This window comes from Strix aluco, chromosome 2 (genome assembly GCF_031877795.1).
Source record: "Strix aluco isolate bStrAlu1 chromosome 2, bStrAlu1.hap1, whole genome shotgun sequence".
Classification (NCBI taxonomy): Eukaryota; Metazoa; Chordata; class Aves; order Strigiformes; family Strigidae; genus Strix; species Strix aluco.
The window spans coordinates 118,319,303-118,463,481 of NC_133932.1; the positions used below are offsets into that span (position 1 = coordinate 118,319,303).

Consider the following 144,179-nt stretch of genomic DNA (forward strand, 5'->3'; position numbering starts at 1 on the left):
AAAAAGGAAAATGGGGCTTCTAAGTAAGATAAAATGAGGTTGCCTGTAACCATAGGAAGCTTTCTGCACTTGTTGCAGTATGATGAGAAGAACGTCGCCAACATATATGATCTATTGATCCACTGGGGTTTTGCAGTTCTCTAACACTTTCCTTTCAGTCATCCAATTCCTGAAGCTGTATGTAAGCTAAAGCATCTGTTTTTCTGGACTGGCGAAACCAATTGTGTTCCATTTACCTGATCTTAGCCTGTGACTCCCAGGAATCCCCAGAACATACTCTAGTTACTCGAAAACCTCAAACCGATTCCATCATTTATGCCTGCAGGACAAGAGAGTTGCAACAAAAAGTGAGATTTTTTCTCCACATCATGCAAATAAATCCACGTGCTCTAGTAACTAATTTGTGCAGAGTTGTATAACAAAAGGGTGTGGGCAGAGAGATGAGTTTTGCTGGAGGGCAGTGTTTAGCCCGAGCTTTAGCTGGTAGCCCCTCTGGGTATTTACTAAATGTTAAGGGCTGTGTAGTTTGGGATTTTTTTTGTTGTTGTTGGGGGTTTTTACTGCCTTTTACTGTGAAGACTTTGCTTTCTGTGCTGTGGATTCTGAAGGTACAACTTCATCCTATTTAAAGGGTGTGTGTGGAGAAAAAAACCCCACAATTTAATAGTGAAACCATAAGATCTTGGACTGCTGAAGCATCATCTAATGAAGTGTTTCTCCAGTTTTGCGGGTCTGCTTCCCTTTACAGCCCCTCTATCTTTGATTACCATTTCCCTCTTCTCAGAGGGCGAGAAGTTCTTCCACATTAGGAGGAAGGAAAAGTGGCTGTAATTGCTGCAAGTATTTACATTCTCCAGGGAACAGGTAACTACCTTTAATTGCTGGCAGCAGCTAGGCAATTAGCTGTTCTCAGAGTAGTATAAACACTTTATGACCTTCTTTGAACCTTTCTTTGAGAATCCCCTTGAGATAGAAGCATCACAATTTGAGGAAACGCAGATCTGAAAACAACTACAACTGTGGAAAAGCATCTGCACAAGAAACACAGTTATAAACTTCAATCTGACATTGTGATGGGAATCTTTTATTGGTTTCTGGAGTTCTTAAAGTTGTTTTAGGCTTTGTAAGAAGCTATACAGATTGCACTATAAAAATACTGTTATACTAGACTGAGTCATAAAGAGCACAGTCAATAATTATGCACCAAGACAAGGAGTTGTCATATGATTTTCATTCTCTACTTAACTTTTATTTAATTCTGGTTAGCTTATAGTCTTTTCATTCTTCATCCAACGACACTCCAAAGAAGCGTGTGTTTGTGTAGTGCAGGGACTTTCTCCACTATGAAGGAAGCCAAATTTTGAGATTCTTGATGTAGCAAATACATTGCTGCATATGGTGTTCATTCTTTTTTGTAATGATATTGCAGTCATGAGCTGTAAAAGATACTCTCTGCTGTGCATTCAGAGATTTATCAACTTACTTGGGTGATTCTGGCCCTCAGAGGAGTTCTGTTTGTGCAAGGTATGCCTGGTTATTCCTGATTCTCATTCACTAGACTGAGTCAACCTTCAGTCTCTTGTTCTGGAAACGCAAATTTTTGTGTATCTAGGGTTTCTGGCTAGGGCTTGCCATCAAGTTCTCGTAAACTGCAACGATGGAAGACTGCTCTTCCACAGACTAAGCTCTTCTGCAGGTGATTGTCTGTTATGTGTAGCACAGAGGAAAATGAGTAACACTAATTGTATAAATCAGTTGGATTTAACAAGTTTGGATTTGCTGGGACTCACCTCAATGACCTCAGTAGCATCTAGAAGTCATGACCCAGCCTGTTAACTCATCTGCAGTGTACCTGAGATGAAGCCTATCCTTCATACTTAATTTTTTAAAATAGGGCATCTCCTCTCCGAACATGAAAAAGGTTTTTGCCTTTCAACTGTACAGAATACAGTTTTGTCACAAGAAATAGTTAAGCAGTTAATGATGAATGAAATCTAATACAGAATTCTTGGGACCCAAACTGTGTTTTTTCTAATTGACATTTTCTGTGTAATTAGACTTAGTCCACATCAGAAAACTCCACTGCAGTTTTACAATATTCTAGCATGCTTTTTCTCAACACTTTTGTACCCTTTGCAATTTGGCAAGTTTAAAAATAGCAAACTCATGGAATATTGTTTCATGAATGACTCAAACTCAGCAAAGGTTTCCCTGGTGTAGTGTATAAATAGCCAAATATGTAACAGCCAAGAACACTGCTTAGACTTGAGATATGCAATATAAAGGAAGGCTCTCGCAGCCAGAGAAATTATCCTTTTAACTGCTGATTTGGCACATGTATGGCAGCTGTGTGGTTTTTATATAAGAGTATTTAAAAGTAAAGTATAAGAGATTCCTTAAAAATATCTACAACCAATAGTCTGCTATAGGAATAGCTAGCATGTCTTACAGTTGCATCCATCTTCTAAAATTTACTGTGAATAAGCAAGGATAAAATTCTGCTCTAAGATAAAAGAAAGCTACTTTGGAATTTGCAACAAATACTTACATGAACTAAAGAAGTTCTTAATATGAACTGTCATCTCTAATGATCTGAGTGAGTGGACAAACTTTCCATCTTATAACTGAAATAACTGTAAGTAGAAAAAGAGGGTAAGTCAATGTGTTTGCTGCTGTGGTGCTGTTTCCTGAGATGGTGAAATGATGATGTGAAGCCAATACTGTAACACGACTCTCTATATATTCTTCATTCTGATGATGGCTTGTTCTGGCTTACCAGCAACTTCATTTCTTGCTTATCTATGCTGGAATTTACACTTTCGGCCTCTTTTTCTTGCTCAGGTACACAAGTGCAGCCCACCGGGATAGTGACGTAATCTTCCGTGTAGACGTAACGGCCCCCAGCACAGGACGACGTGCGACGGAGGATGACTGTTGGCATGTACACAGGGGTGCTGCGGAAGTGAAAATTCTCCTCGCCAAAGATCCCCATGAGGCAGCCTTTGCACAGACAGTATGCTTCAGGAATGTATTTAGGATATCTTGTGGGATCATATGAAATTCTATAGGGAAGTAAATAATAAAGATTCATTAGTATCTCTAAAAATAGATATATTAATCTGGGAAACATTATTACAACGCGATTTGACCATATAATGTTTTTGTTTTCTTTGCCAGGAAAAACAGCTGTAGCTGTTGCTGTCTGGCTTCTTATTTGCACAAAGAAAAAACATGAACAACTTATAGAACTGATTAGGTCCTACAGTGCACACTGAAGTATGAAGTGACTGGCTTTCCAAACTGTGAGATTCAAGGGTTTAAGCAGAGTAAGTTTTGCATTTTGGACTGAATGGGTAAACGGAGCATTAAAAAGGACCCCAGGCATTTCCAAACTTTTGATCTGCCTTGAGTTCTTCAAAACTTGGTACAAATCCTTGTTAACATTATTACTGTTGAAGCTATGACATGATGTTTTAAAATTTTATAATTTAAATAGTATTAGATTGTACTATTATTTTTGCAATAGTTTTTGCCCTCTAGTATACTTGGGGTTATAAAAGTGCCTTCCTCTTGAAAGCAGGACTCTCTATTTCTTTAATTCACCTCCACGGTCTCTTCCTCTAACCAGAGAAGAGTAACATTTGCATGCCCACACTGAGATAAACTGCAAAGTTAATGTTTTTTCTGCCCTCTCCTGCTACATTTTGAAGTAAAGCATTGCCCAAAGCTTCAAGAGTATAGCCTCTATTTTTTTGTCGTCTTAGTTTGTTGTTTGACCCTTTCTTTTTCCTTATTAATGCCCTGTCTCTGGAAAATCCTGATTAGCAGGAGCTAGAAAGCTTGTAACTTAAGTATAGCTTGAATCAACGATGTCCAAGTTCCAACATTCCTCTCTGGATGTTGTTGGATGCAGAAACAAAGATGTGATACTATGGTCTCAAGTCATACAGATCCTGGCTGACCTATAGTCATTGCTTTTAGCAGAGAGCAAAAGCTGATAAAGTCTGCTCGGTTTTTGAAATAAAAGACTAAGTACACAGTGGAGTATACGTACTGGTGTGTGTAGCCACACTGCTTATTGTGGTGGTGATGCATTTGTTGCTTTGTTCTTTACTTGCTTTTCGTGCTTATACTGGAAGTAATTGCTGGGCATGGCTGTAACTTCTATGTTATTACTAACGGCATGTCATTAGTCTAGAAGAGATGTTTGCACCTCCAGAGAAAGAGGAATTTTTAATATTTTTAACTTCTATGCCAGCTGCCCTCTTTGTACCTGTAAGCTTCCTCCAGATCACCTTCTACTCTCACACTGGTACAAAACTAGCCCTGTTTCAGCACAGGTTGCACTGTCCAGCTGGAGAGGGATGGCTGCTCTCTTTGGCTGGAGAAGTGTTCAGCCCAGAAGTGCCACCAGCCACTTCCCCGTGCTCCTCCCTGAGAGCCTGTCTCCCCTTTGGGATGATGCTGACCTCACATATGTTATCAGAAGCACTCACCCACCTGTCAGGTAACAGAAAACCTTTTTCTGCCCTTTCCCCCTGCTCCTACTTTCACACAGTAAACCGTTAGACCTACACATGGTGCACAGCAGAAGTATCCTACAGGCTGTTACTGGCACACAGAGAGCATGAAGACACACCGGGACATCACCTACTCCAAATGCCTCCATGAGGCAAGCTCAGATGTATTTGCCCATGTTCGTCCAGCCTGTTCTTAAAAACCTCCGGAGGAGATCCTCAGCCTGCCCAGAGGCTCTCTTGCAGTATTTCACATCCTTTTTACTTGGTAAGTTTTCCTAACAGTGAAGCAGAGCATTTTTTTCTTGCAAACTGCATCAATCATTGCCTGTGTTTGGATGGGAAATTACAGCAGCTGAGTCTAAAAAACTGAGTAACAGTCAAAGATTTGATATCAGAGAGTATGTTCAAGCCTGTAATGTTTACTGTGATGTGAAGTGCTGCAAAACCAATAAAAATTCTTGCACTGGGTTTTAAGCCATCCTCTACTTGGGATTGGGATAGGACCACCATGCAGTAGACGAAGTGGGGCAACTACGTAAGAAAAATTAATAAATATCTGTCATCAGTGTAATTATTTATTGGATGATACAAACTACGGAGTATACAATGCCCCCTTCCCACAGCAGTTTCAAAATAACCGATCGAAAACTGCAGTAGATTTAAAGTGTTTCCTAAATTGCGTTTCCCCAGGTTTGTACCACTTCCTCGGGTATCAGAGTGTTAGCCTCTGCGATGAGAAGAGGTTTCAGCTGTGGAAGAGGCAGGGTAAGTCTGCCTCAGGCTGTGATTGTGCCATTACAACAAAATCTGCACTTGCCAAAACTGGCAGCCTGGCTCTCCCTCTCGCCTCTGCTCCTGGGTTGGTATCAGCTCACGCTCTTCTGGTCACAGGACTGATCAGGGAATTTGTTCCACTGAAGAGTAACTTCAACAAAAGCTGGACTTTGGTCCTTCAGCTGTCTTGCCGCATATATGCAGAACCCTACACAAACAAGCCAGCATGAAGCTGTAGATGGGGGCAGAAGGGAGCTGCCCTTTTCAGAAGTATCACCAGTTTTTCAGGTTAAACCAAATCTGGAATCACAGCTTCAGCCAAACAGAAACTTGACTATCCTGTCATCAAAAAGACGCTGGGTTTTTTTTGCAATGACCATATAATCTGGATTCTTTGTCTTTTTAAGAAGTTTGTTTTCCACACAGAAAAATATGACCAGTTTTCTCATAGCCAGACATCTGTGATGTTGCAGATATTTTTTGCAAAGCTTCTCTGTCCCATTTATACTTGCTTACTTTCCCCAGGAAATACCTTAATGTTACAGGATCTCACACCAATGTGAAATAAAATGTCTGGTAGCCAGCAGAAGGAAAGAAAGTGGAATACAGGCTTTTCTGCCGTGATACATTCCCATTTCAAACCCAAGTGTGAATAATTTCAGTGCTGGATTGTTAAACACACCGTATGTCAAGTCATTGGTATTTCCTCTACTGTATTATCTCTAGCACCTGGTTTATGATGTTACTGGAAAGCATGAACACGCTTCTGGTTACAAACATAAGAGTTTTCACTAATAACAAGAGAACACTGTCACTGAAATCATGGTCTACAATAAACTTCCCCCTCCAAATTCCCACATGGCGTAAGTCAGGTATAAATGAGGGGTTTTTGGAAAGACGGTGTGGTGTGGTTTTCTACTTTCCATAGAAGAATCCCTTATATTGCTAAGTCTGATTTAGATACCTCTACTCATCATATGATGATTAAAAGGAATCAGAGAGGATCCAAACCCAAAGATGGATCCGAAACATAGACACAGTTTTGCATCCATACCAGAACTTTAAGGCTGAAGACTCTAAGTAATGCCTCCTGAAACTAAACGCTGAACTCAAACGTCACTAAAGTTTGGAGCCATATCTGAGGTTCTGCATCTTCAGCTCAAACTTGTTAAGAAAGGCCATATAACGAAAGCCTCATTTTTATCTTTCTAGGCAACCCAGACTGATTTGGGTCTGAACCATTAATAAAGACCAGTAACCTTGCCGTATAAATGCAGTTGCGTGACCTGCTTCCTCTGCTTGCATGTGTTGAACATCATCACTCTGTGCATGTAATGACCACAGCCTCAGCTGCTGTAGTGTGATGGGTCTCCATTACTCCAAGCACTACAAGTCATATTTTTATGTCTTCTCCTAGAACAGGGCAAACATGTTTGATCAGGTTAATTAACCGGATAAAACACATGCTCCAAGTTTCCACTGACTCTTTGGCATACATAGTGAAAGATGCACCCAATTGGGGTGGACACAACAGAAGCAGCTGGGAAGAGTGGTGGGAGGACCAGAGAAGTGCAACTTTCCACTGGTACCCAAGTGTCCCCTGCACCCTTGTGTCACTTGCTGTGGCCACTGCTGCAAATTAGACAGCCCAGACATTTTGATGAGTGTTGCCCTTGTCCTGTGAACTCGGGTTGCCAGTATGTAAGGCTAACTCTGCCTAGCCAGCGCTCCTGATTTACAAATGACAGGAGCAGTGAGCTATGCTGGGCTGCTGTGTTTCAATCTGCTGGAACAAGAAGCAGGTTTGTACTGAACTGGAACTGCTAATGAAGTGTGACTAGTTCTAGGCTGCTTTTCCTTATGACCCTACGAGTGCTTTGAGAGCTCCCAGTGAAAAACAAACTTCCTGCCGTTTATGTACTAAGCCTGGAAACTCAAAGGTTTCTGTCAGAAGTAAAACTCTTGCAAAGACTTAACCTGTCTTGTCCTGTACTGCTACTTTCATATGTAGTATTTTTAATAATATTATCACTTCATAGTTTCCAAGCTTCTAAATCCAGAGGGTCAGATGCTGTGCTGGGGCAGGCAGATACCGCTGACTCTTCAGAAAAATCACTGTTAGCACTAGGCTAACAGCTGGATGTTATCAGAAGTCTAATAAGCAGATCATCATCCCTTTACTTTGCACTCTGAAATACAGGATTAAGAGCTAACAACTTTTTTTTCCCTCTTGGCCAGACATTTATTTCTCTATAGCAGGTGTTCTTTTGTTCACATTACGATTAGTTTGTTTTATATACAGGTAGTAAGTACAGTGCTTGCATAAAATCACCTAGTGCTAACTGATTTCCTGAAGAGTTGTACAAGTGTACTCAAATAAAAAGGACGGCAGTTCTGCATCCCCCTGTATTCTTTCCCTTGGCTGCATCTTTGGGATATGCACACTGTGCTACATGATAATGTTAAATCCTGGAAAATGTCTTGGATAAGGTCCTTGAAAATCACTGGAGTATTATTTAAAGGAAAGCCCTCTTGCATGACTTTTTTCAAAAGCATTGCAGACAAGCTTGGCTTTTACCAGTAAAAAAAGACCTGCCTGTATTACTTTTATTAAGATTTTATGTAGATTAGCACAAACCAAGGATACTTATAAACTGAAACCAGTTTTCGAAAAGCAGAAAAAACAAGCTGGGCAATGTTTGAGAGAGGGACTAGTTAACGTGGGATTTCATGATCAGATCAACACCAACAATAGAAATTAAATCACTGTAAATTAACTTTTAGTAAATGCAGGATTAGGTCCCAGAGACAGACACAGAAGCCATGAGATTTGGAAATTCTGAAATGGGAATGACTTCTTGAATACACATAAATAATTTTTGCTAAATTTGTGCAGAAGTGTGTTTGCAGAAGGCTCTGAATGTATTCCTACAAACCAGCTATGAATGCTATTATAACCTTAAGACAACAGAGAATAAAAACAGCGCTGATGTAGACAGCTGGTTAATGAATGGAACCTGTGCTTTGCAGTACCATGAATGGAATCACAAATCAACACTACCTGTAAACATGCTGTTGACTTCAGTGGGATCCGATTTTTCAAGCATTACTGTGAGCTTTATGATCAGATCCTGCAAATGTTTAGGCATGCATTTAAAATTAATTCTTTTTATAATGGTTCTTGTCCATGAGCAACTTGTGTGTGCAGCTCTGGAGCACAGCTTGCATTGGTAAAGATTCACAGTGATTATGGCTTCTCTTAAGAAGCAGCACCCATCCTGTGCTGTCGGCAGGGATCTGTAGGTGGTAAGACAACTATGAACCATAGCAATCGCCAAGGACCTTGTCAGTACCTCCTCGTACAAGCAGGCTTTCTGGATTTCACTGGCTGTCCATGTAATGCTGCTAAAAAGGACAAGCAACTCCTGGACAGATGTCACAAACTGGCACACAGTTGGCCTGATGATTTCATGCCATGATGATTTCATGGCAGAGCTTCTGTCGCTGGCTCTATTTTTTAAAAATCCTGGGTAATTCTTAGACCAACTCCCTGAAGTGCTAAGCAAACCCAGTATGCTCAAGATTTCACTCCACTCAGCTGACTCCAGGGAACTCTGCTGTCTATAGCTCTGCAGAGTAAAGAGCGATTCATGTGATTAAACTTTGTGTCCTGAGTTATATACTGATCTCCTGTGGCCATCAAGATGGAATTTCAGTATCAGGCAGGCGAGCTAGTATTTTTCCCCTAACTTTTGCCTCAAATACCAACTGTTGGTTGCTGCCAGCAGCAGGATCGTGGACCAGATGAATCTGTGGTGCAATCCATGTGCAACTCCCGTGTCTCTGGGTTGTAGCAAGCCAAAAATGATGTAAGTCTTGGGTTTTGTATAACCAAATTAAAGACCAAGTAATAGAAAATAAATAGTAAGCACAGAACAAAGGCAAGGAAAGAAGCCACACAAGGATTAGCTGTACTTTGAGCCAAGCAAACCTAATTCGTCCTCACTAAACAGAATGACAAACTTGGATATACGCGATGCAGCAGGGTGAATGCTATACACAGATCCCAAGTAATATATTTGATTCTTTCTCACAAAAGCCGATATGAAAAAATTTCAGTTGACTTGAACTGAATGGTCATGTGAGCAGAAGAATTACAAGAAGCAGTGTTAAACAGCTGGGAACAGGTGCCTAGGGAGATATGCAGGGGAAGGTAAGTAGAGACAGACTTAATATCTTTATTATTAATGACCTGGAGTAGGGAGTATAAACAGTATGTTAATGAAATCTGCAGATGGTAACAATGGGAACTGCTGTAACACCAATGAAGACAGAGAAACAGCAGGAGATATCTCAGACATTAAAACGCAGGTCAAAAAGAAAAAAGACTCTTTGTGCACAGAGCAGAAATCAATTGCACTGTAACTCTTTAGGGGCAGAAAAGAAGTTGGAGAGCAGGATGTCTGTGAGACACGCTGAAACAGGGTTCAAATAGTCAAATTCATGCTTTGAGGGGTGTCCTACCAGGGTGCACAAAAGGGGCTGCCTACAGTGACTTAATTTCTGGGCATTCATTACTAGACCCTCTCTGGTCATTCAAAGGCAGTTCAGGAGACAGCAATGAAACTTGGCAAGATGAGTGAAGGGGAGCAACTCAGTGAGGAAGGATTAAAAGAATTAAATGTATGTAGGCTTGTCAAGAAAGTTCTGTGTTAAAGGAGAGAGCTGTATGCAGTTTTTCAGCATAACACCACTGCCATGGAGAAGAAATTGTTGGGATCTTAGAAGTGGAATTGGTTAACCATTGACAAGACGTAATGTACCATTACTTGCAACCTTTAATGGAGAGTTGCATGTCCTTTTCAAAGATACGCACTAGCTCTAATGGGATTTGGGAGCTTGCTGCCAGGGTAACCAGGTGAACACTACAGATCATAATGCTTTTATCTGGCTTCAAAATCTATGAAATAGCAGGTTGTAATAACAAATTCATGTTACTGTTCATAATGAGCAATTTTATATTTTACACTTCCATTACACATCTTGCAATGGCTGTTGCCGTCTCACTGCACACTCATGATACAGTAAAAATACAGTCGAGAAAAAAAGCTGTAACTGTTAACTAGACAGTGTACTGAGGCCTCTTTACCCTAGAGAAACAATTTTCCCCCTAAATGTAATTTTAGATTTTGCCTTTAATGGTGTAGTACTTTTGTTTCACTATCTTTTAAAATTTCTAGCTTGAAGATGTCATCGTTACTTGTATGTGAATGGTTAGTGGTCTGTTTGAAAACATTTTGATTAAAAGTACAGTGGATTTACAGTTTCTTAATAAACTTTTTGTAAGCCAGGCCCCAAATGGCAGCTGGTTCTCTGTTAAGAAGTAAACCTATACAGAGCTCCAACTGAAAATAAATGAGATGCCCAATGAGATGTGAGCATGGAAGGCACTGTTTTCAGGCCAGAAGAACAGTTTTCTGATAGTATTTGGCAAGACCAATGTAAAAAATACCTGAGCCTAATGATAAGTGTTCCGTTCAACATGCTTTTTGCCCGCTTAGGTAGCTTAAAAAATCCTCAGTCTGCTTACAGAAAATGTATTACTAAAAATACTATTTCTAAAAATACTTTGTTTATGAAAGGCTTATTGAGCAAATAAACCATTTTTCTCTCAACAGGATTACTTCTTAAACTAAAAGTGGGCAAAAACCATGCCACAAAATAAATGTTTATTGGAGATCACTAACAAGGAGATATTCAAGTTTGCTGAATACACAGTAACTGCATCAAGGTATATACAAAGGATAATGTACAGAAAGTAGCAAGAAAGTCAGTTCCTTTTAAGTTTGTGCATGTTTTAGCTTCCTGTTGTCTCCAGTGTCTTTACAGAAAGCCGAAAATAGAGAACCCAGTTCTGTCAGTCTTACTCAGAGAGAACTACCAGAAGACTTGAGAATGTGATCAACACGCTGGGTTTAGTGTTCTAGACCAGTGGTTTCCAAGCTTTTCCAGAGTTCCCTACAGAAGTGCAGATCCTTGTTTTGTGTATTAACCAGCCTAACAACAGATTTGCTTTACTAAGGTATTTTTGGGCCCCCTTAAAAAGACTCAGCCCCTGTTCCACCTCAGGGGAGGGGGGTTTACAAAGCATGGGCTGAAAATACAGATGTAAAAAATGGCAGTACTCATTCCTTGCCTATGCTCCTACAGCAAACTGGAGAGTAAGCCCTTGGGAGTGTTTGCAGTGGGGTAAGTGAAGATACGGCTCTGCTGGTCTGTAACAAGAGCACACACTGTGCTCCGATGTATCTCAGAAACCAGCACAGCGCCGGGAGTCACATCTCGGGGAAAGCATCTGAGCCCCTCTGGGGCTGCCAGGGAGTGCGGCGGGGCTTTCCTGGTGATGGTCCTTTGCTGAGGGTCCTCTCAGTGAGCTTCACGTACGACAATTTGCCAAAAGTGACTTTTTGAGGGGTGGTCTGTGCTCCCGGGAGGGGGGGTGCGCGTCAGCTCCATCTCACAGCTTGCGCCACCTCACTCATTTTTTGCCTCTCTTTCTGCTCGTCAGACAAACTCCTCACACGAGTAGTTTTTATATCTTTACCTTACACGTGCCTATTTAGACTTTAACGCCCCTCCGTCAGGCGGCTGCTCGGTGCAGCCGCCGCCCCTCGGGACCGCCGCCTCCCCACAGCCGCCCTGAGGGCACTGCGCGGGAAGGGCGGCGAGACCCCGGGCACGCGTGGCACAGCGGGTCCCGCACGGAGGAGCCGGCTCTCCTCAGCCCGCCGGGACGCGGGCACCGCTTCGCCCCTAGACGCGGCTGAACCCCCCCTTCCCCGCGGCGCCCCGGAGTCACCTGTAGGCCCAGGGCGAGGCGCTGCGCAGGTTGACGGGGAGCCGGAACCTCTTGTCGCCGGCCGGCCGGCCCCCGGCCGGGCAGCTGGCGTTGTGCTGGCGGCCCGGCGGCTCGGGCTGCAGGGTGTGGTGGAAGGCGCTGAGCATGCCCGCCGCCAGCCGCCCGTACAGCTGCTCCAGCAGCTCCTCGGGCCGCTCGCCGCAGGTCCGGGTCCGCGCCGGCCGCTTGGGCGCCCTGGCGGCCTCCGGGCGGAGCGGGAGCGGGAGCGGGAGCAGCGCCGCGCACAGCAGCGCCGCCAGCGCCGCCCGCACCTGCAACGACGCCGCCGTCAGCGGGGCTGGGACCGGGCGCGCCCCCCCCACACCCCTCACACACGCCCGCCGCGCCCCGGAGCCCCCCGCCCCGGGGGTCGGGGCGCTCCCCCCCCGCCCCCCCTCCCCCTCCCCGGGGCGCCCTGCCCCGTCCCCGGTCCGCAGCCCCTTACCCTGCCGCGCTGCATGGCCGTCGGGCGGCTCGGGGAAGCCGAGGAGAGCGGCGGGCTGCGGAGCCGCGCCGTGCCACTGGCTCTGTCGGCGGAGGAGCTGTTGGAAAAGTGCCCCGCTCCTCACTGCATCTCCCCTGGCCTCGCATGCCAGGAACATTTTAGGCGCTCACGGAGGAGGCGAGCGCTCAGCGCCGGGAGCCGGCCGGTGCCGCACTCGGCACGGCCCCGCCATCCTGCCCCGCTGCCCCCGGCCACCGGGGAGAGCCCCGCGGGCGCGGGCGGGCTGGCTCCGCCACCAGCCGCTGCCCAGCCCCGCGGCGCGGCCGCAGCAGCCCCGCGGCTCTCCCTGCAGGCTGGGCGCTGTCGGGGCCCCCCGCCGGCGGCGGGCGCGGCCCGTGCCCTCCTCTGCTCTGCCGGAGCCGAGCGCTCTCCCTTCCACGACCTCGGCGGCAGGGAGATGGGCCGGGCCCTCCTCAGGCCCGCTGGGCCCCTGAGCCTCGAGTGGGACCCACCGGGGCAGGGCACGAGGTTGAGGCAGAGCCAGGATGGTTTTGGCCCAGTCGGAGCCAAAGTGTCAAGGCCGATGAGCGAATATGTGGGGACTTACAGCTGAGAATAGCACAGCTCTGGCTGTGGAACTGCAGCTGAGGAGGGGAGTGCTGCTGTCACTCTGGATCGGTGGCACTGTCCCTTGTAGGGTTTGGGATCTCCGACGTGCCCAGCTCCAGGTAGCACCTCTGGTTTGTTTCTCCAGAAGCAGCCCTGCTGTGTTGTTTCTGCAGCAGACACTGGGGTGGTTGACGTCCCGCATGAAGACAGGGCTGGCAAACGTGGGGGCGCTTCGAGCTGTCTCTAGAGGCCTCATCCACCCGTTCATCATCTTCCTGCTGGGGTGGCCCACAGCGGACACCCGCTACAATGTCACTCTCTGCTGACTAAAAACGAAGCCTACTTCAGAAGGTGAGAAACTTGCATCGTACGTCTCTAAATGAGATTGAGGTGAGTCTAATCACTTCTCTGTCCATTCTGTGCTGGTTTACCAGTACTATTAACAGACACATGATGCAATATATTCAGGGTCTCTGGCACAACCCACAAAAATAAGCATCTGTAGTACTTTGGGTCATAAAAGATGCAGTCCACTGAAATGGTTTGCACTAAAAACAGCCTTTTGAATTTATCACTTGAATCAAATATTTGGGGCACTAGGATTAAGCCCTGCATGTCTATCAAGGCATTTAGCATAAGGATGGTTAAATATGAAAATACGAATCCAGAATAAGGGAAGATGGGTTCATAAGTCATCCAAGAGTTGTGAAACCGCAGCTTAGAACCACAGAAATGCAGGACATCAGTTTCACAGACCAGACTGGAATTGAAACAGAATGACCTGGCATTCATAATGTGATAGAGTGACTTGATTTCGTGGTTTCTGAAAAGTCATTGAGTTGAGTCTAACGGTGATTTTTAGTGGTTTTGGTACCTTATGCATCACAGGTCAGTATCACTCATGAGCAGTATCTTAACCTTGAACTGTATGGAATTTGAATCAGGTTTTGACTCTGAGGAAGGACTTTGTTTCAAATCGAATCAAAAACCCTCCTTTGCAGTTGTATCTTCAGGTGACAGACTGAGGCAAGGCGGCTGCCCATTTAGCTCAGCCCGGTCTAACCCCCTGAGCTCTACACTGCACCTGGCCTCGTGTTACTTCAACACCTTTGAGTGATATGTGTGGCAACATGACTGTGTCATTATCATCACAGATGTTTTTATATTACTCTTCCTATGATAAACCAGTATCTTTTTTCAATGCTTTCTGAGTAGCATGAGCATGTCACACTTGGCTTTGCAAAACATTACCTTTATGCACTTCCTTTATACGCATTGACATTTCTGGGAGGGGTCTGCCTCACAAAATCAGAGTAGAAGGAGAGGAAACAATGGCACAGACATTAAATTGCCAATGTGTTTAAGGCTTTGAGTCTTTAGACAATATTCTAATTCTGTACATTAGTTGCATCATATTGTCTGATTAGCAATCTCATTGATTCAGATAATAAGAATCACAGAAGGGCAGCAAACGAGATTCCATTACACAGCAATTGAAAGAGCGCTGTGCTGGCTCTCATGGCATAGTCTGCCCCAGAGACATCTGAGTCGTAAAAAATTCACTTATAGACTTTGGCAAAACTTAGGTTCTTCCATGACTTTGAGAAGTTACTAAGATATTACTAAGGTTCATTGTCATTGATTTATAATTTTCTCAGAATTTGAGGGGGTTTAAGATATCTATATAATGAAATACTGAGAAAAAATCTTTAGTAATAAAAAGTCTGTCCTGGCTTTGATGCAATATATGATAATATTTCAATCAATAAATCCAGAATAGCAGCCATATGCACCTTTATGTGATTCTATAGGGATTTAAACAGGTCATGGCTGTTTTCTAAGAGAAAACAGACAAGGCAGTGAGATGTTTTCCTTCAATGGCTTCAGGTGAAAATTCCCAGTGACAGAGCACAGAGCATCCCACCCATGCCCTTGACAACAGCAGACCCGGTGGCGAGGTCGGTATGGAGCCCACAGACTGCGTCCTGCCTCATCCCGCTGCCTGAAGGACATGACTCTTTGCTCTTTGTAATGGCACCAAGGTGCCATTTTGTAAAACATGACCCACTTGTTTTCATACGCTCTGTGATTAGCTCACAGCCATTTCTTGACACCAGCCACCTCTTCCTGTCAGCTGTAGAAGGGTCTCAGAGGGGGAAATCCCCTCCCATAACATGCACAGAGGCCACCAAGTTGTTTCAGATGCCATTTTATGGCAGGTAGTCGCCATTTCTGACAGTCTCATGGCCCACATGTTTTCATCCTGGCCTGTGGCTGGCTGGCAGGATCAGCCAGCCCTTACAGCTTTCCCAGCAGTAGGTGACAACAGGAAGCCCTTGCCCACTGCATACATGGCAATTGCCGTTGTTGATGATGTCATAGCCCACGTGTTTCACACTGTTTCCAACTGTGCGCGGACAGTTGTCATGTTTTGAAATCATCATACCCATATGATCTCAGAGCACCCTCTGACTGGCTGCCCGCTTCCTTTATGTCAGGAAGTGTCCCTGTATAACATACAGATTTATAGAGAGAGATTTCCGTACATATATATGAACAAGCTTCCCCCAAAAGACCACAGGAACCAGAACCAGCCAGTGGGTTTATGAATGAAAAAACTTTATTTTGAGAGAAGTTTCACACAGAGGGTAGGTGGTGCAGAGCTCCCCTCATACAGGCTGTGGGGAGCTCCCAGCTGCCTGTGAGACTGTGCTGCAGTACAGACTGCGACTGTAAAAGACATGGTAATAGCAACAACCGGAGCAGCCACCCTCCATTGCCATGGGCAGCCCCTGTCTCCCTGCCTGGGGCTCTCCCAGCCTCAGGCCAAGGCTGTCAGTCCCACATCTCCCAGGCAGCCAGGAGACACCCATCCTGGGCTGGCTGTGTCACCAACCCCGTGGTGACAGAAATAATGACTACTGTCTTCTACGACTGCAGAAATACATGTCACAGGACTGTAGTGACGACGTAGCTCGATGTGGTATCTCATAGAAAGGAAATACTCATTTATGTAAAACACAGCTGGTTTCAGCCCCTAACACACTTTCATACATATAAACCTCAAGATGCATGTAGGTAGTCCACCGAGCAGTGAGGCACTGACACCTATATCCACAGAGTCTGTTCAGGGTGGCTTGCAATGACATGGAGGACAAGGGGTACCAGTTTTCAAGCCTATTCCCTGCACTGACTGGGTTATTCTTAGGAGGGTGCTGCTTTTGGATGTGTCTCATTGTACTCATCAGGAGCTGACAGCAATTAATCTCTGGATCATGTCCCACCTCTGTGAGTCATCAGGAGTTAGTCAGTGTCCCTGCTTCAGATCTGGTTGTCCTGAGAAACTGAAGGTAGATGTGTGCTAGGATCTTGATGACCTGCTATTGTAGATGTCAACAACACATGCCATTTTCATAGCCCTTCTCCTGCTGGTATTTTGCACCCATGTGTTCACATTTCCTTATCATTCATATCAATATAAACATTTTTATTACGATGTTCTAGATCCTTAGAAGATTTCTGGACTTCTGTTTTCTAATACATTGTAAGCACTTTTGTACCTGCTGTCAAAAAATGACAGCTACTTTTTATGGTTCATAAGTGTTCTTCTTGATAGTCTCCCAAGATTCTGGTGTTGCCCTTAGTGTTTCAACAATATGTTATTGTAAACTTTCTGCTTTCCTGGCCCAGAATGTTTTACAAATTAAGATAGCAGTTCACCTTCTATGCAATCATTTCGTCTATGAATTCTAATATGATCCAGTCTTCACATTCTATTTTACTGGATTCCAGTGAGCTTCATGTTGTGCCTTACTGTTTCTCATCCTCCTTTATTCACCTTACATTATCCCTTTTTAACCAAGTCAAAGGGGAAAAGTTTGAGAGGAAGGGGAAGAGAAACTTGCCACTGATAGGAGAGACAGAAGGAAATATACTGAGTAGTAGAAAAACTATTTCTTTCACCTTTACATAATATTCTAAATGCTCTTTCTGGGGGTTGTAACGCAACAGTTATACTTGGGAGTGGCAGCTGCCTCTCTCCTGAGATTGACACTATAGTAATCCATGCTAGGTAGTTAATAAATTCAGTTCCACACAACTCTGCTATGAGAAAGTCAGGATGTTCAAAAGAAAACTGAGCTGTGCAAGAATAAGGCAGACATTTTTAGTGAGTTCATATTAGTAAGAAGAAACATTTTCTGCACATGATTCCATCAGAGAGAGTTTCATGCAATGTTAAACACTGAAATGCACAAAAACCACACAAGGTTCGTATCTTCAGTGCTATATTGTTACTAACAGCTGGAGAAAAATATGTCATTGCAGGAGAAAAAATCTTATTCAAATATATTATCATCAGACCATTAAGATAATTTAGAAAGTTGTTTCTGAACCATTAACATGGTCATGAAAACCTGCCAGTAGGTGTAAGAATGTAGCCCTTCCCAGACACATTAACCACCAATGAGCAACCTTGTAGGGACTTTCTCTTCCTTGGGATTGTTTTCTTCCATAGCAGCCCTGGCATGGCAGCCAGTTCCAGAAACTATGGTTCTCACATAAATAAAACACATTATTGTGACAAGCATTATTAATGATGCCACTGTAATGTGATTGTCCCAGCACTGATACAGTTGCCCTACACTGGCATATTCCAAATGCTCATCCCCATCCTGCTACAGCAGCGTGTACATTAACAAGATCCCATCTCTATCTGAAATAGTGATGTGAAAAACATTTAAAAATCATCATATAGGTCTTCAAGTTGAACAACTTATATTGTTGTATGGAACAAACATTCAGCTGTCATCACCAGCAGGTATAAATCTTCAGACAGAGAATAAAATTACTCCCCAAAGACGTCCTTCTCTTTGACATTCTGTTTGCAGATAACCTGTCACCCACGCTGCTGATTCTGTTCCCATTCCCTCTTCCCTGCATTTGTAAGCATTGTAATACCACTTTGAAGCTTCTATGGCACAGCATCTTCTACAGCAGGATCTCAGCATATTTAGCTTTGCAAAACTGAATTCTTGAAAAATGGAGAATCCTTAATGGCCTTCATTTTGAAAGGTGGAAACTGAGGAGCAAACAGGATAAAAATGGCCTTTCTATTGAAAAGCTGAGAATCCATGCCTTTGAAATCAAGAACAATCAAAGCTTGGCAAATTAGATTAATTTCTTGTGGTCTCATACTACACTTGCAAAGGAACCAAGAAGAGAAACAGCCCTTCATCATAAGACTTGCAGAACTGTTTATCTTTTCTTCATACAGCTTTCAATTCCCACGTTACTCTAGAATAGCTTTGTTTTAAAAGTAATGAGTTATGCAGTCTGTAGTGAAGGATGTTCAGGGTGAAACATTAAATGTGTGAATAAGAATGCTTTGCTTTGATACTGTGGAGTTAGGCTTGTTTATAAATAAATGAAATACTACCCAAGTAATCATTTATATTTGGCTATTTATACTGCCAAGATGCTCATCACCAGGGTAACCAACTCTTCACAGAGAGTTCACAGCCTCTGCTCTAAGAGGCTATTCTCAAAGGATTTTTTTTCCCTGTCCACTTTTGAAGCAGTAATAGACATAGAAGACTCTAGAGAGAATCAAGAAGACAAATGTCTGTCTCAAGGGATAGAATTGCTGTGATTACTTTCCACCTTTATCCAAGGAAAATGAATCTCTGTATGTTTTGTAAAGTGACAGTGACTCATAGGGTCATTACCAGAGAGCCTACTGCACAAAGAGACATTTTTCATACATGTAAAGAGAAAGGTAACTTTGTATCTAACTGAATTCAGTGTATCCTGAAGAAGACTTACATAATATCTCAGGTGTGAGTGGTCAACTGAGGATTTTTTAATATTGTGACCAATAAATTTTTGATGATAATACAAGCTAAAATAGCTCACAAGTCAGTTCCTCAAGAAGATTTGCATTTTCCTAGGTTAATGCTGCTGCCCTCCTAAGATAAAAAAATAAACAAACTGATATAATAGCAATCCTATTGCATTTACCAGAACTTTATTCAGGAGTTTTAAATGATCTACTAATTCCAGAATGATAAACACAAAATCAGGACTTAAATGGCACTGGAAGCACATATCTGCAGTATGGCTTCTGGAGATGGAGTCTGTTTTGCACAACCAAAAGTGCGTAAATGTTTCTGCTTGAATTTCTGGGGTGAAGGTAGAATTATTTAGCTCATGGAGTGTTTCCACTCCTGCAGTTTCTGAGACCTGTTGCAGGACTGAGGGCAGCCTACATGGATGGCAGCAGGGAACACAACTCACACACCACCTGAGCTAAATGCCAACCAAGCTACCTCCAGGACGGGGTCATCACATCAACATAGCACAATAATCACGTATAACCCAGGTAATTATTTTAGACACAGCCCCCACTGGCATGGCCATGTTTCCTTTGAGACCTGAGCTGCCTGAATCATGCAGGTGTGTGCACACAGCTTCTTCCCCCTGAACAGATTCCAGTTATATTAGTCCCCATCAGGGATCACTCTCCAGCCTTGAGTTCAGGTGGGATGTCACATCTTGTGTTCCCTCACACAGAACATCTCACACAGCAGAAGGAGGAGGCTGCACCGAAGCTGCTTATGGAGAATGGTTCCTGGCCCAGGCTAACCTTTGGGTCATGCAAGGGAATTGTCTGGGAGATTGCTGGTAGTGACGGGCCAAAACTGTACTGGGGAGCATGCTGCTGGTCTTACAGTGCAGATGGTTTTGCGTCAGCTCCTCTGCTCTGGGCCTGACCTGGCAATGTTGCAGTTCTAGTAGAGACGTACCCATAGTTAACATGGTTTTGAAGGACATGAACCTGGGCTAAATCATTTTGACTGTCAGCAGGACTTATGATTCCAGTGTTGGAGCTGGATCACATGGCTTTCTGTCAGTTCAGAACAAGCTCAACTGTACTTGCAAAATAACATGCAAATACATCATAACCCAGAGCATTATATGATCAGATCCTCATGCTATAGGAAACAACATGGTCCAGAAGTTCCTCGCAATTTGTGCAAGAGTGGAACAAAAGTGCAATTTTGTTTGTAAAAACATAAATTTTTACATGATGTACAGTTAGGCATCTGGGCAAAACCAACCAAGAAAACTGCTGCTAATCAAAATCTCTCTGATGTCAGTAGGAGTGTTTCTACAGACTAAGTCATGAACCATATCCCAAATTGTTAGTAATTCATACCACTTTATTATGGACACATCTATGCAATTGCAGTGTTTGATTAGATGCTCTACTCAAATGGTTTTGTGTTAGCAGACCATGACAGTATCTTGCCTGGCTTCTTCTGTGCACTGTTTCACAGGTTCATCTGTGCTCCCTGCCATGGTCCCAAATACTTTCCCCCACTGCGATTAGTCAGATACGTCATTCCACTGCAGTCTGCAGCTGCACGTGCTCCCTCCTGCCTGGCATGTTGCATCCTGGAGGTCCAGGTCTTCCAAGACTGTAAACCTGACAGAAAAGAACTACCGTGATACCCAGGAAAATGTCATCCCATGACCAGAGCAGTAGATACAGCAGCAAAGTACAGGCAAGAGAAAGCTGGTTCTCAAGTGTGACCATAAGGCTAAATCATCTGTCCAAGTCCTTCTCTGATGATTGTTCAGCTCAACTGCCTCGCCATCTCCCCTCCTTTGTCTTGCTGGCTGACATTTCACTGAAAATATTAAAACTATACACTGTTGTATTGGGTGTCAGTGCCAAGGTTTTGGCAGTGGTGGGGCTGCAGGGGTGGCCTTGGTGAAGAGGTCAGGGCTGCCCAGTGCCAGAGACAGCAAGTTCCTGCTGGCTCTACAACGGACCCAGAATATACCCAGCTGACAACAGCACACAGACTCGGTGCTGACAGGCGTGCGCTGGCTTTGGGCTGTTGTCAAGGAGTGGAAAAAAGGAAAACGGTAAAGTCTGCAGTGAAACTGGGGATTCACCAGGGACAAGAGAGGCAACACATTTCTGTATTTCTCATGCTAAAAGATACGGAAGGTCTCCTCAGCCAAGTTGAACAGTCAAAAAGCCAAAGACTGCTCTGGCATGTTAGCATCATAGTGTGGTATCCAAGCTCTTCAGCCACATAAGCCATTCATTCGTTCCCTTTCTGTCCCTAGCTGCAGCAGATTAGGTCATCTTTTTGTCCTTTCTGTCCTGCTGCTAAGTTCTCTAACTGCAGCACAGGAAAGACTTGCAGAAATAAGACAGGTGGCATCCACTTCCTTCTCACGCTCGTCTCCATCCTCTAGAAGGACCAGGCCCCAGGGCTTACTGTGTCTTTCTTCTCTGGTGAGCTCCTCAGGATGTTCCATAAACCACACTGAATGTTCTCTGCTTGTACCACCAAGCGGCAGCGGGTGCAGTCCTAGACCGAGTGCTGCACCAGTATCGTGGGAAACACGTTACGTGTAAAGCGGTTCATTAACGTACCATAAACCCCACAGGACTACATTCCTACAACTCTGCCATTACAGACCACTTGCAGAGACATCTTATGAGACCCGGCAGATATTTTTGAAACCTGAAATGAACATTTCATGAAGATATGAAGAGAACTTTCCGGTGTTGGGAAACAGTCTAAGCACCAGCACTGAGAATGAGCATTGGGAATTTCAGAAGACTGAATCCCTGCATTTCAAAGTGTAATAACCAAAGTCTAATGATTAAACCAAATTCACACTAATGTTTTAAAATCAAGTCCCTGCCACACCAGTGTACTAGTTTTGCAAGTATTTATTAGGAAATTCTCAACACCTGACTAATATTTTTATCTCTGAAAAGTGATATAAATTAGAACCCCCATGTTCCTATTTAATATGTCTCAGTGACTTCAGATCAAACTTGTTCAGTTCATAAGCAAAATGATTTCTGTAACTAGCATCTTTGTACATACTCAACCTAGGCTGTAGAAAGCTACCTCTGTGACAGTGCCACAGTCACCAACATAAGATTCAAAAGCTGAAATCTAATTAACAAATCTGAACAAACTAGACTGAAATCCTGCCCCTTGACCATTAGAAATAAAAAAATAAAACCCTCATCTTTGTAACTGCAAAAGTACCTAGGAGGTTGCCAAGAGACTGCAAAATGGCCCTAGTTCAGCTAAGTATAGACTAAAATTAAGATGCTTTCTTCAGTATCAGTATTAAATGCTTTGCTGAATTGGGGCCTTAAAGATGACCAAGGTCATATTCAACATTTTCAGAAAGTCAATTCACAGGCCTTAAATTCTGGCTTTGGATGAAGGATATGGGACTTTCAATCTTACAACACTGCTTTGAGGTATTTCACATTGAAAGGTGGAATTGTAGAGGCTGCTGTGTTTCATATTATCATTGGACATATCTTGGAAAGCAAAAGCTTTATGCATTTGATAGAGTTTGCAATGAGTTTGAATACCTGTATAGTTTTTACGCATGAGTAAAATAACCTCAGCATTATTTTTTTAAAAACAATTATAAAAGACACTGCAACTTCAAATCCATGTTTTTAATACCATATATCCAAAGTATTTCACAAATATCAAAATCCACTACAAAATCATCACGATGAAAGTTTTTCTGCTAAAACTTTTAAAAGGAGAAAAAAACTATGAGGGGGCCATATGCTATTCTGGAAGCAAATCCTCTCCTAGTTCTTCATCAGCAAAGTCATCTTCCTCAGTTCTTTTTCTTGCTGCAGTTTTTGGTCTTTCGGCTTGTGGGCCAAGTGGATCTATGTAGGAGGCATCTAGGGTTTAAATAAATACATTTGAAACAGTTACCTGCAAGTAATTTTAAGCTTTGTTTCAAACATATACAATCAAACACAAGAGAGGGTTTTAGCGTTACATATATCTGTAAGCTGTCTTTGAAAGGCAGACCAGAAAGAGCACATGAACGCTGAATGAGAACAAGATACTGCACTCAGGAACCGAGGCATGGCACAAGAGCAAAGTACCCGGGTGCTAGCAATAGAAGCTTTATTTTTACCTTCTCTTTTTAAAAAAAAATTATCTTTATTTTATTACAGTCATTAAGGGAGAAAAAGACCACAAAAAAAGTGCATGAAACAGCAAGACTGATGAGTTGGTTAAGGAAGAGCATTTTAGGAAGTAGCACATTCCACATGGATTTGGGTTTCTAAATCCCTTTGAAAATGCAATCTTAGTGAAGAACTTATGACTGCAGAACCACAAGAACGACTAAAGGATGCAGCAGACAGATACTGAAAGTAATAAATATTCACATGGGCCACATCTCTTAATAATTACAATTACTTTATAATGAGCTCAAACAATGAAGCTAAAGCCATTCTTCACATTTATTTCACGAGGAAGATGTTTTCCCTAATTGTTTACTTTTACATGCTCTTCCAATAACTTGTTTTTCCCATCTCCCCTCTCTTTGAGGGCCAGGAAAGCGAGAAGGTATAAGATGCCCACTTGCCTATTTCTTTACTGCTGCTACTTTCATAGGGTTCACTTGTTCCAGGCAAAGCTTTTAGTCTGGCACTCAGTCTTTCCCCTTTGGTACCACCACTCTCTGGGGGAAAAAAAAAAGGTTGAAGATAAATAACATGCTGTTATGTTCTGTGAAATCATGATACAAGAACAACATAAATTCAGCTACTATCTGTCAAACAAGATTTGGATGAAACCATCTTTTCATGATGGATATAGTACTCGTTTGTAATGCGTGGTCATTAAAACACAATGGACACTGTGTCCACACATGCGTGTGTTTTAATTTTAAATATATATATATACAGCCTTATTTACTTTGGAGTAAACACATTAAAATATTTCTGCTTCAAATGCTGACATTTCCGTTGCTTATAAATTACAGTCACATTTTGGAGTTAAAATAAGCATGATAAATATAAACACTGTCACAATGTATATGGACATTCATATGTCTGTGTGCTTACTAATACATTAGTATGATCCACCTGTTCAATATTGTCAAGGTTAAATACAACACTAACTTTGCTTTTAATTAGAAGAGTATATTTGGCATGTGCTGTCTGCATGGCAGGCAGGCACAGTTCATGTATACAGACCATCCTGGCCCTGCATCTTGCTGTAAACACTGTGCTGGCAGCTCAGTTTGCAGCGGGGCCCCAAGGAATGTGTCGGCTCCGAGGGCTGCCTCGTGCCCAGACAACGTCAGATTAACATTCTCTTGCCACAGCAGTATTCCAGACACTTTAAATATTCTGTTCTCCTCTGAATCTCTTTTTCACATTCATGGCAAGCTTTGAATCTCGTCTGCTACAACGAATTTTTATGCGATTTTTTTTCTCCTAGGAGAAAACGTTTCATGTTTGGCTTGGTATATTTACAAGGCAGGACCTGCCATGCAACCAAATACAAACATGCTCATTTACAACACGAAACAATGCTGTTATTAGAAGTCCTCCATCTGTTAGGAGCAAAAATGGGTTTCATTCAGCAAACATTAATTACAAAGTGTGGACTTGGCAACACATTTCCATTGTCTTATTTACTATAAGTGTTCTTTTTATAAATATTGTTACTATTAAAAAAAATCCCACCAAAAAAACTTCCACAAAAATGACAAAACCTTTATTTCTCTATAAATACTGCTGCAGACTTCAGTTTACTCAGCCCTGAATTGGAAGACAATATCTCTGCTCCAAGAACTATCTAATACATACAGTCACATATCAAACAGTTAATATGTTTACAAGATACAGCTTACAGCTGAAACTTCAAAGCAAGGAAAATCTATTTTAATGTACATCAACCTCCCTTGGATCAATTCTCACTGACAGGTTTCATGAAAGAAGTGAATGCTTAACAAAGGGTTTGGAGAAACTGAAAGAAATCAATGGGTTTGATTGGGGGGGGGTGGGGCTCAACAAAAGAGCTGTGAAATTACAAAAGGGCTGCCTCTTAATTTCAGTGGGCTTTGGACAGGCCTGCACAGCAAGGAGGTGGGTGCTGAGCTTCAAAGATGGTGTGGATGAAAACATTCTGAGGACAGTTTAGAGGAGAATACAAAACGTTTAACAGGGAGAGAAAGCATAGGATAGGAGTAGGCACAGAGTCTTGTGCGACAGAAAACAAGTGAATAAAGTTGGAAGAAGCAGTAGGGAGATGCGCAGACAGGAACAATACAGTAGAAACTACACTAGGGGAAGACTGAACTAGTCAAAGAAACTCCATAGGTTTAATTGGTTGGTTCCAGAAAGGAAAAACTGGCTGTAATGAAAATAAAAGAGGAAGATGGAGGCATATCAAAGGTTTTCAACTGTGAAGGAGGAAAACACATGGGTTCTAGTGATACTACCAGAGGAAGGTGAAAGATTTTATATTAACTTAGAAGAAAAGAAAGGATGGTAGACAAACCAAAACGGCTGGGATAAACATAATACCCACAAGTTACCTGTACATCTTACTGCCCTAAAATAAACAATTGAAAACAGAAGCTTTCTTGGACATCCTAGGACCCTTAAGCCTTATTAGGGCTACCTCCAAAAATGGAATGAAACAATAAGTCCAAAATTTGAAGCCAAATTTTCCCCCCTTTTCTCTCCCCATCTAGTGGATGTCCAACCCTTGAAGTATCTAAATCTCACCAACTGCTCTGCTTTGAAGTTCCCTAAGCACTTACTGCTATGACTGAGTTGCCCAAAATGGCCACCCTGAGCAGCAAAACGCCTGCAGGGTGTTCAGCATGCGACCTTGGTGCCTCAGCTCCACTTGCCATTTATGAGCCAATACAGTAAATGAAATTGTGAGTGCTGTTACAGTGAGCAAATGTAGCTGTTCACACAAATGTAGCTTTGTAGGCTTCAGACTTGATTCAGTTGTCCAAACACATTATTTACTGCATTTAATGAACTGAACCAACTCACCAAAGGGTTAGATTAATGCTAGAAGTAGCACAAGGGAAGCAGCAAGAACGTATGACCAGGAACAGGAAAGAAAAGAAGTGCTGAGAGGGGCTGGACTGTTCTTTCCAGAAGCAGCAAGTTATTTGATCAGTACATCCCACTTTGACTAAATGCACACTGGAAAAAACTATGAGGAGTAAGTATCTATGGGCACAGTGTCCTCTTAATACTTAAGCAGTAAGAGCATATGGATGCTTTACTAGATTAAATTATGTATCTAAACAGGCTTACAGCTCATACAAAAGAACAACAAGATGCTTAGGGAAGAGCATCATAAGTAGAGCAAGCATATACAGTAGCTCTCCATTAATAACTTCCTAGCCTCCAAAAATCTGTAAATCAAGCATGTGTTTGGGGAAAGGGGGCAGCTCTTCATATTTAATAATGGATTGATTTATTCTCCAGGAACTTGTTCAGTCTTCCCTTGAGCGCCCTTTAAAATTTTTGCGTCCGAAATAACCTGAGTTAAGGAGTTCCACCTTCCATTTACCCTGAACCTACCGATCTAGTCCCACCTTGCCACAGAAAGAAGCACCCTTTCCTTTCTGCCCTGAATCACACCCGCTCCACATGCTGTCAAGTGGTAGCACGCTGCGCTGGAGCAGGTTACTGATACATTTAAAACTCATCTAATGAAAACTTTTTCTCAAGTGGATCAGCAGAGTAACGCAGCTCACCTTACCTCTATATGACTATTATATCTACAGTAGGAGTGAGGGGAAGGTTAACATCTCTTCTGGTAGCAGTCCACAGTTAGTTTAAATTAAGCTAATATGCCAAACCATGTCAGTTCTCCATGGACTGCACTATGCTCTGAGCATACCTAAAAATGTGGAAGAAAAGCATCTTTCATTTTAAAGTACATCTGGAAGAGAGTACGAGGTGGTTGCCACCATCTACCTTACACAGAGATGTCAGGCAGCACCTCAGGAAGTGAGAGGTCAATGCCTTCCTTCCATCTTTCAGGAGGAGTGTCCTAGTCGCTGAGCCATTTGGGGTAAGGCTTTTCTTGACACTCTGCCATGGATCTGGCTGCCAATATGGCAGCTATTAAAAATTCCGCTGACCATATAACATGATCTGCCAGAAGTTTAAATCTCGTCTTGAAATTACTTTTTGTAGTTCTGTTTGCAGATAAATCATCTATGTGTTTTTATTCAGTATACATACATACACAATTTGGCCAATGTTAAGGACTATAAACTTGCAATGTAGACTTCAGGATTTTGGTATCCTATAGTGAAGAGAACTTCAGGGGAGGAATTGTTTTTAAAGCATTTTATCACAGACATGCATACTTTTGGGAGGTGAGTTTTACAGTTTCTACACACCGTTTCCTGCCCCCACTCCACCAAAACAGGAAGAAGATTTTATACACATTCCAGGTTTTGAATTATGGGAATGAAATTAACTTTCACTAAAGTAATACACAGAAGAAAACAAAGCTAACATTGGCACAAAGGATAATAATAAAAACTCTGGATAAGAATTTTTTTTGTAGTTTTTCCCTACAAATAGTGTTTCTCTACTAATGACTGTTAACATCCATCTGATTGCACTTGCAATCAAAGGACTACAGGTAGACATTTCTCAAACTACAAATTTATTCTATCTGCATCAGTCTAGTAACTGTACAAACACATGCTCCTAATTAAATAAAGTTTTTGAGTAATGGAAGACCACTGCTGAACTAAATTGCTCTCTGTATTTAAGGAAACCTTCACTGCAATTAATACATGCTGCTTATTTATCTACTTCTTGTGCTTTTATTTATAAAGTATGTTATTACTGTAGTTCACATGGAGACCAGTCCCAGTGTACTCACTCTACGTTGATAAAGTGGATGCATACACATAAACTGAGTGCAGGAACATGGCTCCAGATTTCAGTTTGAAAAGCAACAGTAACTGATTGAGAAAAGCTGGTCAATATATTTTAAAAATCTGATTTATAAATATATTTAATCTGTAAAATGATTATACCTGAGACTTGGATTATCATGCTGACATTATCTTCCCCTCACAGGCTGTGTTCAATAGCTTTAACTGGGAACTATGCATATCAAGACATAAATAATATACTCTGCACACTGATATCTTTTACAGTGCATTCCTTCCTCTCATCTGTTTAAGTCATGCCCACAATGTTATATTTAGGATATTTAAATTATTGTATTACAAGTATAACATGTTCTGTTCACTGAGATTTTTTCAACTTCCTACAAAAACTAATTTGAACTAACTCCTCCACATGCAATTTGGAAGGAAAAAAAAGAATCAAAGTATAAAACTTTTAAAAAATGGTTAATTTTATATGGCAGAATAAGGAATAAAGCAACATACTGCAAAAGTAATCCTATTTTGGAATAATCCTATTTTAAGTAGTGATATCTAACAAAAAAGATTCTAAATCTTTTTAAGTGTTTTTGTACTTCCTACTTAGCAAGATATCTGTGTGTATATCACTTCAATCCAAAAAATCCATTATATTTATTTTTAAAAGGAATCTCACTAGTTGCAGTTACAGTGAGGAGACTACTGCAATAGAAATTCCTCCAATATCACAAAGGACATAAATTAGAATTTTTAGTACCATTCTACTCATCAGGAAAAGATATCAAAGAGTAAGGTTATTTGGTATTCTACCTCCTCTGTAAAATGTTTATGTAACAAAGTCCATAGTGGGCTAATGTGTTTAAAGACTACAAATACACCAAATCCAGAATGTGTTTAAATGCAGCTCTGTGATGTTTGGAATGAAGACACCATCTTCAGAGAAGAGAGGGCTTTGGTTAGAAGGCAGAATATTATATTAAAACCAAGAAACAGCATGGGAAGCAGATGCAATGTTTAAGTCCACTGCAGTTCATTTTGATTTGAAATTCGGTCGAATGAAAATTGTTTATGGTGTGTCAGTTCAGCTAACTTCTTCGCTGAGTTCAGATGCAGAAAACAGATTAAGATGTTTTCTTCATTCAGGTATTTTCCCTGTTTATTTAAAAAAAACTCTTTTTTTTTTTTCCACACACAGCCAATGGAACTATCCCACAACAATTTGTAATTAATCAACAGGCACAGAAGCCTAGAAAATGTAAGTGATCGTGAAGTTCTGGCTGCAGGGTAACAAAAGAATCTCTTGCCTTTATCACAGTCAAGATTATTTGGGATGATTATAGCCCTAACATCTATAATGTGCCTCCATATAGTATGAGGAGATCCCTATGGGCTGGTAAAGGGTGTTTGAATATGGGCTGTTTGTTTGGGATGGACAAACCCATTTCTCCACTGGCATTGTCACAGGTGAAATAAAAATGGGAAAAGACACTTAAATTATTCTCGCATGGTTTCCATCCCAAATTCATCTGGACAGGCTTAGGTAAGAAGGAGAACGCAAAGTGCTCAGCCTTTCATCTTCTGAATTCAACACTGCTTTGGGCTCCTATCCGAGACTGCATGTCTCCTCTCATCCAGTATAAAACTCCCCTCTCATCCAGTACAAAACTCCCCATTCAGAGAGCAGGGCAGATGCAGACACCAAGTAAACACTGCTACAGTAATATATTCCTTAAAGTCATGCTTTCCCTTATCTATGAAAGGCCTTATGCTATTTAATAGTAAAAATCTCTTAGGGTAGTAAAAACCACAGTGTCCTAACTTCCAAATTCTGGATGTCACTATCACATCTCTGCAAAACACAAAAAAGTGAGTATGAAAACAAGATTATTGGAAAGGAAATCTTTGAGAATTGCCTAAACTCAGATGTACTATTAGCTCCCTCCAGGGTTTTGTGTTGTTTTTTGGTTTGGGTTTTTTTTTTCTTTTTTTCTTTCTCTTTTTAAATTAAAAAATAATTTTAGGGGAGTGTACCAATGTCATCTGCTTCCAACATGAATCAAAAAGATTGAAAATCATAAATCTGATAATTGTGGGGAGAAGAAAATTTCACTCTTTATAATAAGAGTGAACAGTGTGTTCAATTTTGGGTAAGCATTTTAGATTTAATGCTTATCCTTTTCATGAGACAAGAGCAGACTTTAATTGACACTGATATAGATGTCAGGTTTCTTGGTCTCCCTTTTTCTGTTCTGTCTACCATCCATGCATACACTAATCATACTCTTCAAATTATACTTTGGTGCATCTTATGCACCTTCTGTTTTAATTTATATTGGCCAAGTAGTAGGTGTCCTATGAAGTACAAACTCTCCTGATCTAGTTCTCTTTCCTCTTAACTTTCTCTTCAAAAGCAATTTTAGATCATATTTTCTAAGACAAGGAAGCCTGAATTATTAATACTCCTAATATAAATAACTATATAGGAACAAAATACTTGGGGGAAAAAAAAAATTTGTTAAGAATGCCAGCAAGTATGGGGACAGTGAGATGGTAAGAGGAAAGAAGTAAAACATGCCTCATACCTAAAATATTTGGAATGCATACACACTTCATTTAGCTAGTAAGTACTTTAATTTAGCTAATAAGTACTAAACTAAGGAGGATTCCATGCTTCACTGGGTTCAGTAACAATGGCAAATCCCTCATACAGTGTAGGAAAATGGTCCATTTTGGTCTTGGCCACACCACTGGAAAAGACTAATCTTAAAATGTATACAAATGTTTCTTTTATTATTTTGAAGCCATTAGTTTATCAAAAGTGTACTAAGGTTCTGAAGTAAAATAACCTATGTTTATATTTCATATGTATCTTCACACAGGCCATGTACAGAAATTTATTAAACTGCAAAATACAGAGTCATAGCCCAGGTGAATAATGCCAAACATTGGACAAAATCTCTCAGTCATCCTCAGTAAAAGGTAGACAAACTGCTACATAGACTTTAACATCTGTTGCTTTGAGTGTGCGGTTTCTTCACTGATAAGGTTCCCTAGAGTGAACATTACTACTTTAAAAATGTGCAATGCCTTTGACTCCTTCTAAAAATACATAAGTAGTACATCTCACCACAACTTTTAATCAGGAATCCCAGCAGAAAGTTAACTCCAGGCTCAATACAGAACCTTCTTTGTACCTCTGCTTGTTTGCTGAGTCATTTCCAGAAAGGTTGGATCTTTGGCACTGAATTTAACAGAGACTTCTCAAACATGCTTTTACACAGACCTGTTCCCAAACTGGTTTTTTCCATTCCTTCATGAATTTGACATAATATCTTGAGCAACAATCTAAGAATTATTGATAGGACAAATTCCAGGTCAATTCTGACCCTGCTTACCCTCTCATCCTCTTTATGTTAGCATCCTAAATGTCTGCATTTGCTCTTCTCCAGTTACTCTGATGCTGGGGGGAAAGAGTAATGCCTTGGAATTACTAGAGCCTGCAGTCAAAGTTCCTCATGTGTTCAACTTTGGAGGGGAGGGGAAGGGATTTTTAATTTTTAAATTTTTTTTTAGAAAAAGACAACTTTCCATAGATACTTCTGTGTTTAAAAGAATCATTGACAAACTGGTAGTTTGGGGGATTAACACTGTCTTAGCATCTTTCCAGCTTGATCATTATTTATATCCTTTTTTGCTAAATTACTGACTCACTCTCTCCCAAGAACATACTCCTTTTTCACTAATGAGAGTAGTGATAATTACAAAATGTAGCTGTAAGAAAATAGACCCTTTGTGCCATTTTTCTACATGCCTGATGCAATGTTTTGCACAGCTGTAAATACGCTTGCCTGCTACCAATGCTGCTCTTCATTTCTGTTCATTATAAGCCAAAGTGGATCTCCACTTTACGACAGAAAAAAGGTCCCGATGCTGTCTCACACTGCTGTGTTGCTGGCACCCCCCAGCTGGCTGCCTGATCATAGGGCTTATGTAACAAAGGAGAGTCTAGAAACGTTTCCATCCCTCTCTGTTACCAAACTAAGGAATTTCACCCCAAGAATTACTTTGGCCTGAGGCCCAGAGCAGGTAAAATTCAATCCTAGGTGAATGGTGTTTTTTCTACATATCAAGAAATGATTTAAAAGCTTCTCTAGTGAAACTGCTGAGCTGAAAAAGGAATGAGATCTCTCTAAGCATCCAACACTCATTCTTAACCCTTAGAGAACCCAGGAGAGCAGTCTAAATGTAACAGCATTCTAAGTTCATTTTAACATTACACTAGTAATTTCCATGACTTTTCTGACTTTACAGAATTGGATAAATGTAGTAGCGCCTGCTATGTAGGTGGAGAAACAGAATTGCCAAATAAGAAAAAAAAAAATCCATAAATTATTTCTCTGTAAAAGGAAGGGAAGCAGCAAGAGTTTATAGGGGATATCTTTTTATGAGACCCACTGATACTAAGATAAACCAAAAGCAGAATACAATGAAACCATTTCCTTTTTGAGTCAACGTAGGGATTTTTTTTCCAGGTGGCTGAAGGAACCTGAAGTCTGCTAGTTTCCTTAGAGCAGCAGCAGGGAACAGTTAGGTTTAACATTACCAACATTTCATAGATTTAATAATGGGAGGGAAAAATCATTAGCTCTGCAATATGCAGACTACCTAGTGCAGAAAAGACAAAGCAGGTCAGTTTCCAGACTTACTTTGCTAGAGTTTTACATGTATGAAAGTCAGCATTGTAGATCTATAGGAGCAGAGAGACTTAGAAGTCAGAGAGCAAGCTTTCCTCTATGGAAAACTCTAGTACTTCAACTTGGCTATACTGGGAAAAGAGGAAGAAGGAGCTTAAAGACAGTACAGGTGTCTTCTCCTTATTAGGGAGCTGGTTGCACAAAATAGCCTCTTGAACTTGTAACAAACACCTAATGTAGTAGACTAGATTGTGGGGACAAAATTCCCTTTTCTCTATGTTAAATAAAGTCACAATGAACTCCTGTTTTTCACGGCTTACATGTTCTATTTTGTTATAATAAATGATTCCTTATAGTAAATATTCCAAAGTTAATGGGATAAATATGTTCAAGTCCACAATACTGAAAACAAGTAGAAATTTAGCTTTAGGAATACACTGAGATCTGTATATAAAGCACAAATCTTAGACCAAGTCCACGCTACTATACCAGTTGAAGTTTCACAGAGCAATGAGATAATCAAGAAGTATGAAACAAGATTTGTGAAGTAACTGCATATTACTCAATGCATATTTGTGTGCATTTCGAAATGTAAGGTGGTTTTACAAACACTTTAAGAAAAACTATTTTCTTTAGGATGCTGACAAATCTGATATGTAAGCAGAGGCATTAAGTACTTACCACCACCAGTGTTTCCTTCTCTGCGGCTACGTGCACTGCCATCTCTGCCAGATTTAATGCGCTAGAGAACAGTGAAAAAAGTTTGAAAAGAACAGAACAAAAACCCCATTTAGTAATATACATTAGAGATAATTGCTGAAAACTCAACTTTGCTTATTAATAAAAGAGTAGAAGAACATGAAACTAGGCTTACTATACTGTAACTAATAAACCTCGTTTTTTCAATGCACAAAGTTGTCCTTAAAAATCAGTGTTAAACCCAATGTTTACATAAAACAACTTCTATGAAATTCAAACAGAATGTCTCAATAAATTATTTTTCTTCAGATAAAATTTATACAAGGAATGTGCATAAAAATAGTTCAGATGTATCTTTGTAAAGTACAGCTGAAAAAACAGGCAACATAGCCCTCCTTGCACGAGTTCAAAGTAGCCTCTGCCTATTAACGTCTTGTAAAGCCCACAAGCGTTTTATTATTGTAAAGATTCAAGGGGGGGAAGTAGGGAAATCTATAAAAAAGAACTATTCACCCCATAGATCTTAAATTTTGAATACTTGGCACAGCACAGTACTTCACAGCAAAATTTAATTTGCTATTGAGTGTTAAATGCAAGATAAAGGTGAAGGTAAATACTTTAAAAGCTGTGTTTAAAAAAATCAGCTCTCTTGCACTGAGGAAGGTACCATAAACATCTTCCAGCTGTGTTTTTTTTAGTGTTATTTGAAAACTTTAACAGTTTATGAAAGTAATACCTCTGTATCACATGGCAGACTTGGCTTCTCCTGGCAAAATGCCAAATTTCTCCTGCATATATCTTGACAATTACAAGAAGGTACATCTCAGTGAAGGACTTTTTGATGGGTAGGTACAAAAACTTGGTGTTTAGAGCACTCAGCTATTAATAAAGTAATCTCTGCATCTTATTTCAAAATATGAATTCAGTATCTGATTAAAACACATGTGCACACTATCTAACCATGTGTTCAGGTCAATTACTGTAGCTTCCTCACTCATTTTTCACCAAAAAAATATCACAGAGTCTGGCAAAGTTGGAATGACACAGAAGTGAAAGAACTTTCAAGATTCATGCCAACAGAAAAAGGAAGAGCCCTTAAATAAAAACTCACAGGAGTCAGACAGGAAAGCAGCAAGCCTAGCGTGAAACCAGGAATGGTCTTGGAGCAATCCAGTCTGAAACCAGAATTTCTCATGCTTTTTATTTATTTTGGGAAATCCTCAGGTCTAAAATATGTTCTCTGAATTTTGGATTAAATATCTTATTCACAGTCCAGTGAAGCAGCATATATCTGTCTTTCAAGAAGCATGTTCAGACTCTCCAAATGTTAAATGACTGACAGGTCTGCCAGTGGAAGCTGAGCTTCTGTCTGCCAGAGGGAAGCGGTCCCTATATGATAGTGCCCTCATGGCATTTACATCCTAGGACTTCACTCCCAAAATATTATAGAAGTACTAGAACTTAAGCATATGACTAATTCCTGTAAAGTTCCAAGTGAGTAGTTTATAAGTCATACCATACTAAAAGCAGACATTTAAAATAGGTCAAATGATTTCCACCCTAAAAATGCCTATTTCTCTCCCATGACTGCAAAAGACATTTAGGATGATTAGTCCAGATGTAGATGCCTGAAGGTAAAGGCAGTAAGTCCCCCCCAGTGTTTGCACCTATCATCACTGCTTCACACCACACCCAATCAGTCCCTCATTTTCAGTCATTAAGCTCACTTAACGGAAATAAATAGTAATGTGTGCATAAATCAGTGCCAAGAAGGTTGTGTGAACTTTTACACTATTACCTGTCTTTTAAACTGCAACATGAAAAAGGAAGATTAATGCAGTAAAAAAACAAAACAAAAAAACCCGAAACCAACATATGAAGGTTACAGTAAAAATCCAATGCTGTGAGAGGCGGGGAGAAGAATTTCTACAGGGAATGAACCCCACAGATGTTCCCAGATTCTTGGCTGGAAGTATTTAACAACTTGTCCGTATTTGAGAACTGAGTGAAATAAGTACTCCAGAATATTTATTTTGGTACAAACTCCATGTGGATATACTTATTCTGGAAAAACAATGCCAGAATAGCAAATTTTGATAAATTTCTGCAGGATGTGTGCAGACTTTGAAATGTAGGTATATTACACTAGCATTTATCTATTTTCTCTTTACTGTATGCAATCAAGAAATCATGGGTTAGCCTGAAATTGGGAGCAGGAATTGAACTATATTTGGTGTTGCTAACTGAAAGCAGCGTTCCTATTGGAAACTTAGATGGTGAAATATTAATATTTGGTAATTTTAGAACTTGAAAGTATAGTTTATGACTATGTGCTCATGGATGACAGAAGGAATTTCTTAGGACAAAAATACCTAGTAATTTCCAAAGCCAGATGGTAGGCATAAGACTAAGAAAAACACACACACACAAACCAACCAAGCAAACAAAAAAAATCCCCAAACCCAAAACCAGGGGAAGGAAACCCAGATGTAATACCAATAACAAAAAAGAACTGCAGGGCTATTGTTTGCAAGACAGCATTGATGTTGAGATTCTGTCACTGAAAGATATTAAACTTCTAACACAGGACAGTGGCCTACTAAATCACAGCGTGTTCTGTAACATCTATCTTTTCTTAGAGTCTTTGTTCCTTAAAAATCAACACCATTGTAGATGTAAAGAAAACTGGGTCAGTGGGTTCCTTGGGGGGCAGAAAAAGTTGTTCCTTTCCTTGAGGAGACACTGAACTTGGGAGATTTCAGAGTGTGGCAGACAAGAGAGCCAGAAGACAGAGATGGGAGCACGTCCCTCCATGGCAAGTTGCTGCAAGAACGAGCAGAAAGCAACTGATCGGCTTCAGAGGTTCTGAAGAGAATGTACTAGGAACCGCAGGGGCAGAATTTTGCTGCCATTCAGAATCTCACTGAGCTAAGGCTGGAAGCATGCATTTACCTGCGGGATCAGACAGAGCTGACTAGAAAGCTGTTTCTATTGTTGTTGGTGGTTTTGAGGGGGCAGGAGGCTAGGGTGTTGTTTTGTTTTGTTTTTTAAATCTAGTGCATGTCAGTTTTGTTTAAAAGAAAATGGCTTAGTTTAAATTACAATAGAATCAGGCTTATTTGAATTTAAAAGGCTGTTTTCTTTTCTGGGCAAATATTTAGGCAGATCTCCTTAAAGCTTTGACTGATTAGAAGTGCCATCATAAATACCTTATTCTCCCCTCTACTCCGCTCTCATGAGACCCCACCTGGAGTACTGCATCCAGATGTGGCGTCTCCAATACAAGACAGACATGGCCCTGTTGGAGCAGGTCCAGAGGAGGGCCACAAAATTCATCTGAGGGCTGGAGCACCTCTCCTGTGAAGACAGGCTGAGAGAGTTGAGATTGTTCAGCCTGGAGCAGAGAAGGCTCTGGGGAGATTTTATCAGTACTTAAAGGGGGGTTACAAGAAAGATGGGGACAGACTTTTTACCAAGGTCTGTAGTGACGGGACAAGGGGCAATGATTTTAAACTGAAAGAGGGTAGGCTTACATTGGACATAAAAAAATATCTCTTGTGGTGAGACACTGGAACAGGTTGCCCAGAGAAGCTGTGGCTGCCTCCTCACTGGAAGTGTTCAAGGCCAGGCTGGATGGGGCTTTGAGCAACCTGGTCTAGTGGAAGGTGTCCCTGCCCATGGCAGGGGGGTTGGAACTAGATGGTCTTTAAGGTCCCTTCCAACCCAAACCATTCTATGATTCTGCTCTGAAAGGTTAGTTTTGTGACAGAACAGAGTCACCAGACTCTTAAAACAGGAATACTGAAATATAATACACAGAGTGAGCTTTCCCTGTCATGGCTGAATTATGATCACTATTAAAGTCTGAACAGTCTAAAACAACTATGCAGTAATTTGTGCTATCATGCATCTGTACTGGATTCCATTGATATCTCTGTCATTCAGGTACTACTCAATGAAGTCCCTTAATACAATGTAGTCAGAATGAAAAAAAAACCCCACATAATTTAAACATAATTTCTGTGTTACTAAAATCTTAGTAATGATTTCATCTTTTAAATATTTACTGGTAGCCTCTTCCCCCCAGAAAGTACAGAAATGTGTTCTGGAAAGCTCCTGCTTCCAACATGAAATAAACAGAAAGAGATGTGACAGTTTTTTTGGTTTTTTTTTATTTATTTATTTATTTTACATATTCAGGCATTAACTTTCTTAAAGGAAAAGTGTTTTCCTTAGAATCCTCAGCATTTTCAGATCTATGGTACATAATTAACACCTTCAGTGTAAAAAATGCTGGAATTATACACAAGGAGATAGATAACTTCTCCATCTCCAGGGACAACCACCCCCCCGCCTCTCTCGCCAACTATAAAATGATCCAGTTTTAACTGGTTTAATCTCTGAGCTTTCCCAAGTAAAGCACTGGATATTGGAAGTTATTGCAAAGAAGTATGTACATCACCAACACTGAACTGATATTCCACAGAAGCCAAGCACAGCCTGTTTAACACACTTCAGAGAGATCTCGTAATTACGAGTTTTGCAGAATAGGAACATTATATCTGGTCATCTGTTCTGCTTACTGATACCATTATGGTGGAGACATGGACAAGTATTAGCCCCACTACATTTGTGGACTGCTTTGTTTTGTCCATTTTTCCATCTGCTTTACATTTTACATTTACTGAAAGTCCAAACAAATATACTTCAACTAGTCCCCCAAAGTAAGGTTGTAGCATAAATTCGGAATCTTTTGACCAGTGTTTCCCTTTTTGAGTTTCATTTTTAAAATGTCCTAGTGTACATGTGCATACTCAGACTCTCTGGAATGGAAGTAAAAATGAAGTAACTAAGGATGCATTTACACATTATCTGACATCAAAAGGGAGTCAGTAAGTGTTACTAAGAGCAGAGTAAAATAGGTAAGACTTAAGGTGTCCTAATATGACTATGTAGCTTTGAGGCAATTCCCTGGATAGGAAGAGCAAGCTTGAACATTTTGCAGCTCAACAGTATGGATAATGTTTTCCAAACAGGAAGCTGATTTTAATTTTAAAATCTTAACTTTATCACAGAAATAGCAAGAAAATGATGGACGCGCATGCACACACACACACACACACACGCATTCACTCCTCTGAATAGAACACAAGTTATGATCTCATACCTTTCACTGCCTGTAGCTTTTCCATGGAAATTTTTTTTTTCAGTTTAAAAATTGGCACTAACATGAATAATATACTTCTACCTATGTAATCTGTCAATGTTGCAGCTTTCTATATAGCAAAAAGGAGTTCTATTGCATGGACAAATTCTTAGGCTCCCCTTCTCTCCCTATAGCTGCATAATTACTTGGCTCATAAATACACTTTATACAGTCTGGCAAATAAGTAGGAAAGACGACATTCCAGAGACATTGAATTATGTGGGTGGCTCCAGCATTCCCATCACATCCACATAACCCATCTTTCACTAGTATTTAAAATCATAGAAAATCAGACAGATATAAGGCTGATAGGTAATTTAAAGCTAAAAACCAAAAAAACGCAAAACACAAGCCTCTCTAAACCAGGCAGTTAATATACATTTTATCTTGAAGTACAATAAACACTATTTTAGCTTCATCTATGACGCAGGGATACTGTATAATCACAGAAACAAACAAGCTTACCTGCTCTCTTATTTCTTTTAATTTTTCCACTTTCTTGAGCTTTGTCGTATATTCCTGGACTTCTTTCAGCCCCATATCTGTGCAGAGACGAACTAAAAATCGGAGGCCTAATTGAAAAACAAAACATTGTTAAAAAAAGGTTCACAAGCAGGTCAAACTGCAAGTGCACTTTAACAAACTGGACATACGGAATGGCAAACAATGCAAATAACTGTGAATACAAGGTGACTCTATGCAAGTTGTGATATTTTGCAAATAATTCAACATTTTCTGCGATGCAGTGTCTATATCCATGAATAATACAAATACCATTTTTATATATGGAAGACACAAGATATACTAACTCATCTGGCTCAGAACTCTTGACATTTTCAAAATATTTTGGAAACTGGAAAGCATAATAAAGATACTAAGTTATTACCAACGAGCCACTATCAATAGCATTTTGTTGAAAACATTTTTACAAATGCCAAGTGAATCAGAATGTTTTTTCCTGTTGCTGTGGTTGATTTTTTAAAGATTAGTATTTATAAAATTTAAAAAACCCAACAAACCAGACATGAAGATCAACTATAACTGGAATGGATGGAACCAAAAGAACCCCTAAAAACAGTCTCCTGAGACACTATACCAAACTCTGAAAACATTGTTGCTATTCCTATGTGTTTGTCAACATCCCTTTGAAAGAACTGGCTCTGAAATAGAAACAAGCATGACAAGATCCACTACTCTCCTGACTGCTTTCACAAATGTGTCACTTTCTTTTGGTGCTAAGTTAGTTTTCCGCTGGTTTAGGGAGCTGAACTTGTTCACTGAGGCATCATACAAGCATCAGAATGACATAAGGAAGATGGTTGTGAGCACATGGCTGGGGAGGGAAGAGTGAAGAACCGCTGTTTCAGCAGCAAAAAACTTTCAAATCAGTTAAATTGTCTTAACTCCTGCCTCCATTTCATTATTTGTAGAAACAACATTCAGAAAAATATTAGCATTCTAAAAGGTTTACTAAATACCCTACCCCTCTGAAATATGTGTGACCAATATGAACATGACATTTTGCTTATAACTTTGAGGAGTCATACTACTCAATTGCTCTATTACAACAGAGCTGTATGCTTCCTCTTTAAAAAAGCAGTACGTTAAAGCAGAATGACACAATTTTATTTTAAAATAAAGTGAACGTTCTTCTCACACAGTATTTAAAAGCGTCAGCTTGTGGGCAACCTCCTCCTATTTTGGAATTAGTGAGGCACAGCATGGGATGTCAGAGGATGTTTTCACAACCAGTGACAAACCCTATTTTCTACAGGGCTTTTTCATTTAAAGTACAGGTGTGATCAATTCTGCAAAATGTCTTACTCTTCAAAGTTATGTTTCCTGTAGTTTAGTTTGAAATTCTCTATGGATTTTCCAGAGACTGACTGACCAACCAGAAAACCCAACAACAACAAAATCTCTCACCCTCTACATCCTTTTGGAAGGCCTGGCTTTGGTAAAACTTAAAAATAAGATTTTCTCATATCTAGAAACTTACATCAGGAGTTTCAACTAGCAGGGACTAGAAGTAAAAATACATATATTTTATCATAAGAAAGATTAAATAAGTAGCATAGTTATAAAATTTAGGAAGTATGTATGAGAAAGAACACAACCAATCCGCTACAGTTAAACTTTATTTTCATCTCTCTTCTTTAGCATTACCCTAAGATTTCTTAAATTGCATTTTAGTGTTGTCACAGAAGACATGCAGCATTAGCATGAATAAAAGTGTTAGTTCATTAAAATATTTTCCTATGAAAAATACTTACATCATCTATTACTAACACACACATTCAATGTAATAAAATTTCTTTTAATAGTTGTACCACTCAATGAAACAACTTACATTCAACATTCTCTGGGAATTTTCTGTGAATGACTTTGTATTTCTCTAAAGCTTTCTGGTAGTTACCTGCAAACAAAACAAACATCTATCCACATATCCAAACATAAAAAAGAATATCTGATGAGAAAATGATACAGTTTAACATCACTTCATCTTTTTAGTTTGAGTACATGATTTAATATTGTAAGACCAAATTTGATAAAACCAAGCTTAACATTCTTTGATTACTGACAGTAAAAATTAAGGGCATTTGAAAACAGTCCAAATTACTCTGTAAATTACATCACTTAATGAAGAGGAGTTTCCTGATTTTTGCCCTTTTTTGACCTGTCTCTAGGACTCCACTGGCCTATGACACATCTACTAGACAAGCTGTATCAAGCATACCAGGGCTCATCTGAGGCTGCAAATGTATGGATTGGTCAAATAAAAATGTGTAACAGCTGAGCTCTGCCTGTCCTTCCTTCCATCAGAATACTAATTGTGTGTCTTTCCTTTGCCCAGACCTGGTAGCAAAGTAATTATTCTTTAAAGTTTTGCCTTCCATTTTGGTTCAGCTTGATTATTATGGAAAGGACTGATAGACCCTGTGAATCTAAAACCTCATATCCGTAAAATATCTGACAAAAAAGTTTGTTGAGATATCTCTATTTTTATTTTCCTTAGGTAGAGATCAAACTGACCTGCTATGTATTAACATGAGAAGCTGGGAATTTTGCCAATGAATCATAAATGATCTAAAAAGCAGCCCAAACCGTTGTGTTCCTTTGCTGGGAAAACAGTTAATCTGTCTGGGTTTGGGTGGTGCTGACTGTTCTTAATTCACTGACTTCCCTCAGTCCCGTTCCTTTTCTCACTGTTGTATTAAATAACTGAGCAGAGTGAGAAAACACACTTATTTATCACGGAAGTCTGTTCTGCAAAGTTCTAAAGAAGCATAAAAGAGAGTGACAAAATGGGACAGCAAGAAAGAGTATCATTTACATCATCGAGTGTCTTGAATGCATTTTAGGTGATGAAAAAACCCAGAAAGATTAGTCTCTTTCCATTTTACTTATTGGCGTGTTATATTCCCGGTAAGAAAATACAGCACGTTAAGACTGTCTTTTGTTTAAGTAATGCAAATACTATTTTAATGTTGAAAAGGAATGGAAATTAAGCAACTTTAAAATCTAATTACTTATGTTAGATCAGATGGTAGTATAATTACATTAAAAAAACCTTCTATCGGATCATTTATGCTGTATTATCTTATCTATTTTACTTATTTAACAGCACAAGGAGTGTTTCATGCATAAGTCAGTGAAGGCATACTTCCTGGACTTAAAAGAAAAGTCATGTTTTATTACATATACACAGAAAATTCCTTACAAAATAATATGTAACTGATTTTTCAAACAAACGTTAGGACCAGTTGTCATGGTTTAAACCCGGCCAGCAGCCAAACACCGCACAGCTGCTCACTCACCCTCCCTCACCCCCAGGGAATGGGGGAAAGACTTGGAGGGGTAAGAGTAAGGAGACTCGTAGGTTGAGATAAAAACAATTTAATAATTGAAATAAAATAAAATTAAAATATTCAACCTGACCTTGAACACTTCCAGGGATGGGGCATCCACTGCTTCTCTGGGCAAACTGTTCCAGTGTCTCACCACCCTCATCCTAAAAAAATTTCTTCCCCTTGTCCAATCTAGACCTACCCTCTTTCACTTTAAAACCATTGCCCCTTGTCCTGTCACTTCAGGCCCTGGTAAAAAGTCTCTCTCCATCTTTCTTAGAAGCTCCCTTCATATATTTCTCCAGGCTTCTCTTCTCTAGGCTGAACAACCCCAAATAATTACAAAAAATGTTTCTAACCTCCAACCAATTACGAAAAACATTACAGAACTTACCGCTTCTCCTGTAGCAACTGGCAACCATCAGCTGCCACTTCACTTGTGTTGGTCTGCATATAAATAAAATAAAATTATGCACGCTGCCAAACAATGAATAAGCAAAATAACCTGCATAGCATTTGTGAAGACCTACTATTGAACTACTCTTAAAAGTTTTTTACCTAGCATATTGCCTTCCTCGGAAGAATTTACCCTGCTCAGTTCACGCGCAGTTTACCCTTGCGTCATGCTCCTGTGTTCAGGCCTCAGTGTCATTCCTTCATAGTCCTATGTTATAGTCTTTCCCCTGCTCATGATTCTGTGTACCAGATACAATTAGTAGACCTGACACATGAACCACTAATCTTTGTCTAAGGTACAGAACTACGCCATGGGGGAGAACAAAGTGCTAAACTGTATTCTGAGGAAGTGCCACCAGCAGGGTCCCATGCACACCCAAGGGATCCCTGCCAGGAAGCACACTCCCCACTTACAGCGTTGAACTCCAGCTCCTCCTCTGTGTCAGCACCTCGATGCCCTAGCTGCGACCTGTCCTTCTCTTTTTAGCACATAATGATGATATATATGGTCAGAGAAAATATCTGAGATGTTTGAGCATGTACAGTGAAACTGCTGGACTCTTTCCTCATTCTTATCAAGATAATGTGAAAATTAGGAAATTTTCATGTCAACAGTGTAAGGATGTTCTATAAGCTAAAGCACTTTTCCATGTGGCTTACAATTCAACAGTAGCATATCGCAAATGCACTGTATGCTAACATTTTCAGAACAGTTTTGTACTTCAGTTTTTCCTTCCAGTCACACACAGGCCATTTTTAACTCTATATAATCTGTTTGCTTGGTAATTGCCAAAAAAACTTATGAAAGACAGCTGCTTCACCTTTTTTAGTTTCAGCTGAATATGTCTCCTGCAAAGCAATAAAGGCAGCCAAGCAGACACCATAATAAAGTTTATTATGCAGTTCAGTATGAAAATTCTAGAGAGGCTAATTGTCAGCAGTCAGAATTAGCTGCACAACTCTTTCTATTAATGATAGATTTGTGCATGCTGGTAAAATGTAAAATAATGAAAAACTGTTTCTCAATTCATTGTCTAACACGTTATCTTAGGATGAAATTTTAAATTTAATTATTGTAATTAAAACACTGAATACAGTAAACAGTGTTAAACTAAAAAATGCTGGTCACAGTTAAAATAAACTTATAATTTTAAAATGTAGCTTTATTTACAATTACTAGCAATTTGTAATCCAACATTCATATTTATCAATTAGCATATCTAGACTCTATTTTTAATACCAGATGCAGAAACATCTATGTTCTGTTATCTACTATTAACAATCTCATCCCACAGAGAAATAATTTCTCCATATTACAGATAGATTACAATTACAAATAATAATGAAGAATTTCATATGCCAATTATTTGTAAGTACTTTACAATCCACGTACTTCATGTTTCATGCACAGACTGAGTGCAACATGAAGCATAAAATATTTAGATCTTTGCCAAAACAAGATTATGAAATAATTCTTTTTAGTTTCAGCTGTTTCTTTCCAAAGTTTCTAAGAAGGCCATGAACGCCAGCATATGTGAACTCATAGCTTGACTAAAATACAATTTTTTAAGGTGGCCAGTATTTATACTGAAAAGAATACTGGCAAACCTGTGAACTATGATTTCTGTGAACTGCCTCTTGTGTATTTTCATCTAATCTACATCTCTATTTCCTTATAATTATACCACAATTTGGGTGAAGTCTATGTTTTTCTATTTATTTTTGTTTCAATTTTTAATACTTATTCAAACCTCAGATTTTCTCTTCTATAATTAATGTCTACTCTAACTCAAGCCCTTTCAAAACCAGAATTAGTATTTTTTTACTGAACTCCTAACAACCTATTTGCAGGATAATCTTTTCTTGAATAATACTGTACAAATTTTAATCTACATGCTGTCTTGTTCATGCATGCCATTCAGATTCACAGAACAAAAAGAATGTCAAGTTTTAGATCATTGCAAGACAAGCAATAACTGTGTTTTGTTTATCCTGATTTTTTATGGATTTCTCAAAACACAAAATAGAGAAATTCACATTTGTTGGAGTCAATTTTAGTTGCCTGAATTTTAGTTAGTCTATTAACACAAAATTCTTCACAAACATATAGATAAATATTTGTTTCCACATAAAAAAGACCGTATGCATGTCTTTTTAGAATTCAGATTGAACTCTGGATTACAGATTTGAAGTTGACCAAATTTTTGTTTATTAACCATTTGTCTGGTAAAATTCCTTTCTGATTTAAAATAAAATATATGGCCTATATACTTTCTTAAGTGCACCACATTCTGCTAAAGAACAATTTCAGCAATTAAGTTGCTGAACTGAACTCACTATATTTCAAATACCTCTATCAGGATCAATTTGATCTGTCAACTTATTTTCACTGACCATTGCTAATTCTGCACTGCACATTTTTGCTTACTTGTATACCTTATTTGTAATATCCTTTTTATGGAAGTAGAAGTTATGTGAAAAGTGTAAATGCAGCAAGAACTGCTAAAAGATGCATCTATCTAAACCATCAAATCATCCCTGCACAATAAAAAAATGGAAAGGAATTAGTTCACATAAGCCACAGAGAAGGAAGTCTTGGTGGCTTAGGAGAGTTGTTCCCCACTTCACAGCTCTGTTTAATGGCAGAGGATGGAGAAAAGAGATGCTAATACTTAATACTTTTTTGCCTCAGTCTTCACCAGCAAGTACTCCAGCCACACCACCCAAGACACAGAGGGCAAAGGCAGGGACTGGGAAAACGAAGAACTGCCCACTGTAGAAGATCAGGTTCATGACCATCTAAGGAACCTGAAGGTGCACAAGTTCATGGGACCTGCTGAGATGCATTTGTGGGTCCTCAGGGAACTGGCAGATGAAGTGGCTAAGCCACTATTCAACATATTTGAGAAGTTGTGGCAGTCTGGTGAAGTTCCCACTGACCGGAAAAGGGGAAACATAACCCCCATTTTTAAAGAAGGAAAAAAGGAAGACCTGGGGAACTGCAGGCCAGCCAGTCTCACCTCTGTGCCCAACAAGATCATGGAGCAGATCCTCTCAGAAACTATGCTAGGGCACACGGAAAATAAGGAGATGACTGGTGACAGCCAACATGACTTCACTGAGGGCAAATCATGCCTGACAAATTTGGTGGCTGCCTATGACGGGGTTACAGTGTTGGTGGATAAGGGAAAAGCAACTGACATCATCTACCTGGACTTGTGCAAAACATCTGACACTGTCCCACATGACATCCTTGTCTCTAAATTGGAGAGACATGGATTTGATGGATGGACCACTCAGTGGATAAGGAATTGGCTGGATGGTCGCACTCAGAGTGTTGTGGTCAATGACTTAATGTTCAAGTGGAGAGCACTGACGAGTGGCGTTCCTCAGGGGTCACTCCTGGGACCAGTGCTGTTTAACATCTTCGTCAGTGACATGGACAGTGGGATCGAGTGCACCCTCAGCAAGTTTGCTGACAACACCAAGCTGTGTGGCACGGTTGACATGATGGAGGGAAGGGATGTGCCATCCAGAGGGCCCTTGACAAGCTTGAGAGGTGGGTTCATGCAAACCTGATGAAGTTCAACAAGGCCAAGTGCAAGGTTCTGGCACATGGGTCGGGGCAATCCCATACACAAGTACAGGCTGGGCAGAGAATGGATTGAGAGCAGCCCTGTGGAGAAGGACTTGGGGGTATCAGTGGATGGAAAACTGAATATGAGCTGGCAATGTCTGCTTGCAGCCCAGAAAGCCAGCTGTGTCCTGGGCTGCATCAAGAGAAGTGTGGCCAGCAGGTTAAGGGAGGTGATTCTCCCCCTCTACTCTGCTCTTGTGAGACCCTCACCTGGAGTACTGTGTTCAGCTCTGGGGTCCCCAACATAGGAACGACATGTGGACCTGCTTGAGTCCAGAGGAGGTCACGAAGATGATCAGGGGGCTGGAGCACCTCCGTATGAGGATAGGCTGAGAGAGTTGGGGTTTTTCAGCCTGGAGAAGACAAGGCTCTGAGGAGACCTTATTGCAGCCTTCCAGTACTTAAGGGGGACTACAGGAAAGATGGGGAGGGACTCTTTATCAGGGAGTGTAGGAATAGGACAAGAGATAACAGTTTTAAACTGAAAGAAGATAGATTCAGATTAGATAGAAGGAAGAAATTCTTTCCTGTGAAGGTGGTGAGACACTGGAATGGGTTTCCCAGAGAAGCAGTGGCTGCCCTCTCCCTGGAAGTGTTCAAGGCCAGGTTGGATGGGGCTTTGAGCAACCTGGTCTAGTGGAAGGTGTCCCTGCCCATGGCAGGGAGTTGGAACTAGATGATCTTTAAGGTCCCTTCCAACCCAAACCATTCTATGACTCTATGATACTACCTTGGGCCCAAGGGAGGATCTTACTTAACACTGAAATTGCACAATAAGAGCAAAAACACACTGTAAATGAACAGAAAGTTGAGGAAACTAATAATATCCCAAATATTCTTAACTCTGGTATCTGCTTACAGTATTGAAGTTATCCAACTAATTTATCTCTAGGTATACTTATGGATATCTAACCACAAAATATTTGAGTAGGCATAATATAATAATTACTTACAGGATAAGTGCTGCTCTTTCAAAGTACTCAATGGCTTTTTCACAAAACTGGGTGTCAATGTAATATGCTCCAAGCCATTCAATGACCTCAATGTTTGAAGGGAAATACCGGTATGACTGACAAAATAGGAAAGGTGAAAGAAACACAATTTTAGTGATAAACAACATCTTTATGTTACTTCTGGAATATCTTACTCAAGTGTTTAATTCTCCAGATGCCAAAAACATGTAATATATGAATAGAAGTAGTGTGCTATACTAAGTAATCCTGAAAAAAAAAAAAAGGCATGCCAAATTTTCTAATTACAGAATGCTTTTTAGAAGTTACCCAAGATGAGTCTGTCACATTTTCCATCTAGCCTTATTTGAAATATTTTACATAGTTTGCAACAGCAAAAATGTTTACTTAGATCACATCTACATGTGAATAAGTTACCTAAAACATTAAACAATGTTAACAAATATGTGTACAATTCCACACTGAAATCAGTCCGCTGGGAAACTCACCTAAAAGCATTATTTTCTATGAAATACATATGTACATAAACAGCATTTTTGGCTTTTTAGAAATTACTACTGAAATAGGTAGCAAAATTATCATCAAGCACAACTCCACTAGTATTCAGATTGCAACACAGCCTTTGGTCATCCTCGCTTTACACAGATAAAACGAATTCTCAGATTGCAGCAAAGCAACTTCCTGTTTTATTCCTGTTTCTAAAACAGAAGAATCTCTACAAACTACAGACAGTACTCTAGCTGCTTTGAAATGAGAGAGGATGCCTATCTTTAGGCAACTGTATACATAATGTGTATCTATACCATTAAAATATATATATATAAACTTACAAATATAAAACCAAACACATTATATATATATCTCCATATCCTTTATACAGATATAACTTCCAATCAATGCAATCATGTTACACACCTTTAAAATGACATTTATTATATCAATTTTTATTTTGTCTCAGACTATACTTTAAATTAAAATTGTTAGGGGTCAGTGTAAATAATGACCACACAAAAAATGAAAGTCTGAGGTCAAATACCATGTGGAAACACAGGCTATGTGCTTCCTTAGCATCAGACTACAAAAATAGTATTTTATCAACTCTCTCCCCCAAAACATCTTTTTTATTTTCTTTTTTGGATGATATTTTTAAAAGTTTAAATGAATCAATTGTTAATTTGATATAGGAACCTATGGCAAAATTTTCTTTAATTATGACCAAGTGCATTGGAAAAGCAATAAAGAACAAGTACCTCATAGTAATAATGAAAAGCTTGAGATTTATCACCTTCATTATCATATAATTTCCCTAGCTTTGAAAGTACATGCGGATCAGTTGGTACTACACTGATCAACTGCAGGAGCCACTCTATGGCTTGACTGGGATCTTCCATGATCTCATATCTGAGTTTTCTTTAGTCAAGGAGTGATTCCAATGATATTTTGATTTACTCAGAATTCCCACTACTTTACATAACATAATCCACATGCTGGACAGATATGCCAGTCACTGTAGTGTGGAGATACTTTTTCTTTTTTTAAAAAAAAACCCACATTGTTTTCATAATTTCATTCCTATCACAAAGTATTTTTCTTACACTGAATAAAGAGAAATATTCAGAGGCTTAATACTTTGGGCTCAACAGGACTTTGCGCTGTAAATGTAAATGATTAGGTAAAACTCCTATCCTCAAGAACAGACTTTTGACTGCAGTGAGATTTTCTGCTGTATGTCTAAGACGCACAGCACAGTGTATGATTCTGGTCCAGAGAACAGAGACAGTTTTAGCTGTTATAAGGCCTGCAGTGTGCTCTCCCCTCCTCAGCCACCCCTGAGTGGCACAACAGCTCAGACCTCTGCAGCAGTGTGAGCTGGAGTTACTGCCCAACATGTTTTTTCAGTTTCTGCTGCTCCCTACTCTTCATGGAAAAAGCTTTTGAGTATTGGTGGAAAGCAGTTTCACATTGCAGTGGAGAAAAGAAATTCTGCCCCAGATGGGAACTGGGAGTTGTAGGGCCATTTATGCTGTTGTAAAGGGGCTACACAAGGAATAGAGATCACAGCCTTTTTGTATTTTTGGAGGTTACTTATTTTACTGACTAAACCATATTTTTATTACCCTCACTATTCTTAAACGCGTAGTACAGCAAATGGAATGTGTTCTGCATTGGAGAAAATTTTATTACAGTTTGCACATCCTCAGAAGCATTGTTAAAGAAATTCACAGTGTAGAATATCACTAGTGATGTACGAAGATAACTCCTCCCCTCCTCAGCTTTTCAATCTGTTGAGCTTTTGCACTGCTGGGACAGAATTATTTTCTTACACATACACTAACTAATGTGAAAACAGCTTTCAGAACAGAACTTCACTTTCATTAACTATATTATTTTTTTCTTAAAGGTTTTACTCAATTGTGCTTACACCTGCCACATTATTTTAATTAAAAAAACCCTAAAACAGCAGCATTTTAAATATTCCAGGACACAATTTAATACTGAGTGTAAATGTATTCCCCGGAATGTGAACAGTCTTAATGTATTTCTTCATTTGCTTCACTGGAAATGTCTGAGGAGATTGTAAGTTCTGTTCTTGTTTTCACAAACATCAGAGAATGACTCTATGCATGACCATCCTAATCATAATGAACACTACATTAAGTTTCTAAGTCATCGTGTCATGATCGAAACACATATTTCAGATTAAATGAGTTTACTAAAACCCCCATCCCTTATCATAATCCAGAAAAAGATACATGTTTGCTATCTGGTGAAGGACTTGGGCACTATTTCGAAGGATTGCATGGAGTTTCAGAAAACAATCCAAAGCTTCATCTATTCTGTTTAACTTCTTGTATGTTAAACCTAAAAAATAAAGGTTACAGTAAAAGATTAATTCAGCATATTAACTGACAGAATAACCAAGAAAAATTAAATAGGAACATGGTAATCAGAGGCAGTATACCTGCCTTGACATTGATGGACTCTATTCGTGAGAGCCATGCTTATAATTCTTACCAGCTAGTATTACTTAACCAAACTGATAAACACAAGGAACAAGAATCTAATCAAAGACCAAGAACATATGTAATCTCATTTTTTGAACAAGATGAATGAGGGAAAAGAAGGGTTTTTAGAGGGGAATGACTCATGATGGTTTAATAATGCTAAAATTGGTATATCGTTATTAAGATAGTAGAAATTTTTATCTTCAAAGTGACTTAAACATCTGAAGTTATTAGATGATGTTAACACTGGTATTTTTTTGCAGAACAGATAGGAAGTACAAATGAATACCTTGCTATAACATAAATTACTCCATAAAGAAATAATAATTACTATATATTTCTATACAAGAAAACTTTGAAAGCCAGATTCTCAGAAACACTAGTGTTTCCTTTAGACAAAAGCTAAATCACAAAAGCACCTTGGGCTTACCAAGATTATAAAGTGCTTCAGTGCATGAGGAATCGTTCCTGAGAGCTTCCTTATAAAACTCAGCTGCTTTTTCAAAGTCTCCGTTTGCAAAAACAGTATTTCCTTTGTTAGTTAGAGCTGCTGGATTGTACCTGTCAGAATTTACAGCTAAATCTGCATAGTTAGTTGCTTGTGCCAATTCATTCTCCTACATGAATAAAACAAACATTGTATTAGTCATTTGTCAGTCAATTTTCTTGCAGCCGTGGCTTCTTACAATTAATATAGTGGAATTTCAAAAGATTGAGGATGAAAAAATAACACATTCTTCAGTTCTAAATATTCCTTATGTATTTGCATAAATGTCGGCAGATCATCTTTTTCAAGTTTCAGAGAACTTAACACTTAAGACGTGTTTTGCCACTCTGTCCCATTCAGTCTGGAAGTTTTCTTTATTGCAATGAAGTGGTATTTCTTTAAAAAACCAAACCAAAAAAAATCCCCATATCCTACAAGCTTCATACACAAACACACCTGCCTAAGCTACTTCACATGTTCCTGAAGTTCAGCCAGGGTCTTCAGGACTTGAGCTTTAAATGCAGCTGCTGAGCTTCTGCACAAATCACACTACAGGCATGCAAAATTCTGTAACCTGGGGCTCCATCTCACTCTCCCTCTCAGCAACAGGATACAAAGGACATGCTCCAAACTTCAACTACAGCCAAGAATGAGTGTTCCAGAATAACTCCTCTAACAGGCAGTTTCTTGTTGTTTATTGAGATTATTTAGACAGACACCAAAATTGCTACAAAGATACAGAAGTTGCTACATAAACTGCAGTTAACTGGTTTTGTTGAAGCACTTACCAAATAATAAAGGAATGAAAGGTTTGTTGCAGCTGCACTCTTTACTCTGCTATCCTTTTTTTCAAACATTTTTAAAGTCTCCAGTGCCTAGAAATAATTTGGAAACAATTTACTTCCCAACAGCTTACATAATTTGGAAACAACTTACTGAAGCAAATTTATACCAATATTCTTTCAGAAAGCATTGATAAACTTCACAGCAACAAACAGCTAAAATTACCAACTCATATACTCACATACATGATAATTACTAGAGCTTGTAACACATGCTTGTAAGCATGTACACACAGAAGTATATCTATATATTATACATAATATTATTCTTGGTCACAAAGTTTCCATAGTATTAGCTATTTATTACTTCTTCAAAATTTAGATTACATATGGCTACCTTGAAGTACACAGATATCTGACAATGCTACACATACAAAAGTTTATATTATTTGCTTTTAATCTAGTCAACTAATTAAAATTCTCATCCTATTTTTCTGGTTCTTTATGTGAACACAAAAGGACTGACTTTAAAACTCTTATTAAAAAGCTGAAAAAGTACACGCTGTATAAAAAAATATGCAAGACTTGTGTAATAAGATGACACCTGTCTAAGTTTAGCAAGTACTTAAATGTGAAAACTGAGGCCAGAAGATTATTTTTTTTTTAAGACTTTTACATGAAAACTAAATTTCATAAACTTCAAAATAAAGACATTTATGGACAAAAAGTAAACAAATTTATAGCTAATAAACTATCAAAGCAACTTTGAAATAAAAGACAGCTTTGTTTTTTCATTGACTATGTGGTAACATTGTAACTGCAGACTAAATTATTAAGAAAACCTGGCTTCTTTACACTAAATATTTATATTAATTACACAAATTTAGAATATCACAGTGAGCCCAGTTCCAACATCTATTACAACACAGATGTGGCAACCTCAATTTAGCCATCAACATTAGCAGTTCAAAAGTTTCTTTCTTCCTTTACATGAAACCTAAAAGCTGCTGTTTACATATCAAAGTGAATGCATGATCCCATATGTGGAATGCCAAAACAAACATAAAGGAAACAAGTTTTAATTGACTGTCATACATACTATTTTTACAGTTACTTTACACAAAAAACATGACTGTACTAATGACGTGTAAAATGACAAAAGTATATACAGCTAGATGTAGTCCATTAATTTAGTCAACTACTTTCCACCCAAGAACTATGAACTACTAAAGATCATAATATTCTCCTAATAATAGAAGATTCTCTAAAGAAATACAGCAATTTCAATCAAGAATGGCATCTAGGCTCTAGATTTTGTGGTCTCTGAAATGCAAGATTTCAATTATGGTAATTTTAAACTTTTACACACATTTGTGACTTTCTCCAAAAAGGGAATGGTCCCAAATATCTACAGATGTAACACTACTTTATCTGAGATATTCTACTCTTAAGCAAAGACTTCCTTCTTTGAGTAAAAGCTGTGCATTTCTTACAATGGAATTCATTTTTAGTGAACTTAGAGCTACATAGTTCAAAGTCACTTTCTGAAAAGCCATTTCCCATTTTAGCTGATTCATTTACCTTTGCTTTTACTGCTAAATGGCACCTTTAATGACAAAAATTAGAGTGGAAATAATATCTTTTTCATGTATAATGAAAAGTTCATAGAAGTCTGAACTCTGTTAACTTACTGGTAAATTATGTTGCAGGTCTCTTGAACCATTTCACCAATTATGAGCCCTAGGATAAAAATCCATAGCAATACTCCTTTTCTCCTTGCAAAGTTTAAATGTTCTCACTGTATCATTAGCTAAATTTATATATTTCTAAATAACTTCTAACTTCTTGATCCCAACAATAACAATTTCTTAGATTCAACAATCAAAACACAGATTGTCCAAATTATTATTTGTGACATGTTTTCAATGTACCTAAATTATTTGCTTACAGAAATTGAACTTCAAAGCAGCTTGCCTGACCCAAGCAAGGTCTGCCAGAGATGTTAAGGAGTTGCATGGCTAACCTACAGAACTTCCTTTTTAAATCAATTTTTGAAGTTTTTCTTTGAAATTAGAAAAACATTCAAAATATCTAATACACAAAACCCCTTACTAATAAAATACAACCCTGGACATATTATGGTAATTTCCACCCTGAATTTTTTTTTTTTTTTTTTACTAGGACTGTTTTAAAATAACACATTATGATGAGCACATAGTTAAGCCCATTATAGTTACAATAAAAATCTATTTCAATTCTTTTTTGAAACACAATAAAACTTTTAGCCTTGAAACTGAATGTTTCAAAAAGTTTCCATTCTTGTTCTTCAGCCAAAGGTGTGTTGAGCAGGTGGTGAGTTAGTAAGTGTATGAACAACAGACAGACAGGATGAATATAAGTGGCAGCTGCAGTTTTATTAGGGGGAAAAAAAAAAAAAAAAAGACGACTCTGCAATCACCATTCTGCCATCCCACTCTACTATTAAGTAGTTCCAGCACAGGTTAAAGGTCTTCTATCGCATAATCAAAATAAAAAGAGCATCTTCTCCAGTTACTCCTACCTTCCAACACACTTCCTTCTCCCTCCACTGGAGTTATCCACAGAAACATCACCAACAATCTCTGTATCTCATTTTACCTCTGAGAATTGATATTTTTTTGATCTATACTGGATACTAACTGGAAATCGCAAAAAATTACCATCAAAATTGCACATTCTTAAGATCATTTGACTGTTTACCTACCTGTAACACAATCATCCTCCAAAAGCTATCATCAGTAAAGCTACTAGATTTGCCCCACATTTTCCAAACTCTCAAACTGCTTCCTGATCTCAGAAAAACTAGCAGTCAGACATGCAGTATAATAAAGGATCACTGTTTTGCTGTATCTATAGGGAAGGAGAAGAGGACAGGACAGACAGGAGGAGCAAGAGCTGCTCAGGAAACCAGAAGAGCTTAAATATGAGAAGGAAAAGCAGTCTAAAGTTAAGCACGTGGCCCTGTGTGCATCCCTGCAAGCTATTGGAAGGTAAAGGACCACAGAAGATAACAGAGGTATTCAGCTTCAGCTGTAATTTTGCTGTATATGATCTCTCATCCTTCTTGCCACTTGTAATCTGGGGGTTGCTATATTCATTCTTACTTATTCAGCATCACTATCATTGAACGTGCTGAACAGTGCGTGTTAGAAAGAAATTGATCAAATCCTGTTAGCTATCTGAGCTGCTTTTTGTTCAGATTAAGCTGTTTTCCAACCGCTCACATTTCAAACCAAGCCCTTTTTCATAGGCAAAGAAAAGATCACGTGACAATTTTAAGGAAAACTCAGTATAAATTGTCCAACAACCTATAAAAATTTGACTAAGAGCAAAAAATGCACTTGTCTTAAAATAAAACATTGTAAGAAAGCTGCACATTCACTTAGATAATATCAAAAACTTAAACATGGTAAGTTTTGGTATTAATTTATACACCTACTTTGACAGTTTATACGCATAGAAGAGCAAAGCTACAGTTAACAGCCTACTGTACTTATCAGCAAGAGATTGGTGATGATTTTTAACATGAAGGTAGTTCAGCATAAAATTCATTGGCAGAAATTTGTCTTAACTAGTGACTGGGTGGCCAGTTGCAGAAAGAGATCTTACCTACATAAACACACATAAATAATTTACATGCAGCCAGAAGTTATTTCACATATATATTTTAAAAAATGCAACAAAACAATGAAAAGGGAATATGTAATAATATGAACAATAAAAACCATAAAATCACAAAGATTTTGTTAGATCTATCTTCTGAGCTTCTGCCAGGTAATGAATTTTGAGCAACAAGCTATAGTTTTACTTGGAAGTACCAATCCTGTATCTTTTCTATGACCTTGCTCATTTGCTAACATACAGTGTGGCTTAAACTGCTATAATATCTTTTCAGTAATTGTGATTCATCCTAGCCCTCTCTGCCCTCCAGGGGGGCAATCTTTTATAAGAGATGCAGAACTGTCCAAGCTCCTGAGCAGATACTTAGTTTAATTCCAGTTTGTATTTCAATGGGAGGATAGGAGGGCTGACTGAAGTTCGATGTCAGATTATAGTATTTCAGGGAGTGCTGTAGTACATAGGGAACAGTGAGAATACCGTAACATAAACAATAATGACACATATGAAGTGCATCTGCCTATATTTTGGTACTATAATCAACCAAACTGAGAGAAAGATTCAGCTCACACTGATGAAAACGCCTCCATGTTCATTAGCAACATGGTTTCTAGGCTCTAATGACTGTACTGACTACAGTTCCATTAACTGTAATGACAGCTTGGACACCCAAGATAACTAAATTTTGACATGAACTGCATTCATTGTAACTTCTGAGGCAGCAATTTCATTTAGATAAAACTCACCTCTTGCCAGTTTTTTTATAAAGTTATTTTACTGAGCAGCATCAATATAATTATTATGTTTGCATAAATCATTCTTTCCCTTGCTGAAAAATACGCTGTGGCTAAGAAAGGTATCTTTGCCAATACGGTATTAAAAAATAGTCATGTGAAAAGTTACTATACCTGGTTAAAATCCTGCTGCCTCAAGTAAGTAGTGGCTTTATTTATTTCCAGGTCATTGGCTAACTCTACATAGTGGGAAGCTTTTACTACTTCAACACACCTGCAAACAAAAGAAAGCCATAAACAAAATGCATCTGTGTAAATGCCACTAAGTTATATACTTATGCAGCCAATTTGCTTTCCAAAATGAGTTGTTCTTAGCTATTCTTTCTTTACAGAGGCAGAGCACTTTGATTAAAAATATTTGAAAAAACTACTACTAGTAATACTATCTCTGCTCTCATTTTTTTATTCAGCTGCCTAAATAGCATGTTATTTTCCATCACTTAAGGATACTTGATGTCAGATACCAACATAATTTTTCAAACCATTTTCTCTGGATATGTTCCGTCAGATGATTTTTCAAACCTCATCTCCTGTTGCATATAGTACCAAGTCCATCAATCAGCTTAGCGAACAAAGTCAGAGACTACAGATTGTGTCCCTGAGCTACATGATAATAATAATCATAATAATAAACCTCTTTCTGGTCGTCCCCCTGCTACTTTTGGCTTAGGGTCTTCTGCAAAATGAGGGCAGAACAGAACACAGCAGACAGTTCTGATGTTCATTCACAGACACCATCTTCCAGGGTTTGATGTGGTTTACTTTAAAACTGCCTAATCATTTGGAGCAAGACCTTTATTTATTGTATGCATATACTGTTCTCTCAAACCATTTGGAATTAAGCACATTAAATGATCAATTTTGTGGGGTGCTTCTTTAATCCCTTCCACTTTTTTTTTTTTTTAAGGTGGAAAGCCTTTTTCTTTTCTTCTAATAGTTGGCTAATATGCCAACAAAAGTTTAATTTAACAAACTGCCTACTGCTATAATTGGGTTGGCACATGGATAGTCTCTATACAAAGTATACAAATGCCTTTTGATGTTGGAGGAAAAATTATATTGAAAAAATAGCAATTTCTGCAAAGACATCTATAGCAAAAGTCAAAAACCAGTTTTCAATTGTTACTGTTAACATCTTTTAACCATAAAATGCACATAATGAATATGACAGGATAGTCCCAAGATTATGTCACATTTTAAGTAAGAAGTTATGAAATCCAAAGATTATTTATCCCCATTTTATTTCTGTAAATAAAATTAATCTGATTAAAAGCACATTTAATACTCAGAGGACTCATAACAAAGTGTAGTATTCGGAAAACCAAGCTCAAACTGCTCATTAAATTTCTTCCCTGGGCTTGAATACCTCAGCCTGGAAGAAAAGAGAGTAAATTTGTCTTGATACACACAAAACAATCCCACACATCTCACCAGAAGCTGTTTAATTAGCCAGAACAGAAATGAGAGTCTTTTACTTCCTGACAAGTATTTTGTGGATAGCACTAAGGAAACTGAGTATCTGACAACCTTTTCCAGTTTTCTTGAACAAAAAACAAGATATAGAGCAAACAAATCTGACCTACTCATGCTAACAAGTTACAAAGCAGCAAGCTAATTTTCACAAGACATCCTGTTTAAGTTCTGGTAAATCACAATGGGAAAAGTAGGGAAATTATAAGATTATAATGATTATTAAATCATCAAACACCACCTTGTGGACTCTAGCAGACTAAACATGTCTGTGTGAGAGATTATTTCATGTTAGTATAAACAGCGTCATTAGTAAATTATAATTATATGAAAATATAATTGAATTTGAAAATAATACTAACTGGCCAAAAAAAAAAAAAAGGTAAAGGAAAGTTCTCTCTTCCCATCAGACTTCCTTCACTTCCTAAACACTGAATATATCTGTTAGCAATGTTGTGGCTGCAGATACACAATATTTGTTTGTGTACATGTTATTTTCCAATAACGTTATTAAAAATACTGAAAATATCGAAGTCCTTATAATAAAAAAAATGAAAACTAGTTAAAAATATCTTGTTAAAAATCTTGAAAAGTTATGCTAATTATTTTTATACTGTCCTTATGGGAAGTGTGTCTATTTTATTTTGTTTTAAAGAGAAGAGTATCCTGCTGTAGAAAATACCATAGAAAGCAAAAAGTTAAGCTGTAAACTGAAGAATAGAGTGGATAAAAAAGTCAAAATGGTAAACTGTAGCAGCAGCCTATCACTGTATACACTTGCATAAATGTTTAAGAAATAGTAGATTAAGTCTATATTTATTAAGTTTATAAACGAAATGCAAATAAACCTTTCTAATAATATTTAGATTCCAGTGTTTTATATCATGACTCTATGGAGTAATGAAAACTTCTTAGACACCCCAAGTCTTCATTATGCTATCTTCAAACTTACAGTAAAAAGTAGTGATCATTGCCTTCTGTATAGCATTTGTCTATCATGACTTTTAAAAACTCTTAAATTTTCAAATTGAATTTTCAAATTCAATTGAATTTTAAGGAATTCTTTTTGTGCTATTACAGAACAGTTCAAAATGTGTAATTAGCAGTTGAGTTTCAGTGATAAATGAAATTAATTTTTAACATAGAATAGACTCTAATGCTTTGTTTTGTTCTTCTCCACAGCATTATGGAGGCAAACTGAAAATAGCCTGGCCACTACGTTTGAGATTTGCAGCAAACGAGGTTTCCCAGGCTGTTTATGTTTGTGAATCTGGTTTCATTACCAGCAAAAAGGATTGGCATATAGTTTAGACAAAAATAAGCCCTGCTTGACTCTTACCAGTCATAGCCCACTGCAAAAGATGTCTCAATTACTGGTGCAATGAGTTTAGCAGCTGTCATGATGTATTCCTCTGCCATGGATTTCCTAAGGGAAAAAAAAACAATACACAGGCATATGTCACCATTTCAAAAACATGTCTAGAAAAAAATAATCAAATCTTGTTCTTGCTTCAGAATTCAATCTAAACAGTCCCCTGCTACCGCTACTGCCCTATATCTTGATTAAGCTCTCATTTTTTTCTGTTTTTCTTTCACTGCACACTGTAGTTCTATTTTTTAAAAAAAACAATGCTGCAAGTTTTAAGCAGTGTAACCTATAGCTGGGGTAGATATCTGGTAGATATATCTGGGGTAGATATTCTAATTCAGTGCAGTACACTAAACTGAGTGATCCAAACGGTTCTTCCAAGCATGTCTTTCCTAAGAATTATGAGGACACTTTTATAACAAGAGCTGTGGACATGTGAGAAGACAGACAATGCTTTCAGGAGCTAAAATCCATGGCACCACAGTCAAGAAGGAATAGACTCCACCATTACCTCTCACGTTCTATTTGTCTTAAGCTGTCATTTTTAATGGCTTCAATCAGTAGATTTGTATGTGGATCATCCTGGACGGGGACAAAACAACTGCAAATTATGACAGTATACATACATTTTAATTATTTTACAGACAATATGACTGTAAACATAAACTGATGCAAATTACATAGTCAATAAAGTCAGTTATTTACTTTTCATGTTTCAAAAAGCTAGCTTCAGTTTCAAGTACTTTTCCAACCACAAAATCTGAATTTGGTGTTACAACTACTTTAATCCTGGTTTTCTGCTTGTGTATGTGGTTAATTGTTGTTAATAGGTATAGTTAATGTCATGTGTGTCAGACTGGGAAGGCTGCAAATCACAGTGAGAATACTCACATGCTTAAAAATAAGAGCATGCTTAAGCATTTGCTGAACTGCAGCGGTATTCAGCAGATGAGGGCTTGTGCTACCTTCTCATTACAAGAACTCACATGATCCATCTTTGCAGTTTCTATCACACATCTCTGTTAGTTCTAAAAGAACTAATGCAAGTATACTGGGTAGCCACCCCTTCCTCATTTATTGGGGACAGATCATAAATTTATACAAAATAAAGACTAGAAGGAAACTTGTGATCTTTTCTCTAACCTCTTCATAACAAAAATACAGAACTTGAAATGTCTGTTAAAGCTATAGCTTGCCTATACTTAGAAAGAACTTCTACAGTCTAAAGCCTTTCTTCCAGTGAATGATCTTACATAGCCTTCAATTAATTCATTTAATGACCCCTACTTAATTCCTAATATGAGAAATTAGATAGATAGATATATCTCAATTATAGATGAAAAGATATAAAAGAAATTATATACATATCTATCAATAAATATATATGCTTCATATATTAAATTTTATTTGCTTATGCTATGACAGGAGGAAGTAACAGCTACTCTTAAGCTGCAAATAGTTGGAAGACTAATTATATCTTTGATCTTTAGGACTGAAAAAGGAAGCTTTGCATCACTGACAAAGAGATTGCTAAGAGAATATAAAGGGCTTGCCTTGATCTTTCTATAGAGGACGTTTCTAAGAGGGACCCTAAACCTATTAATCACTTTATCCTGTCTTTAACATCATGAGCTGCCTGTTTCATGATACAAAGGAAGTCCAGTTTCCAACAAAGTGTAATAAACTAAGTATATGTAAACTTTACTAAATTTTCTTCTGTACAATAACATTACAGTATTAGAAGTTTTATTAGCACACATTTGAGATAACTCATTGCTCTTCTCCCTTTATTTTAGCTTATAAATATTTTATTAAAATTTTATGTAAATAAAGGTGGTAAAACAGTAACTGAGCCATGTAAGTCAGCCCAGATAATTTCAATAAAACCGTTATGAAGACAATCATGCAGTGTGGATTTTATGTACATCATATCTTTTGAGGAAAAAAGGATTTGAATGTTCTCATTTTACACCTCTGAGCAGTACTGCCACATTAAGTACATGCTGGTAAAATAACCACTTATTTTAGACACATAAATACACATCAATTCAGTACAGTCCAAATGTTGAATGTCTCTCCCCCTTTCTCCTGATTTACCATATAAAGACACAGTTTATTTTGTTCAAACTTACATTTGGTGAAATGTATTTGTCATCATAATCCACTTCCAAGGGAACTGCAATCAGTTTTTGGAAGGCTTTTTTCATTTGCTCACCATTTCCAATAGCAAAATAACATAGGATCAAGTTGAAGCCTGCCTTCAGGTTTGGGGACGTGCTCATTATATGTTCAAATGAAGAAATGGCATCGACATATTGGCCAGTTTTAATAAATGCAACTCCAATATTTTGCATTATTTTAATCCTAAGTAAAGAAATCAGGATTAGGTTATGTTTTAACTATTAAATCATACTGTATCCAAAACTGGTATTTCAGAACTATGTCTACTAATAGAAACTCACCTCATCTCTTTGTGGACACTAGGAATCTGGTCTAGAGCCATACGGTAGAATTTGATAGCTTTGGAATAGTTTCGTTGTTTTAAATATATATTTCCCATATTCACCTTCAGTCTACCTAATGAAAGAAGTCAAGGAATTACAGCTTTTTAAAGCATAGTTACAGTGTTTTAAAATTGTTTCAAAGTGACAGAGTAGAACAACTTCTTAACAAATGTCATTACAGGGTACCAGTGTCCTTTAAGGAAGCACTGTACAGAACAGCCTTCTATGAATTTTCACCCAGAAGGAGATGAAGTAGTAATGAAACCTAGAAAAGAACTAGATGTATTTTGATTGTGAATTGAGGGATGAGGTAAAGATTATTCACAGTGGTCTCCAGGAAGACAGCTGCAAATAAGCATCTCTAAGAAAAGTGCACTGTAGGAGTCTCAAAGATGTACAAAACACTAAAAGCAGCTTTCAGTAGGGGAAAGCTGAGTCGAAAGAGAAAAAGTTAGTATTAGACAACACAGTGTGTGTGGCATGAAAAAAATATATATTTGGCTTATGGGAAGAAAAGACTTCATGAATTGGAGAGCCAAACCATGTTAAGTTATACCAAGTCAGAGATTGTGAGTATCTATTATCCATTCTGACTGACAGACATGAGGGCTGAGATCTCTGTGAGTCAACACCATGCAGATGAAGTCTTCGTTTTGAATGCCTGACTACCAATTTTAATCCACTTTGAAATATAACCTACCTCCATTGCTGAACATCTTATTCTTCACTATAACTTGGTATGTATTCAGTGCTTCAGCATACATTTCATTAGCAGCATATTGACTGGCCAGATTGAAAAGAACCTATAGAAAAATGGAATTACAGATATAAGAAAATACGTAGCTCTCTCAACAGTAATAAACTTCTACCAGTTTTAAGCTTCCCATCTTTAAAGCTCCTTTATTCTTGTACATTGACATAGAGAAAACAAGTTTCAAATCTACTTATTTTAGGTAATTCTTTTATTTTTGTACTTAAATAACTACCATTAAAATTCATGCTAAGTGGGCCTTAGACCTAAGTAAACACAATGTTATAATGCAAGGGTATTAAAAATCATTCATACAAGGTAATTCTCAGAACCTGTGTGTAATTTATGACTCCCAACATGTGGGAAACAGTCCTACTACCTGTGGTCACTCAGTTTACAAAGAGAGAATTTTTCCAAACTGCTGTTTCAAAACAGAAGTTCTGTTGGTGTTAGGTAAAATACCTCCACATTTTTTCCCCAGTTTTACTCTGACGTTCGCTGTAAAATAAATTACTATGTCTGCCTAATTCAATGTATTCATTGTTAATAATTTTCGCTACAGCACTAACTGGAGTACAATTTTAAAATTCCCCCTAAGTACGTTTATGTATGTTGTATCCTTTTTTTAAAAAAGTCTACTATTAATTTGAAAACCAGAATGTAAACCTAGATACCAGCTTTAAGATTCAGGATTTACAAATATTAATATATGCTATTTCATATAATACATTCTCTGTCACTTTATGGTTCAAGTTAAAGGCAGTGTCTGATTTCTCCTGTTTTTTTCTCTTGGCATGTTACATTTTCTAGACTGTTTATTTTTGAAGTACAGGGTTTACATCTGTTATATTTTGATATACATGTTTTGCATGTGAGTAGATAGCTGGAATAGATGTTCATGGGCATCCCTCGTCACTTAATGTTGACTATGTGGTTTCTCTGGTACTTGAGATAGGAATACTCAAGGGAATAGACTTGATATAAATGGATCTTTGCAATCCAATGTTAAGTTTTTAACTTCGGGGAGTCATTCTTCATAAACTTCCCCTGCCCCCAAACGTAGACTGTATCTGATCTGATACACTGTGAGGAGCATTACAATACACACACACTCAGCAAACACTGAAATGTCTCTTTAGGAAGTTTTTTTACCAACACCTTTCACTCACTGAAGATTTCTAAACACTTACTGAGTAAGTGAGGTCTAAGTTGATGTTTTCTGGAGTAGCAATTTGTTCACGTTGTCTCACCAACATTCTTTCCTTTCTTCCAGCCTCTTTTGCTTTTTCCAGAGCCTTAAATAAAATACTAGAATTTAGCAATGCCTTGAATCTTACTAACCCAAGGCGACAAAAATACATTCAAAACAATGATGTCCATTATTTTAGATGCACAGACTGTACCCAATACCTGAAAAGCAGCAATATAACCCACAGAAAGTTTTTCATTAGCAATAAGCAGACATATAGTTGTCTAAGTCTGCTCTAGCTGTATAATTTTATAGTCACACACATATATGCCATAATCCCTAGATTATTCTACTTGTATGAACCATAGAATGTGCACATAAAGGCTTAGGCTGGGGGGTGGGGGGGAAAGAAAAAGAGAGGGAGCATTTAGGCTTGGCATGTTTCCTTAGTTGCAGAATCCCAGTACAGGAAGGTGTTGGAAAGAAGAAAGTGAAGGCAGGAAGTAAACAAGCATGCTACACAAATGTATGCTGTACATACACCTTGACTAACTATGGATGCTGGTAAATTGCTTCCCTTTTTTATCAATCCAGAAGTGGTATTTCACATGTACATTTGCAATTTGAATAATACCAAAATTATTGTTTTATCCAATGATAATCCTCTGAAGATTGGTGTCAAGACCCTTCCTACAAGTAATGCTACAGGTCTACAAGTGCCCTTAGCAGTCTGTTTGCCTCTGCAAGGGTGCAATGATTAAACAAATAATGGCTAGCACTCAAGATAGCTATTTGGCACCTAGTGGTGAAGGAAGTACTTCTCAAGATATAGCTTGATTCTTAGTCCTTATGATAAAAGGCAAATCCAACTTGGCTGTTTTATAGATAACGAGTTGGCAACTTTGATGACTTCTGTAGGAAAACAGATAGAATCACAGAATCATTCAGGTTGGAAAAGACCAGATCATCGACTCCAACCATCAGCCCTACTCTGCAAAGTTCTCCCCTACACCATATCCCCCAGCATCTCATCTAAACGACCCTTAAGCACATCCAGGGATGGTGACTCCACCACCTCCCTGGGCAGCCTATTCCACTGTCTGACCACTCTTTCTGTGAAAAATTTTTTCCTAATGTCCAGTCTAAACCTCCCCTGTTGCAGTTTAAAGCTGTTCCCCCTTGTTCTGTCACTAATCACCTGTGAGAAGAGACCAGCACCAACCTCTCTACAATGTCCTTTCAGGTAGTTGCAGAGAGTGATGAGGTCTTCCCTCAGCCTTCTCTTCCTCAAACTGAACAGTCCCAGCTCCCTCAATCTCTCCTCATAGTGTATTCTGCTGGACTTGTCAGAAACTAACACAAACATCCTACAGGACCCTCAGAATGGTCTGGTATAATCTACATAAGAAACAATCCTTTGACATCAAGCAACAAAGAACATTCTTGGCCATACATGCATGAGGCTCAAGAAAAATTAACAAAACAGGTTGGCTTATTTCCTAGTGAAGATGAAATTCAAACATTATATCAGAAATAAATTAGGATAGGTCTGTAAAGATACTTATCCTAAATGAACACAATAAATGGATAGACTTCTTTCATACACTCTATCAGAAGCTATTAGCAGCAATAAAACATGTTTTATTACAGAAGTGCAACGTAAGAAGATCTATTGGCTTGAAGGGTGGACTCATCCAGTCTGAACACCAGACAGTCCCACTTTGGGACTTAGAGTGTCACTATTAGAAGCCTTCTTGTTAAGTCCCCAAGGAAGTAAACCCCCTACACCGTGGACCACTAGGCAAAGATATGCTAAGTGAAATCCCTCTCTCCAAAGGAGCTATCGGGCTATTAGTTTAACAGATAATCCATGTATCACTGGAAAGGAGAGGCAGACCAGGATTCCAGGCGGTTGTCCTAGTAGGCGCAAGCATAAAGGCAGTCCTCACACAGTACAGTATCATCCTGATAGCAGAATTGCCTAGGCTGACCTATCACATTCAAGATGATCGATGTTCAATCTTGTCTTAATTTGGTCAGGATCACTGGAGTTGCTGCACAAACTGAAGAAAGGCACAGACCAGGCCTTTTGATCAGAGAAACAAGAATGCATTCAGAGAGCTGAGACACCTTTTTTCCTCAAAAGCGATACAATGAGTCTTTGTAGTAAGCAAAAAGACATGGGATGTTACCCATTCTGAAAGACAGACCTCAAGACAACAGTCATAGTCTAATAGGGTAAATGTCCTATTCTGTATTTGAAAATAGTCACAAAATCATTGACAAGTACATTTTTGCTGTATTAGTTCCAAAGGTAAACTGCTGTCTTAAAGAGATGAGAAAACCTCAAATAAGGTATTATTACTGGATGAATTAATAATAATTAATACTGGATGTACTTAATGAAACACTGTATATTTCTCTACAAAAGGCAGATCCTGCCACTGTAACATGGAATACCTCACCTACGGGAGGCCTGAAACATGCAAATAAAGTATTACTACTTAAGAAATCCACCAAATACAGATAAGATCATAAGGATAACATATATGTAGTCTGATAAGAAGCATCACAAAGGCACACAATATCACCTTGCATAAAAGAGCTAAGGAGGCCTTCGCTGTGGAGAGCGCTGGACAATATAAAGTCCCTTCAAGATAAGAAAGCCCTCACTGTCACTGGGTCCAGCATGGCTCCTGAGAGCTGAATGAATTCTAGATCTCAGTGCAAAGACAAAGACTTCCGAACAAAGATGATCTACCAAAAGATGGACTGCAGGCTTCCTAACAGATCCAAACTGCAGCTAAGACTACCTGTACATTAAAACAGCTGAGGTAAGATTAAATGATGCTGTACCCACCATGTTTCACAAGACCTAAAGAGATATTTGAAATTGTCTGAATCAGAGTGTGGATAGAAAAATATTCCTTTGTGTCAGACAAGAAGACAACATCTATTAAAAGTGCTAACTTGTCCAAACAGCTTGAACTCACTAATTACATCTATACTAGGTATACATCAAATGGGCTAGGCCTATTACTTAGCCACTAGTAACTAGCATGACATTGCTCTAGTACCCTCTACAACAGACCAAATACATTCAAACTGCCTATTGGAAATAGTTCCTTATCCATAGTAACCTTCAACCATATCTAGGAACTGTTTAGAAAAATGCTAGTTAGCCTGGGCCAAAACTGTGCCAGTAACCATGCTAACAATTTACAAACCTATTGATTGATTCACAGATACAGACATTGTGTACAGTGCATAAACAGTGCGATTTTTCCAATTTATAGCAAGGCTCAGATCATTCACAATCTTTGTAATGAATTTTGGAGCTCTTCGTCTCCAAAACATAAGAATTTCATCAAACCAAAGGCCATCTAGCCTAGGATCTGTATCGGACAGTATCAAGCAGATCAGGAAAGATGCTTTGCCCATTCTTGTACTCTAACAATACCTCCTCAGAATACACTCTTAGACTAAAAAATCTTGCAGCTCAGATGACTGAGCAAGTAACATCATCTCTCATAGCTCTAGTTAATTTTTCCCCCATATGGATCAGATGCCATCAACTTCAGAGGGCAACGGGTGAGCAGAAAGGAAGTCTACATCCCTAAGAACTGCATATATCTCATTAATTCTAACAGTTGAGCCTGCTCTGCCTCAGTAGTTTAGGAGCTAGAGCTGGCCAGTCCAAAGCACATGGAATAAAACATAAGCCTGGTCCTAAGAAGGAAGAGTAGAGGCTGTTTTGACACACTGGAACCCAAGGCTAATGGTGTTTGCACTTCAGGGTTTGCTTAGTTTGGAAGGTCCCCTTGTCTGAAGGACTGAAAGAAGATGAAATAGCTCATCTTGATGCTGACTCCCTTATGGTGCAATAAAAGCAATACAGTGTCTACTGTATGCTGTAGCACAAACAGCCCCGACATGGAAGGGTACTGTGGAGGTGGCTTAAGTGAGACTGACCCTGTGCTGAGCACCAGTCCTGAATGAAAATTACATTATCCAAAAAGCCCAAGCAACATCAAGGAAACAGAATGTCACTCAGACAAGATTGTTACGCATCTGAGGACCAAACACTGCAAAGATGCCAGTTACAAGCCTGGTATTGAAGAAGGGTCACCTGCTCCCAGAGAGTCCATAGGTTAGACTGGGCAAGTTTCTGCCAGTATGACTAACTGATCAGACCCATGTGAAGAGGCCAATGGAGATACAGGAAAGAGAGTTTTTATAACACTGAAATCTTAACAAATATATACACAATAAATACAGCTCCTATCCTTTTTTTTTTTGGCAATACAAGGTATCACTGGATTACAAGAGTCATAGCAAAGTTAGAATTAAGATGATTTTAATAATTTGAAATGTTTGAACCCAAGTCAGTGTGAAACATCTATCTATATAAATTGTTCTTCACATAATAGCAAAAGTGAAACGAAATCCAAAGAAATTACCAATTTCAAGTCTCCACAGCTATTGGCAATGCAGCTTTCTTCAACCAGTTCGTTCACTTTTTTTTCCAACTGCCTAATCTTCTCTTCTGAACTAAAATAAAAATAACAATAAAAGGATTAACACTAGTAACGTAACTGCAAACACCAAGATTCTACACAGGATAGTCTCAGTAAAACAACACAGTGATGTATCACATGTCACAACTAACCGGTCTTCCCATCACAGAAAATATAATGCTCAGAGAAGATCCTCCAAAGACACCACATTCACACATTTAATTTGAGAAGGGACACCTAAGAAAACATAAATCCTCTTGTGAGAACCAGACAGACATGCAAATTTCATGGATCCAATTTGTTCAGAAGTAATGAAAGAACAAAGAGATGAGCTGGTAAAACTTTCAAATCAAACACCTAGTGAAATGAAATCTTGTATTAAGAGCAATTAATTGAACCTTTATTTGCATAGAAAACTGTAAAATATAGCTTGCAAATACAGATTTTAATAAACAGTTGTCATTCATCTAAATTTTTTCTTCAGTTAAATAACCAGACATTTCAGTAGGATTCTCTATTCCTATATAGCTATATTTGAGGAATACAACTTCTGTATTGAAAAGCTCGATGACTTGTTCTTAGTGAACTCCCCAACATTCACACCTGCAAAACTTTCACAACAGTGCTAAGGTCAGAGTGAACAGGGTAAAACAGCAGGCAAAATTCCATCAAGTTCTTTCCAGAGAGCTGCATGAATCATAGTGTTTCTTGCCTGCCACACACTCTTCCATAATCCTCCACAATTCCATATAAGTATCACAGCATTTGTGTGATGGCAACAACTATGTCCAGGCTGCTAAGCTACAGTCAGAACCAGAAGTAGCTGAAATCAGACATTCCTGAAAGTCAGTGCAACTGCTCTGGCGAGACAGCTAACCATATGCATAAATATTTGTGGCATTATTCCACAAAGAGTTTGGCCCCTCAATGTTCCATAACTGCCTGGATGTTTTTAAACTCTACCCATCGTTGGGTTTTTGTTGCTATTAATGCTCTGAAATAATTTAATGCAAAACTGAACAAACCTGTCTGAATTTTTCATTTCCAGTGGTGGAGCAGGACCTCTTGCTTGGCCAAGAGGATCAAATGAAGAACCTGCAAGATTATCAGAGTACTGAAAACTGTAAAATAATATCTCCCTCTGGCAGCTGGTGATTTCTACAAATCGTACCTCTCACAGCTGCCTTAGTGTAACCTGCAGCATGCACTGCTGTCATTGGTCGAGCAACCCCATCCTTAAATAAAAAGAAAAACATATTAAAATAATCTTCCTAAAAAATAGATTGTGGACTGTACAGACATCAGTTATGTATTACAAAACCTTTAAATACAAAAATCAGTTGTTACCACCTCAGTAAACTGAGTATTTTTTAAAATGTTCTTATTTCTCAAGTATTATGTATCATATAATATGGGTTTGTTCAGACTTGAGAAAAGAAGGTTTAAGGGAGACCTTATCACCGTGTTGCAGTATTTAAAGGGTGACTACAAAGAAGATGGAGACTCTCCTTTTACAAGGAGTCCCATGGAAAAGATGAGAGGTAATGAGTACAAGTTAACCCTGGGGAAATTCTGATTGGACACAAGAGGAAAATTTTTCACAATGAGAACAATCAGCCATTGGAATATCCTCCCCAGGGAAGTGGTGGGTTCCCCAACATTCATCTGGACAGGACAGGGTGCTGGGCCATCTTGTCTAGACTGTGCTTTTGCCAAGAAAGGTTGGACCAGATGAACCTTCAGGTCCCTTCCAACCTGGTATTCTAGGATTCTATGATAATTGTCTACAAATTAGAGGAGCAAACACTACCAGGAAACTGTAACTGACACAAAGGAACAGTTGTTACTTTGTGTAAATTTTGTATGTATTCAGAATACTTAATTTCAAACATATTTTAGAAGATTCTCAAGAATTGCTGGTCTTGAGATCTGTAATAGCTTACTGTCACACTGTTTCAGAACTCAGTTGCTTTTTTAATTTTTATTGACAATAAAGAGAATCCTGTGATATTATGGATCAGAATATTTTACTTTATCTAAACCAAGAGAGGCACAAACAAACTACATTTTTTTTCTATCTGTAACTTATTACCAGACAATGCCTCCCAACACATGAATGTCTGATCCCACCCCATGCCAGCTTATTAAACTTTCCTGTCGGGACACTGAGTGCACTAATAAATCTTAATGGCCTTGACCAGACTCACCTGGGGCCTCCAGCCACACACCCTATCCATGGATCCAGGAGCTTTATTTAAGCTCAGTCATGGTCCCTCAGCCTGAGCTTTGTTGGAGGACTACTGGTTTGGACATCAGTCACAGCTATGGCTGGCCAGAGTCCCATGATCCATATTTCAACCTGTGGACTGACCTCCTGGATTGAGCTTAGCCTTGCCTTGTCACCATGGACTTGGCCAGTAATCGTTGGTCCTAACCCTGGCCTGTGCACTGACTTTTGTCTTGACCTCAGACCTGCATTATCACCATGATATTGCCTTATGTTCTGGACTTTTGGTTGGGCGTGGCCACCATTTCTGGGTGTATCCTACTTGCCTTGCTCAGGTATTGTGTGACTGCGTCCTTGCTGGAGGGGCCCCTGCACTGCTGGCTATGCAATTTCTGTCTAGGTTCCTGGCTTGACTTCCCTTAGGGAGTAGGCCTACTCTTGATGCTCCCTGGTAATTCCTGTTTCCTACCTGGGCTGACACAGAATATAGTAGCTATAGATATATTTTACATTAAGTCAATATACTGAAGGGTGGTGGTGGGAAAGTCATTGGCAAATTGCAGCTGATTCTTATTAGAGTATAAATACATAAGAAAAACATGAAAACCAGAATCTACCTCTCTCCTATTTCAATGAAAAATTGTTCATTGCATGTCAGTAAGTGTTAAAAAGCACTACACTGGTATTGCTTCCAACCCTGTCCTCAATTAATATACTCATCACAATCCTCATGTTTTCTGACAGTAGTATTTTCAAAAAAGGACAAATTAAAACAGTGTAATAATTTGTATTATTTCAGTGAACTTTTACATACTTCTATCAAACCCAAATACTTATCAGAAAACTTCACTGTTCCAAATCAATATAAAATGTAAAGATTGAAACTTTTACCTGTATAGCTCCTGTCATTGGTCTTCCCATAGATGAAGTTAAAGACGCCTTTGACTACAAAAGTAAATAAGTTGTTTGAAACTAGCATTCACAAAGCATTAGAAGCCTGTAAAGGCTATGCACTGAGTTATGAGCTATGCACTCTTCTCAACACTGAGTTTTAAGAGTTGATCTCTCACATAAGTTCATAGCAAATTCCCATTTATGTTATTCATATGCAATATACTGCCAGTGCCTGGCAGACTTAAAGATGTTGAACACTTCAGTTAGAACAAATTCACCATATTGTTTTTTTATGTATTTGGATATTTGTCAGACCTTTAAAAAAATTACACAGAAATTTGTCTGAGGCAGTAGTACTTTCCATTATTAAATTATTGAAATTACTACCTTTAAATTGAACAAGTAATTTCCACAAAATACTTCACCAACATCCTGAGTACAGCTGATAAAAGATTAATATAGAGGCAGATTTTACAGTAAATAGATACACTTTGAAATTGCTGATGGGTATCTTTTTCATTAGCTGATATGCGGCATACTGTCCTTCTGTAGTAGTGTCAAAAATGTAAAGAAATACATGTGAAATATTTAGTAGTCAGTGCTAAATGTTGCTACACATATACAATACAAGCAGACAAAGATAAAGGGTTTCAGGCCATGAAAAAGTATTCCCCTAATTCCTACTGAGAGGCCTATGTTTTACTATTTTACCCACTATCCATCGCACATTATGACTGTTTTTTGTTTTTTCTGCTAAGGCCGAATCTACATTAACAAGGACTGTAGTGTAGGAGAAGCAAATCTGCAGAAACAGGTAGTACTGTGGCCTGGACAATGTTTTGTAGGTTTCTAGCTCTACTAATGCAGATAAAGATTTCAGTCTTCATTATCCTTAGGAAGTGCCTTTTTGGGCACTCCTTTAACAGGACAGCTTTTCCTATCACAGTATGGCACTACACTAAACATCTGCAAATACAACTGCTAAGGAAAAGCAGTCTCAAAAGGAATATATCCAGAGCAGGTAACAGAGGGTTCAGAGCAAAGGTTCCATTTCAATGATTTATAATAGAATGTAGGTGTTCTTGAAACTATTACCCAGCTAACTTGCTTAGGAGATCTAAAGCAATGTGATCTCCCTTCTTTATTTGTCATAAAATTTACAGGAACTTTATGTCTAAGAGCACTGTCTTTTCAAATCTGACTGAGACAGACTAACAGATTGAAAATTTATTGGGATAAGGCGACACTGGATGGATCACTAGTGCATAACGTCTGTTTCCATAGAAAACCAGGTTAAAGTGTTAGCTATTTAAGAGTTACAATGGGTTAAGTATACCAGGGAATATAACCAACTTTTTCTGATTAATCTAGAGGCGATTTGAAAGCCTGTATTTTTTATGACTTAATTTCATCTTAACTTTCAGAAAACTCTTCCAAGACCAAATAACAACCCATCCAGTTCCTCCTGAAAGAAAATCAGGTTAATACCTTGGAATCTACTGCCTTATGCAATACGGAAGTTGATTTGTAACATGGTTTGTGAGAGGAAAGAAAAAAAAAAAGGTAACCATGCTTTGACCAAGTGCAGAGTTGGGAATTAATTAAAATTAATACATGTAGTTCACTGGAAGGAAATACTTTGTTAAAAAGAGCTCACTTTGTGCAAGGGATTAAATAGTAAATTTATTTTTTGGCAAATACCTCATTTTCATTAAGAATACAACAGAAAAAAAACATACCCCAAATCCAGTAGCTAAAGGTCTTGAAGCTGATGTACCAGGAATTTTGGCTGTCACCTTGGTGGAAAAAAAAACCCAAAACACACACACACACACCACCCATTAACAACCATGCGTTTTCATTATCAGTCTTTCTATATAGTTTCTATAGTGAATTCATAGAAATAATGCTTCAATTCTTATAGAAAGAATTCTTATTGTAGAATTAGATTATTCTGGCAAAGAAGTAATATTAATTAGGCCGCTCCAACACTTCCTTAGACATATAGTATGCACTTCTAAAGTGCGGGTGCCAACTTTATATTTAGTTTTGAAAAACAATACAGGATTAAGTCACAGCTAAATGAAAGTAAGAAAATTCATGTAAAATATATGAATATGGAGAAAAAATGATCAGAACAATAAAACAGTTTTCTAAATCCCACTCTCTAGCATGTATTTCAACCTATATGTCAGAGCAAGTAATTCTATGTGTAGAATATTAAACACAGTCCTTTCAGAATATATCATTTTGCTCTTTAACACGGTTTTATCTCATTTTAACAAGAATACACATTTCCAGCTGAAGTTCCTTGTTTGGTCTAGCTCAACTCCAAAATTTAATGGAACTCCTGCTCTGCTAATTTTTTACTTATTTTTCATATCAATAACTTAAGTCTGTATCTTCATATCAGTAGTAGACAAAAAAAGAGAAGAAATTCCAAAGATAGGTTTGTACCAGTGCCAAAATCGGACCTAGGCTCTACAGGAGGTCTACACTATTGCAAGGTATTTTAAAAGGTACTTACAGGGGGTCTTCTACCATGACTTGTTCTTGCTGCCTGTTGAAAAGCTACATCATTTTCTAAATCCTAGAAAAGATAAAATAAAAATATCAACCCTTTTAAAACCACAACACCCAAAGGCACAATTCCAGAACCTCGTGATTACTGAAAGCAGATAGGTAAAAAAACAACTCTTCTTCCAAAATACTTGACTTGAAGATAACTGAATGAGATGTTTTACTGACAATAAACAATGATTGTATTTGGTCTATCTATTTTGGTATTTTAGATTAGGAAATGTAAAAACTCGTTATTCCCTGAAAAATAAAAACACAGTGAGGAAGCAGAGCTTTAGTGATAAAATATAACATGAAATTTTATTTTTGTCCAGAAGCTTACTACTAGCACTATTTCTAAATTTTAACATTAATGCCCGTCACACCAATGCATTAAGATATCTCATGTCTCTGAGGTCACGCTACAACTCCCATGCCAAGATGCCAAGTCTTGCTTTGAGCAGGGTAGTGGGTTTGGACCTCATGACCCCACTGTTGTTCTAATGCCACTACACCAGCAGTTACCAAAAAGTGGTCTGCAGGGTTACCTAAGTCATCCCAGATGGGCTACCGACTGCACAGAGACCTGCAAGACTCCACACTACTGTTACCTCCTTCTGCTGCACCAATGTGAGAGATCAATGAGCTATTGACCAGTAAGTAGCCTTTGTCAGAAAACTTGCTGCTGCACACTGAGAAACACCACATTGACTGTACCTGAATGTGAATATGGCCTTCAAATAACTAGGATTTTATACTTCATAAATTCTAACCATTAAAACATATTAGATCTGCCATGACATGCACGTAAATATTTTGTTGGAATATTTTGTTTGGATAGAAAACTATCCAAAAAATAACTATTCAAAAAGATCCTGGTGAAACTTTATCCTGCTAAATAAATAAAATTTCACTTCAAAGCAGTAGTACACTTGTGCATTACTGTACCCACACGTTCTTATCTTGCACTTAGAAGTTAAAATCCTATGTATGGGAAAGGTAGGAAACAGCAAATATTTTTACCTCTGTGTCAAATGTGGGATTATAATCATTGTAGCCAGAATAAAGATCATCTTCATCAACCTCAGGAGCCAGATGCACATTTTGCATCATTTTTCTGTGAAACATTTAACATTTAACAAGTATTATCTCAGTGGTTTTATGTGTATCTTTAAAAATGTAAAATATAAATAGTAGTAAGGTTTACAAGTTCAAAAGAGCTCCAATTTCATTTTAGTTTTTAATTGCTGCCTTTGAAATGAAAAATAAGCTATGATTAGTCATAAAAACTAGGGTTCACCTATTAAATGGCACCATTTCATAGAATTAGATTTTGTTAGGTATTTATACCACTGTCATGAAAATAGTTTCAAAGATATTTATCATTAAAACTAAATGATCGTAACTGTATTACTTTTAGAATGGTATCTTTACATTCTCAGGTAATTCAGATTTAAGATAATTCTCTCATATTCTAAAGTTTGCCTTTTTTTATTAGGGCAAACAATAGCAATCAGTCCAATGAAAGATACCTCTTCTAACTTCAAATCTTCCTTATATCAACACAGCCACAGCTATTCTCTATACACAACATTCTTCATATAATTTTGCCATTTCAATTCAAGCAGTTTTTAAAAACTAGATTTAAAGAAGCCTGGGTTCCAATGTCTTTCTTCACAAATACTTTAGTGTCTAATATGGCTGCATTCAACCAGTGGTCTTTCCCTCACTGAGGACACTAAGGAGGTCTCTCTTTGCCCCATAATCTGTTTTCATAAAAATCTTAAGAAGATAACATTTGATTTCATCTAGAACATGAAATACATGCACTTTAGCGAGTCAGCCTTAGCCAGGCCGAAGGGCTGCACGTCCCACCAAGGGCCGGTCCCGCTCCAGCCGCAGGATGCCCCCCGCTGCTTCCCACTTGGCTGGGGCCTCCTCTAAGCAGTACGCGGTGCCACCGCGGCTCGAAGCCGCAAAGCTCCTTTTTGCGGGTTTCCTCAGTCAGCGCCCGGAGCGGGGGGGCGGCGGCGATGTGCCGCGGGAGGGCTCCGCCTTCTCGAGGGTGGCGTAGGAGCCGCGCTCCCGGGCAGGGCGAGACAGGTCGGCGAGAAGCTCAGGGAACCAACGCGACGGTGCCAACCCACGCGCTCTGCAGTCGCCCGCCGCCCGCTCCTTCGGCCCCAAGCGCGGCGGAGGCCGCCGAGTCCGGCCCGAGCCGCGTTGCTAACGGGGCCGCGTTGCTAAGGGGGCCGCGGGCCGACGCCGTCCCATAATGCACCACGGCCGGCCGGCAGGGGAGCGGGGCGGGACGGGGCGCTCCTGGTGCCCGGGCTACGCGCGGACCCGGCGCATGCGCAGAGCAGCCGCCGAAGCCTCTGCCCCCGTGTGGGCGTCGCCCGCTGTAAGGGGACGTTCACGCGGCAAATGGCGCCGCAAGAGGAGGGCGGATGAGCGAGCGGGCAGGGGCAGGGGCAGGGGCAGGGGCAGGGGCAGGGGCAGGGGCAGGGGCAGGGGCAGGGGCAGGGGCAGGGGCGCCGAGAGGGTGTGTGCTGCCCGCAAAATTCATCTCCTTGGTGTCAGACCTGCCAGCTCGCCCGCCGCCCCTCCGCTTCCTGCCAGGATCGGCTTGGGCGTGCTTAGTCTTGAGGTTAAAAAAAGAAAGCCGGCCTCATCTCGTTTCCACAAATTAAACGGCAAGAAAATTCTCTCCTTCGAAATGCGTAACTGCAGGGAGGAACCAACACAAATCCGAAAATTTTCATGACCATCTTTTAGATGGGAAGCTACTGCTTTGAACTCTTCCGGACAGATTTTTCAAGTCGATTAGTGCTGATCACTGAGGTAGAGCTAAATGCGAACTAAATGACTTTTTGCTTGTTCTAGGATTTTCTGCAAACATTTAAACGGATGCTTAATTTCCTGAGTTAGATTATACATATTTCCAAGATGGGAGCCTGTGTACCAAGGAATAAAAGGTGTGTCATACGATGGATGTACAAACAAATTTTGTTTTCCTCTATGCTTTCCTCATCTTCTGGAAGAGGAACACAAAACCACTGTGAAGGATGGCAGACTCATCAGACTGCCTACCTTTAGTCCAAGGGATAAGGAAAAAATAAATGGAAACAAAATCTGTTGTCTACCAGACGTTGCTTTGCTGTGTCCAAATAAAAGTTTGCAGTGTGTGGATAATATTTACTGACTTTAAAGGAAAAATTATTAGGATAAATGGGTGTTTCTGAAACATTAAATAGAGAGCACTTAAAATTCAGAATGGGGGAAAAAATCTAGACTTCTCCATAATGGAGAATTTAGGATTACAGGATCACAGAATAATTCAGGCTGGAAGGGACCTTAGGACATCTCTCCCATCCTCATACCTAGTGTCTCCTCCCAAGAGTAAAGCCAACTTCTTGTCATTTTATGGTGAAAATCGGTACTTTATGCTATAGATTTGCTATTGTGAGAGAAAAGCAGATCTACTGTGGTAAAGTAAATGGCTCCTTGCATAGCTGTCGAACCTTGCGCTTGAGTCCCATACCCGAGAGCACCTCATCATGATGTGTGCCTTTAGCAGGTTTCTCGTGCTCCAGGCTATTGCTGGCCCATGCGCTCTGGAGCACAGTGGGGCTCCACCAGCAGGCACGGCTCTCAGGCAGAAGCCAGCCCTCCGGACAAAGACCTCATCAGTCACCACTCACAGGGAGCTCGGCCACACCATTTGTAATATTGAGCTGAAAAATCTGCTCTCAAAACTGAAAGGCTCAATAAAAAAAGTTAGTAATGCTTCCCATCTGCCATAGTCTCTAAAACAAAACAAAATGGAAGGCCCTAATGTCTTAGAAAAAGGTGATTCCTACTACCATTTTTACTACTTTCTCTTAGTTGGTATTTTGAAAACCCTGACAAGTGTCAACTGATTTGCCCACAGCAAATCATTACGCTCTGGGGAAAGTTTCCCATGCCTAAATGGGAAACAGAATAGAACAAGAATCTCTGAACATGTCTACAGTATTTTTGAGAGAGAAAATATTTTACGAGGCCAACTGTAACCCACCCCTTCTGCCTTATGCTAATGGCATAAGAAAGCTACAAAGTCAATATACAATGCAGAGTCAGAACACCCCTTTTTTGGTCAGGCTTTGTGAGCATTATGCAATGTCAGGGCTTTCTGCTGCTCACACCTTTCAGCCTCAAAGTCCTTTCTGAAGAGATAAGGCACAGAGGATATGAGTGAAAGGTCTTTACTCCAGCTCCCAACAAGAGAAACAAAGATAACATAAAGAAGTATTAAGACACTATCACTTCATGCATTAACCTGTTCACATTCCATGCACGAACCACTTTCACACAGAAACTTCAGACTTGAGACCTTTGGACATGAGAATCTGTATACCTAAAGTTTCTGTAATACAAGTATTTTGCAGAACAACAGACTTCAGCTGGGAAAAATTTTCAGGTGAGTTACTTGCCACAAATTATGAACTTCAGCACCAGAAATAGACATTTCTATCCCCCCTTTTCTGCCTGTGACTCATATATTTGAGCCTATGGTTTTTAGATTTTTCTGATTATCCTGAGACATACTCATATGTAACTGAGCAGCAGGTACATTCTGTGGCAAGAGCCCTAACTCTGCTACCCAGCTTGTCCATATCAGGGACCTGGGCATACTGGTGCCCAGCATATTCTGATGTTTCAGTCCAACTACCTAGGGCAGTGGAAAGAAGGCACTGTGATAAGGAGGCAGTGCATTTATCTTGTAAATGAAACAGTGTCAAGGCACCACTGAAATTTGACCATGTTCATGTTATCAAACTTCCTTACCCTCCAAAATTGAGTGTATACATTCAAACCAGCTGTTGGAAGTGGTCTCTGGCCTGTATGGTCCCTGACCATATTGGGAATTGTTTGGGAGAATAAGAACAAGCTAACACTATAATGGGCTATCTTAAGCCCACCAACAGTCAACTGCAGTGCCTGGTCCAGCCCCTGGCAATGCTGCACATTGCCCACACTGCCAGAGCGTGCACCAGGGGCCAGGAACTTGGGAACACTCCCTGGCCCACCTCTTTAGGCCTCTCAGTCCAGCTACTACTTCTGATGTCCTCACAACAACATGAGAATCTCAACAGACTTTATTTATGTTTCTAAAAGCTGTATCGATCTACAGTTTGGTTTTGGTGGTTTTTTTTCCTGGTGCTGTGAAGTATAAACAGACCTTAATGTATGAAGATCTAACACAAACCCCAAAAATCTCAGGATCCTTTGTAGCAACACGGGACCTTACTCATGGGTTGTGATTATAAGACATCTTCTAAGAAGATCATGGTACAGGAAGAAAATGATATGATGTAATTGTCTTTACTGGTATTAGCTAAATCCAGAGGGCAACCTGGAATGTGAAGCTCACAAAAAAACCCCAAGTAGTAAATTTAGTATACAGTTCAAGCAACGTTGTATGCTGTGAATTCCTGATAATTTAAAATTGGATTAAGCCAGCGCTGTCTCTAAATGAAGTTGTCCCATTCTTTTCCAACCTTCTGTTCATTCCTGCCCCTGATCAGTCCTCTGACAGGCATTGAGTTAGATGGTTGTGCAGCTGAAGCAAACGCAGATCTGATCAGGTTTTTCTTCAGTTACCTTTCAAGATATCAAGTACCTGATCCATTAAATTCAGTGATAATTTATGGCAGATTAAGGAGACCATGAAGCTATGCTTTTAAAACAGTACGAATTTCTTTGCCTTTTGATACATGGTGTATCTTTTTGCAGCAGTAACATTGCAATAAGGACTCAAACTGCTCCAGCACCTACTAACTCAGGTTCAGGGGTTACCAGCCACTGTCTGTTATGATCACTGTTAGTGTGTACCTTACCCTTGCTCTGGAGTTTAACTGTTTGTCTGATCAGCCACTAATTGCTGTTTTTAGAAAATTATCTGAATCGAAAAGTAATTCTCCCATTGTAATCTTTAAAAAGTAGCTTTCTGGCATTGATTTCTGGACTGACCAGGTTATCAGAATTTTCTCCTCTCATGTGGAGACCCTTCAGCTAGCTTGATTGCCAAAAACAGTGAAGCTGCATTTAACTCCTCTGGGAACTATTGAATCTTGTCAGCATACCTCTAAAAATTATTTGAGGTAAAGAAAATACGAAATGCATTTAAAATTAAAGCCTTTCTAATACTTAACCTTTCAAAACATTTTTTTAGTTGAAAATTTAAGAGTTGAATTGTAATTGAACTTAATGGTAACTAATTTTATTTTAAAGACAAAAATTTTTGAAAATTAAAGACTCAGATCATGCTCTTCCTATACTTGAAAACTCAAACTTCAGCTATTTAGTATTTTGCTGACAGGGCTATGTTACAGCCTTAATAATCTGGGCTCATTTATCTCATCAACAGATACACATTGCATATAACTTTCCTCTGTTATTAAGTGTATGAACAGTATGGGTATTAGAATCTTTATGTATTATCTCATTATTTCTGTGCTGTTAAAAACACACCTCTGTAGCACTTTGTAACATAAAGTTCTTCCAGTTAATGTTTCCTAACATAGAAGCGGTAAGTTAAAGAAGCCTATTGTCTCTTGTAGATTTAAAAATCAATTTTCTATTTGTGATCTCTGAGTTAGTGTGCATAAACATATACAAATTCTGTTAAAAGAATTCAAGTTAGAAAATAAAGTTTCTACTCAATGCAGTGATAAGTACAAATATCAGAATTATTTCAGTGTTAGGTTCTTAATGATAAAATTAGGTAAAAATATTTTATAGAGTTCCATTGAAAGTTTTTAAAAGAGCTATTTCAGAACAGTTCAAAGGTGGAAAATATTCAGTATAGTTCTGCTCTAAACATCAGTTTACTATATAGCCTGTGTTTAGTAAAGCAAATAAATCAATTTACATACAATTTGAAAACAAACAAAAATAATGGAAGAATTTGTTATAAATAGTGTATATGTTGTAGTTTGTGTTTAAAAGACATTTGCAACAGGAAAAGTATCTTATTAACAGGTGTTTTTACTATTAAAGAATATAATTCCATCTAGTTCTGCTGAATCATGCTTTTGTAATATGTATTTTACTACTATTTAATTCCTGCAGATAGCTTCTTTAAGAATCAGCATTTTTGCAATATTGGTAGTATTTGCATCGGGCCATTTGCACTGTGAAAAACCACCTAAATTAACTGTACAAACTACTAACAATAATTAAAATTATAGTTTTAATTTTAGCATAATTTTAATATTATCACTAGTTATAATTACAGTATGCAAACCATTAGAACTCTACAGAATAGGAATAAAGTTGTTAAATAAAAGCTGTTATTTTAAGACACTATGTTTTCTGAACCATTAGGATCATAGTATCAACATACCATGGTCCATTAGAAAAGAAATGCACTTTCTGGTTGCTCTGGTAAGCAAGTAATACATTAAACCAATATAATACTTAACAAAGGTGAACCATGCCTCTGTTTTCATCCCATGCCAAAAGCTCAGGCTAGGACACTATTTTAGAAGCATGCAATTCCTTTATTTTCTGCAAGGGGGAATTCACATCTCCTTCATATTCTACCTTGCTCACAGTTAATGTTGCTATTTCCCCTTACTTGTTACATGACTCTTTTATACTGTTCTGCTCCTCCCCTACAGTAAACCCACCTCCTCTCCACAGCCAGTAGCAGATTTTAGCTCCTCAGGTGGGGCAGCAGAGGAGCATGCTCAATAGAAAGAGACTGAAAACATGGAGGGATCAACTTTGTGGCTCCCAGCACAAATCAAGGCTGCTCCTACTGCTGTTGGACTTAGAAGAAAGAATATATATGCTGGTGAGTGCATATTTGCTCCACTTGGGCCTCTTCTGCTGCCAGTACAAACCCTACTTTTCATTCCCCAATAGAGCCCAGGACCTTTCACCACATTATTAGTTATAGGGTTTTGATGTTATTTGGCTTAGAGTACTTTCTGCCCTTCCCATGTGAATTGCAGAAGAGGGAGGAGAATCACTGTCCCTTATTTGTGGAGGTTGCAAGTACTGGGCCTAAAAATTCTTATACTATTACACAAAAATGAAAGTTTTCTCTTTTTTTTTTTAATTATATTTTCTTCCCCTGATTTATACTTCTGAGAATTTAATTCTTTATATTTTCCTTTCTTCTTGCAAACTTCTTTCACCACTTTTGATCTGTTCAGTTTGGACTCACCAGTGTGTCTGGTCACCACAAACAGTGGGGAATATGGCTGCTGTCATACCCTAATCAAATAACTAATGCAGAGCTATGTGGCTTTGTCACTAATATATGAATTAGAGTAATATAGTTCAGATTTCATTGCCATAGACCTCTTGTTTTGTTCACCAACAGAACTTAAAGGCCCTATAATTACTATTATCGCAACTGTGATTACCTCTCAAACCCCTTTAGTAACACCTCCAGTTAAAGTGGGCATTTAATTCTGCTGAATCCATTTTTCTGTAATGGCTTTTGTCTCTCATAGTCTATTACTTAAGACAACTTAAGGTATAAATACAGATCTCAGGAGGTCAAAGAATATTAAAATAACTGGTAAGTACTTTCAAATGGGTGTGATGGTGAACTTTTTCTAAAAACCATGTTTCCAAAGCCCAGGAGGCGTTAGTTTTATGTTCTAGGAACTTAATTTTTTTCTTTGAAGTAAAAGCTTGACTACACAAAATAAGTCCACGTTGATTGCTTCAGTTATGCTTTGGCTAGACAAAGGTATTTGTAACACATGCCAAGTCATGCCATTTTGAATTAGTCTTCAAAGGCACACAATTGGTACTTGCAACAATCATAAAACAATGCTTTCTATGCCAGCCTACACAAGCTGTGAGCTGCAGAACTGGCACGACCAGGTCTCCTCCATGCTCGTGTCCCACTTCTTTATATCTTCTTGTGGCCCACTTACGCTCTACCTCCATTTCCCAGCTACTGGCAGGTCTCAGGTTATATGGGTGGTATTATGGGCGGGAAGTCAAAGAGATACTAGTTTGGTTTTTCACTTGCTGTCCATTGAGTGGTCTTTGTGAAGCCTTTAGGAACTTACACTGTCTACTTGTTGAATGTGGCTGGAATTAGCAAAGTGTCAGTGAGGGGAATGGATGTATAAGTGATTATGTAGGTCTTTTTTTTTTTTTCTTGGAAACTAGGAGAAATTATATACAAAGGTTCACTCAACTTCATCAGTAACTATGAAACATTTATTCTGGGAACAAATGTATACATTTTCAACTTAATTTTTTTCAGAAAGCCAGAAACACAGGAAAACTTGCAAGTATTTCTCAGTTACGTTAAAGTAACCTTTGGTAACAAGCATTTAAAATGTTAACTTTTGTTTCTTTTCAGGAATATTCAGCATGATTACAAATCACTATGCAGATGAGTAGGAACTACACAGAATTAGAAAAAATGAGTAATGCAGCATGCCAGCAGGAACAGTAAGTTGTTGTACAGCAGCTTAAAGAATTCTGTTGACATTGTAATGTTGCATTTTTGCACAATTTTGAAAACCTTTTGCTCATACAAACCAAGGACATTAAAAATAATTTTTAATTCAGAATTCAAGAAGAATGTATTTTTAAGAATAATAAGGCCTTGTTTAATGTGAAAAAGTATGGATTAGTTTCAAATTTGAACTTTACTTTGGAATTCATTTGTGCCCTTGTCAAAAAATAGAGAGCAATGGGGTTTGCTGTATTCTAGTAGTGTCTCTGGACAAAATGTGACGGGTTCTTCGCGTCTCCGAAGGCGGCTGTGAATCCCAAGGCCTGGACCCTCACAGGTGTTTCAGCTTCATTGGGCACTCACCTGGGCGTACCTGAACACCTTCGATTAGTGGCCAGAGGGGTCTGCCCTTTTTAACGGCAGGGTAAAACCCTGGCCTTGTCCCACCCCAAAGCGGGACCTCCGTCCTGACAAAGGCTGGCCTCCTGCCCCTCACCCTGCAGGGGACCACCCTCGTCCACTACCTCTTGGTGCAGCCAGAGGGTGAGCACGCAGGGCCGGCCCTTCCACGGGGGCCAAAGCAGCGCTGCCGGGGCGCGAAGCTGGCAGGGAGGACAGCGCGGGTACTGGGGGCGGAGGTGTCCTGGCCCTGCCCCCGCGGCCTGTGGAGGCGAGCTGGGACTCGACGGGGAGGCCTCTGTGTGTCCGTACAGGCCCGGGGGCAGGGACCGCCCCTGGGCGGGCTCTTTCCCCGTCGGGAAGCGAAGGCCGCCGGGGGCGCGAAGCCAATGGGAGCGCTCATAGCAGGAGCCAATAAGGGCGGCGGTGACATGGCGGGAGCCGTGGGGCGGGGGCGGGGGCGGGCGCGTATTAAGGCAGCGGTGGCAGTAGCGGCGCTGTGTCCGCTTCTCATCCCGCATCTCCCGGTGCTGGGCCCCCGCAGGCATGGAGCCCTCGCAGGTTGCGATCATCGGCAGGTAAAGCCTCTTCTCTTCCGCGGGTCGGTGCTGTGCCCGGGGGAGGAGGTGCCAGCCCGGCTCGGCTCCCGGGGTCTCTGGGAGCGGATGCCTGGGGACGTGCGAAGGAGCCCGGGCCAGGCCCGGCCCGGCCTGTGGGGCGGTGGGTCGGCGGCCTCGGCGTGGCAGGCGAGGCGCGGCCTCGGCTGTCTCTGCCGTCTCTGCCGTTGCAGGCACCGGGTGTGGCAGCGAGGTGGTAACTCGGGGTCATGGGTGGGTTTTGGCGTGTGCAGTCGGTGGTGGGGAGAGCACGGCTGGGGCAGGGGAGCAGTGCGAGGGAGGTCTGGCCAGCTGCGGGTTTGTGCTGCTGGAATTCAGAATCTTGGGCGGGAATGCACTTGTCTGACTCGTTGGAAAGGGTGTTTTTGCTTAAGTCCTTGACAGCTCTGTGCTACTTTAAAAACCAACAGAACAAACAACAGTACAGCATCTCTACTCAAAGTAAGTAATCCTTTAGGTCTGAAAGACTGCTGCCCTCTTTAATTGCAGTGTTTGGTTTGTGTAAGAGGAGCGGAGAAATCCAAGCACAACTTTAAGATCCTGTTTGTCAGCTGTGTCAAGAAAACTCCTCTAAGTTTCTCTCAGGCATTCCTGCAGTAATACTTTCTTGCCATGTGATACAGTGGTATTTCTGACTTGTGTGGGAATGCATTGTTTCATCTTCTTGAGCTAAAACTGAAGTTCTTTATTTGAACAAGAATCTGGTGCAAAGCGAAAACGTGCCAGACAGTAATGGCCCCCTACACACCACTATAACTTGATGCTAGAAGCGTGGCCTGCAACAGACTTTATTAGCAAGACCACTTGAGGTCTCAGGACACGTGTCTTGGTGCCGTCATGTGATGATGACGAAGCTGGCTCTTACCGGTGGCGCTCGGGGAACTTTTATTCGCCCCGTAGGTGTGCAAAGGGTTGGAGAGGTGGACTCTCACGTTCTGTGGCTGTTGTGGCACAACTGCAGTGAAGGCAGAATAACACTTTCTGGTAGTGCCCGCAGGAATTGTGTGTGTAGATCTATTGTTAATACTTCATTACTGAACCCAAAATGACAATGCTTAAAGTGTCAAAAAGCACTGTTGTGGGGTCAGATATGCTAACATCAGGTTGTAATGTTGCTGGCATGTACAATGGAGTAACAGTGCAGGTCTGATACCTACCATCAACTTATTTTGTATGCTCTGTAGTTCAAAAGAACAAACCCCATAATCCTAAAAACCTTTATCAAAATAAAAGAAACTTTTTTGTCAAACACCAATTTAAGGAAGTTCAATTTAAATGTGCAATTTGACAGAGATGATGCTAACTTATAAAGATACTGGTAGGTCAGATATGCTTGCTTAAGTGATCCAAATGCTTTTATTTTAGGAATACTTTTTAGCCAGGAGGCTACAGTAGCTTACAAACCTTGACCCATACCTTACCTTTTCTCTAAGTGTGTTTGTTCTGTAGTTTGCCTGAGAACTGCTGCGGTCTGGGCTTACTACAGTGAAGTTGTGTGTGTGTGTGTTTTAAATGGTAAGTTTGGAGTGAGAACTTACTGTCTCCTTAAAAGTGAAACTTTGCGTTTAGTGTTGGGTTTTTTTTCACAGTTATTTGCACTGATTCCTGCTGTTTCCTGAAACTTCCTGTTTTGTTCCCCCTTTTTTTTTATATTTAAACCAAAGTCTGAGTATGTTCCTGTTTTGTCTTCCTTCTTTTCTCAGGACTGTTTCTTTATCTCTAACTCTTACCCCCCTTTTAATTCTTTATTGGTGCTCTAGTGGCCTTGTGTTTTCCAGTTGCCAGAGGTTGCTTAAATTTAGTGCTACAAATACAGTGGTCTTGGAAATCACAGGAAATGCATGTAATTATCAAAACCCCCACTGTGACAGTCATAGGTCTGCTCTTGACTCTTGTCTCTGTTATGAAGATTTCATTTTTTTTGCTATCTCAGGTTATTTAAGCTTACTACACTGTTCCTCAGTGCTTCCATCTGAAGAGGCTGATGCCTGCTATAAATCTGATTAAGTCAAAACTTGCATTGACTTAAGAGACATGATAAAATTGGCAGTTACTGCAAGTTTCCTTTATGTATATCTCAGTAATGTGACTCAACCAAAAGATGTAGGGAGATTGTTCCTGCATGCCTCCAGCATGGTAGGATGCTTTATCTAAAAATAAGGACAGTGCTGTAAGTGGAAAAGCAGTATCAAACCCATGTGTGGGGTTTTGTGGTTTGTTTTTTTTTTTCATTTTCACATGCTTATGGTACTTCCTGAATTGTAGAGGACCCATGACTGTGGTAGCTGGATTTCTGATCATCTCTGAAGCACGATGCTGAACTCTTGGACCAATGGGCTGGTGTCTGTCTTTAGACTATGAACTGAACAGATGAGTTTTAAAATTAAAAAAAACCCCAAACTCTTTAATGTAATTCCATGCACCAACTCCAGGTTAAGATTGCAGCTGACAAAACTGTTGATATGTGAGTCCAGTGTCCCAGAGTAGTAGTTCCTACTGTTTTGAATTCTGCTGTACATTTTCTGTTTTGTCTTTCTTCCTCATTATCTTTCTTCCAGCTCTCAAGCGAAGCTACTACACAGCTAGCAAAGGATATATCTCTGTTAGAGATCTGTTTCTTATCAATATATAACCGATCTTTTCATCAAATACTGAAGAGTCCAAGCTCTGTTTTCCTTCTTGCAATACTTGTCAGACCTCCTTCCCAAAAATAAATGCTTCTTTATTAATTGGATGATACTTTCTTTTCAGTGGACTCATTGGTCGCAGCTGGGCCATGGTGTTTGCTGCTGGAGGCTTCAAGGTGAAACTTTATGATATTGCACAACAACAGCTAACAAGTGCACTGGAAAACATTCGGTAGGTCACCTGACTTGAAATGACTGGAATTGTAATGAAACTGTGGGATTTCAGTAATTCTGAATGAACAGCTACATCTTACTATTTAAGGGAACATAGATTTTACGCTTGGAAGAAGGCTTTGACTTAGAAGTACAGATCCTGTTAATATCAGAAGAACGGTGCTCCCAAATATCTTAATGATACTTCTGTACAACACTTTAATTCTTAAGTAATGATTTAAGAGCTTAACTTTAGATCCAAATTTTTGAAATTATATTTAACCATGATTAGGTTATCTGTGGGCTAAGCTTAAAATACTTGAACATAAGAGTTTTTGCATAGAATGACACCAAAGACTTTTAAAGTATAATTAGGTTAATATGAATTGCTGAGGAGCCCTGCTACAATTATTAGTATCTTATAACTAGAATTTTTAAAATTCTTAAACTAATATTTTTTTGAGTCCTAGAAAGAACAGATTGCTACTTCCACTAACATGCAACTACTGATGTGTTATAGTAGAGGCTGAGAAGCATCTTTAGGAGGAGCAAATTTGAGAGCGTGACCACAAGAACAATTGTGGTGGTTCAGACCAACAGTCCTCCAGCCCTTTGCTCTGCCCTGTGGCACTATGGCTAAAGCCACATGCTACAAGTTCAAGTCCTACCTGTCTGCTCACATCCCCCAACCTTTAGTGCCTAGAAGTTGCTTGTGTATTCAGTAACTCTAACTAGATTTCTTCCAAGTATTTCCTTAACCTTCCTTGAACCTCTGTAGATCCTTTTGTGGCCTCCTTGCCAAAGGACTTTGTGTTCTGCAGATTTACTGCTTGCTGTGTGAAGAACTATTCCCTTTTGTTTGTTTTGAAGCTGGCTTCTCAGTTGCTTTGTTTGGCCCCTAGTTCTTATGTTAGAAGGGAAAGTGTCTGGTCCTGTTCACCCTTTTTTTTGCTTGTCCTGGAAATACAACTCTTACATGCCTGTGAGATTGTGCACAGAACCACTCTATAAATGCGCTACCTTATGTTGTTGTATCAGCATTTAATGCTAAAATTCAGGTTGCTCCATGATCAGCGTCAGCCTTAAATGCATCAGCCTTCCCTTCATGACACCTTGGGGTGAAATATGTCAGCTGGTATGGGGAGTAAGCTGCCCCTGAAAAGGTTTGCGGTGTGTTGCATCCTGATGGCTTTCTGTAACAAGGCTTAAAGCAAGGAGGAGTGACTTCAGGAGCCCCTTGTGGGTCAGTTCAGTTGGAGTTCAGAAGTTAAACAGTATGTGATATCTAATGAGATTTGCTAAAAAAGGCTTGATAACAAAAGAGGAAGAAAATCTATCTCCTACAGTTTTTAAATTTATTTTTTTTTTCTTTCCCCAAACCTCTCTTTCCAGGTAGGTGCTAGACCAAGCATCTCTGTTGCTACACCTAGGTGACAGACACTTTTGATTTTTTGCAGAATTGCTGTCATAGTAGTAGCCATGATGAGATTCTGGATTATTGCAGAGTCAGTTTTGCAATCTATGTTACTAGAGACAGCACTCACCCCTAATTTTTTCTTTTTCTAATAGCAAAATGAGGTCTTTAGCCTTCCAAGGTTTTCGGCTTGGAAGAGTGAAGCATAAAATGTCATATGTAATATGAGTGCTATTTGGGTGTGTCTGTACTGTCCTGTCCCTGCATGTGCTGTCCCATAGAAGTTCAAGAGGGTTTTGCCTTTTACATAAGGTGTTCTTAACTCAACTTATAATTAACTTGTGTATCTTGGCTGTTGTAACATCCTAGTTAAAAAGCCTAGTTTCAGAATAACGTAGGTTTTGTGACAATGCAAGCTATGCAGTTTCTTCAACCAGCATTTTAATCGTATCTTTCAAAATACAGTGACACTTGAACTTCTTTGCACTGATTTCATAGCACACAACCTGCAGTAAATCCCTTTTGAGTTACTTGTGTTAAGACTTGAGTAGGTAAGGAGGGCTCCCAGGAGAGAGCAACTGACAAGGCCAGTTGGTGGCTGTTTCTCTGGACTTGCTAGGGTTTGCTTTCCTTTTTATTTCCAAATAGCTAGAAGTTTTAGGGAACTCTTTAGGCTTGGGGTTTTTGTTTTAGTATTGCTAAAAGCATTTGTTCCACTTTAGTCTGCAGTCCATAAACTTTTAGTGAATGGAGGTACTCTATGTATTAAGGAGAAACCGGAGTGTTCAGAGGACTGTTTGTAGTTTCCCTTTTTCAAACAAAAGTGGGATTTGAGTAGTAAACAACATTCACTTCTAAAAGGAGATTATACTTCTTTGATAGAAGTGATACTTACGTATTTATTAACTATTTTATGTGATGGGCTTTTAGTATATTGACTTGTAACTCATTGTTTGTATAAAGGGCATCTCAGGGCTCATTAACCTGATAAATTCAACTCACATGAAACAGTAGGTGGGCAGCAGGGGTGTGTAGTCCTTCAAGAGGACTGGAATGAGTCTGGGATGGACCTACAATGATCATGACAGCCTGCATGTATCTGTATGGAAAATCTGAAATGTACTCTTTAAATTTATTCAAAACACTTGGTTATGGGTAAAAATATAAGATTAAAGTGTGGAATTTGGATCTACTGAAACAAGTGGGAATATGTATCATGTTGCCACAATATCAGTAGACCAGATACAGAAGGAAAAGGAGAGTGTGTTTACTAAGGCCTAACATGGTGTGATGGATTTCTGCCTGTTGCCAGACACATGGCAGTGGGTGCCCTGACACACAAAATGACCACACATTGAATTGAACTGGGTGTACCAGTGGCGTTATTAACCAGTGTCTGCTCTAATGGAACAACCTTTCGTTCTGATGAAGAAACGAACTAATGAACAGCTTTATGCCCCACTTGACCTACTTGAATACATGGTGTAGCAGCATGCCTTGGAAAATGTAACTTTTCATATCCATTATGCTTTCTTCTGAGTCAGTGTGATTCTGGTTTGAATGCAAGATTGATAAACTTTAAAATAATGAGAATTAGAAACACAAGGAGTACCCTATTCCTGAAAGTAATCCTAAAACACATGAAGCAGAAATGCTTTAGTGCATGTGTCTGTCCCCCACCCCCCCAAACCTGTATGATTCTTGTATTATGTAAACTTTTTTCAAATAGTTACTGTGCTGCCATTCTAAGCATATTTGTGCTGCTAAAAAAGACTGATTAATTACAGTGGAAATGCTGTATTTTTCCCCCTATGTAACTGGTTCTGGTTTTATATAGAACAGTCTTTGCACAAATTATGAAAGACTATTGCAAGGGGAAAAAGTTCAGTTGACTCTGAAGAGGACATTAAAACTTGGATATTTGCGCATGCATTCTGTGATTTCTTTCTAGAAGTAGATGCTGACTGAATATGGTATTTACTTAGATGCAAAACTGTATCTCCTCCAAGACACAGGAGCTGGTAACTGCTTTTAATATATGGAAACCAAACAATTGTATGTATAAAGGCTATAGTTAACTTCAGGAGGAAAAATCATAGATCTTGGGAAGTAGTCTGTGCTAAAATATGAAGACAAGATTATTTTTAAAACTACGTGATTAATATTCAGCTGCACTAAGCAGTAAATTTATACTAGAAGCTCTTTTCTGTCTTCTTATCCTTCCTTTCTATTAGCCCAAATAGAAAAAATTTCTGTGACAAATTGAAGTTGACTTTGTGAAGGGTAGTAGTTTCTAGGGATATGGGCACATAAAATTACTACTGCTACTTTTAGTACATAGCTACAAGTGAAATGAAATAATAGTATCAAAACATGGAAATACTTCATTGGAAGGGAAGCATCTTTGACCCTCTATTAAATAATAGGGACCCTCTTCCTTAAATTTAAATTTAATTAAATTTAATTAATTGAAAATAAATTATTCGTGAATTCTGTTCTTCCAGAATGGACTTCTACAGAACTCTGCTTTCTGAAAATTGATATGTGTTAAGGTTGTGTGGTACTGAATACAAACTCAAAATTGAGGCTGTTTAGTGAGAATTACTTGTATGTCAGCTTTATCTGACTATAGGTTGCTGTTCTGCATGGTTCATAGATGTTAGGCCTTTAAGGAGTTGGAGCCAAGCAGTCTTGAGATCAGAATATTGTACTTCCTCTTTGAGTATTAATTTAACCATAAGTTTTATTGAACTTGATATGTAGTAAAGTGCAGTATTGCATCAAGCAACCTTAATTTTTTCTGTGCTGTAGGAGCACAATTGCTGTGAAAAGCAAACAAGATGTTGGGGCTAGAAAAAACTAGCATTTCTCTGCCCACCTCTAGCCAAGTGGAGAGAAGTACTTTAAGAGTTCTGTACCATTGTGAATGGGGAACTTGTACTGAAGTGCCTGATGTATGGCAGGTTGCAAGGCCAGGGGAGTAAACCATACCTATGCATATGACTTCGTTATAGCTAAATTTTGAAAGACTCTTCTCCCCGTAACTTAAGCTCATCATCTTTGTTGTTCCAGGAGGAGACTAGACTCTAGAAAAGACATTTGAATGTACGTTACTTCTTGCTGTCTGGTGCCCTCTTATGCTTTGTATAAAAAGGGAAATAGCTTATGGGTTGGTTTTGCAGCATGAGTAGTACGTTGATGTAGGCTTTGTTCTCTTTTCCTAGCTCATGGCATGTTCCCTGACTGTGTGGTTAGATACTCTTCCAAAGTTGGATTCTTCTTCCAGTCTCTGTTCTGTATTGTATTGAGACTGTATTTGTATCAGGGGCAAAATGCAGCTTGGCTTTGGTCGTCCTTGATCGTAGAATTGTAGAATGGTTGGGGTTGGAAGGGACCTTAAAGATCACATAGTTCCAACCCCCTGCCATGGGCAGGGACACCTTCCACTAGACCAGGTTGCTCAAAGCCCCGTCCAGCCTGGCCTTGAACACTGCCAGGGAGGGGGCATCCACAGCTTCTCTGGGCAACCTGTTCCAGTGTCTCTCACCACCCTCACAGGTATGAATTTCTTCCTTCTATCTGATCTAAATTTACCCTCTTTCAGTTTAAAACTGTTACCCCTTGTCTTATCACTATACTTCCTGATAGAGCCCCTCCTCATCTTTCATGTAGGCCTCCTTTAAGTACTGGGAGGCTGCTATAAGGTCTCCCTGGAGCCTTCTCTACTCTAAGCTGAACAACCCCAACTCTCTCAGCCTGCCCTCATAGGGAGGTGCTCAAGCCCCCTGATCATCTTTGTGGCCTCTGGACCCCCTCAAGCAGGTCCATGTCCTTCTTATGCTGGGTATTCCAGAGCTGAACACAGTACTCCAGGTGAGGGTCTCACAAGAGCAGAGTAGAGGGGGAGAATCACCTCCCTTAACCTGCTGGCCACACTTCTCTTGATGCAGCCCAGGACACAGCTGGCTTTCTGGGCTGCAAGCAGACATTGCCAGCTCATATTCAGTTTTCCATCCACTGATACCCCCAAGTCCTTCTCCACAGGGCTGCTCTCAATCCATTCTCTGCCCAGCCTGTACTTGTGTATGGGATTGCCCCGACCCATGTGCCAGAACCTTGCACTTGGCCTTGTTGAACTTCATGAGGTTTGCATGGGCCCACCTCTCAAGCCTGTCAAGGGCCCTCTGGATGGCACATCCCTTCCCTCCATCATGTCAACCGTGCCACACAGCTTGGTGTTGTCAGCAAACTTGCTGAGGGTGCACTCGATCCCACTGTCCATGTCACTGACGAAGATGTTAAACAGCACTGGTCCCAGGAGTGACCCCTGAGGAACGCCACTCGTCAGTGCTCTCCACTTGGACATTGAGCCATTGACTGCAACTCTTTGAGTGTGACCATCCAGCCAATTCCTTATCCACTGAGTGGTCCATCCATCAAATCCATGTCTCTCCAATTTAGAGACAAGGATGTCATGTGGGACAGTGTCAGATGTTTTGCACAAGTCCAGGTAGATGATGTCAGTTGCTTTTCCCTTATCCACCAACGCTGTAACCCCGTCATAAGTAGCCACCAAATTTGTCAGGCATGATTTGCCCTCAGTGAAGTCATGTTGGCTGTCACCAGTCATCTCCTTATTTTCTGTGTGCCCTAGCATAGTTTCTGAGAGGATCTGCTCCATGATATTGTTGGGCACAGGCAGACCCTGGTGAGACAGACCCATGGAACTACAGGCCAGTCATCCTTTCTTCCCTTTTTAAAAATGGGGGTTATGTTTCCCCTTTTTCAGTCAGTGAGAACTTCACCGGACTGCCATGACTTCTCAGATATGATGGATAGTTGCTTAGCCGCTTCATCTGCCAGTTCCTTCAGGACCTGCAGATGCATCTCATCAGGTCCCATGAACTTGTGCGCCTTCAGGTTCTTTAGATGGTCATGAACCTGATCTTCTACAGTGGGCAGTTCTTCGTTCTCCCAGTCTCTGCCTTTGCCTTCTGTGTTTTGGGCGGTGTGGCTGGAGCCCTTGCTGGTAAAGAGAGAGGCGAAAAACTCATCGTGTACCTCAGCCTTCTCCATGTCCCAGGTAACCAGGTCTCCTGTTTCCTTCCAGAGAGGGCCCCCATCTTCCTTAGTCTTTCTTTTATCACCAATTTACCTATAAAAGCTTTTCTTTTTGCCCTTGATGTCCCTGGCCAGATTTAATACTATCAGGGCTTTGGTGTTCCTAACCTGATCCCAGGCTGCTTGGACAATTTCTTTCTATTCCTACCAGGCTACCAGTCCTTGCTTCCACCCTCTGTAGGCTTCCTTTTTGTGTTTGAGCTTGTTCAGGAGCTCCTTCTTCATCCCTGCAGGCCTCCTGGCATTCTTACCTCACTTCCTTTTTGTTGGCATGCATTGCTCCTGAGCTTGGAGGAGGTGATTATTGAATATTAACCAGCTTTCTTGGGCCCCTCTTACCTCCAAGGCTTTATCTTGTGCTACTCTGCCATGCAGACCCCTGAAGAGGCCAAAGTCTGCTCTCCTGAAGTCCAGAGTAGCGAGCTTGATCTGCACCCTCCTTGCTGTGCTAAGGATCTTGAACTCTCCCATTTTATGGTCACTGCAACCAAGGCTGCCCTTGAGCTTCACACTGCTCACCTGCCCCTCCTTGTTGATGAGAACAAGGTCCAGAATAGCACCTCTCCTCAATGAGTCCTGTATCACTAGGAAGTTATCATCAAATTGATAGTTTATTCAAAAACTTGCTTAGTTTTATATATCTCTTTTGAGGGAACACCTAAGTAGACAATTCTTATCAAAGTATATTTTGATCTTGAGTGCCTGACACTGGCACATCAAGCTTGTGCTAAATATAGACTTGATTTTACCTTTCAATTTTACCCACCCCCACACCCCCAAAATAGTGCAATAGGCTAGCTAGGGAAAATTGCTTCATTTGCAGAACTAACTAGAGAATGTGTTAATAGGCTTTGGAAGGGGATAGAGTCCATCTTTCCAAAGGTTCTGCCTGGTCATTCTGCAGTCAAAAACACCTCCAAATGGAAATTTCCATCTTGAACCTAAACTTAAACAAACAAAATATTAAGAACCATAGAAAATGCTTCCTAGCAGGAAGGTTTCCCAGCATAAACTTGTCAGTTCTGGTGCTAAAAGAATCTTGAGAAACCTAACGAGTAAACTTACTTAGCTCACTAGATCTGGAGATAGCATTGGAATTGATCTTCTAAGGGTAAGAAGTGGCTTGTAATGGATTGCAGACCCTGCTCAGACTTGGCAATATTGGCAACTCTGTATTTACCGTGGAAAAACATAATGACTGTAACTAAGGGCATCTTCCTGTTACAAAATCTTTGCTCTCGTTGCAGCACCCAGTTTGTGTAATGCCAGTATAGACATCCTGAGAGTGCCATGGCTGGAAAGCAGGTTGTGTGTGTGATAACTTTAGGAGAACTCAAAATTTTGGTTGGCTTTTGTGCATCACCATGCTCTTATGTTATGTCCCAGCTCCTCTGTCATCTTGCTTTATACCTCTTCAAAACTGTGTCAAAGGCAGATATGTAACTGTCCCTCTTCACTATCCTGCCATTGCTATGGATGAAGTACACTTGACAACGCTGGATCTCTCTTGTCTGGACAGAAACATACTTTAGTCATCCAGCTTGTGCTGTTGTTTCAGGAAGACATAATGTGCAATGACTTTTCCATGGTGGTGTGTTGTGTGCTTACCGTTAGTCTGGGGAAAGCAGGAAGAGGGAAGGTGATAGCTAATGCATATTAAATGGCCAGTTGCAACTCGGTATTAGCTGCTTGCTATTTGACTGTTGCATGTGTAGACAGTGAGCTGGTCCCAGTGTCAGGGGCTTTCAGTTTCCTGCTTAGTCTGTTGTGTCTTAGGGTAGGTATATTGGGCTGGTGACGGTTTATTGTTTTGTTGGGGTGTTTTTCCATGCCATCTACCCTCTCATTTATCAGACAGCACTAGATAGCAATCTCCTGCTGTGACTGGTTAATGGCCCTAGTCTTTGGGTGATGGTGGTTGGCTGAATTTGTGAAGAATAATATTGGTGGTGTCTTCCTCTCCCTTCTCCTTGCTGGTTCGGGCAATAAGTTTGTGATTAAGGGGTCTTTAATCTTTTCGGTATTTGCTTATTGCAAAAACGTGTGCTGAATAATATGACTGTGCAATAATAGCTGTGGATAAAGGTGAGGCAGTGGGGTGTGAACAAGATAAGTATTAGCATCACTTTCAAGGTCCTTCTGTAAAAACTTTTAGAATAGGATTTGTAACCATGAGCATCCCAGGCAGTTTATGTGACCAGGAGGGTGCCTTATCTTGAAGCAAATACTGGTTCAATTCCCAGAGCAATGTTGACATGGTGTTCTGGGTTCAGCTGGGATAGAGTTAATTTTCACAATAAGCTGGGAGGGGGCATAGCCAGGAGAGCTGACTCAAAATAGCCAAGGGGATATTTGATACCATATGACATTGTGCTCAGTATATAACTGGGAGAGCTGGCCAGGGGGAGGAGGGATTGTGGCTCATGAATGGGCTGAGCATTGGGTTCTGGGTGGTGAGCGGTTGCATTGTGCATCATTCACTTTATATGTTCTTTAATTATTATTATTACTACTTCTCTCCTTGTGTTGTCCTATTAAACTGTCCTTATCTCAACCCATGAGACTTTACCTTTTTCTTCTGATTCTCCTCCCTATCCCACCAGTGAGTGGCTGCATTATGCTTAAACCGTGACACATGGGCCGTCAGGTGCAACAGTAAAACTCTGGAGGTAGACAAAGTGTGGGCTCTAGAAGGAAGTAGTATTTCCTTATGGAAATCTTCATTCTTCGAAGACCTTACAGGTATTAGTCAGGCTCTTCAAACTGTGCACACAATACAATTGCAAAGTGAAGTCCTGTGGTGTGTTGTGTGGATGTGGCTGCGATGGCCTCAGTCTGTGGTCATCCTCAGGGATGATCACCCTGAAGTCTAGGCTGCTTTGAATAAAAATGTATCCAGTAGAGGTCAGTGGTGTGCTGCTGTATCTGCAAACCCATCTGGTTTGTGCCTTCATGTGTAGTAAATACCAGGGGAAGCTCCCTTCTTTTGCCGCAGAAGTGTGGGCAATCTAATACCCCAGGGGAATATAAAGAGGGTTTAGCATTTGGAAGACTTAAAATTAATTTGTGGAACAAATCAGCTAGAATGTCAGTAAATGTATTGGTGAAAAGTGGGCAAAAAAAGTTTTCCTGGGAGGGAAGGACAAAGTTCAAGTAATGCACAAATTGTATTTCCTATTCCATGCTATAAATAACTATACTACTTTAAATAAATGACTAGCATGAAGATTGGTGATGTTAAGAGGAGGAATTCTTGTTTAGGAGGGAAAATCAGTCTAGCCTTACTTTCCCACATATGAAGATGGTGGTTTTGCAGGTTAATTAAGAAGTGGTGTTCTTGGTGTACAGTATAGGGTGCAATGGCTTGTGACAGAGAAGAAGAAATGATAGGATGGTCATCACTGGCAGAGAAGGAAAGGTATGGAACAGGAGACAGGTGCTGCAAATTTCTGTAAAAACTTGTGAAAGAAAAATAAAGGTCAGATCTGTTAGTCTGTCACTGTAGCTTTTTTTTTAATCCCTCAGTTACCAATCATGGAGTGGAGTTTGAGAACCAGGGAGGATGAGACTAGTGTCATATTGCACAGAAAGTGAACAAGAACTCTACCCTCTTCAAAGAAAGAAATAATTCTGTTGTGGTCTCTTCAAACTTAAATTTTGGGTTTGTTTTTTAAAAGCAATATGCAGTCTATGAATAAGAGGGGGATGCTGGATTTAGGCAAGTGCACCTGGGAAATGAACTTCTGATGAATAAATACTTAACACCTTTTGAATTGGAGGAAATGGCTTCAAGTTGTGCCAGGGGAGGTTTAGAGTGCATGTTAGGAAAAATTTGTTAATCGAAAGGCTTATGAGGAATTGGTACAGACTGCCCAGGGGAGTGGTTGAATCACTGTCCTTGGAGGTATTTAAAAGATGTGTAGATGTGGCTCTCAAGGACGTGGTTTAGTGATGGACTGGCAGTGTTAGGTTTATGGTTGTACTCAGTGATCTTAACGGTCTTTTCCAACCTGAATGATTCTATGATTGGTTCCTTACCATCTCACCTCACAAGGTGTGAAGGAGTCAGAAGTTTGGATACTCTTGTTTAGGTGCACCTGTTTCTTTGCAGGTGAAGCACTGGCACCTGTTGTGTGCTGGAAGCCTTAAGTCTTGGATGGAATTCCTGCCTAACAAGCAGTAGTGTACCCTGGCAGCTTGGAAAATGGAGCTGAAGCTTCCTGTCTCCTATTCTTCACTACGCAGATTGCTCAAAGGCCAGAAGCCTGTGCTTTCCAGCTATCCATTTGCTGTGTTGTTAAGAAACCAAATGGAGAACTCATCCAGAAACTTGATGGATTTCCTGCTTATTTCTGTGATGCTGCCTGGAGGGGTGTATGTTTGAGCACTTCTTTCTCCGCCCCCCCCCCCCCCCTTCTTGAAGTGCTTTTAAAGAAAACTTACCAGAAAAGACTTTCTGAATAGTTTAACTTTGGGTAGGAAAGATCTGCGGTTTTGAGCCTAAATCCATATTTGAGAAAAGAGGCAGAAAGCTATTAATGGAACTCTTTTCATCAGTTTTGGACTGCATAAACTGGTAGGAATACTAATTTTGGCACCAAGTCTAAGGGACTCCAGGGAAGCAAACAGGACAGACCTGAGCAGTGTCTAAAAAAGCACATGACTCTTGGCTTTGTTTTTCAGCTAAGAGTGAACTGAACCTTTTCAAAGCTCCTGTCCGGTGTAAACAGAATGCAATGCCTAGTTGTTTACCCAGGCGTGCTCTGCCTAAGAGTCAGAAATCATTGTCCATGATCAGCTCTGACAAAAATAAAGAGGAAGTGTCAGAACTTGCAGTACAGAAATTATCTGGAGTTAATTGCTGAAGCAGCTCATTGAAGAGGAGAAAATTAATGCTTGTAGGAGCTAGTGCTGTGTGTGCACATGCATGTACATTGTTGTTGTTGGTTTTGTTCTTCCCAGTCCAAAATATGGGTATGTATTTTGGTTTAGAAGGTGCACTGTCACCTTCACCAACTTGAAACAGAGACTCTTCTGACATCTTGCCTACTCCCAAGTTACTGGAATTCCTTTGATTTAATGTACAAAATCCACAGTGATCTGAACGTACTTATTTCTTCTGGCTGTTGTGCTAAACCAGGAGCAGAACTGCTCTATGCATTTTTTGGCTACTTAGTGCTCCTTATCATGATTTTTAGAGGGATTCCTCCCAGGTTAAGGTATTGTTCCTTTGGATTGGTGTCAGAAAGATATATTAGGAAGCTGGTTTGTTTGCTGGCAAACTACTTTGAGTGGAAGAAAGGACATCAAAGTAACTTGCAGAACAGCAGATGTTTATGACCTCTCAATAAAGTCATGATAAAAGTAGTACAGCCTATATTTGCTGTATTTTCTTGGACTCAACACAACTACATGGATGCTGAAGTAAAATTCTTTTTCTTTGGAAGTTAATGGTAGACTTAGTGAGCCAGTTCAAGCTAAAGATCTGAGGGCCTAGTGAATCTCTGCTGAGGTTTGACTTGCTTCTATATAGTTAAGTAGGAACTGGATTGTCTTTAAATAAATTCCTGCAAACTTTCATCTTTGACTTCAAAATACTGTGGTCTAACTGTCTCGTTCTGAGCTCTTTTCTTTGGGGAGAAATAGGTACTTCCATTATAAGACGAGATGGATTGCACACTTGGATGCCTAAAAAAGATCAGACAAATGCACCTGAAACACTTAGTTCTTCTTTCTCTAAAAAAAGAGCTGAAGATGATTGTCTCAGATGTGCATGTTGACAGGGTAGGTGAGATGAATCCCACTCATTTTGTTCAGGAAATCTGGAGGAGGAAGCTTAATATTTTTATTTGATCTATGCACTCAGTACTTGTTGACAGGAATGAGCTCTAAATAAAAGGATGGTTTGACAAAGTGAGCGTGCATTTTCACACATTGCTCAGCAGATGCGTTGGAAAGAGTGGAGGGAGGAAAACAAGATAAAGGCAATGATCTACATCCCTCTCACTTTTCAATTAATTTAAAATACTGCTTGAAAAATATAGAAGACACATCCTGCCACTCCATAAAGCAACTGAGAGCTGAGGTCTGGTTGCGCTCTGTCTGGTTTGTTTAGGGTTGCTGATGTAAAGGTGGCTGCCTTGATGTCACTGGCAGGGGGTGAGGAAATGCTGCCACGGTGTCTAAGTGCTGGAACTTGACTGGAAAAGCAGTCTGGGGCTCACATCCCAGTCTAGTGGCTGGCTGACTGCCCTGCTTTGTAAGCACTAAGGAAGGATCTGGCTGCTGTAGATTGTGACAGACATATGTAGTCCCATCTCCTCTGAGGTTTCTAGATAAAAAAATAAATCCAGTGTTACTGTCTGGATACATGGAGGGGCCTGGGAAGGTGTGTTAAGGACTGAGGTGTGGCTGGGAGTGATGATCGTCTGGGCCTGTAAGTTCTGCCTGTTTAACATGTACTGTCCTGTAAAGCCCCTAATGAAGACTGTCATTTGTGCCCTAGTGCCACAGTCACTTAGGAAACACATGATGGATCACTGGTTGTTTCTATATATAGTTATATGACTTGCAAAGTACAAAAATACACTTTTTCCAGGCTGTACAGCTTTGCTGTTTGCTACAGATTTTCCACCCTCCAACTTGGTGGCAAGTACAACTTATTTATCATGTAAAAAGGCATCCAAAAAGGAGCTTCAGAACTAGATTGGTAGGGAGAAGAAATTATTATTTATTTTTCCTGCTACTAATCATTAGCTCAGTTTCCTCCTCTCTGATGAGCAATTTTTGCTGAATAATAACCAGAGGCTCCGAGGAGTTCTGGCATGAGGTAACTGACAGACTTAACCATGATAATGGCTATATCAAATAGCTTTTGGTTGATTGTGATCATATAGTTTAATACCACTTAATTTCTGTGGAAACTGCTCCTCTAAGTGACTTTTAAATGGCTTGCTTGCTCTGGACTTTCAAGGGTTTCAAACTGTAGAGACTTCTGAGAATGTGGCATGACCAGTCGCAGCAATGTTGCGTACCTGAACATTCATTTCAAGCTCTGGCCACTCAATTTAGTAACTTTTTCTGACACTTGGTCTGTGGTTATTACTTATGTAGGGCTATGGGTTTTTTAGGAACAACTCCTGGCTGTGCAGAATATATGTATGTATTTATTTCTATACAGTTAAACAGTGTTCTTGCAGTGAGGCTTCATAACAAAAAAGGTGTTGTTTGTAAAACTAGATGAACTATATTAAAAGGACCTTTCATCCCATTAAATATCAGTATAAAAACTCTTGCTGATTCTGCACCAGTGAAAACAGGTTTGAGGTGGTAACCAACTTGCATCTAGGAGTAGATCTTAGAGCTGTCCATGCTTGAAGAGAAGAAAAATGTTGTAAGATGGAGGGAGCAAAGAGGAATGACTGAAACTAACCTTTATATTTTTTTCAGTATAAATATATGCAGTGGCATGGCAAATAGTGTAATACAACTGGGTTCTTAAGAAGCTTTTTAAAAAATTAATGGTGGCTTAACAATGATGAAGTACTGAAATGTGTATGTTGTTTCTGTCAGCAAACAAATGAAAGAGCTGGAAGAGTCGGGATTCCTGAAAGGAACTTTGAGTGCGGAGCAGCAGTTGGCTCTCATTAGCATTTGTACAGACCTGAAGGCAGCAGTAGAGGGTGCTACTTTCATTCAGGTAAGCAAAGATTTGACAGCTCAACAGTTTAGAAGACTGATCAAGAGCTATGCTGTGTAGTCGATGGGCAATGGAGAGGTCAACATCCTGACCACATAAGGATGCTTGTGCTTGTTAAAGTTCTTTCTAACCTATTATCTTGACATGGGAGATGATGCCTCTTTGCAGGATTTCCCTACTTGAGAGTCCTTGCAAGTTTCTTTTGGGTTATGTTGGAAGAGGCCAGTGGCTGGCTAAGCCAAGAGAGAATTGCTGACCTCCATGTGTCACAAAGACTGTATCTGTTAGAAAGACAAATGTGGGGGGATAGGGGGCAGGAGATTCCTGGGGGACAGATTCTCTCTTAGGGAGTACCACACATTCTAGTGCTGGGACTAAAATGTGTTTCTTCCTCGCCAGGTACCTCGGGAAGGCAGGGAGTGTGACTATGCCCAGGGGTGACTTTGATTCTGACTTTGGGGGAGAACTGTAGCCAAAAACAACTATCGACAGAGTGTTAGAGTATTAAAAACAGGGTTGCTACATAGGGCTGGAATCTCAGCTGCGAAGTAAAATTGGGGTGGGAAACAAGCTGTGTTACTGAACCTGATAGTCTGTGACTGCTTAACTATTACTATGCTCATGGGCATAGTTCAGGTAATAGGTGAATCTGGGACCATTTCTGGGGTAGAGTATGAATGAGTTTGCATTGGACTTGGCATCTTCTACCCTACGTGGTCCCCCAGTATTGTTCCAGTGTTGTACCATTAACTGTCCCTATGTATATGTGTGCTGCACCCAAGACTTCATAATTTAAACTGTTTCAGATTGTGAATCCCACAGTCTACTTAGCTGCAATACATCCCTAATAATAAATTGAACTAAGAGGGGACAGATTTTCAGACCTTTTCTTCCTCCCAAGTTGGTGAGATGATGGGGGAGGCAGCGCAAAGCCTCACACAGGAGTCAGGGTGTGAATGCACTATAGATTTTTACAGTGGTATGCTATTCTGTGTTCACTTAATTTTCTCCAGATCATGAAACTATATACTGTTACCCCAATATCTTACTCCTTTATCAGTAATGAGCTCAGAGCTTGTCAGTTCATATTATGTTTTCACATATGTATCACCTACCTCTGCTGAATTTAATCTGAAAACTTGTGTAGTCATTCAATCCTGTAAAGTCCTTCCACAAATGTTTGTGGTTGTAATGATGATGACCAACTTAATTTTATGAGCTAACTTTCAGGTCGTTTATGAGTGGATATAACAAAGGGTACAGATATCTATGAAACAGCACTGGTCAGCATCTTCCACTGAGTAAGAACTAATTGTTTGTTCTACTGTCTGCTTACTATCTCTTTACCAGTTACTGTCCATGAAAGGACCTTTTATCTCACATGTGACCGTTAACTCATTTGAAAGCTTTTATTTTTTTGTTGCAAGACTTCTGGGTATTCATACCAACTGCATCAGCTACATGACTCTTGTGCCTGTGCTTCTTGCTTGCTTTAGAGAATCCTACTAGGTCTGTGAATCAGGACTTCCTTCTGAAAAAGTGGCTTTGATTCTTCCCTATTCATGTAATACTCATTTGGTGCTGCCCTCTTCTCTTAACATGCTTGATGGAGACATAAGGCTTACTGGCTTATTGTTGAGATCTTTCCTGATGTTCTCTTGAATGTTGCATCATGCTTGCCACTCTTCTGCTTTTTGGTACCAAAATAGTGTACATTCAGTTTTGTTTCAAGTGAGCAGTTGTATATCACTGTTACTGTGTTGGGTATTCAAACCTTATCAAAACATGTCCTAGTACCTTGGTTCTGGTTCCCCTTGCCTCTGTTCTATGACTTGAGACAAACCCTGGGAGTCCCCAAGATTAAGGCTTCAGTTTTGTTCAAGGATTAGAAGGAGAAACAGAACAGTTGCAAAGAAATCACTGTTCTGTGTGTTTTCCAGATGATCATCCTTCTGTACTCTGATCATCTCTTGGTCCTATGCATTCTTCTTTTCCATGCATTTTGAAGAAAGAAGGGAAGCTTTTTTTTTAAATTGTTCTTCTTGTAAATTGCAGGGGGGGAGTGGTTGGCTTTGTTTTGTCTTATTTTGGTAAATTAACAATCCTACATGGCCGTGTTCATTTGGGTGCTGCCTCAACTTTGAAGGCTGCCTTCTTTCTGGTAGGCTCTTCTAGTTCTGCCTGTTTTCTTTGCTCTTTCAAGTGTTTCTTACTACCTGGTATGTCCATGTGGCACCTTTACTTTCTCTGTATGCTATTTGTAAGGATCTGATCCTTCTTACTGTCAACTTTGCGTCTTCTTAGTATCTTCACTTTTATTTTAGTATCCTCTTTTGGTGTTAAGTGCAGCTGTGATGGAGTTCTTGGCTCTTGTTGCTCCTACAGAGATGTTGAATCTTAGTATGCTGTTGTTCCTCTTACAGAGGCTCTTCAGCAGTAAGATTTTTGAACAAGGTCCTGCACACTACTTCAGATTAAATCAGGGGCTGCATCATCTATCTGTCTCACTGTCAGCTGATCTATGAAACAGGCATTGGGCAAATGTTGCAGAATCAAAGTAATTTTGAGTTGGAAGGGACCTGTGGAAGTCATCTGGTCCAGCCTGCTGCGGGACCAACTTCCATCAGTTTGCTCAGGATTTGTGCAGTTGAGTTTTGAATATCTCTAAGGTTAAGTACTTCTGGCCTCTTTGAGTAACTTGTTATAACACTTGATTACCCTCATTGTTAAACTTCTTTTCTAATATCTAATTGGAATTTCTTTTCTTGCAACTTTAGTCTCTTGCCCTTTTTCCTACCACCGTGGACCTCTCAGAAGAATCTGGCTTCTCTGTGTTCCCTTCAGGTGGTTGAAGACAGCAGTGTTGATAGTCTCTGAATAGCAGTAATTTACCTGGGGTAACTCAAGCCTTCTGGTACTGTTTTATGTTCCCTTAACCCTTTTGATGTCTCTTAACATGTAGGCATTAAGCATATAAATAAAAAAATAAATGGAGTAGCTGCTGTATGCCTGTGACCAACAAATAGTATGTGTGAAACACTGTTGGTGGTATTTATATCAGCTCATCAGTTTCAAACCATAGCATCAAATTTTGGTTTGATACAAACTGTTAACAAATACACAATGTAAGTGGGCAAACTATTTGAACTAGTCTTTAATTTGTTCTTGGAAAAGGGGTGGAACAGATACAAAAGAATCTTAATTCTAGGCTCACAGCCTTGTTTCAGCAATGAATAGGCTACTTTCTGGCTGAACCATATTAAACTTCAGAAACATTGCCTATTGCAGCTTTGAACCTGGAAGGACAAAATGGACTAATTGTAACTTATGAGTGCAAGTGTTTTGACTTTTAGTTACTTAAAAAATAAAAATATCAGTTGCATTAATGTTGGTTGAATATAGAGGACTCTATTTTCTTGCTTGATGATATAACCTACTGATTAACTTGTTAGAAGACTTCCATGAGAACTAAATTTCTTTACCCTAGATTTCAGTTGGTTAAATCTTAACTTCTTTTCAAATTTGGCCTTTGCAGAGTAAGTCCACTTCAAGCTTTAAAAACATCCTTCATGTTTGCACTCCTTGAATGAGTTCTGCAGACAGTTGCCTTCTGTGTCATTTTCATAGGACATAACTTAAAACAAATGGGATAAAGTAGTAAAAAGTGAAACTTCTCACTTTTATATCTTCACTAATTTAAGAAAGATGCAAGAAACAGTAAGAAGGACTGAGTAAGAAGAAAATTCATAACCATAATGACATGAACCTTTAAAAACAAGGTATGCCTTGATGCATATTATTTTATATATTCCCTCTCCTGAGCATTTTTAGGAAGTAACTTGTCTTGTTTAGTGTGCTTTGTATCAACTCCAGAAGGAAATCGGTCTGTGTTTTGCTCTAAAAGTGAATATCCACCCAGATTCACTTCTCAGAGTTTTTCTGTGCTATTTAGAGTAAGTACATAACCTATAGTATTTAGGTGAATGTGCGCTACAAGCTTCTTGCATCACTAGAAGCTTTAATTCTGAAATAACTTTTTCCATTAGCTGAAACCTCCATGGAGACAAATTAATGGATACATTTGTACTATAATGTACCTGGCATGGAACTGTCATGGTTGAGGTAAATGTTTCTTAATATTGTGCTCTTAACTTTCCTGCATAAATACATGATGACTTTTGTCCTTATGTGACTGTTGGGTACTGAACTTACTCCTTTCACTATTAAAACCAGATTTAAGTGGATGTGTGTCTAGTTCCTAAATAAGCTGAATAGAAATCAGTGCAGCACTTGTATGATCTCTTACCACAATGCTAGTAAAATGGAAACATATCTTTAAGTGCTTTGCTTTGGAACAATTTATAAATAATAATTAAATTTACTAGCTCTCAGAAAAGGAAAAGATGAGTAACTATTGGTAAGATCTTACTCTTGATGCTTGAGCTACTGTGTATGCTTGTGAATTGTGAGGCCTGGCCGGGCTGGTTGAAGCTGGGCATGGAGAGTGGCTGAGAGGTGATCTCTGAACCCATCAGTTGTGCTATGGCATGGGACAAAGCAGACTGGCAACTTAAACCTCGTGGTCTGAGGTATTTATCCTTTTTCATTTTAAAGGTACTCTGGCTAAAAGCTTTAGAACAGTATCTTAATTAATTTTCCCCCTCTTTAAAAAGAGAGGATGTGCCCTGCCCCCTCTTACACCTGCAAATTCTTTTGAACTGGTGGTAACACTACTAATGGATTAGCCTGGTGTCTTTTAGATCTTTCTGGCTCTTTTATCTCTCCCAGTTAGACATATTTAGAAAAACAGTGTTACCAGCTTAAAAATGGCTTTCAAAAAGCCTGGTGGTGCCTCAGAATGGGAAACCAGCATTGACTTGGGAGCCTTGACAGTAGGTGTCTCATGTCTCCTGTCACAAAAATTTGTCTTTGATTGTCTAGTACCAGTTTTGGCTACTAGCTTTTGTTTTACTTTTGTGATGGCTTTCAAGAACCTTTTAACTTCCGAGAATGAGGGAATATCTGCAGACCACAATGGGTGAAGATGTCTTCAGCTGCCCTGAGCTTGTAGGATAGATGACCATCCTAGTTTGGAAGCTGCATTAATGATAATGTAAATACCAAGCTGCTGGAAGGCAGAGTGTGCAAGCATTGCAGTAACATGGCTTCTTCTGAACTGGTTACTGGTCAGCTCTGAGCACTGGACGGACAAACATGGGTCTGTTTGTTCTCAGCTGGGTAAATATAACCTTAGGCCTGGTTTTACCCTACTTACCTTAAACACTAACCTGAGGCACCAGAAGTTATGTTTTGGCTTCTGAGGGAGCTGGCTTTAAGTGTGTGATCTGACTCACCATCTTTGTAGAGGTTTTGAGAACTACTTTTCTGATTTTTAGGGTTTGAAGCAGTCTGATCTCAAACACTTGCTGTAAAATACTTTATCAGGTCAGTGATTGAGATGAACTGAAAGATGATCTTTGGGTAACAGCTTGCCAGTGTCACTGCTGCGGTGCTGCTGCTGAATGGACTTCTTCCAAACTTTCTAACATTCACTCCCCGGCTATCCTGTGCATATAACAACTGGTGGTGTCCACCATTACAGACTTGAATATGGTTTTGGTCCCCATTACAGGAGATAGTCGTTGCCATAACTATCATCCTGCCCAGCAGTTAAGCTTGCTCTTCAGGTTCTCGTTCACTGCTCCCTAGTCTCCTTTCTCGGCCTGCATTGTGTTTCCATTGTCTTTCCTAGATCATTTCCTCTATTTTTAAGGGTGGATGGGATCACAGTAGAAGAAAACAGAGACCTGATCCTTTGAGAAAGGATGTGGGGAGGAGGATATCAGTCAACCTGTTTGAGATCTTACTGTCCTTCCCTAAGGGAACAAAAAGGATCTTCATCTCTTCTGTAGCAGCCTGATCAGCTTGTCTGTCTTTGAAAGTTTTGTAGGGCATGTGAACATCATGGAAAAAGATGGATCTCTTCATGACATGATATGACGATAGATGAAGCAAAACTTGCCTTCATTTGTTGTATGTATTTTAAACAAAAACAAAACAAAAAACCACCACACAGTCCTCCACAACCCTCCCAAATCTACAAGTTTGATATTAGAAAATGTAGTTCTGAAAACTAGTACTTCCTCAAATCCTGTTTTGTATTTTGTACTAAAGGTTGAACAAACACTTGTAATTCAGTCATTTATTCTGAACAGTGTAAAACAGCAGTAACTTGATATTTTTATTGCTCCAGTTCCTTAACAGAGTATGTTTCTGAACTGTAGGAAAGTACAAAATGTTTCCATCTAAATGCTGGATTTCACCTCACCAGAGTGTTATTTACTTGTACAGTATCGTGGTAGAAAATCTTTCATGTCATTCAGGAGGTAGTGATTTAAGAAGCATAGATTTCACACTAGTATGAGCTCATAAATTCAAGACAACTAAGAAGTTATCACTTCTTTAGATTGGAAGTGAGTTATAGCCCTAAATTAATGTATTTTTAAATTAGATTAACCTGAAAGTACCAGTGTTTTAACTGATGCTTTTACAACTGCTTCATAATAAGCTTACTCATGTACTGTCCTTTAGTTGATGGTTTTGAATTCTACTAAAGCTTTTCTGAGTATGAACTTAACACTGTTCTAAAAGATTTGTAGATTTGCTGTAAGATGATTTTATAACTACATTTGAATGGAAATTTAAACAAGTGCAAACCCCATGAATCAGGGTTAAACTCATATGGGGGATTTCCTCCACCTCCAGTCCTCTGCTCCTCAACAGAACAGTGTATTAGAGGACCTTGCCTTTATCAGAAAATTCACATTTACCTGTGCTGCCCTACCAACTACAGAGTTATCCAAAATCAGGCTGGAAGGGCCTTCAGAGTTTACTTAGTCCAACCCCTACCCCAAGGCAGGATCAGTCATACCTGGACAACTGTCTGTTAAAAATGGGTTAACCTGTCCTTAAAATACTCATGTGATGTGATTCCTTCTCCTTCCCTGTGTTAAGCATTTTACTTCAGTGCATACCTACCCCATAGAAAGTCTGTAACTGAAGCCCCAGGATGTGAGCATATGTGACCATGCCTTTCTATTTTATTTATGTTTTTTATAATTGTGTCAAATGGTGGTAGTGTGGCCCTGCCATTAACAAATGGCCAGTATGCTTTTCAGTTAAAGGAGCTGCTGTCCTATCCTGCTTTCTTACCGTTGATTTACAGGATACCAGTTCTTGTTCAGGTTGAAAATAAAGTCTTGGTTGCCAAGGTTGTGTGGCTTGTTTTGGGCTAACTTAAAGTTGTTTTATATCTAAGGAGTGTTTTGTTGCCAAACACATTTTTTGTTAACAATCTGGTATTTGGACATGTGCTTGAAACCATCTTGGAGGAAGTTATGTACCCAGGTATGTGGAATTAATATCTGCAGGGGAAAAAGGGGCAAACAACCTAATGAGCTTCTGTTCCCTTATGTTTCTCATATGGTTTGGGTTCCTGCATCCCCTCCAAGTGTTTCAGGGTCAAGTCCCACTTAACCTTATCTCCCTGGTGTGGTGCACAGCCAGGTTGCTCCCCCTGCTTTCCCCATGACCCTAGCTGTTGGGGGCTCCAGTTCTAGTCATGCTTAAACATAATCATGTCAGTTATCAATCTATGCCGTTGGTTGTTTGGGGAGGGGTGTGTGTGGGTTTGTGGTTTGTTTTTTTTTTTTTCTTTTAATCGTTCTCATTTGAACTGCTCACAATGCTGATACCACACTGAAAGGTGTGCAGTAGCCTGGGGACTCTGTCAGTAACAGCTGTGTGTGTATACGTCTCATGTTTCTGTGCTGCATCCCAAACCCCATACAGCAGTGAGCAAGAGTGTGTGTCTTCTGCCCAGCTACTGTCCCTCCTCTACCCTCAGATCAGGGTAATAACACTTTCTAGAAGGAGACTAAACATGTGTTCCCTCCACCATCTTTGCAGTCTGAAATGATGCATTTTTGTTTGGCACCTTGTCTTAATATCCTACTATACTGGTATATCCTCACACTATCCATCTTTAAAGTGTCTCAGAATAAGCATCTAAAACTGCTTCGCCATTTGAGGGGGGAGCATGAAGGAAGAGTACAGACTACTTGCAGTCAAGTATTTGCCTTTGGAATATGTAACAATTTTTAATTTTGTGAAATTACCAAACCTATTTAACATATTAAAAATTTTAGATAGTAATCTAAAGCGTAGTGGTTAACAATAATATCAGAAGCAAAACTGATATTCTGATGTAATAATTTGTTCTGACATTAAAAATACCATTTTATTTCTCTGCTTGTTTCACTAGCTGAACTCCCGAACTCTGCAGTCAAAATGTCACATTTTTTAATTGGGGGTGGTATGGTTCCCCAGGTTCATGTGTGTGACTCTTGTTTACTGAATAATATGCACATCAGCGTCTGACATAGAATACAAAACAAAGCTCCGGTTTCCTTAATAGAAGGTGCATCTTCAGTCTTCAGAGCAGAAATGTAGACCTAAACCCTGTAGGAGAAGACCAAACTAGCATGCCAATACAAAAGCCTAAATAGAAATAATAATAATTAGCACTGAAATACTAATGATAGTAATGAGCATTTTAAACACTGGTTTGCTTAAAATAGAATTTGACTTTATGGGTTCTATAAAATGGTGGTAATGACCATTTTGCATCTGCAAGTGGAGCAAATAGATGCAGTCTTGCTTTGATAATTTCAGTAACCTCAACTCTGCCAGTAGTATTGGGGGGAACAGAATTGGTTGTAAAATTGTAGGGTTTAATTTGTAGAGACATTATTTTAACATATGTACTTTTTCTTTATGAAGTCAACTAGGTTTTTATAAGAATCTTTTAATTATTACTATTATTATTTAGATGTAAAATTATCTGGCATAGTTGTATTTGACAGTATGATCACTAGCTATAGTAATAGTACTTTGAAATCTATTTTTCATTTAGTTAAATTTCCAAGTTTCCTTTTCAGGTGTTTTTAATGTCTATCTTTATACAGGTAACCTGAATGCTGTTTAAAATCCACAGGTCTCTGCTTTATGTAGGTTTATGTTAATTAGGCTTTGTTTTAGAAAGATGATATTCTAAAGTGACTTGGTAGATTGAAAATAGAACAATTATGCCTGAAGTCTTTTCTGGAAAGTTCTTTTTCTAGTGGATTGTAACTGTAGAAGATAATGAAAGTATTTGCATAAATGGATTAGACACCAAAACTTTCAGAGAAGTTGTTTTTCTGACATTCAGAACTCTCTCTCTTAATCCCGTGAAGATACTCATATTCCCACAAAAAGCTGGACATAATGTGGTTCCTGTCGCAGGAGTGCTGACAGTCTGGGTTCAGCCTGTGAGATAATTTGGAGCTTTGAAAGCTGCTGCTATGTCTTCATTCTACAAGAGGAGGGTACTGCTGTCACTTAACTCTGGGAACTATTCTACAGAAGTGCCTCAAAATTGTTAGCTAAATCACAGCACTGAAAAGCTGAGACCACTTAAAATGCTGTAACTTGTATGTATATATGCCAGGGTTTGTGGCATGTTTGGAGATCCTCACTTAACTGCTGAAGATGAAGAGCATCCTTGTAGCAATCTAAGTGGTTATGGCTTCTGAACAGTTTATGTGCTACTTGAAGCCATGTTGAGTTTACTGGGAAGAGGGAAGTCACGGAACTCTTGAAAGTGATTTCCTACCTGAATTGTGGTTAAGGCAAGGCTAAAGGGTGCTCTTGTTGTAGCAGCTGCTGCATGGCAGTGAAGTACAGCTTTTGGGGGTTAGGTGGTGCAAGACAGAGGTAGGAGAGGATTAGCTGCCTACATGCTGTGAGCTAACATGGACAGAGCTCTGCCTTGGTTTGAACGAAGAGCCAGTTGAGAGATTATGTCAGGATTAACAGGACCACCAGTGTGGAAGACGTTGTGGTAGATGTGTGCTACAGACCACCTGATCAGAAAGAAGGCCTTATTCAGACAACTGGAAGAAGTCTCATGCTTACAGGCCCTTGTCTTCATGGAGAGGCTTCAGCCACGTATATCTCCCGGAGGGACAGCACAGGAGAGCACATATAATTCAGGAGGCTTCTGGAATGCATTCATGGTAACTTCCTGACACAGGTCGTTGAGGAGCAGAAGAGGGGACATGCTGTGCTGGACCTCATACAAACAAGGAATTGGAGATGTGAAGGTTGGGGGAAAGCCTTGGCTACGGTGATTTTGAGATGGAGTTGAGGATCCTGAGAGAAGGAAGCCAAAAAGTGAGATCACAGCCCTGGACTTCAGGGAAGACAACTTTGGACTGTTCAGCCCAAATCTGCTTGGAAGAATCCCATGGCATGGGATACAGTCCTGGAATGAAGAGGGGTCTAGGAGAGCTCAAGATTGATCTGTCTTCACTTACAGCAGTTTACATTATCATAAATCTCCATATTAAGAATGCCAGAGAAGAAATGTTTTCTTGATTATGTTTTGTATATGCAGCAGCCAGAATCTAGTCAGGAGGTGGGAACTCATCACTGTACATCTGCGGATTTCAAACTTCATTATGCAGCAATTCTGTATGCTTGGTGACTGCTGTCAGACTGTATTTTCTATTGGGAGGGCTCCATGCTGCTCCCTGTTACAGCATCTCCAGATGCTCTTAGAGAAAGTAGCTCGCTTGTTGCTGAATGGTTGCTAACCTTTGACCTTCTCCATGCCAGTTTAAATCTTTGGCTTTCACCTTGTACTGTCATGCTTGTATAGGACAATACCACTTATTTTAGGACCATACCACTGTGTTGCAGTGCTTTACTTCAGGCCATGCTTTGTTTCTTTCATCTCCCAATGCTAATAAATCCATGGCCTTGGCAGCGATTCCCATCGCTAGTGTAAGGAGAAGGTATTTTGCAAGATAGTGTTTTGGGGAGTTTTCCTAGAAGGTGGTACAGGTGATTTGCAACCTTGGCATATCTGAGAGTGGATGGGAAGAACCTGGGTAGATGCCAGCATTTAAATATAGGTAAATGAAGTTGTGTGCTTAGATAAGCATGGACGTGTGTGGGAGCACAGATGGTGGATAGCATGGTGGGAAGGGCCTGTACAAAACCACAAAGATGCTGGATTTAAACAGATAAAACTGCCTAGCTTTCCATGTACTGGTATTTAAGGGGTTGTGTCATACGAGCGCAACTTTTTAATGAGGGGCAACTAGACCTCAAACACCTTGTCTGGGTATGAGTGTTGTCTGCTAGGGAGAGAATCTAGTACATGTTTATCTTTGTGTCATTCTTTATGTTCTCTGAACATGTGTTTGGATAGTGTGATGCCTGTTACCTTTAAGCCTCTAATTCAATACAACTCTTTCAGGAGGTGGGTTTTAAAAATGTACTGTCATGTTCTGATCAGGCTGTTAAAAAAAGGTGTCTAATAAAGTTTAAATTGGAAGTCAGATTAGTAGCAACCTAGTTCAGGTGCTCAGGCCTTGGAATAAAGATGTACTGTTTACTGCAAGTGAGAAGTGTAATCTTCTTTACAAAAAGGGCACAGAAATATACAGTGTCACTTAAAATGCGTAGAGGTGTATGCTAACCTTTTTGCACTGATTCTTTGAGAGAGACTGTGGTAGCTTTAAATAAAACCGTATCTTATCTGCTCCCTGTTTGATCTTTTCTTTCTCAGGGTAAACAGAATAGCTTCAGACCTCTCCAGGCTTTGTAACTGACAGCAAGTGAGGTTCCTGTTTAATGGATTGTTTAGAGATTATTTTCCCCCTGTTCTTCAGGGAATTGGTGTCTCTGAGAAAATAATTGCATGCTTGATGAGGACAGAAACTTTTTTGCAGTGGTCCAACAACCTGAATACAATTGTGACACTATTCTAGAAGCTTCAAGCAAATGGCCCATTCAGAAACCTTACGTAACCATGGCAGGTTTGAATTTCCAGCAGATTTGAGTTTGCCTTTTTGATTATCATCTGATGTGAGAGGAGGCTTAGAGTTTCAAGTTCACAATAAACCTATTCAGAGCAACTCTTTTCTTAGCTTGAACAGGATCTGCAGAGTTCTCTTCATCTTTGGCTTTACTAAAAGAAACTATTTAAACTTAACCAACAAGCAGGGATTCTGGAATTATAAGCAGAGTATCATTTTGTTTTGATAAGGCTGTCTATTACTTTGGGCTCTATCTAGAGTTCTTAAACGACCCTGTTTATCTCTTCTGCATCATGGAACTTTTAGTACTATTCCATGCAACTTGCTTATTTTTTAGAACTTCAAATTACTTTTAACCCACTTACTAGGTTAAAAACTCTGACCCTGGGCATTCCTGCCAGAGAGTCTTGTCTGAAGCTGCAGGTATTAAATGTAAATTTTGTATTATATTAAATGTATAGACTTCTTCCCTACCCTCATGTGCAGTTAAGCATAACAGGAAGGACAGAATGAAGTACTGACAGGTGGGAGAAGGTTAGAGTTGGAAAAGCGCAGGTATTTTCTGTGTGTTTTAAGGGGAAAGCTGAGGTTTTGCAAGTTAGAGATCCTGTTTGGATTTTTTTAAGCCCTTCCAAAAAACCCAGAAAACAAGCTGACTTTGTTCCCATTTTCTTCTCATAGACAGACGTCTTTCCTGTTGATCGTGGGATCCACTGTAGTTGTTCTCTCATGTCCTTATTGCTCCCAGACTTGTGGACTTTTGCATGCTCTCCTCAGGCAGCTCCTGGGGATAGCTTTGAAATTCTAGTGACTGTAGATTGTGGTTCTTAGCTCATACATGTGAGAAACTTCACACAATACTGCAGAGCTGAACATGCTCAATAGCTTTGGGAGAAGTTCTGATAGCATGAGTTCTGCTTCAGAAATCTTTCTCAGAGTTGAAGTGAATGGTGATATTTAAGCTTTTTAAGTGTAAGGGTCACTGAGAGGTGTTTTAGTGCAGGTTCCAGAACTAGCTTGGAATCTCCTGCCATAGTTCTGGAGATTGTAAGTTTTTAGTCGTTTGAGATACACCTATTCATTTCCATCTTGTCTGAGAGAGAATACTGACTTCTATCATGTGAGACTCTCTTAAAAAAACAAACAAAAAAACCCCCAAAACCCAAAAAAAACCAAAACCAGAGACTAGGTCTTATTCCTCCATACTGTGTTACCTCTGTGTGTGAGTAAAAGTCTATTTTAGACAGAGTCATTTGTTTTATGTTATATCTCCTGTGGTGTGTGGTGGTCCATCTTCTGCTATAAACTCTTGGGCTTTCAATTTCCTTATGTGTGGGAAGGTATTTTTGTTTTATGGCTCACTGGTGTATTTAGGCTGATTAAAATACATGGTTTGTGCCGAGTTCCTAGGTGTCAAGGTGGGGTCATTGAAGTCTGAAATATATGGATAAGTATTATTAAACTAGAAGACTTCTAATACTGTGTTGTTTTTTTTTTTAATTCCAGGAATGTACTCCAGAGAACCTGGAACTGAAAAAGAAGATTTTTGGTCAGTTAGATCTTATTGTTGGCAACACTGTTATCTTGAGCAGCTCAACCTCTTGTCTCTTACCCAGCAAATTGTTCACTGGCCTTAAACATGTTAAGCAGTGTATTGTGTCACATCCTGTAAGTATGATGGCATTGTCTTGTTTTTTAGCAGTACAGGTGTTTAACTGCATCCCAAACTCTTCCCTGCAGACTGAGAGATATAGAAGGATATTTGGACTGCTTGTGTGCCATCGTTAGTGTGCAGGGGCCTGACTTATCAGAAAAGCTTTAGTTTGGTCATTCTGTGAGCAGCAGCATCTACTAAATTGAGAGGATGTATGCGTGTTTCTTACCATTGGCTCAAGATACGTTCTCTGTAAGCTGTTGTGTTCATATCGCATGTTAGTCAAACTACTGGCTCGCAAAATGTAGGAATTCTGTGTTTTGAAGACAAACCTATAAAATTCCCTACTTTCTTCTTGTGACATCTTTAGTTTCTTCTAGTATCCTTTTTCAGCTGCTATTGGGTAACAGTAAGTATCCAAACAGTGAGCTGCATGTGCTTATCAGGTAATGTCGATGAAAGATGGAAGGTTTTGACTCTGGTTTCTTCAGACTTCTAATGCAGAAGCAGTATAACTGAAGAGGAAAAGCAGGTGGATGAAATGGAACAAATTGTACTTGGAGCTGAACTTGCATGTTTTGTGACCAGCTGGGACAGGGCAGTGATGCAGAAATGGCATGACTAGAGGTGGCAGCAGAACCTCAAAATGCTGAAGGACACTTGTGAACCTCTGTAGAGGTCTGTGTGGGGCTGCCAGACAGCAGTTTATCACATCTCTCCTCAGCACGGAAGAGCATTTTGTCTTGATCACTGTGTTTCTTACTGCTTTGGTTTTCCACAACTTGGTAACTAATGTTAGTCTGGCATTTGACAGATCTGTTAAGAGGACTGTTGTTATGAAGGTTTGCAGTATCTGGAGAAAGGTACTGCTCTGCTGTCTGCAATTTTGGTGACTACATGCTGTTTCTGCAGGGCATCCCTCAGGGTGTAATGCAAATGTCAGTTCCCTGGGCATGCTCAAGTGTGGCAGTGTGAACACAAAAATACAGCACTACTTTACTGTAATGTCTCTACAGCTACCTGTAGCCTAATGCTGCAGTGTCAAAGCATTTGGTCAGTCCCTTTCTGACACCCCTTCACCACCAGCATTGTGCCTTGGGGTGACTGGGAATCAAAAGGAACAAAAGGATTCATTTCTTTCTGTATAATTAGTTTTCATTCCCTTTTAATGAAAAAAAAACAAGTCAAACTTCAAAGTATGTATCTGTGCCTAGGTTTAGCCTTCCTCCAGTCTAAAATTCAGTAGTTCCTTATCTCATATTTCCAGGGTTGTAACTTTCTGAAGTGGGAGAAAAGAGATAATGTCTCTTCTAGATTTCTCTATAAAGTAACTATAGCTGTGATTTCTTTTTTTTTTTTTTTAACCAGTTCCTGGGCTTCTGCCTATTCTCTGACTGTTGGTCAGTCTTTGATTTTACATTGTTCTTTCTTAACTGTTTTCCCAAGTTGGTCTGTACCAGTTGACCTGTTTAGTCTAAGCTGCAGTCTTTATAGGAGCCACTTCTGAAACCAGGTTTTATCAGATCTGGAAAGGTGGCTAGTCCCTGCGTAAACATTTTCTAGGTTGCTGTTTTAAGGGTACATGTATTTTCCAAAGCAAATACTCTGGAGTGCCTTAAAATGTCTAGTTGTTCTGAAATGGCTTTGCAGTCCCACTGAGACTATTTTCTTAGTAATCTCAGCTTCACTCGGAGGGGAGTGTACTGGAGAAACTGTGAGCCAGTGTACTCTTTCAGGGGCCTTTCTGCATCTGTTATATCAGGAAACATGATTGCTTTGTAGTAGTTGTTGGCTTTTAGTGGTTTTTGTTTTAACCATGGCCTTATTAACATCTTGAATGCAACAGTAGGATATGGGGAATGGTGGCTGCAGGAGGCAAGCAGCTCTGGAAGACACTGTGAAAACAAGAAGTGTGGAATTTGATATACCAGAAAAAGTAAAAGCTAAAGTTGTAAAGCCTCTGGCACAGGTGAGCATGTTGAGGAGAAATGAAATAAAATGCCCAAAGGGCAGAAGGAGCTCATTTTTTTTGCTTAACATAGTGATAGGTTCAGTAATTAGAAAAAAATAAATGAAATCCCATAGCACAGCTGTGTGTTAGAAGTGCATGCCATACTTGTAGGTACAGCTGTTCTCTGCAGGCAGTTTCAGGTAGTGTATCGGTAGAGCTCTTCTGCAGAGCAGTTCATTTCTCATGTACTGTATATGTCTGCTAGGTCACACAGCTAGAAATACAGAGCTAGAGGAGACTGCCATTGAGTGAAGTTCCTTTCTGTACAGGAAGTCATGTAATCAAATCACCTTAAAAATGTATTAAACTCTGTTAGATTTCTTTTTTAACTCCACTAGTCCTGCTGGAAGTTGTTTGTTAATAAGATTGGAACAAAAATTACAAGTCCATTAAAATTAATTTGATGTTTGTTGGCAACTTTCATGTAGTTAATTCTTTCTCTGTGTTTACTTTGTCATATCCTTTCTTAGCTTTCATTTTGTTAGGCTGAGTAAGGTAAGCTCTTTCGAAGAAGGGCTTTGCATCCCCCTTCTCATTTTTAGAAACCTTCCCCCACTCTCGATTTCATCCATGTTTTACCACTTTTTAATTTTTACCAACATCTATTATCTCACTCCTAAAAAATTGTCTTCCTAAGTCTCCTCAGTATGATCATGAACACACCCATATACTCCCCGTGCCAGGTTCATGAAATAGAATATTTCAATAAGATGACTGTCAACACTAATCTTGGAATAAATTTATAATAGCCTCTGTCTCTCTCAACAATTAACTTGTCTTCCTGATTGGAACCTGTGATATTCTTAAGGGTTAGAAAAGCTTTCAGAGAACTTCTTGGTGCTTGCAGTGTTTTGGGTCTTGCTAAATTGCCTGGCACCACACCTATGATGGTGCAGTGTTGGTGGTGGCACTGCCAAAGAGACTGATGTGAGAAAGGTTATGTTGGAACACAAGGCACTTTAAAGGGGAATGAAGTGTGTTACATCAGTAGTTAGAGCAGATGTAACCTACATCAGGTTATGCATTGGTCAGACCCTACAGTAAAGGGAACCATGTAAGTACTGAAAAGAAAGAATAGACAGAGGAAAGACTGCAATTACTGTGACTAAATCCTGTACTTGCATTTACATGAGGCTGTTAAGAGCAGTTTGCTATAAGGGAGCATGGTGAAAGAGTTAGTACTTAATTAACATGCTTTAAATGCCAGTGTTATATGTGGTAGTAATTTATGATATGTTAGCTCCTTCTATTGCCTGGAAACTAGACCGAGAGCTGATTCTAATACCTTAAGAATATGACTGAAGGGCTACTGCTTTTGGAAAGACCATGCAGGCAGTGTTACTGCCTGTAGCACTATGACCTGAAGAACTTTTAGCTGTTTCTAGGATGTTCTTCAGAATTTTTTGTTTATTACTTCAAAAATACATTGCACAAAGGTCTTGACTTGATGAGAAATTACATTTTGGAAGAGTCGGGGGGAGAGAAATTTTTTTTTTTAAAGTAGGTACTGTGTTTGAAGGTAACCTGTTCTACAACTTTTTCAAAGTATGTTTTTTGTGTTTAGCATATATTTACAGGCTTGGGCCAGTAGCAGCTTATCTATTAGGTGTTGCATCTTACAGGTGGTGTTTAGCAATAATTTTGTTATAAAGTTCATGAATATCTAGAAGGAAGTGCCTTGCTTCATTTGGAAAGACAGGTGGTGACCATATGTCTTAGAACAACAGCCTGAAGACTATAGAAGACTATAAAGTCTTCTAGTACTGTTTGAGTGCTGTCATCTTTAGCTCCATGAACTTCACAGGGGTTAAACAGAGTTAGATTTAATGCAATATTAATTATTTCTTTTATTTGAATTAATACACCAGCTTTTATGGGATTAGTGAAGTCTTTCAGGGTCTGAAGATCAGGCTTACTGTGTTCACTGGAAAATATCCACGCTAGTAGCAAGCTATAAAGATACTTTACATTAACTTGTTCTGTTAATCTGTTGATAGTTGACGTTCTTCTTTTGTGTTTCTTCTCAAGGTAAATCCACCTTACTTTGTGCCATTGGTTGAAATCGTTCCTCATCCAGAAACAGATCCTTCTACTATAGAGAGCACATATGCTCTGATGAAGAAGATTGGTCAATCTCCTGTCAAACTAAACAGAGAAACTGAGGGGTTTGTTCTGAATCGGCTCCAGTATGCAGTGATAAGTGAAGCCTGGAGACTTGTGGGTGTATGTATATTTTTTTTTCTAATTTCTACACACATGTGCTGCCAGTTTTGTAGATGTGACAAGCAAGATTGTTAAACTGTCCCTTATGAACATGAAATATATATTAACATGTAAATTAAAACCAGTAGGAAGTGATGTCAGTTATTTATAACAAAGATGACAAATTTGTAGGAAATCTAAATATACAAAGACTGACAAAACCAAAGTGATCATAACAACTGTCCTTTATCCTGCTTTCTTTTCAGAATACTGTCATTTTCAGGACAATCAAAAGAACAGTCTTAAAAGCACAGAATTCAAAATACCGACTCTTCTTTCTTCCGTGTTGTCTCATCATTTCCTGTTATTTTCACAGTGTTCCTGGCCCACTGTACAGTGGTTACGAAAATAATATTTTAAATGGTTTTCTATTTGGTCTTTCGGGAATTGCACTCATAGGTTCAACAGTTACTTGATACTTGTAGGTAAAGATAGATTTCTCCTCCTCCTGCCCATTCAGATTTCTAGCTGAGAATCATTTGTTTGTGCCCCTTCAGCTTTTCCCACAGTTACCTGTTCTGTGCTGCAAAGTCTGATCTTTCATCAGGAAGAGCTGAATTATAAGTCTATTGCTATTCTGTTGAGAAGAGATTCAGTTGGGCTTGAGTAGGGCTTACTTTTTTGTCATAGTGGTTTGATTTTTCAAGCTGTTTAAAACAACCATGCACACAAATATAGGTAAAGATGTTAAAACCAAGGTAATATTAATGTATCATAAACAAAGCAACTCTTTTTCCAAAGCAGTATCTAAACATAGTTGCTGAACGGATTTTGCTTACCTGTAGTTAGCTTCCACTAGCAACACAATACAACAATATAAAGGAATTGGTGAAGAATAATAAGAAGTAAAACAATGTTGCTAGGAATGAACTGATCTTCTGCTGGAGATGTTTCTGTAAATTAAGAAAAAGGTTTCCTTTATTAAAAAGTTAACACAAAGTCTTAAGTATATGGTAAGAAAGACCCCATCAGAAAGCTGTAGTCATGTTGAAAGACACAAGATAGAAAGGATAGTAACCTCTAAATTAGTTTTGAAACTGTAATAACAGTGGTGAAAAAAGATTTTTGAGAATAAAATTGTAAAAACGACAACTAAAAAATGTGAACAAGGAAAGTAAGTTCATGGTGAAAAAGCTAGCTGAACTGCAATGTTCACTGTTAAGGAGGCTCCCACACTAACCTTTTCTTGAAAGGAAGGGATCTGATGTAGAAGTAGAACAAATCATGCTAAGAATAAGATTTTTTTTTTGGAGGAGGAAAGAGTACATGAATAATGGCAGACTGTGAAGGAGAAATGGGACTTATCTGAGAATCCCAAAACTCAAATGTGAAGTTGATGAAATACTGATTTAAGAACCTTTTTACACACCAACTAGCATAATACTGCAGAATTGGAAGTTAGCACTTAGACCTTAGCTCTTTTTTAAAAGAGTTTGAAGAGTCTCATTGGGAAACCATGGACCAGTAAGTCTTGGTGATGTGTACGTATATTGATATAATACCCTTGGTCAACACAGGTATCCAGGGAAGTAATGCCTCAAAAATCTACTAGGATTCTTTCATGTCTCTGAGAGGCATAAACTGAATTGTGGAAGCTGCTGCCATAGAAACCTAGGATGCTAAAAATATGAATGCATTCAGGGAACATTTAGACACATTCATGTTAGAGGAACAGTGTGCAGGAGCAACCTCCAACTATTGAAATCTCAAAGACTGGACTGCTGGGAGCTGAGGCAGTACATATTGAAAGCATCCCTGTATTTGGTCTTTGGTTATGGAAAGAGTATAAGAACACTTCATGGGCTACTATTGGAAAAGAAGTATTGATTTGAGGTGAACCTTCACTATGAACCTGTATGGATGCTTTTGTGGGGGTGGTGGCATGTAAAGAGTAACAAAATCGTGCTTGAAGAACTGACAATGAAAGTTGCTTTCATTGTGCATCATCGAAGTTTCCAAGTTGTTCTGTTTTTGTCTAATTTTATTGCGTTTCAGGCAAATACACATTTAGACCGTAACAACTTCAAGGCTGTATGTCCATTCCAAAAGCCTGGACAAATAGCAGTTATCAAAGGTGTATAGTTTCAGCTGTGTGACTTCAGGCTATACACTGCCTTTGATGGAAGGAATATCACTGCAGATAGGCGAGAGCTGCAAGCCTAAGGCAGTTTCTGTGTTCCTACTGCTGTGCTGCCAACTTAATTTTTATTGCAAGTCATGTTCTCTTGGTGTTTTCCACTTTCAAAGTGTGGAAAAATAGTTCTTGCTTCTGATTTTTAAGTCACTTTTCAGTCATTATTGTTGGAGGGTTAAAATACTGAAAATGTCTGCTTCCCCACCTCACAGTCTTTGAGAGGCTCCTAAAAATCAAGTTTTACTCACATTGATTCCTTCTGGTAACAAAAGTTTTCATTACTTTAAAAAGCACTGGAGGTGGAAGATAAATGATGAATATTAGCAGGAGAGGACATATTAATAAAGTGTTCTTGTCCAAAATGACCATGCTATTAATCCTTTTGTGGTTAGATATGTAAATTATGTTTGTTGGATGAGGCAATCCGAGTCAGCTTGGATGCAGAACACAGACATTCTTATGAAATTACTTATGAATACTGTGGTATTTTGATGCTAATAATTGTATATTGCTTTTGACTATTGTAAAAGAAGAATGAGATGGAACCATAAAACGTAATTTCAAGCTTAGTTGTTTTATTAGTGGTTGTAAAGATCTGAACAAGTATCTTTGGATGTCTACAATTACATATCATAAACTGATCAGTGTTCCTATTTCTATTATAAGTTTTCTTTAACATGGCGAGTGCTTGAGAAAAATCTGTGTTACTGGAGGACTGTTGTATTTGCACTGCAGTGTATCAGTTCTTTGCCACATAGCAAGGACATAAATATTCCCGATGCAAATGCTATATGTGAACCAGGAGAGAAACACAGCAGCAGTCTCAAAGTGTTTTGAAGCCACTTGAAAAGCTCTTAAATCAGCCCCTTTATGTAAACAACTATATGTTTTGAGGACTTTGAGATGTGAACTTGAAAGTTCTCGTCTGCATCCTCCCCCCCAAAATATTTATAGTAATGGCAGGGGAGTGATCTTACACATGCACCCATGTGCACATATACTTTTATCAAAGTCCAAATTCAGACACTCTTGCATGGACCAAAGCAGTTGGGTTTCTGTCTTATTTCGGTGTTGGGGGTTTTTTTTGTCAGTTGAACTCATTTCATTCAAGAAACTAGTGGAAGCTTCTCCAGTAGAAGCATTTGTGTAGTGTTAAAAAAGGCATTGGTGGTAGGACAGTCATGCAGGTATAGCTGCACTAACAACATTTATCTGGAAAATTTTATCACAAAGGGACTGAGCAGCTTGCAGGATGCGTTTTAGTTCCCAAATGTACCTTGGCAACTGATGACCTGCTAGTCCCTCTCTTCTGTAGTAGGGCTGTGTTGGGATGTGTGAGGCATGGGACAGGGATTATACGATAGGAGAAGGGCTCTGATACTGAGCATGAACATGGTCATGGGGCTGTACAGAAAGCAATGTGGTAAATATAGCTGCTTGCTGGATGATGTGTGGGGCTCACCAACTTCTGCCATGTGGGTCCAAGAGTAGGAGAGGCTATAACACAGACAGAAATCTGAGGTAAGGCCCTGCCAGCAGATTGAGTTCAGGCTGAGACTCCACATGGTGCTCAAATTGCATATGGGCATAGATACTGGAGCAAAGAGAGAAGTGTAATTCAGGTCAAAGTGATGAAAGCAGCAACGAGAAACCTGGATATCTGGATACAGTTTGTCTTTGCCAGAGGTACTGGGGTCCCCAGGAGCATACACAGGGAGGCTGAGATCTTGAAACTGGGCACGAAATGAGTGCTGTGAATGCAGGACTGGGCCAAATGTGGGAGTGGTAAGTATGGAGTCAGGGTGGTGAAAAATTAGGAGGCTTGAAGGTTGACATCTGAATTTGTAGGAAAGCAGGAGAATGAAAACTCATTTGGACACGTACAGTTGCATGCTGAGAACTTTGACCATGTGGATAATCAGGAACATGGATTTAAGGATGCAGAAGCATGTCTTTACAAGAACTTAGAAGCAAAGACCATAGATTCTTTTATGGAGTTCAAGCAAGAGCTCCCCTTTGAGGCAATAGTGCTACAATGAGATGTTTCATTTTGGATCTGAGTTAGTCTTTTGTGTGACAGGATGTCTTTTTGAACATTATTTTGACTTGCAAATCACGAGCATTTGGGCAATGGAGGTGTTTGTGGCAGGATCTCTTTGCATCGATTATCTCTGTCTCCCCATGCTCCATGCTTATTCCATGAAAATGCAGATACTGGGAACACTTCAGTCAGTCTCTTTAAGGTCATGTATCTGAGAACTTTCAGTAGGATTACACAACATGTGTGAAATTGATGTTCTTTGGTCTCTGATAGAAGTGTTGCAAAGCTGATTATCGTGAGAGTAAAAGATGTACTGTGAGATGTTGAGGTGGAAGGTCCTTATTCCTCTCTTCTCAACCCTAAATTTTGGTACTACAAGTTTGGAACCGTTAGAATAATCTATAGCCAGTAATAGGAAAAATGTCTCAAACAGCTTTCTCTATTTTTCTGTGTTACCATTTATTTACTTTTTCATGCCTCCATTGACAGTGGTCACTTGTATATCTGATTTTGTTTGTAACTCCTTGGAGCAGAGACTTATTGCCTTTATTTGCCTGGGAAACACCCTATGCACTGCCGACACTATTACTTTTGTACTTTTACCAGTACTAATACATTCTATAATATCTTGGGATTATGTTGCAAAAGAGTGTTAGTTAAATAGCTTAACTTTGTCTTGTTCTGAAGGTAAAGTTTTGGTTAACTTCATCCAGAAAATAACCAAACAATTTCACCAATGCTTTAGATCAGAAGTGTCAAACCTTACTCTGAACATCTGGGACTGTCCTTTTTACTGTGGATTACTGAGTGGAAACTTACCTTGGCGAAGTATTTTTTGAAACATCACCTGGAATTTGCAAAGAGGTCATGAAGTACAACAGCAGAGATAGTGAGGAGAATGTGGCAGTTTTTCAGCCCTGATCTAATTTAGGAGTTTCAGCTGCTTTTAAGAACCTGCTAAACCTATTTTGCTTGATGAATTGTATGATAAGTGTCTTTAGAGTCTGTATTTTCCTCTGTATAAGCTTTTGATACTGTCTTAATGTATTTTTTTCTTTAAAAGTGGGTTTTCTTTTAGGTTATACTCGTTGTAGAAGACAAGAAGAATGGGCAGCCCTGCCATTTTTGTTAATCTTTTGGAAAATAAACAGTCATGGTTTGGCTGTGTGTCTATTTTAGTTCATTTTCACAGCAATCAGGTGCATTGGCTTCAGTCTCTAATTTATGTACCTCTCCCTTCTCAGGTGACTATCTTGGCAGTCCTTAAATGCTGGCAAGACTTTTTAAATTCCAAATTCCTCATTATTAATAATTGTATTATAGTGTTATACAGAGGACCTTTCCAAAAGATCAAAGATAAGGTAGAGGGTTAAACAGCTAGTTACAGCGCCCCATAAAAGGGGGATATCATAAAAGGAAGTTTAAAGGCACAGGGAGAAAAATAGTGTTGATACTAAGTGTGTCTTGCAGGGTGAGGTGAGTGAGGGTGACATGGAAGAAGGAAGATAAAGGTCAGCAAAGTAAGGAGGTGTGAAGTGTGTAAGGACAACAAGTTTTTCAAACATGATGAAATGGAAAGAGATGGAGCTGGTAGAGGGATCTAGGAGAAAAGTCATGTGCTCAAAATGACAGGACTGGAAAAAGATCTTATCAGGGCGTGGATTGAAGTGACTTGATTAAAGTGATAGTGAAGGGAAGGGTGTGACAAGTGCTGCTGAGAGAGAATGCATATATTAGCGGCAATTAGGAAAAAAAAAAAATCCTGCATTTGGGAGATACAGAGGATGAAATGGCAAGTTTGGAGACAAGAAAATGTGTGGTCTGGGAGGGAGTGGAGTCCAAGATAACTCTATAGACAGACTGGAGTGAGTAGGAGAAAATGATGAATTGCTAGTATCAGAAATAGTAAGACTGGGGTTTTTTTGGCCATGTCACATTTAATACGATTACAAACAGAGTCAATGGCAGAAGTTGTGATGTGGGTGTGACTCTCAGATGGAAAGACTGTTGATTAAAACCAAGCAGGTTGGGTCAGGGCCTAAAGGTGAAGACTGCAGAACCGCCACAAGTCTTTGGAAAGGAGAAAAGGCTCCCTGCATGGTGAGAAGCACTAATAAAATACCAAAGGAGCATTAGGACTATACTGTGGCATCACAGGAGATTAAAATCTCCAGGAAGATGAGATTGTGGTATATAAATGGTGTCATAAGAAGTGTGGAACTAGTCTAGATCTTGAAGTCTGACTGGCCATTGGGGTCACTGAGGATTTTGGTGGAATTTATTTAAAATTAACATCTTAATTCTGTAGCTGTGAAAGCTTCTGGTGAACTCTTAACACATTTCCTCTTCCCTCTGACAAGTGCTCAAAGGGAAGGCTTACAAGAAGGGTTCCCCAGGATGAAGAGGATGAAAGATACCCTTGGGAAGATTGTTTCACACCTAGACTTAACGAAACTGGGTTGGAACTCTTTCTCGTTTACTTCTTAGCATAAACACTGATCCTTGTGGAAGACACCTTGCTGACCTTGCACCCACCCTGCTGAATCATTCCACCAGCTTATGATCTCCCTTAACATAAGTGGGAGTAGAGTTATTCCCTAGGGGAGGATGGTCTTAACTTGTTTCTCATTTGTGTGTTCTTATTTCTGAAGAGAAAAAGTAAAAGGCTTTTCTTTAAGAGGGTTTGTGTGACAAGGAGAAACTGAGCTCACGTGTATAGAATAATATATCTCTCAACTGGAGGGATCTGTCATGTTTTCCTTCTGATAGCAGCAATTTTTGCCTTTTAGCAGCTGTAACCATAAATTACAGCTATAGTCAAGAGGCCAAGAGCAAAGCATTCATCTCATGGTTCTGAGGGCGCCTGGTCTTCAAATGTCAGTACCGAAGCTGTGAACACTATAGTATCAAAATAAGTAAATCAGTTTTTAATTTGAAAATTAGTTTGCAATCATTCTGAATTGTTTTAAGAGCCTGTTAACTCCTTAACATTATGTTTACAGTTTTTAACTTGCTGCTGTGGTTCAAATGCTTGTCTGGAATTTGTGGTTAATCTTTTGTCCACAAATCCATGTCAACTGGGGGGGGGGGGAACCAACAAAAAAAACCCACAAAAAACAAACCACTCATCAAGCACAGCTTTACCAGCACAACTCATTGTTTGGATGAAGCACTCCCAACAGAAGAGCGCTTTTGTTGACTTTGCTGATGTTGTTCAGAGAAGCTGCGTTGCCATGTCAGGGGAAAAAGCCTTCACAGAACGTATGGTGCCTGTGTTAGTTACACTGATGCTGGTTCTGTAATCTGAACACTGTCTGAGGTTTTCATTTAGTCCTGGCTTTATGCAGACCTTCCTGTCTTTACCATGCCTATACCTTACCTTTAAGTTGAAGAAAACAATGTTTTCATATCCTTGCCATTTTATGTCTAATTAAACTGTTACCAGAACTGTGTGTTCCATATATGGTGGGTAGATCTTAATAATTATGTTATTGTTTCCTTTTCAAGATAAGAAAGAGTTCAGAAGCCATCTGCAACAGGGATTCATCCAGGCTTATTTCTGATAGGAGCAATGCCTACTAACAGATTGAGACTTGAGGTTGAGCCTTACAAAAGGCTCTATTTAAGCCTGAGATGATGAAACTTGGGTGTCTGTGGCCAGCTGTAGAATTTATGTTGGTCCTTGGCTTATAACTTCCTTTTAAAGTAACAATAGATGATGTAGTTGATGAACACAGGAAGACCCTGTGGATGGGATTCAGCTCACTTAAGATGGGATTTCTACAATGTAGACATCAACATCCAAGCTCCTTACTCATCTTTCAGTCGGTGAGGAAAATTAGGCCCTTTCAGGACACAACTCCTCTTACCTATTCTAGATGCCTGCTTTAGGATGCTGATTTCCTTTTTCTCCCTAGTGATTATAAAGAGAGTCTAGATGTCTGGCTCAGATGTCAGTATCCACAACAGGTCAGGAGAGCTGTCCTGCATGCCCGTAACTCTAGCTGATCACTGTGTGATATGAAGAGGCATTCAGGCAGGGCCCTGCGAGAGGGGAATTTAATGGAAAAAGATGTGTCTTTGGCCAAGCAGAGTAGTTATACATACTTGTATTCTGCAGCTGAAAGGGGATTGTGGAGAAAGAGGCACCGAGTGGGGAGAGGACCTCAGGGTAGGGTGAGAAGACAAATTAGAAGCAGTTCATCATCTCTTCCACCTTTTTAACCAGAAGGAAATGTTTTTATGTCTCTGGGAATAAAGAGGACAACTTCTTGAAACCATGCTTTATCTGATGGAAGTGGTTAGAACAGGTCTTAGTTAATTCATACCTTTCTGGTAGGTGGAAAGCAACCTCATACAATAAATATTATTCTTTTGAAGTAAATCTGTTAAGGTAATGAACTGTAACTCATATTTTTTTACAAGCTTTCGTGTGCTTGTCCTAACCTGATGGGGGCGTTGGCTTTCTTGTAAATTATACCATGTGGGTGGAAGAGCAGTGCTCAACTTTTAACAGGAGAAATGCTTCATTTTCCATGGTTTGTATCCTGCCAGCTCTGAGACGGGAGGCTGGCAGTGAACTCAGGAAGAACCTGGGCAGGTTAAGACCGAGTAGGTTGAATGTTCAGTGAGTTTTGTGGAAGGGAGTGGCAGCTGCATTGCCTGTGTGTTTGGTCTCAGCCTTTTTTGCATGTGGCCTGCACCCTCATTCTGCCAGTTGTGACTCTGCCCAAAAATCCAGCACTAGGAGAACAAGGGAGGTGTAAGATTTAGCCAAAACTCCTGTATTTAAAAGGGCTGGTATAGTACTTGGCTTTGATATAAAGTATTTTGGTCATGTGCTATTAAGAGTGTTGCATTTGCTTTATGTTCTCTGATACTTAGTTGCTGAGGAAAAAGCGTATTGGTTAACATGAACAGCTCAGTTTAGTTTTAGTACATGAATTATTGTAAGTAACAACTCTCAGGCAAACTAGTGTGTACAAATAGTACATATTGTATGAAAAAGTGTATTAATTTCTAAATTTAAAAATAAGATACTGTCAAAATATATTAAAGTGTATTTGGATTATGAAGTACAGCAATCTTAGAGATGTGAATGAGTGTTTATAATGAACCATAGGAAAGCTTGCATAATAGGTGGACACTTCTGGCAAACGGTTGTGTTTCTGTTTGCAAGCTAACTGCTATTTCTAGCCTGAGTTTTTATTACTATTTTAATTTTTTAATTATATACAAAAAGCACGCAATTTTGCATTAAAACCAAACATTCACGAATCTGTTCTACTTTTCCTTAGGAAGGAGTAATATCTCCTACTGATCTAGACCTTGTGATGTCTGATGGATTGGGAATGCGATATGCATTTATTGGACCTCTGGAAACCATGCATCTTAATGCAGAAGGTAGGTAGTTTAAAATGATACAAATATGAAGGGAAGGCTTACTTACATTGAACAAGACTGGAAATTTTATATAACAAACGAGGTTAGGATTGCTGCAACTATGACTCGTCTCTCTCTTTACTGTAATGATAAGAAAAGGAAAATTTATCTAAAACTTGAGGTCAGATGGAAGGAAATGGATATTGACTATCCTCTTGTAAGTGATCAGGGGAAAGATGACAAATCATTGAAACACTAGGTGTGTAGTTCATTTTTTACAAGATTTGTCCCAGTGCTTTGCAGACATTGCTATACCTGTAGTTCAGGATCGTCTGAGTGTCAGGAAAAGAAAGCATTGATAAAGTTCATCTGATAATCCAGAATCAACAGAAACTTTCTGTAGATGGGTGCCTTTTTTTTTTTTTTTTTTTCTTTCTTCCTTCCCCAGAATTTGTAGCAAAGGCTCAGTATAAATATCACTGGAGCTGGCTTGCTTTAAGCTGGTTTAGATCCTGAGTGGTGTAAAATTGCTTCTGTCCACAAAATACTGTGCATACAAAGTTGACTTGACAAAGCAGTCAAGCAGCAGTTAAACATTTGTCTTGTATAATCAAGACTAATTTTTAGATGTTTTTGGAATAGTATACATGAATCCCAGCTAAATAAAAAGTGAATTGCATAAAATTAAATAAAGATTATGGATCAGGGTTATAAAGGTTTGAACAGTAAATTTAACAAAATATGAAAACTTCAAGAAGTGAAGATCAACTAAATACATTTTTAGCTATTTATATTATGGGCTGTGTCTTTATTCTGATTTTGTATGGTCCCTGATATGGGAGGCCCCAGCTCTGTTACAGGATCTTTTAACCACTGCTGCAATGCCTAATAATACAATAATAAAATAAAAAAAGGAAACCAAGATTGTAAAGTATCAGTGCACAATTACAAGCGTTAATTTATGTCTACTTGTTGGTTAGTTACTTATGGAGAAATTTATGTCTCTTAAGGCTGACTAAGCAATTTTGACATGAGTGTGGAATTGTGGATCCTCCACCAGCATTTTTCAGCTTGTCGGTTTGCTTGTATATCAGTAAACTAAATGTCACAAAGTATTTGGTTTTGTGCATTGTTAGGTAAACAACATCCATCCTCTAAATAGAGGCACCTTCCTAAAAGTTTCCCTCTTTTGATCTATTAATATCTGACAGTTTCCAGTCTAGTGATTTTAGACTTACTCAATATAAACCATATACATTCTTAGACAGAACAGGTGCACATAGTACTAGCCTTAAGCACAGCAGTCTACCTGGAGTCTTGCAGGCCAGGGTTGTCCACTCCTGGCCGTGCCTCTCCCCTAAGCTGCCATGCCATCCTCTGCAGGAATTGTGCATGCACAGGGTCGTCTGTCAGAGTAACTTGCTGAATTGTCTCTACTAAAACAGAAAACGAAACCAAAATGCTTGTTAGTACCAAAAAATTTTTAATCCATTTTAGAGATCAAATCATACTTGTGAATCCTTTTTTTTAAAATCCATGTTTTAGACTCTAATTCTAAAACAATGTTTACTTGAGATGAATTGAATCATATCAATCATCTGGGTTGGTTTTGATGCTCTTACTGGAGTGCCCTCTGGCATTTGATGTTCCATCATGATCCAGTTTAGTTTCCTTCCTTCCATCAGGAAGTAGTCATTGTTACAAAAACATATTGAAATTTCACACCTAAAAACAGTTTTAGGTAACATATGCAACTGGTAGGTTGCTTATTCGTGGCAGAGATTATCCAGCTTCTAGAGTTAATGCTACTTTCTGTTAGGAATTTTAGTATTCCAGATCAGAGGAAGAAAAATTATGAAATACAATCCAAAAAACTGATGAACTGGAAGAGTAGTCTTGTGGTGGGCTTGCAAAATACAGAACCAAAATATACCTGTAGAGTTATTTTAACATTATATAATATTCTCAATTAAAAATAACCCTAAAATAACATAATTAGTACACTTGTGGACTGGCCCACTTACACAAAAGCGCCTTGTCGGCTTGTTCAGTAACTTGGATCATAAGAAGTATTGCTTCACCCCCAGTCTTGTTGATGCATTGTCTCTGAGTCTAGAGCTGCTCCTATTTATGTGCTGGCAGGCTGACTCAGGCTGTCGTTCTCATCAGAGATAGTTTAAATCCAAATTGCTGATGTCAGGACACATGATGGCTTACGTTCATAGTTCCATACCAGTGCCAGCTTCTCTTTGGTTGCCTAGTATTACTTCCCACATATATAACATGGAATAGTATGGATCTTCTGTTGATTGCCCGGGTCAACCTGCTCTGATTCATTGTACTAATAGTATCTATTTTTTGTCAGTGGAGGGAAATGGAGGTAGAGATAAGAACCCCGCTCTATTCTGTTTGATAGCCTATTGAGAGCTTCACTAACTTCACAGCAGCTGCCTGCCTTTTACAACCATAAGATATTAATTACACACAATTTTAAACTCTCTGTTAATCAATGAGAAAGGATCGTAGGGATGCAGGAAGCATGTGAGAGAAAAATAGTGTTATCTGTGGGAGATCCTGGAAGATGGACAAGTCTTTTTTTTAAGGGTGATGTGATATTTTTGTTTGATTTTTGAATAAAGAATATTATTTCAATTACTTTTTTTTCTGAGATCAGTGTTTATTTCTTTCCATGTTGGGTGTGTACGTCAAGATCCTCCCATGAACTTCTTATGTGCTAATACCAGGTTTCCTCTGTGTTAGTTCTTGTGTCCTTGCCTCCATATTCACAAGTGGTCCTATGAAAAGCTATAGTCCAGGCCGCTTTAGATTACCAGTTAATCTATGCATCAATATTAGAAATTTTGAATATATGGCAGTGAGCCAAAAACCTTGAACATTAAATTAAAATGACAGCATCAAGTCTCTAAAAGGAGCAGAAGCAACAGCCGTTTGAGAACTGAATTGCAACAGACAGGGAAGAAACCATTTTGGGGGGGAGAAAAGCACATCCAAATTGCATAATATTATGATGTTGATTGTTGGTTTCAGTAAATAAAATTAATGTTGATTTTGGTTTCAGTAAGCTCTGTCTTTGAGTCCATCATTTTATGATTTCACATGGCAGCATCACAACAAATGCTGTTAAGTCTTTACCAGGAACATCAATAGACTCCACTAGAGTCATTTACCCATTTACTTATCGTGGGATTATGTTAACAGACACCATGTTGCTCCTATAGATGTACCTGGCTATCTATGAATATACTGAAGATGATCCAGCCTCAGTAAGATTGTATCTCCTGAATCTCTTGTTTCTTGAACTGTCAGCTCCTTTTAAGACCTTGCAAAAAATGGTCTGTAAAACGAGAGGGTAGACTATCATACTTGTGTTTTACATGTTTGCAGCAAAAGTTCATCATATATATTTCACAACTGGCTGTCTTAGATCAGTTACTTTATTAGTGGGTTATTTAGTGAGCAATAATTGGAATTTAATCATGATCTAACATTAGCAGAAGAGCTGGCTGGGGGAGGTTGAAGGACCTTTGTTGCTATTTTCTCTCCTGTGTTTACACAAATACCATTCCAGGATGGTATTCTACCTATCACTCCCTGTGGTATTCGAACAAGTGTCTACAGGAGTTATGTGAAAATGGGGGCTGATGTATGGTCCCTATAATGTAAGTGCAAATATCTGGTAAGCTAGGAATGAGTCTTCATGGTGAAAACTGTGTTTCTGTTACTGAAAGTGGGATTGCTTGCTTGTCTTAAAAGCACCTGCCAGATTAATTGGTTTTGGATGATAGGAGCAGAATAATTGTGCTGTACGAAAAGCACAAAATATGAAAAGGAAAGAGTGGGGAATCATAAGCCATAGTTCAAAGGAAGTAAGTTTTTCTTGTCTGGGTAGGCAAAACATAGCCAAACGTGTTTTTTAGCAATTGCTGTAGATGGGCATACTGGCTGGTTCAAAAGCAGAGATTATTTTCGTTGCTATGGCTGCTGCTTTAATGCTGCCATATAGTGAGCAAACCAAGCTTTAACCCAGTTCAGGAGCTTTCGTACCACAAGCTAGCAAGTAGAGGGTGTGAGAATCTCTAAGTTAAGGTAGTAAAATCTAAGAAAAGGAAGATTGCCTTAATTTCTGTCCAACCCATGTATTAAGTTTTAGGATCATAAAATATCTCAACTTAATCCAGGAATACTTGTAAGAAGTTACTACTGAGATGAAATATCACAGTGGTACATAATCATACAAAACCATCTTCTTTTGTGAACCCACCAGTTGTTTCATACATATTTACACACATTCGATTCACTTCCCAATAGGCTGAAGAAAGCAGTTTATAGTCCTAGAACTGCAGTTTGCCTTTATGGAGCTGCAGGGCTGTTCTGTATGAAGAAGTTTGTGTGCAATAAGCAAAGGTGTGAATGTTTCAGCATACTGGCTGCTGTGCACCAGTTTTCTTCTATGGACTCTTAGGCATAAAGTGGTTCCCTCCACGTTCTGAAAGGAGCACAGGAATTCTTAATGATTGCTCAAGTCATTATAGATGTGTCCTGAAGAACACATCTTGGTGTATCCTTCTCCCTTGCGCTAACAAAAGAATGTGTATGGTCACCAAGTGGCTCAGACTGAGGAATTCATCCCAGATTTGAAACTACTCTAACAAAAGAAGTGGTTCATATTAACTCAAATTTAATTCCTTGATCCAGCTCACAGCAGTCCTGCGCAAATATTTATGCATTGCTGTTGAGATAGTAACACGGTGACAGTGAGAAGAAAACCTTTTTTGGTGTAGTTGAAAGTATTCATGCAACTACAGTCTAAGTGAATTCATATGGGAGTTAATGCAGAGTAGCAAGTGTCCTGTGAATTCATATCCTAACTAAGGTCATGTGTTCAGACACACCCATATGGAAGACAGGATTACATTTAGAAAGTTTTTGTTGGAGCTGTAATGTCTGGAAATGTAATCCCTCTGTCAGCAAAACAAAGAGCCTGGGACTTCTCTTTTCTCTGAACATAAACTAACCATGACAGATCCCTCCATGATGTTCCTGAAATATGCCCCTTCTTTTCTGTTCTCATCCATACTCATCTTCAGTCTTACCAAGTGCAGCCTGTTCTTAGATTTTACCTGCTAAAATCAACCCCACCCCAATCATTTCAAATTGTTGATGCTATTACATCAGTGGCTTGACCATCTCACCTACTCTTTTTGAGTCATTGCAGTATCTTATTATGCTGCTCATCAGGTTCAAAGTCATTAAGTTAATACTCAGTATCGTGAGGCACCCTGTGTCTTTGGTGTGTTCCCTGTCCTTGCCAGTAACACTTGCTCCTGTGTCTTGTTTTCTCTCACAAATATCTCCGTGCCTTCCTTGTTTTGCCCCATGTGCAGTGTCCTTGCCAGACTGGTTTACCAAGTTTGCTTGCTTGCATCTTTCAGCCCTCATGCCTGTTGTCTTTCTTAAGAAAGGAAGGAATGAGACTTAGCGTACAAGAAACCAAGATACTTGAAGATGCTTACATACTATAATGCATGAACATATGTTTTTATACTGTCATGTTTTCACTTTTTTTTTCTACTGCTCCCATCACCTTTATGAACCTCACTTGTGAAGAGGTCTTCTCAGGGCAGTGAAGCACTTTATGCATGCTTCTAAGCTCAATATCTGTCCTGAGTTACTTTTTCTTCATAAATGCCCTGTTTGTTTTGATGATGCAACTAGAGGCATTTCACTGATATTCATGTTTGCACTACAGCAGTGCAAGTCCTTCAGGGTAAGAACCTGCAAATGCCAAGTGTAGTTCTGTGAACAGATTATTCTGGGACAGTTCATTAGCTATTTTGGAAATTGACTGGACTCTCATTGAAGCTGAAGAAGCAGCAGCTTATTCGTCTTTGGTGGTATAAAAAGTCTTGCATTTCCTAGATACATATGGGCAGCTGAAGAGCCTTGAATCATCTTAGCTTGTGATAACATGTTCCTTTGACTGTACTGTACAAGTCAGAAATGCTGAATGGGTTTGGGACTAGAGTATTCCCCTTTCATCTCTATATTCCTGTATCCACTACTCCCTTAGAACAATTTGTTATCATTCCTCCTCTTCCACTCTCTGCCATAGTTGTAAACATATGATGGAAGGAAGATTCAGGGAACTTGTACCTTCCCTGGAGGTATTTCTGTTCTGTGTTCATGGTTAGGTGCCTGCTTGCAACATCTGCCTTCTCCCATAGCCCCTTTCCTCCAACAGTAATCCTCTTTTTCTCCAGTTAGAGATAGTGGGGCACAGTGTGGGCACAGCAACTGGATGCAAGGAGAGATGTTGATTGTTTTTAACTGCCCCATTTGCCATCTTCTTACTGTTTCTCCTGCTCCCAGATACTGCCCTGTCGGTCTCACACTGTTTACAGATGCTAATTCTTCCAGCTTAAGCTGTTCCCTGGACAGTATCAACAAGGATTAAAATTAAAGGGAATCTGTCATACTTGTTTTCCATCTTTTTGTCCCTATGCTCCAGTCAAGTGCTCTTCTCATCGACCTTTGCAATAGCCCTGAACTTTGAACCAAAGGACTCCTAAGTCTAAAGGCCTGGAGTCAAATATTTGCCAGTTTTGAGTTTGCAGTTGAAAAGCAAAGTGGTTTTTCCAGCAATATTCCCTATTGCTCAAGTGTCTTCTTGAAGCTGGCAGCATAGGGTTGACCTTCATTACTGAAACCAAGTTAAAGATTGCACTAGTCTCCACTGACATTTCACACTGGGAGTGCTATCTTGAGTTCGTTATTTTGAAATTACTATTTTTTTACTCTTTGAGTGAGACCATGTGTACATTCTAACTGTTGGTGTGTTTTCTTCACTTAAGACTCAAAAGATTTTGCAGTGTCCACCCCCTGCTTGGCATGCAGCATATGTGTTTGTGTGTTGCTGTTTCAGCCACAGTGTTGAGATCAATTATACTAATGCAGCTGCTCTTCTCTGACCCGTAACTTTTTTTTACCCTTTCCTATTTTGCTGACTTTGCATAAAGCTTCTTTTCATTCATACATTGCATGCAGTGAGTGTATTACTCAACCTGCATTTGGCATATCTCTGTTGCATTGGTGAGCTACACCCACCCAGAAATTGTTCTGATTCAAGCAGTAGGTGATCTGCCAGTAGAAGCTCAATTTCCAGGCTGAGTGAACTTTGAAGGCCGTCTGCAGCTCAGGAGTTCACATTCACCAGGTGGATGGATCAGCTACATCCAAGCATTTAGATTTCCTGGGATACTAATGTTATCTCTTTAGATTGAGGCTCATGAAGAAGATTCTGGCACAGAGACTTCTTTTCTACCTTCTCCTGACTGTAACAGAATCAAAACTATTCAGATCTATGGTATTATTACACCAGCTTACCAGGTAGTTGAGACGTTCCCCATGACTTTTGGAAAAGTACCAAACCCAAACTATTCAGCACTAGTCTAGGTGTCATAGACCTGTGTCATCTGGGTAAGCACCAGAATGACTGGTAACTGACACTGCTCTGTTTACTATTCCTTCTATTGCTCATGTGGATTTGCTTGAATTGCCATATTTGACTGAATTGTCATATTTGACTTACCATTTTTGATTTTATGATTGTCTAGCTGACAACAGCTGCTGCCAGCAGCTGTGAGTTAGCAAGGTGTACCCAGGTTCACACAGATCTGCACTATTCAGCCTCAGTTATTTTGACTTCTACATCTGGGAACTCTGGATGATGTTGCATGATGTGGGCGCAAACTTTTTGCTCAGACTCCTCACTGTTAGAAGAAAAAGCTCACGTGAGCAAGGTGAAATGTAAATATCATCATCTTGTGGTTGGTGCATGAGACTCATCCAGAATTGTCTTGGGTTCCCAAGATTGCTCACGTGGATCGCGTATTCTTTGGCTTCAGTTGCCAAAGTCTGTGAGCCCAGCTGTTAAGATCTAACAGGCAAGCACTTATGTTAATGACAGAGTATGATCAGTAAACCCTGATAACCAGTGGTCCTTTCCACAGTGTCCGGAGTGTTTATAGAGGTGGTTGGTGTCTGCTTATTGTCTCAGTGAAGAGATGGAATCGTATCACAGCCTTTCCGTATCCCACAGTAATGCTTCTCTTCCTGAATCTCACTTCCTGCCAGTGATGTTTTGGAGCCCACTAGGCACTTTGAAGGTTTCTGCCTGTGTGTCAATCAAGAAAATTAAGTAAAATACTAAATTTTCATATAATTAGAGCACCAATATAGCTGTATGACCAGCTGACCTCCCTTTTTGTGTTGGAGAAGGCCAGAACATGCTAGAGTGCATTCTACAAACACATGCTCTGTGGGTAGATAACACAAGGAAACAGGCTGACTAACTGCTGATTGGTACACTCTTGGCACCAAATGTAGGTTCAAGCTACTTCACAAGGCTGCAGTTTTTCTCAGATCCTCCTTCCTTCTGATACTGGAGAATATTTGTAGTCCATTTTTTAAGAGAGTTGAATACTCTCAAATCTCTTCATGTTGCTCTCATGAAATGGACATGTTCTCCCGTTCTGTCCTTTCAGTTGTTTAGCTGATGGTCATCATGACTTCAGAGTGCTCATTTCTTAAAGGAAATGTAATACTTACTTAAACATTTGTTCTTTCAAAGTTCTTCCGTCTTTGGTCCAGGAACAAGAGTGTTCTCTGTAACCTGACTGACCTCAGAGACCTTATGGAAAACCTGTACTTCAGTGATTTCAGGCATGTTGAGCAGCGTTAAGTGTTGTAGTTTATGATTCATAGTTGCCAGTAGCGAGAGGTTTCTATTCATTCATGCACCTTTCAACCTCAACCATTTAGGGTTAGACAGGTGTGACTTCTACGGTATTGGTATCAGATATTGCATTCCAGGGAACTGTCTACAAGCTGTTTAGAAAGGAGACTGCTTAATGACTCTTGACCTGAGTTCATTCTTTTGTGTGGTAGTCAGGCCGCCCCACTTAAATTTCTTGCATTTTGTGGTTGGATAAGACCATGAGCAGTTCAGGTTCATGCTTCTCAGTCTGTATGATCTCCTGAGTCTTTGTGAAAGAGTTGGTGACTGTAATTGCTTGCCTTTGTATTCTGCATTTTTCTCCTCTTTGCTTTGATAATTAGCTAATAAAAAGAGAGTTAAGGATGCAAGTTTTTCAGTCTCTATGATTCTCAGAAAAGGAAGATGATTGTCACAAGCTTTTACTGGATATCCAGAACTTCCCTTCTCAGATCTAGGGTGTTCATCAGGATAATCACATTCTTACTCATGTCAGTTTGCTTACTGCCAGATAAGCATTGCTTATTTACTGTTGTGGTGCAGCTCATGGCTTCTTGATTGATGTACAGTGGGAAAGGCTGCCGTATCCTTTCTTTATTATGTGGTTGTTAATAGAACTAAAAAGTCTACTAGATGTATATGTCTGGCTAAACGACTGGTTCCTCTTTTTGCTGCATTTATCATTCCAGTTCCTCTCTAGTGCCTCAAAAGTAATTTTTTTGAGATTCCTACTGGAGCTGATGGAAATTGGACCTTTTCCTAATTCAGCCAAGGTCTACTTGGCTACCATTTTACCCATTGTTACAGTTAGCTGGTTCTCAGGTTCTCTGACCACATGTTTTTTAAGATGTTTACAGCAGGGTCAGCTCTGAGGTCAGACCAAGCTGCTCAGGGGTTTCTTCGAGTCTTGAAAACCCCCAGAGATGGAGACTGCACAACCTCTGTGGGCAACCTGTACCAGTGTTTGAGTATCCAGTCTGAACCTCTCATTTCAAATGTGCCTATTGTCTCTTGTCCTCCTGCCATGCAACTGCTATGAAGAGCCCAGCTCCGTCTGCTCAGTGACCTCCCCATAGGCACTGGGGAGCTGCTGTTAGGTGCCCCCCCCAAGCCATTTCTACTCCAGGCTGAACAAGACCAGCTCCCCCAGCCTTTCCTCACAGGGTAAGCACCCAGCCCCCACCATTTTGGTGGCCTCTGCTGAAGTTGCTCCAGTTTATCAGTGTCTTTCTGGTGTATCCCAAACTGAATGCAGTATTCTGGATGCAGTCTAATGAGTGCTAAGAAAAGGGGGTTAATCACTTCCATCAATCCACTGCCTGTGCTGTTAATGCAGCCCAGGATGTTGTTGGCCCTCTTTGCTGCAAGGGCACACTGTTGGTTCACATTCAGCTTGCTGCCTACAACGACCAGGAGTTCTTGGAGTTCACAGGCCTGTGTTGCTGCAAGGAGCTCTTCCTTCTGAGGTGCAAGATCTTGCATTTGTCCTTGTTCAATTTTTTTAAGATTTTGTATTGGCTCATTGCTCTAGCCTGTGTAAGGGCAGCCCTGCCCTCCAATGTATCAGCTGGTCCATCCAGCCCCACCTCCCACCCCAGCCCAGTTTGGTATCATTCACAAACTTTATGAGGAAGTGCTGTTAAGCAGTACAGGTCTCAGGATAGATTCCTGCAATACTCCACATTTACTGGCCTCTAGGTAGAGTACAACCCATTAACCATTATCTCTGAACCTGAGTATCTAACCCATTTTTTGTCCATCTCATTGTCCAAGCATGCAGACCTTAATGTCCTAACTTTGATACAAGAATATCATGGGAGACAGTGTCAAATGCCCTTCTAAAGTTGAGATAAATGATATGTGCTACTTTCCTATTTTCCATAAATCAAGTGATTTTATCACAGAAGGCAACGAAGTCAGACATGACTTACACCATGGTGTACCCATTGGTGACTACATGCTGACTGTTACAATCACTTTCTTCTTATTCATGTGCCCAGAAATTTGTTTCAAGAGGACTTGCTCCTTGATTTTTCTCAGGGACAGAAGTGAGATTGATTGGCCTGTAGTACCCCGGATTGCTCTTTTGACCTTTTCTGAAGATGTGTACAATATTTACCTTCAGTGATCTGGGCATCTCAGATGATGAAATTGGTGCATTGAGTGGCACAATTTTTAAAATAGAATAGAAAGCAGCCTTGCAAGGACACGGGCCATTTCTCTCATATCCTTGGATACAGTCTGTCTGGTCGCATGGTTTCAGGTGGGTCAGAGTTCTTGCAGATAGTCACTGACTAGGTCATTATCTAGTGCTCATAGCTCTTCTCCTTGAACCCTCCCTCTAAGCACAGAGGCATAGGAGACCTTATCAATGAAGTCTGAAGCAAAGAAAGCAAGAAGTAACTCTGCTTTACCTGTTTTTCCTGTCACTAAATCACCCATCCATTCAGCAACAGACCCACACTTTCCTTGTTCAGCCTTCTATTACTAATGTAACAGTAGAAGTCCTTCATGTTGCCCTTGACATTCTTGCAAGCCTCAACTGGAGCTGAGCTTTGGCTTTCCTGACACCATCCCTACATGCCTAGGCAGTGTTTTTAAATTTCTCCTTTACAGCCCATCCCTCCTCCCACCTCCTGTATGCTGCCATTTTCCACTGTAGTTCATCCAAGCCAATCTCTTGATACATCTAATTGTCTTCCTGAATATCAGGATGGACTGTTCTTGCCTTTGGAGGATGCTGTCTTTTACTGGCCTCCCCATTGGTGCTGACCCACAGGCTCTCTCCCAGCCAGTTGCCCATCCCATAGAATAGCTCCATACGCTGAGCTGCTCCTTTAGAGATAGCACACCCCCCTCCTTGTCTTTCCTGCTTGTCTTCCCTGAAGTGTGTATCTATACACCGCAGCACTCCAGTTGTGTGAGCCATCCCAACACACCTTCGTTGCTCCAGCAATGTTGTAGTTGTGTGAACACACATGGAACTCATTTCCCCTGCTTGTTTCCCAGGCTGCACGCATTTGTGCATACACCAGAGGTGGACTCCTGCATTTTTTTATACTTTCTTGAGGTTTCTCCTGTACCTGTTACCCTGCACTCTTTTCTTTCCATGTCTGTACACCCCTTCCTCACTTGACTACAGGTTGTAATCTCACTTTTCCAGTGTTCCTAATATAAAGCTTTTCTCACCACATTGGCCAGGTTTTTGGCAAAGATGCTTTTTCCTCCACTTTGTCTAGTGGATTCCATCTCCCCCTAGCAGTGCTCAACCATGGAGGAGGGTCCTGTGGTCATAAAAGCCAAATCCCTGTCGCTAACCCCAGTTGCAATACAAGGTGTTCATCTGCAGGATCCATCTGTTCCTCCTTAAGCCTTTCTTATTCACTGGAGGCCACCTGGGTCTCCATGCCTTTGACCCTTTCCCCCTGGGCCATGTTGTTCTTGATACACTCCAGGTCAATAAATAAAAATATTAACAGGAATGCTTCACCTGATATGACACATGCTGAACAGGAGGAGGGGAGGGGAGGGGAGGGGAGGGGAGGGGAGAGGAGAGGGGAGGAGAGAGGAGAGGAGAGGAGAGGGGAGGGGAGGGGAGAGAGGAGAGAGAGGGGAGGGGAGGGGAGAGAGGAGAGAGAGGAGAGAGAGGAGAGAGGAGAGAGCACCCTCCTTGTGGACACTGGTTGGGGAAGCTTTCTGGTCTCCAGTAACAAAGCACGAGTATATCCATGGTTGTGTACTACATCCCTCACGCAGCATTGCCTGCTGGTATGTAACATTAATTGGTTTTGCAGTAAAGGCATGTCCTACATGATTTTTCCATGAACCTTAATGGAAATGTAGTGGATAGAATCCATTTTTCCTTGATGACAATTAGGTGTCTTTAGCATAAGAGCACACCTTTTTTTGGACTCTGATTTAAGAGGGTGCTTAAGCACAGGCAGCCTTACTGAACTTGAGTAGGAGTTTCTGTTGAAATGTAATTTTTCACTCTTATTTTTAGGTATTTCAAATTATTGTGAAAGATACCGTGAAGGTATGAGACTTGTTCTGAACACCTTTGGACCAGTTCCGGAATTTTCAGGTGAAATTGAGCAGAAAATCAATCAGGTAAATACAGAGTTGATAAATGCAGTGACATTCAGAACAGAGAACATTAACTTTTATTTTAACATTTGTACCATTTACTGTTAGAGATATCTGTAGTCTGTATTTCTTGTGTGAATGTGTACTTTATATTAAAAGGTCAGTACATCATGCATGTAAGTCCCTTTTCAAAGCACTTTGACATACATCCAGGGAAAGTTATCTAGCAGCTGAGTAACGTTATTACTAGACAGCAGAGTCAACTGCTAACAACTGTGGGTTATTGACACTAAATCCTCCACACTATTTCTTACCACTTCTGTCCTGTGTTGTCTACCATAATATGCACAGCTCCATCTTCCTTTCCTACACGACTTCTTTCCCTATGTCTTTCTCCTATACACAGGATCACAGAATCATCAAGGTTGGAAAAGACCTTGAAGATCACCTAGTCCAACCATTAACCTAACACTGACAGTTCCCAGCTACACCATATCCCTAAGCACTATGTCAACCTGAAGCTACTATTACAGTAGCTTTTTTCTTCTGGGTGTTCTTGTTTTTGTATACTTTACAGACCAGAGCTCCAGTCTGTAATGTGTGCAAATACACATTTAAGTTGCATGTGAGCAGTCTGGTAAGGTTACTTGCATGTTTAAAGATAAGACGTGTTTAAGTGCTATGCTGGATTGGGACCTAGTTTGTCTGTTAACATTTCTAAGCCCACAGTTTATTTATACTTACTATATAGGCTCTTTTGTATGCCCATAGGAATTAACTGAAGTATTGTCATTTCCTAACTGTCTTTTCCTAGTTGCCTTTTTTAATGCTTCACTAAAGAACATGTGTATATGTTGAATTGTTCCTGATCAGCTGTCAGAGATTAATTCCAAATATGGAGGCAGTCTGTCTGGACAACAGCATTTTTCATTCCTATTTATGTTAATGCAATTTCAACATCAGCTGTGTTAAAAATGAAAGAGATTCTTTTATGCTTAAACAACATAGATTGCTTATAATAACAACAATCAATAATTGTGGAGTTATTCACTATTAGAAGATTTTAATTGATATGAAAGAGTTTGGGTTTCCTTATAGAAAGCTGGATTCCACTTCAGCATCTGTTTCTGTCTCTCTTTTTTGTCTTCAGTCTTCAGTGCCAAAGACGGGCTTGCAAGAATCATCTCTCAAGAGTAAAACATTAAACATTTCTTATCTGACTCCTCTATCCCTCCCCCTGATTTTTTTCTGGAGTGACTGCAGCTTGCCAGTCATTGGTAGCAGGTCGAGGTTTTACCCAGTTTCTCAACACCTGCCTTTTAAACCTAAGACTTCAGGTGCTATTTTGGCAAAGATGACCTTATGATCTCTACCTGCACTCTCAAACCAGCCTTTTTTCTTTGAAAGAAAATCTGTTACAATGTACTGTCTGGCCAGAGCTTACTACCTTTTGTTCTTCTTTCAGTGATACATTTAACTTGCACTTCTAAGACAACTGTGTGCACTCAGAAATACTTTTTTTTCCCATTTCATTTTAAATATAATTTTTGTGTGCTAACTTGTTCAGACTTCTTGCCTTTGTGTCCTCAAATAGTACTGTACTTTCTCTCCCCCATATTCCAATACACAACAAAAATTACAATTCTGGGTCTGTTATATGTGTCTTCCCCCGTCATTTTGATTGTAACTGGCACTCCTAAGACAAAATGTTTTTAATAAACACAGTATCCCTCATTACATTTATTAGGAGCCAGAAGAGAGATCACAGCTTTAAACACACACACATGTGAATCTGGTTTAGAGCACATTTTCAGCCACATAAATGGCCAGGTTGCCTTCTTCCTACTTCATAAAAGGTTATTATCAAAGAGGCTGTGTGGGCCAAACTGAGAGAAGAGGCACCTTCATTGTCACATTCAGGCCAACCTTCTCCAAGTGGGAGCGCTTTTCTTCTCATACAGTTTAGCTCATTTCCAGTCACCCATGTAAAGAATTAGTGGCCTATTACTTGTGATAGACTAAATTACAGTTTGTGTGGGTGGTTACTTGGTCTGACACAGGGAAAGCAGGAGACAATGCTGCTGAGAAACTTTTTACTCAGAACGTGATCTTTGATCATCTTACATTTTCTGTTCCAGGCAATGTCTGAAAAAATACCAGTTGTTCCAAAAGTCCTGGATGCCAGGAGAAAACGGAGAGATGAATATCTCACTGGTCTTGCCAAACTGAAAACACAAATGAAATCTGACTGAGGTGCACCTTGTCTAACAGGAGAGACCAAATGAAGAACAGATCTTCATAAAAAGTGGAAATTTTTGGTCATACAGAAGAAGAGACTGAATGTGCAACAAATGATATGCACAAATGTAGAGACCAATGAAGCATTTGATCCAAATTTATCATGACGTAATTAATGAATAACTGGAAACAGTTATTAAAAAGTTCCGTTAAAATTTATCAAATTACCATATGCATGCATTAGATGCGTAAACATTAAGTAGCTTTAGAAATATTAACATTGTGCAATGCTGGAACAAAATCATGTTTTAAATAATGCATTTTTCAGCTTGCTTAGAAATTCAGCACTTGAACAATATTTAC

The 144,179-nt window shown here is 39.6% G+C and overlaps 3 protein-coding genes across 10 annotated transcripts in view; 1 reads left to right on the forward strand and 2 right to left on the reverse strand.

Annotated features, from left to right (window-relative positions):
- Positions 1–1,063: 1,063 nt before the first annotated feature.
- On the reverse strand, positions 1,064–12,841 carry IL17D (interleukin 17D). The gene is made up of 3 exons (XM_074816985.1): positions 12,638–12,841; positions 12,154–12,464; positions 1,064–3,062 (listed from the first exon to the last, which is right to left on the reverse strand). Exons 1-3 carry the CDS (start codon positions 12,650–12,652, stop codon positions 2,747–2,749), a joined length of 642 nt encoding a protein of 213 aa, XP_074673086.1. The 5' UTR covers positions 12,653–12,841; the 3' UTR covers positions 1,064–2,746.
- A 9,901-nt stretch (positions 12,842–22,742) lies between these two features.
- On the reverse strand, positions 22,743–75,975 carry IFT88 (intraflagellar transport 88). 6 transcript variants are annotated; one of them, XM_074816053.1, is made up of 26 exons: positions 75,867–75,975; positions 74,743–74,836; positions 73,688–73,750; positions 72,900–72,956; positions 71,158–71,211; positions 69,211–69,274; positions 69,065–69,134; positions 67,983–68,073; positions 63,524–63,628; positions 62,279–62,385; positions 61,541–61,651; positions 61,211–61,442; positions 59,590–59,660; positions 59,049–59,135; positions 56,354–56,453; positions 51,795–51,881; positions 50,950–51,136; positions 50,268–50,376; positions 48,765–48,915; positions 47,497–47,612; positions 42,845–42,897; positions 40,953–41,018; positions 39,068–39,174; positions 33,379–33,439; positions 23,696–23,791; positions 22,743–22,997 (listed from the first exon to the last, which is right to left on the reverse strand). In XM_074816053.1, the coding sequence occupies exons 2-26, from the start codon at positions 74,830–74,832 to the stop codon at positions 22,876–22,878; spliced, it is 2,457 nt and encodes an 818-aa protein (XP_074672154.1). In that variant the 5' UTR covers positions 74,833–74,836; positions 75,867–75,975; the 3' UTR covers positions 22,743–22,875. The 6 variants fall into 6 exon arrangements, 5 of the variants coding, with proteins under 5 accessions (XP_074672154.1, XP_074672153.1, XP_074672152.1 ...); XM_074816052.1 differs by having other exon boundaries at positions 75,595–75,975; XM_074816051.1 differs by having other exon boundaries at positions 75,550–75,975.
- Positions 75,976–81,500: 5,525 nt separating this feature from the next.
- The window catches only part of CRYL1 (crystallin lambda 1), a 64,437-nt gene continuing 1,758 nt past the window's right edge, over positions 81,501–144,179 (forward strand). The window contains exons 1-9 of one of the 3 annotated variants that reach the window (XM_074816054.1): positions 81,501–81,562; positions 83,099–83,190; positions 86,965–87,072; positions 101,161–101,287; positions 114,721–114,882; positions 118,908–119,102; positions 128,614–128,719; positions 141,496–141,602; positions 143,717–144,179. The exon at positions 143,717–144,179 is cut by the window's right edge and continues 1,758 nt beyond it. In XM_074816054.1, the coding sequence (XP_074672155.1) occupies positions 83,126–83,190; positions 86,965–87,072; positions 101,161–101,287; positions 114,721–114,882; positions 118,908–119,102; positions 128,614–128,719; positions 141,496–141,602; positions 143,717–143,830 (984 nt within the window). In that variant the 5' untranslated portion in view covers positions 81,501–81,562; positions 83,099–83,125 and the 3' untranslated portion in view covers positions 143,831–144,179. Of the gene's footprint in view, positions 81,563–83,098; positions 83,191–83,992; positions 84,175–86,964; positions 87,073–101,160; positions 101,288–114,720; positions 114,883–118,907; positions 119,103–128,613; positions 128,720–141,495; positions 141,603–143,716 lie in introns of those variants that run through there. The other 2 variants (XM_074816055.1, XM_074816056.1) reach the window with 2 other exon arrangements.

Bases quoted from the DNA above. Each gene is read 5' to 3' on its own strand.
- IFT88 (XM_074816048.1), bottom strand. From the start codon at position 74,847: ATGTTTCACAGAAAAATGATGCAAAATGTGCATCTGGCTCCTGAGGTT. The intron at 48,916-50,267 runs GTATCTTTTTCT...AAGAAAACTCAG, and splicing joins CTTCACCAGATAGCAAACAT to ATATGAGATCATGGAAGATC. The intron at 33,440-39,067 runs GTAAGCTTGTTT...ACTGTTCTCTAG, and splicing joins TAAAAGAAATAAGAGAGCAG to CGCATTAAATCTGGCAGAGA.
- IL17D (XM_074816985.1), bottom strand. The intron at 3,063-12,153 runs GTGACTCCGGGG...ACTTCCCTATAG, and splicing joins GCCTCGCCCTGGGCCTACAG to AATTTCATATGATCCCACAA.